Source organism: Solea solea, chromosome 5, assembly GCF_958295425.1.
Source record: "Solea solea chromosome 5, fSolSol10.1, whole genome shotgun sequence".
NCBI classification, from domain to species: Eukaryota; Metazoa; Chordata; class Actinopteri; order Pleuronectiformes; family Soleidae; genus Solea; species Solea solea.
Window position 1 is genome coordinate 25013182 of NC_081138.1, and position 144179 is coordinate 25157360.

The window sequence follows — 144179 nt, forward strand, 5'->3', positions numbered from 1 at the left end:
AGAGAGAGAGAGAGAGAGAGACTGTCTCTGCTGCTGTATACTGTATATACTGTACTCACTGGCTGCCTTTTTTCTTTCCATCCTGTCAGCTGACCTTTGAACTCCTGATGGTGGGTATGCCTCCCTGTGGTTTGTTCCCCTAATTGGAGTCAGGATGCAGATGCTCTGGCAGCTCAAGTGCAGCACACACACACACACACACACACACACTCTTTATGAGACACAGAGGCGGGAAGATGTACTGAGAGAAGTCAGTGTAGGGAGAGGCGTAAAGAAAGATTGAAGGGCGGAATGTGTTGGTTTGTTTACATTAGCGGGGATTTTCCCTGCATACAACGCAGGTACATGCGACTTTTTCAATGCAGTTTGCTTTCTAAGAAATTGTGCTGAAGATCCTCGTGTTGTGTGTTGAGTGTTGTGCATGAATGTACTAAAAAAAAAAAAGTCAATTTAATGGGGTTATTTCTTTTCTGAGGGATGAATGGCTCAACCATCGCGTTGTATGCACAGACAGGTGTCGTGCATCTGCCAACCACACAACTGATTGACATGCAGCGTGTTGCTGTAAGTTGCAGTTGCTTTTATATGTATTGAAACTATTATAATTCCATCACAGGAAGGCAATATTCTTGTGTAATATCACCATTCCTTATTATAGATAATCACACAAGAATCAAGTAGACAATTAGTGTAGGGGGAGGTTTTATTGAAGCAGCAGCTCATCTAAAAAAGAAAAAACTGTAAGAAACATGCATTTGTCTCTGGAACTGTGACCTTTTATTCATTCAACATTTATAATGGCAAACTATGAATGCAAACTACTTCATTTAAATCCGTATGCTGAGCTTTTGAATTGGACGTGAGTTCATATTGTTAATGTACTACTATGTTCAAGAAGAAACCTGCTCATCTTAAAGAATCCTTCAAAAACAATAACGATATCCTGTTTGCGAACTCACAGAGACGGTTGGTATCTCATAACCACTCTGAAAAAGGGTTTCACCATCAGATAACCTCTTTATCATGCATAGAGCCATGACTCTTATCTGTCCCGCTTAGGCCTTAATCTATGGCGGTGTTTAACAAAATAGCTGGTGCTCGTGCACGCATACAGTCCATGTACATGTATTTGTTCCTCTAATTGTTTATCTGAGTTAACATGGGCTCCCAGGTCTGTGATTAAAAGAGTGTTTCAGGCATTTTTTTGCACCTGAATAGTGCATAATATACAGCTTTATGAAGGAACTAGTAAATGTCACTTAAACTTATTGTAACCTCTGATTAGCTGCAAATTTCAAATGTGTTATTTTTATTATTATAACACCAGTAAAAAAAAAAAAAAAAAAAGGTTAATACTGATTTATTTGTGCTCTGAAAAGCAAAACCACCTGTGCAGATCAAGATGGAGAGATGCAACTCACGCACCAACACCTTTCTTATAAATGTGGGGGCTGGTGGTCACAGTGACCTTTTAACGACCTTTTTGTAATAGACAGCTCTATTCTGCAGAAGAGGAAACTGCTCTTCCTCTTCTCTGGTTAATTTGCAGCAGTTATGCCTGTCGCTTGGTCAAAACTGGTGCAAAGATCTGCTTTCTCTCTCTCACATGCAGCGATTCTCTGTTCACTGACAAGAACATTCACCTGTCTCGTGTTAAGTGTGTGTGTGTGTGTGTGTGTGTGTGTGTGTGCATTGCCTGAACGTCTCTAAATCACTGTGATTCATGGGCTTACTCTGCAATAAACTGCATTCTCAGAGAAAGTCTTCAAAGAGAAATATGAGTTTTGTTAGAAATTACATTGTCGGTCATTATTGCAAGATCAAGAAAAATGCTAATATCCTTCACAGTATCAAGCATCAGGTAATGCATTTCATTTGTATAGGTATTATCGGAGGAAATCTGACTAACAGAAGTGAGGCTGTTGTGTTAGTTACTTTTGGTTGTGTGTGTGTGTAACTGTTTTGGGGTGTGTGTGTGTGTGTGTGTGTGTGTTGCGCAGACGGCCCATACATCATGTCCTCTTTACAGTGTTTCCCTGTGAGTCATTTGCATGTCATTACAGCTTTGTTTTATAAGTGAGTGGCTATTAAAGAAGCTGCTCCATAAAATGCCTGTTAAAATGGAGGAAGGCAGCAATACGGATCTTAAAAAGCCAAGAGCTTTCTCCATTTTCTCACCTTGTGTAGTTGATGAAAACTGTGCACGAGAGAGAGGGAGGGAGGGAGGGAGGGGAGGGTGGGAGAAAACCCAGATGTCTTTCCTTTGGGACTTGCACATCTGTTGAGTTTTTTTTTTTAATGACAGCAAAATTCATGCAATCCCATTTCTCTTCCCACTTTCTCTGCCCTCCCTCCCTCTGCATTCCCTCTGTTCTTCCTCTTTTCACACATCTGGACTTTGCTGTTTGAGCCCTGGTGTGGTCCCCATCTGTGAAGGACGACATAACTGTCGTCAGGATTCTTACGAGCCAGGCCTAGAATGGGAGAGGACATTGAGAGAGAGAGAGAGTCTGTCAAGTTTAATTTTTGTGTCTATTTTAAAAAAACACATTTATTACTGTACCTAACTTTGTATTTTTTTTTTCCTATAAAAGTTTTGACAACAATGCCTCGTATACAGTACACAGGCACATGACTCTAATGCAGTGTGTTCCAGTGCTTACTGTGCACAGTAAAACAGAAGTTTGCTTCTTTTTATTGTAAAACAAAAAAAACACACCACATAACTCCGACCATATAAAACCAGCATATTCACATTTTTCAATCATTTTAAATAAAAGTGACACCTGTCACATTTATAGCTCTATCATGGACTGTAGAGATTGTAGATTGTATAGTGGTAGTGCTGGTAGTGACATCACCCATAAGAACCTGAACTCAAGATTAGCAAATTTGACCAGTGCCATGTTGAGGTTTTGCAACCAGGCAACTATTGGATGATACGAGCTGTCAATCACACTGGTGTCAACTCATATTTTTCTAAAATTTACATCATGTGCTGCTGCAGAAGACCAGAACTTGGAGATTGAGACCATTAACCCATTATCCATTCAAACTGAAACGTCTTACTTCCCAGTTGGCCTCAATTGGAAAACCGGAAGACTTTTTCCACTTTTTATTTATGGTCCATAATTGTATGCAAGTAATGATGTTACGTCAATGGCTATACTGTCTCTACACTGCCCCTACTGGTCATACAAGTATCTTACAATGCGGGGCACACGGCACAACTCTTGTGCCTAAATGTGTATGTACAATTAAAAGCAAAGTACATCCTTTGCCTGACAGTGTTCTTGTGCAAAGACTGATCATTGTTTGTCACGTACAAGAATAACATTTAGCAATGTAAGGTATCCACAACACATTCAAACAATACCAAACCACAGGGAGTCAGGGACACAGCCTGAAAACATACTGTATATACATGTTTGTTTTCATGTGAAAGGTGAAACCCCTTCACTAATGAAACACTAGTGACAGGAGTGTGAGGCCTGATTCCAATTGTTAAGGGTTAGGTGGTTTGGGGTGTAGTAGGCAAACCTCAACTTGGGATTGGAAACATGTGGCTCACATCTGGATCCGCTTACAGTGTCAGGGAGGGCGTGTTCGTGACAGCCAGGCACGTGGCAGCGAAGCAGAATCTGTGCAGAGTAAAATGTCCCTGCAACTCACTGGTGAGAGAAATGTTTGTGTGGCAAACAATTTTGACAAGCTTAGCATTGCATTTACAGCAGACAGGAAAAGGGGAGGTTGTGCAAAGTTTAACAACGTTTGGAACAAGGACAAAAGCTCTCCCCTGCCAATACAGATATGAGGTGTCACTTTTGATTTCCATAATAGATAATATTTCTATCATCGTTCTTCTTTCCAACACACTGATTTAAAAATGGTCTTAAACCACATTAAGCTTTGAATATATATTTTCTAATTAATTGCAAAAGTGTTATGTTCCACAAAGACGTTGGAGAGAGAGAGAGAGAGTCTATGACTAATCATGTGCAACCTTGCCTGTGAGCCATTATATGCTGTGAATACATAATGGCAAATTCTGTGGATGTAAAATATTATACGCTCCATGATTATTATGAATTTTTGTTCATCATAGTACAGTGATTGTGATTCTTTGGATGACAATGCAACATTTGCAAATGTCACAGAATGTGCTACAAGATGTTTTGTTTGGATGAGATTCGGGGGGCCTGTGATCGATATCAGTCCTCAGTGATAAATCAAATTCTGGACCCTGGTTACAAGGTAGCCAAGGTCTGAGATCTTATGTTGAAGCCAAATCCTAGTTTCCATGTCTGTGAGTGAGTAAAACGCAATGTGTAAATGCTGTCACTGTAACTGAGTTTTTTCCTACATAACTTTTATTGTTGTACTTTTTTTGTCCATAAACCCCCATGTGTAACATTCTCCAGTTACAACAGTACACTAGAATTAAGCACCCTGTGGTTTTGGGTATGCATGCATGGAACAACAGACCATCTTAGACCATCATTTTAGTATGAATAAAACTGCAGGCATGTATATAATATCGATACAACAATATTGAAGGTATGGAGAGGCCTTTACTGGCCAGCTGTAATCTCTTGGCGTGCCATAACTTTAACGCTGCTCCAGGTTTTCCAAAGATTCGTTACTTCTCGGCCTTCACTGCTTTCTTTTTGTCCCTTGATGTGTGAAAAGTCACGTTAGTCACTCTGATCTGATCCACGACTGCTCTACATACAGTTCAAACCACAAACTGTCCATGTGTGTACTTTATACTTTGTCCTTTTTATGACTGTTCTTCACTGGCACTTCCTTCTCTCCTCCTCCTCCTAACTCCTCTGTCCTTCCCTCTGTCCACTCTCTCTGAGCACTGATTCTCACAGCTATTTCTCTTCCTCCCCCTCTGCCCCACTCGCTCTCATGGACATGACAGTGTGGGGGGATAAGGGAAGAGTAATTATGGTTCAGTGAAGCTGCCAGGTGTGATAAATGACTAATAAGGGGAGCGGAGCCCTGGGTCCTCTAAGGAGGACTATTACAGTCTTATCAGCACAGGGCTGCAGCTCACAGCCTGGTCTGGGACAGAGGCCGTTGTAGCTGTGCTCACTCCGCTCCTAACCCCTTCACCTCAGTCATCCTCCACAGCCAGCATCCGTCCAGCCCACCCCAGAGACGTGCTCCAGCTTTAACACCTTAGCTGCCGGCTGGCTGAAAAGCTTCTGAAAGGGCATACGTGTTCCTTCAGCGAGTTTTCACACTGTTTACATTCTATTTCTTGCCGATTTAAATGGGGGAGATCTTCACCAATCAGTTAACACAAGGAGAATCCAGTGACCACACTGGGAGTGTTTTCTACAAAAACTGCAGACACTACTTCTGATAAATGGCGAGACCACCGTCTGTGGCACGAGACTCTCCAATGAAGCATTGCGAACATTTTTATTGGCCTTTTAAAAGCTCGGTTTCCTTGCAAATATATATATATATATATAAGGTGTAATCTACACTTCCAATGAGAGTTGCTTATGACTGACCTATTTTTTCCACTGGGTGGTTATCATGCATCTCTGTCAATTACCGCATGGAATAGCATTCATTTTCTGTCACTTTGCTAAATTAAATTATATCTCTATTTATAACTGTTAAAAGCGGCGCAGCTCATAGGCCTTAAATGAGATTTATACGATCGCGTTGAATAGCGATTAAGTAGGCTGAGGAAAAATATCCCTACACTGACCCACTCCATGTAATCAAAGCAGTGAATACGTTCACATCTAGACAAATTGCCAAAGGGGTTACATTCCTTTTTAGTACTATTCATATTTTAATATCATTGTATAAGAAATGTTGTTTTCTTCTTCTGTTTCTCATGCAACTAAGCCACATACAAAAATGTGTTTGTGGGCGACCGCGGCACAGCACACATTGTGTACATTCTAAGGCAACTGAATGATATCACGTCAGGTTTAAATTGCCTCACAGCCAGTCTAATATGATAATAGTGTATCTTTCTTTTTTTCGCTTTTCCACTGAGAGACGGTGTTAAAACATGATAAGCCTGACAAAAAAGTGGCTTCAATTCAACCTGTTCTGCTGTACACTCATCTATGTCTCTTCCCTCCAGTTTTCATAAACAGAAACAAATTCATATTCTAATAACCACACTGTGCTTTTACCAACCCAAAATGGCAGGATCGTCTTTTAAAGACGCTGTTACTTCTCCAGTAAACGATACAGCTTACTTAGGAAATACAACACTAAGTGTCTGACATGACATGGATGGGACAGAGTCTAAGTTCGACATGAGACAGATATAAAATGGAGTTCATTTATTGATTTCTTTTCCTACACCGTTCATGCTTTTCCATGCTGGCAGCGATCTATGGAAAGTAGCCAAAATGTCCTTTTTTTTTTTATCAGGGAGGTGTTTTAATGTCATATTCTTCATGTATTTATCACCTTAACTGTCCTTTACTGAGTGAACTCCAGTGTCTGCTAAAGCAAGCCCAGATGTACGAAAATCAATATGACTACTCTTTATTTACTTTGGCACGTTCCCATTTCCTATTTCCCTCCCATATGTACAATTAACCAATCATACCAAAGGATGTTACTCTTATAAACTTCTTACCCACAAGACCTATGGAACTGTTTTTTTTTTATGCCTCGTTATAAATGCAAAAAACATGATCACACATCGATCAAAGTCCAGTAGTGAGTGGTTCTTGAGGTTTAGAGCTTGCGTGATGGAATAATCTGGAATGTGAGGGCACTGTTCTAGAATTTGAAGTCACACTTCTATGAGTTTTTGGAAAACAATTCATTTTCAAAAATGTTAAATTGCATTTACTTCATTTTAAAGATCGAGGTATATTCTAGAAAGTGACATTACAGTATCAGAGCGTAGCATCACAGTGAAGTTTGAAAGATTCAGCCGAAGATTGTAAGGGCACAGTTCTAGAATGTCAGATTACAGTCTCCGAATGTAGGGTCACAGTGAAGCTTGAAAGATTTATTTGGAGAATGTAAGGGCACAGTTCTAGAATGTTAAATTACATAACTGGAATATGAAGTTAAAGTCCTTAATATTTTAAAGATTCAGGTATGGAATGTTTAAGGACAGTACCAGAATGTAAAGATGAGATTGGGATTGGCCAAAAACTTCAACCATGAACAGAAGGACCCAGTGTCATTGTTTTGTTTTGTTTAGGTTGTTTGGATTCCTACAAAAATGAATAAGCTCATTTTTAAAGGTTAAGGAGGTTTTTTTCTTTCGGGGATTTAGAAAAGTTTATTGCACATCAGGGTTAATTGGCACCTTGTAGAGGATTGTTCAGTTGTTATTTATTGATTATGCAGTTTCTGGACACCATTGGGTCATCGTGCCTGACTGACTGTTTTGCCTTTCTCCAACTTAGAGAATAAGTGAGAGGGGGGAAGAAATGCCGATGTACCAAGGGCCATCAATGTCTGCTCCTTTTTACTGTAGGTTTGAGAGCATAAAGTTTCTCGTAACACCCTCCCCGTGCTGATGTTTTCAGAAAGAATGAACGACAAATGAGTTAAACATGCACCCAATCCTTAAACCCCCATCTAAAACTCACGGCTAATTCATAGCCCCGTTGATTACCCAGGGGAATTCTTTTATCTCCCCCATTTCATTGCTGAAGCACTCGGTGGACATTTTAATGGCTGCACTTTCATCGTCTGTCAGATATTTAAATGGAGATGTGTGTGTGTGTAGTGGGGAATAAGGCAACGTGAGGTCCCTCTCAGATTCTGCATGTCAATCTTTAATGCCTAGAGATATGGACGAGCTCTGACCTCACACTCTGTCATTCTACCTCTCCGTTGCATAAATTGACCTCCTGATAATCATTTCCTGCTCCTATCTGCCGTAACGAGTGTGGCAGAGTACTTTACAGTCACATGACTCAAAGCGCCATTAGGGTTGAGAGATTGACCCCTGTGCAATGGCTAGGCCATGGAGCCTCCCTCTGACATATGGGCAACACTAAGACTGTCATGCCAGGTGAATTTCACTCGGCCTGTTATGACCATGAACATCGTAGAATGACATGTAATAGAAGAGGGGACCATTGGTGTAATGAAAGTGTAGGAGCGAGTGAGTCACCATTACTGCAGTCTGTCCTTAAAGTACCAAAGGAATGTGTTGCTAAAGTGTGAGAGGGAAAATGAAGAAGGTTCACCCCTCAATTTCTGGAAAATGTTAAATTCTTTGTCAGAATTTGGGCGTTGTTGATATTTTTAGTACTGCGTGGCTGTTCCTGACGTATCCTGGGATATATGTGTGCTCGAGCATCACTCGTCCTCGTAATAAATTGACCCCTGATGTTGCCACCTACGGAGGACTGCTGCTTATTTGTTTAAGAACCAATTTAATGTGGCCCTGGTTTCCTGTGTTTCTTCTACGCAGGCATATGGTGACGCACCTGCTCCACAGCAGTGGTTCTTCACAGATGACCAGACACTACCAACAGGGACCGAGGCCAAAAGAGTAAGCCTTAGCAGCTACTGTTCTTCTCTTTTCTCTCTGATGATGCCTTCTACTTCTTGCATCACCATCACCCACAAAAGTTCTAAAATGCACGTGAATCTCAGACATGTAAAATATCACAAAAGGTGAGTGTTTTGCTCTGCTGTAGATCTGTCACCTGCGCTACAGTATATGCTGTCACATTGTGAAGGATCCACATCGAAACAGCCGACTGCCGCTCACACTCCCCCCTCGTCTAACAGATTTTGTTATAGATATTTTTTGCTAAAGCAGAGAAATAATAACTTTCCGTGTGGTCTGTGGTCACAATCAGCTGGAGGACTTGCAGAGAAACAGCTGATGTGTGCTGGCTTCTCACTTTTTAACTTGGGCAGCGACATGTTTTCCTCTTCCTATTCACTACTTTGTTTAAAGAAAGCATCTTACAAATGGAACTTTAGTATTAGATCATTTTTTGAACTTAACTGGAAAGACGCACCATATTAAGTTTAGAGAATGTTCTATTAAACGATACGATTCACGACACAAAATCTGAACTCTCTGTTGCCTCTAGATAAGGAAGAATGAAACAACAACAAATGTGTTCCACTGATCACAGATAGAGGAACAAGAAATACATTTAATGTTTCTCTTGACATTTTTTAAAATATTTATTGCTGCAAATTGAATAGAAATCTAGTTTGGATTGATATAAATAGCTGTATGTGTAAAAGGGGTTTTGTGCATGTGCTTGCGTGCAAACCTGGATTCAAATGTCAAAGCATTTTACAAATAACACATCTTTTTTTTCCCGCGCTTCCCTTGTAACATTTTGTGCATTCCTAATGGACACATTTGTGCCCTTGATAGTAGGTGGTGCACTGGACTAGAAATGTAATTGGTTTACTTTGTTTTGTTAGGAAAGGCAGTTTTGTGCTTATGTAAGTGAATCATTTTTAGACGGAGATATACCCCAACATAGCAGGCTCATAGGAATACAACAGCTGTGCTGTTGAAAAATAGAAAGCTGATATAATCGCTGAGCAAGAATAATGCACCCGAGACAGAGTCTCGAAATCCTTTTAAACACTTGTGTTTATTCTAATGAAAGAGCAGAACAAAATGTATGTATAGATCTAGTCAATGATAGCAGGGGTTTGAGAAACTATTTTGTTTTTTTTAGTCACTTTCACCTGAACTGATAAGTGTTTCCTGTTATGTGACCCAGTAAAAATGATACTTTTTTCACTATTTCCTGTAGAATCAACACTGACATGAGCGCTGTTATGTAGTTCCAGCTCAGGCACAATGTACAGTATTGGCACTACTTTGTGCTGCATGACATTGTCATGAGTAGTTTTTACGATGCTCTGATCTATTAACCAAACAAAATAATCTGCACAAAATCCCACATCTGTTTTCATTGTGCTGTGTTTGCAACAATGACAGCACGTCCAGCAAAAAGTTATGTAGCGTGCTGCTTTAACCTTCACAAAAACAAGCAGAGTTTTCTGATAAGAGATATGCAGTCCATTTATATCCGAACACTGATTTTCATACAGTATGTTATCTTGTTCTTCTTTTGGTTTCTCCTTTTCTGTTACACCAATTGTCTTTATGTCCTCCTTCACAACATCCATGAACCTTCTCTGTGGTCTTCCTCTTTGCCTCCTGCCTTTCAGCTCCATCTTCAACATTCTATGTCCAATATAAGCACTATCCCTCCTCTACACTTGACCAAATCATATCAACCTTGGCTCTCTTACTTTATTTCCAAACTGTTTAGCCTGAGCTGTCCCTCAAATATGCTCATTTCTAATCCTGTCCATTGTGGTCACCCGATGCATCTTCAGCTCTGCCACCTCCATTGTCCATCCACCTCCAGATTTTTATGCAGTATGTACAGTACATAATGACATGTGGATTTTTTTTTTTTCCTTTTTATAAAACTCAGCATAGTGGTTTGCAAAATGATGTGAAGTACTGGAAATGGACTACACACCCTTGGGAAACTGAAGTCTGATGGGAGCTCTGAGAAGTCTGCAGCTTTAAAGTGTTGATTCCTTTGGCCTGTCAGCGTTATCTCCTTCTCCCTGGTGGGAGGTGACACACTCCATGAGAAGGGGTCCATCACTGTGGGCCAGTGAGGAATCAGATCCTCCTGTCATAGCTCCTGACCTCACTGTTATGTGATAGAATGTGAACGTTAACCTGCATCAGTGCCTGGGAATATGGTGTCTGCCTTTGTCCAGGGAATATGAGGTTTCACAAGGTTCTAGGACTTCTCAGTGTTTCCCAAAAAACTAAACAGCCTGAAGCCAAAGTTTCTGTGGTTGTTACAGTTATATACACACACTGATTTAAGTCAGATTTAATCTTCCCTCACAAGAGAGTTCCTGCTTTGAATAACAGTTAAATGGTTTGTATTTTTATAGCACTTTTGTCATGTTGATGACCACACAAAGCTGCTTTGCCATTCACCCATTCACTCACACTTTTATGCAGCGCATCTGCTATCACACATATTTCTTACTCAAGGACACATCGGCATGTTGACTAGCAGAGCTGGGTATCAAACCCACAACCTTCAAGTTGAAAGACAACCACTGAGCTAAAGTTTGCATGTTCTTCCCATATGTGGGAGGTACTCAGTCTTCCTTGCTTTAGTCCATGAATATAAGGGTGAATGATTGTTTTAGGCAGTTGACCTCTTCAGGGTCTACTTTGCTGAGCTTGGCTCTAGCTCCCTTGCAACCCTCACAGGAAAATTGTTATAGACAAAGAATGGAAAGACATTTCTTCTTCAAACATGAACAAACATTGTGATTTAAATATGTTCAAAAATCATCTCTGCAGAATTGGAGTTCTTCCCTGCCCATCTTACTTAGTCCCCTTAGAAGCTGTTGTCTGGAAGTGCTGTTTATGTTGGGCACGTTCCAAAACGGTGTATACATGGCTGAAGCCATTAAGGTTATCACCAGAGCTGCACTGAAAATCTGGGAAAACAAGAAAGTGCGCCGAATACAGCTGTAACTTTCAGTAAACGAGTGGGAGGACTCGGTGCTTATAATCTACTGGGAGGATTTGTACATGCACCGCTCTGTGTAAAGGTTAATGAAATTAAACAGGGGGCTGGTACCACAGCTGTTAGTGCCTTCTCACATACAGAGGCAGAGGGGAAAAAAACGGAACACGCAGAGTTCCTTGGTTCCAAATTAACTCCGTGAACTACAGACTCACTGCGCTAATGATTTATTCGAGCAGCAGATTGGACCAAATTGAAGCAAGTAATACTTGTATTTCATGAATGTGACTGTTCCCACAATTGCATTCAAACAGGAAACATGCTTGTGATCCCTCTTTCTCTTCATGTGCTTTCATGTCCTGGAAAAATCTGTATTCTCTTGTATGGCATCTGCAGGACTGGTGCTACATATCATAAAGTTCCATTAACAATAGGTGTCATAATTAAAGGCCACACTTCATAGTTCCGAGACTTTTTTTTCTCGTCTGTGTCTTGATGTGCTGTGGGCAAGCGTGAGCAAAGGAATAGCGTGATCCAGGAGGATAAAGATATTTAGTTTCACTGTCTTGTTCTTTAAGCTGGTAAAAACGATGTGTGATCTCAGAGAACAGATGGCAGTCTCTCCCTCTGTGTTGTTCCTTCTTTCATGTGTATCACCATTCGTTCATGCATGCTTTAATGTTCATGTGCCTCCGTTTCTCTGTTTTATGGGTTGTGTATGTCGTCTACAACTTAATCTTAATCCGTTTTTACTTTTTCAGAATCTTTGGAGCGTGATTGTTACAGTATTTTAAATACATTTGGCATCATTGCATAATGTCCACAGCAGGTGAAAAAATTGAATATGAACACCTTGATACCCTGCAAGTTAATCGACCGTCATCGTCAAGAGTCAAGCTGAATTAAAAATCAAACTCTGATTGACGTGACTTTGGAAGAAAAAAGTGAATGCACGAAGCAAAAGAAGACGAATAGTTGGAAGGGGAGGACGGTAAAAGTGAAAACAAATGAGATAGAGTTGCATGGAGAGATGGAGGTAGAGACAGGGAGGAATAGAGGGATACAGGCAGTGTTCTAATGACTTCACACCCCATTAGCCACTTAGTCTGATGCGTCACACCTCATTATGCTGCTGGAGCAGCAGTGCATGAATGCGTGAAACCGTCCACTCAGCCAGACCTGTCCACCCGCTCCAAATGCTCACTCACTTCCAGCAATTAGTGTGTGTGTTTGTGTGTTTGTGTTTCGGTGTTGTTTGCACATCTGTATGTTCTGTGTGTGAGAGAAGGTAAAATCCAACCGGCCTGCCTCTTGTTTCGGAAAACAGATGGGTTAAAATTGAATGTTTAAAGTCCAATGAGAACCTTTTCGACAGAAATGTAACTGCACACTTGCTATGTGGCATTTCAACACAAGTTTGCCATGGTTACCCCACAGCTCAAGCTGGAAATGCTGTGCACAGGCCAGAGCTGCACTTTTTTTGTCGGTCAATATAGAGGAGGAGGAGGAGGAGGACCTCTCCTTATTCACCCTCCCTTATACAAGGCATGTGTGTCTTTTTGTTTGTACAGACATAATGCACAACCCCGACTTCAACAGAGACGTTTAATCTAAAGACCCAAATGTCCTCACAATGTTGATTTCCAACCAGAATGTGTCCTCAAAACCATAAACACACACACACACACACACACACACACACACACACACACACACACACACACACACACACACACACACACACACACACACACACAGGGGGAAGAGGAGAAATTGCCCCATGCCATTCCCTGCACGGGCAGTCCCAGTTGGCAGATTGTGAAGTGTTCCTCTCCAGGACAAGGCCCACTAACTCAAATCCCTGGCCAGCAGCCACACTCCTCTCCATTACAAACACTGGGCCCATTTATCCCAGTGTCGTCCCTCCCCTTCAGTCGAACTGTCACCCCGGGGAGAATGCCACATAATGGCTCTGAAGCCACTGTAACTGACATCTCTATTCAGCTAATGTTTATTGTTTTGCTCTGCTTGGTTTGTTTATATTCAAACAAAACAAAAGAAAAAAAAACAAAAAACTGAAGTGAAATCAAAATGAGTAAATAATCACGCCATTGTGCCAAGGCTTTATAAAACACAGTGCAGACAAGTGTTTCATATTTAGTCTGAGTTTTCAGCCACATTAGACCCTGTTTATACCCAGGAGGTGAAGGGGGGCTCCTGTTTTATGCAATTTACCTCTGACTGGCATTTCACTGTGAGGTTGAACCACTTAGATTATCTTTCATCTCAGAGGTTGACCTTAAATTATCTCTTTTTTTTCCCCCCTTTTTATATTTAATTATCCTCCCTGAGGGCTTTTTTTGTCCCATGCCATATCTAGCTGCTCTCATATAGCTTACTCTCTTGATTTCATTCACGTGCCAATATGATAATATTTATTAGGGATGCACGATATATCGGCATTAATATTGGTATCGGCCGATGTTCGTCATTTTTTAACATATCGGCATCGGTGCAATGAGTAAAACTGCGCCGATTTTAACAACCGATGTTTATACCCGTCTAATTGCTGTTTGTGTATGTGTGTCGGGAAGGGGACAGCGTCAGTGATGCAAGCGCAGCACAAGGTGTGTGTGTGTGTGTGTGTGTGTGGAGGAGAGAGAATGTCAGCGGTGTGGGCGATTTTTCAGGGTGTCAATAGAAGATACGCGAAAAGCATTATGCAACACTTGCAAAGTCGATGTAATACGAGGAGGGTTCCGCGTCAAGTCATTCAATACCACAAATTTGATCATGTCATTTGAAAAACCGCCACCCAGAAGTACACAAACAACGGCAGGAAGCTAACGCTAGTAACATTAGGCAGCAGACAAAAAGAAAGCAGCGCAGCTGGGACTCGACCAAAGGAAGACAGTGGCCAGGGCAATAACGATCAAGGTAATGGAAATGATTGCTCTTGACGACCAGCCGAGGGTTCCGACGGTTGATAGCGCATATTGAACCCCGCAACAACCTGCCAAGTCGGCGCTACTTTTCCGATGTTTTGCAATTGAATAAATATCTGGTTGCCATGAATACTGGCAAGTTTGATAAAGTATTTTAACATGTTTTTTTTAATTATGGCAGCTCTTAGTAGAGCTTGTCAGGTATTGTTTCTCATATCTGTTGTGTAGTTTTATTGTGAAGGGAAGTGGCGCGGTTGTTGTTGCCGGGAGGAAGGGTTGTTGACTTTATTTACGTACCCAGTATAGACGCTCTTATCTCGGTTACAGTAACTTTGGCAGGGTATTATTTTTATTTATGTTCATGTTTGTAATTTATGATCCAAACTTTCTCACAGGAGTTTAGTGAGTTGAGGGAGTTAAACTGTACTTTAATTTAGTTACACACTTGCTACAAGTGGTAAAGGTTTCTAAAAACCTTTACTTGTAGTTGGTTACTTGTGTCTTATGTGACCTTGTTATTTGGAGGTAAAACATGTTTTGAAAATAAAGAAAGACATTCAAAAATTCAGCTTGCATGATTTTCATTCTGTACAAACTTTTATCATCTCAGAAACTTTTTTTTAAAAACATATATCGATATCGGTAAATATCGGTTATCGGCCATAGCAGCAATATTAATATCGGATATCGGTATCGGTGGAAATAGTCATATCGGTGCATCCCTAATATTTATACATTGTTTGCCTGATCTCTGACACTTTTGCTTACTTAGTCCATGCTGTGAGTGGAATCCATCTCTGACAGGTTCATCCCAAGGTGACTTTCAGTGTATTTGTTTGCAAATGAGGTTTTCTGTGATTTTTCCTTTTTAACCAATACTTAAATCAATGGCAGATTTGAGCAAGTCCACAATGTTAACAGATGAACACGGGTTTTAAAAGCAAATAGGACTGATTGTGTCTGAGGAGTATCAGGATTTTTCTTTTTGTTCTTGGACACAGATAGTCTAATACATGGTGTTTGGTTTCTCCCCTGACCTTCAGCAGCACACTGAGATAATGTAATCATGGTTAGGGAGTTGCTGCTGTCAAACATATCTCCTCCCTGTGATGAGTGCATGCTGCGCGAGCATGTCAAACATCACGCACCTGAACACCTGTCTGTTACTGTCTCCAACCCCAACATCGCCACCTTCATACAGGACAAGCAAGGGGAAGGACGAAACCAGGGCATGGGCTCTTCTTTTTCTTCTTCTTTGGAAAACAACACAATAAAACAGGAGAAAACCACATGCTCTCATACATCTGATTACAACTCACTCAATTACATTGAAGCCTTCACTCTGTAATTATTAAAATTTTGAGTATCATAGTTATTTGGTGACTGACAGCTGTGACGGCGGGCACAGCTTGGAGTGTGTTGACCCCTGCAGTGTCCAGTCACTGGGTCGCTCTGCCTCGCTGCGACGCTGTGCGTTACAGACGGCGTGGCTTTAAGCGTCACAGTCGTGTGTGACCCCCACAGTCTTGCGTCCTGCCCCGCTTTCACCCTGTCCGTTTCTGCCCCGCCGTCCAATGGGGATGGAATAGGTCAACCTCTTATCAGCTGGAGGAACAGCCATTCTGAACATGTTCCACATTTCATGCTGAGATAACTGTTTAGAGGGAGTTGATGGACAGATGAGTGAATGAGGAACCGCTAGTACAAGAAGGTGATTCCCTGTCATCCCCAGAAATCCCGAACACGGTCAGGCTGCGACCTTCTCAACCTCTGAACTGATCCGTTGCTGCTGGGAGGAACCGGCATCAGCAGCAGACATGCGATGAACAAGCCCGTGCCCCTTCCAGATGTCCACTGAATAAATATTAACACTTTTTTATTTTGGAGATGTGGGCGAGCGGAGGGGAGGGGCAACAACGCACTATGGTCAAATATTCTCATTATCCCTCTCAGTTCATTATTCCCTCCACTGCCTCCATTCATCGACCTCAAGCCTGCTCTCTCTCCCCCTCCTCCTCCTCCTCCCCACCTCCCCTCTTCTCTCCTTCACTTTGTCTTACTCTTCCTCTCTCCTACACCGTCTTCTGTTTTGGACAGAGGCATGGGTGAGATCATAATTATGTTTTGACACATGGCGTTAGCCCCTAGAGTGCTGGGATTTTAACTCAAAGAGGTAGTTGTCAGTGCGACAGCCCTTACTGCTCTTAATTGGAGGGGAGGACCAGGAGGCCCGCCCACAGACCAGGGTGGCAGATTTAATGAGGTTATGTTTGTACAGGAAGTCAGAGTTATGACAGGAGGAAACTGTCAGTGGCCCGTTAAAGAGAGCGGCTGACATCTCAAAGCCTACTGTGTTTGTCAGTGAGAGGGGAAAACCTCTCCACTCCTCTCGCTACAGGTGGAAACAGGCAATTAAAACAGAAATGAGTAACTTAACGTAAAAACACAGGGCAGCCACACCAAATCAACTTTCACCAGTAAACACTAATCAGAAGAGGAAAACTGCTGATGGAATAATAATTACTAAATAAATCACTTATTAACTCCGCTCTCACACATCAACTGACTCGGTAAAAGACAAAAGTGATAATTATCTCAGTTTAATGGCAATTATTACAAATCAGGAGTGTGTCTGTCTTTGTCTTTACCCCTGCGTGCACTGCTAAGTTGTGCGTGTTTATGTATTCTATATATGTGTGTGTGTGTGTGTGTGTGATGGTGCAATTTGGAGGCTCTGGGCTTTTGTTTTTCAGCCTAAGCTTCAGTCTCAGACAAGAGGGAGAGAAGGTGTTGAAAGCAGAGCTGCAGACGTCCTGGGCCAAAAACACAGTCCGCAGTGTTTTCCAGGTGCACTCTGTTGAGGGCGGGTGCCGCTGCCAGAGTTCTGTGGCTGTTGGTGTTCTGCCCTAACAAACACACGGTGCGTAACCTTTGATCCGCACCACCCTCATGAGTGACGATCCCCCGAGTTCCCACTTCTGCGAAAAAGTCCATTTACTAAATGTCTTCCATTCTTTCTCGGTGTAATAACCAAAGCAGAAAATATTGCTCCAACAGTTCATTTCAAACAGACATTTATTTGAAATGGGAGCCGTGTTTATTTTCCTAAGTAGTTTTTGAAAAGGTTAGACTTTCACCAAAGCTTTTAAGCTCACACACACACGGTGTGTGTCGGTGTCCAACCATAATCATCAGAGGTAAGCCATTTCCTCTTGGCGTGTCCCTCAACAGTTTGTTTTAAAGATGGGACTTACTTTGCAGGCCAGGAATTTTGTGGAATGCAGAGAAGTTTTTACAAAAGGGAAAGATCCAAGTTTCACACTATTGGTGCTTAGTTTTGGGTATTTGAGAAGATAATTCAATTCACTTCACTTTCTCCGTACCTTACCTTACCCCACTTGTGATACAAGTGGACACATTTGAAGACAAATGCATTCATCCATCCATTTTCTACCGCTTTATCCTCCACATGAGGGTCACTGGGGGGTGCTGTGCCAATCTCAGCTGACATAGGGCGATAGGCGGGGCCCATCACAGGGCCAAAACGTATTTGTATATGTTGGATACATTTCTAAAATAGTACCACTGACGTGATGATGCTCCCACATGTCCCCATCTTTGGTTCGGTTCACCTGGACCTTATATCATGAACCTAATAGGTTCTCTTTGTCCACCATGACAATATGTGACTTCACACAATTAGAGAAGTCTCCTTCCTGCCATACTCTAGATAAGCATCACCTGCTGGCGGTACAGATTGGAACAGGCTTACCAAGGTTGTCTGGAGGTCCTTCTGTGTTCAGCTCTGCATTCACACAAACGCCACAGAGCGTCCTCCTCAGAGGAGATGGAAAAGGAACATGTGGGGAGAATGTGTCGTGACCTTGGGTGGCGCGGGGTCAAGAGGAGTAAGACAGCGTTGTGGTCTCAAGCAGAACAGTGGACAAGGTCACTGTGTTATTCAATGGCCCTTAGGAGGTTGTTAAGTTGACATGGACCACAGAAAATGGCCTTATCGGGCCATGTGCACACCAAGGTGAGAAGGGGCAAAGTCCCATTTAAATCCAATCTGAATTTAATGCTATGGTGAACACGATTCTTTCCCCTGTTGCACATCAAGGCCTTCTATGAGGGATTTTCCTGTGATCTGCTCTGAGGAAAAAAAAAAAACAAAACAAGCGTGCAAGGTGCCTTTTAATAGCTACTCCATCAGGATGCAGGAATTCTAAGATCTAACAAGTCTATTGAGTGGCTGCTACCCTCAGGCATGCAGGCTTCAGTGATATCATTTGTTTTCAGTTTGTGACCGGTGTTCTGCTAACAGCCTGCTCTGTGAGAACTAAGAAATGAAAGCGTTCCAGGTGAAAATGCTACGGGGAGCGTGGGGACGTGTGTCACTTGAGCCAGTTTGTGCTGGTGTGTAAAAATCAATGCTTGTGTGTGTGCATGCGTGTGAGAAACACCAACTGGGTGTGTGTGCTGTGATCAGGACTGACTGTAATCTCACCACAAGACTCACTCTGTCAGACTCACTCTGCCTGCATTTAACCCCCGCACCATGGTCATGAGTTTCAGTGGAGAGTGTTGTTACCAGAGTCAGTGAAAATACTGACGCTGTACGTGCAGAGCTGCTAGATTGTGAGAACTGACATGCTAATGGTGTTGCGCAGCACTTCCTCCGTGTGTTGAAGACGGGAAATGGAAAATGAGCATGAGCGCGTACCAGTGCTATGGAAAGCGTTGAATTTCTTTTTTTTTTTTCTTTCACCGTAGTTGCAGTACAGATTCTCAGTATATTCTTGTGTGTTTTAATTTCACTTGACATGATCAGGAAATGGTTAAAGGTCAACACTCTGGAGTCACAGTTGAAACGAAGATTTTTTTTTTTTTTTATGTAGAGTTAAGGTTGAATTGTTGCAGAATCATTAGTCTGATGGATTTCAGCAAAGCCCTCTGCCACAGTATTGTACACTCATGTTGGACTTCGTGAATCTCGACAGTGATCACCCCTGGTTAAACCAAGAATCCGTAATGCTCTAAGGTCCACTTAGCCCGGCTTCTCTAACATTAATAATGCAGAACATTTTCCTAATGAAGGAACATATTTTTTCTTTTCCATTTTTCTTTCAACATGTTGGATAACTGTGTTAATCAAGGCTTTACTTTCAGATTTCCTCTCTAATGGCATATCCAGTGGAGGGAAAAGGTCATGGTGGTAATAGACTGATCTATAGTCCTCAGGGAGATTCTCTCCCTTTTTTCTCTCCTTCCTTTCTCTCTACGCCCCTCTTTCTCTCTCTTTCTGCTCAGCCCCAGACAGACAGTCTCCATCCCAGATATCCTCATCTGCCTCCCACTGCGCTCAGCCCCGCTCGCCAGGTTTTCAATCACAGGCCCCAAATGAAATTATTAAGAGGTGTTAAACTTATTAATCATTAAATTAGCTAAATGATTCTCCAAGTAGAGCCCAGATGAATGACATGTCATTCACTAATGCAATTTGCTTCTGCAGAAGGTGAAGGTCAGGAGAGGGCCTCGAGCAGGGCAGTGGTTGGCTTCCTGTCCCTTTTTTAAGTTTTATCTCTCATGTCATGAATTTATTAGTGGCCACTCCTCTGACCTTTGAAAGAAGGACTAAGAGAAATAACTGAGCACATTTTCAAAATACAATAATCTGGTCGCATGTGCAGAAACAAAAAATGTGAAGCCGTTTTTTTTTTTTTTTTTTTTTTTTTTATACATATGAATAGATTACCTGACACTTCCTGTCATCATTTCCTTTTTTTTAAACAGTCACGTAAAAAAACCAGCTTGAGTTTCCGTTTCCCTCTTATCTCTGCGATTGGTGGGAAAGTAGGTGAGCACATGTGAAACACTCCTCCCACTTAACACCTCCAGTATGCTCTGTTTAGTGTCCTGTGACATTCTCATGATATCATAAACGTCCCATGAGAACTAGAAGACAGATACTACTGAACTGATGTCATCTAACTTCTGACGGCTGATTGACCTTTCAGGTACTATAAGTGTCACCATGGTGATGGTAATGATGCACCTTGGTGGTTTTAATACAAATGTGAAAACTTTAAAGACATGCCTGCCAATCATAGCAATGACATGCTTTCACGCACATTCACATTGGTACATCTAAATCATAAATCTTTTTTTTTTCTTTCTTTACTGCGCACATTTTTTAATTTATCTTCAGCATCTCAGCAGAGCCATTAGAATTATCCCACTGCTTTGTTGTCAGTGACAGAATTGACAGAACAGTGAATGGTGGTTTGAAGAGGGCCTCATTAGGTCAAATCAGTGAAAACTCTAAAGATTCAAACCACAAGTTTCAAACTTGTTTCAAACATGTGGCCCTCCAGTCAATTTTATTTGGCCTCCCACTTAATGTCCAATTATAATTTAGCTATTTTTGTACATTTTTTGGGGTGAAATAGATTAATATTGAATCATAAATATGCTTTTATTGTGAACTATATATTGTTCCACGTTTTCTACCGCGTTTGAGACGCCTGGTTTGAATCTTTAAAATCAAAGCTGCAGTTGTGAAGATTAATGCATGTGGAGTCCCAATCCCAGATTAGTACTGAGGCCCTCCATATTGACATTTATTTATTTATGATGCTTCTCTTTCTGTAGGTTGGTTTGCAACATAGGGAGTTTTTGCCAGTGCAGGAAGAACAAACTTTTCTTGAACAGCTGATTAGTAGAACAGCCAATAGGAGTGTTGTCACTCTCTCTGAACTACACTGTGATTGGCCAAAGTCACCCATTATGGGCCAGATAACTTCCCAAGGCTTGAAAAAGAGCCTTGAAGCAGTGAAGAAGTCTCGTTCTGTCTCAGATCACTTACTTAACTTATGCTGAAAGGTTGTCATGGTAGAATTAACCAATAAAGCCAAAACTAAGTCGCCTACACTAGCTTTAAAAATGAGTGCTACTAAACGTTCCTTGGCATGCTGTGACTTGTTGTTTGTTTGCTTATTTTTGATTGTCAATAATACAATCAGTGAAATGGAGATGTGGTCAGAACTGTAGCTCAATAAATGCCCTTTCTTATATTCACAAGTCACATGAATGTCACCTGGGAAGTACACACCTATTCCTATGCAGTGTTTGCTGGTATACCTGTGTGTGTGTGAGTGTGTGTGTGAGGATGTGACATACACACCAGTGCTGCAGATTACAGTCCTGAGGGATTTAAATATCATTTTAATTAATCTGTTCACCTGAATTTAATGAGACATGTCCAAGGTGTGTGTGTGTGTGTGTGTGTGTGTGTGTGTGAATATCTGCATATACAGTATGTGTGTGTCCATATATGAAAATGAGTAATGCATTTGTATCTGTATGTCCAAGTGTGCATGCCTGTGACTAATGAAGTTCATTGCTAGACTTCAAATGGCACCCTTCATTTGGTCTTTGCAGAATTTGCATATTAGCTGTATATCTGAGCACGAAAGACAGATGGGATGAACGCAGGATCAATAACGAGGAGACTTTGTGTTTACAATGGGATGAGAGCTCCTCCACAAGGTAAACCGCTCCACTTGTACATCAGAAAGGAGTATCTAGGATTCACTTCTGTGTGATAGTAATACTAGTATGATTGCATAATTAGTCTGTGATCAATGAGACATCGATTCCATTGCAAACAAGGGATTAGCGCTCTGTGCTTTTCTCTGGACAGTTCGGCAGACATGATCTGGACATGTTCGACAGGCTGACCATCTGGCCTGCACAACCTTGACAGAGTTTGAATCAATACCTGATTGAACAGAACACAGAGGTTATGGGAAAATATAGTTAGGAGTTACCAAAAGTGAATGTCTTTTAACAGGTTGTATCGTGGGCTGTTCACTAAGCACAGCAGTGCAAGTGTATACAGTGTGTACGGTTAAAGAACATAGTATAGGTAAGTAGAAAGAGCAGTATAGATATTTATGGCACTTTTCCACTATACACTCTCAGCATGACTCAGCTCAGCATGGCTCGACTCTATTCGGTTTGGTATCGTTTTTTCCATTACTATAGTACTTGTTCAATGTGGGCAGAGACGTCATTTTGTATATGACACACACAGACTAGTGACTAGTAAAGCAGTTGTTTTCAGTGTAATCTCTAATCATTAGAGTCAGTTCATTAAAAGATGAATTCACTGACTCGTTCAGTCACTGAACTGAAATACGGCAGAAGGGGTTGTGTTGCGGCTCGCCATTGCCGTGCCGAGGCAAGTCGTGTTGGAACTATGTAGTGAAAAAGCGCTCTTGGACATTTTTGATGACTATAATTTAGTTGATAATTTAAATGATCTAATTGACAATGTTTATAGAAAACGTACACATTTTTTCACTATGCTACTTTCCAGGTCTCTAACTTGTTTGTGTCTTTGTGTGAGTTGTGATTGTTGTCAGTGAGAAAAGTGACAACAAACATGCCAGCATGTTGCCAGACATTACACAATAGGCATACACAAACCCTCCCCCTCTCTCTCACGTTTGCCTTTTCCTCTCTGTTGTGCTTTTGTTCAGTCCTGCCTCATTTGTGATGATATTTATGTCAAGTAAAGGATACAAAACCATGCTCTTGTCTGAAAGAAGAGTCATTTACAATCATTTACAATAACAAAAACAGAATTTTACCATTACAATAACCTCAGACAATGCGGATATATCCGTCCCGTTCATTTTGTGCAACAAATGAACAGAGGTACACACATGCTTCCATTGTTCTGGGTAAAATGTGCCACAGACATAATCATCTCCCGCTGCACTCTGTGTATTAGATAATGAGAAGATGCTGATAAGTTCCTCAATTCACTCTGCTCCCGATTGGCTAATCCGCATCATTCAGTATTGTGAGGATCACAATGATCGTTTATTATTGCTCATTCAGAGCTCAACAATGATTTAAACGTTCACAATAATGGAACAAACACACTGTCTCAGATCACTCATCCATTTAAGAGGATGCCAGTTCGACTTAGCAGCTGGTCCTTATTCAGAGCGGACAGAAGACTTAGTCTCGGAGGGCTCCAGCCCATGCCGATCTTTTTTAGAAGCGGTTTGATAGAGCAAACAATGCTTTGTTATTGGGATAAATATCAATTAGTCCTGGTATACTGTACAGTAGCAAACTTAATTGTAGGGTTGCAACAAGCTTCTCTGTGATGTAAACCTGATCCTCTTTTGCTTTGTGGACAAAACCCGGCGCACATTTCTGACATTTTATAGAACTAACAATCAATCAATTTATCAAGTAAATGATGGACTCATTAAAAACTGAATTAAAAAGTTGCAGCCCCAGTTATTTGGACACTTAAAACCCATGTTCTTCATGACGAAAGACAAAGTAATTGAGAATGGCACCTGGACGTGTCGTGGCCACAGTAAATGTCCCCATTTCCCGAGGATCTTATAAAGAGATAACATTCGCTGTTTAGCTCAGCCCTCCCTGTTCTGTCTGGCACCCGGGGTATTGAATTTCAGTGACACTCAGACCCTTAATGAGAAGCAGAACGACACCTTCATATTATAGCCTGTGCCCTACCTCTCTCCATTTCTATGACTTGCTTTAATAAATTACTGTCCAATAAGAACTTTTATGATCTTGGCATATGTTGCCTTTTATAGGTGAAAATAATTGCGTTCCCGGATCACCCTGCCCATTCTGAACATGAGAATGAGAGTAGTGGAGCCTACAAAATGAGATAGTTTCACAGTGTCTGCACAAGTCCTTCTCATTGGGTCGTTATATCCCCCCCCCTCTTTTTTTTTTTTTCTTTTTTCGTGGCATACCTTCACAAGCACGATTCTCAACTCCGCTCATGCCTAGAGAGGCCTACTATTGCATGTCAGCGGGCCTCTTAAACCCACACCACCATCCCCCAATCAACTTCATACACACACACACAAACACACATACTCAGAGTCTTGTTTTTGAGTTGCCACTGAAGTGTGACAGAAGCCACTTGACAGGTGACACACACACACACACACACACACTTGATGTTATCGGGTCAGGGTCAGAGATTCAGCCTCTTGAATGATGAGAGACTGTCACTCGCATTGTTTATCTATGCTAGAGGAGCGGGGGGGGGGGGTGTTTCTTTCCCTGCCATGCATCACTCAAGGGGAAAGGGGAGAGTGGAGGAGAAAGACAGAACTTTGCTCCTCTGAGGATCCAGCCTCCATGTGGAATTTAAGGCCTCGGCCGTGTCATTCACATAATTCTGTGAGTGTTAAAATCCGAAGAGAATCTCATGGCATGCATAATTATACACACCCCGACATATAGATCTCTGCTGAATAGCCGGAGGAAACGAGGAGTCAAGCGGGGCCTAAAACAGAAAACAGCTCTTCAATCATTTAGAGAAATGTGCTGGAGTCGGCTCACAAATTGATGTGGCTTTGTTATCGGCGTTGTCAATTGATTCCACAAAGGGCGTTAATGAAATAACTAATTGAATGTGTCCTCTTGTAAACTATTTGTTGAAACAGCCACGTCTCGCCTCTTTCTGCGAGTGGCTTTTAATACATTTCAGAGTGAGTCCGATCACCTTGTTACTATTAGCGGTTCCACTTCCATTCTGTGAGGAACGTCGTTATTTGGGTCTCTTCTAGTCCATATGACCATGTGGGAAATGTGCAAAAGATACAAGTTCAACACATGACACATGCTTTCTTGTTACAATAATTATTTATTAAATTTAAAATATCTTTAGCACAGGTTAAAAATTAGACACTTCCATCTACCATGAGCGTCTCGGGATTGGACATGGTTCTAACATGGTTGAAAATAAACACTCTTAGAAACCAAAGAGGTTTCCCTCTTACTTCATCCTTCTGTCTTCATAAATTGTCACACTGGAGTTGCTAGGGCAGAGGCAAATTTGGCATATAGGTTATCATTTTCACTGGACATATATATATTACAAATGTGGAAAAAAAAAAAACTGTCAAAAATCTCTTCCTTGCATCATGATTTGGGAGAATTTTTGGAATGAGTCAAAATCGCTTGTTCCAGCTTCACACTTTGTTTTTAATTCACTTTTTCAGAAACGTGTGTGCCGTTATTAAAATAACAGCACTTTTTAAAGCTGGTGATAGTTCTTTTTTTTTTCTTTTTGGTGTGATAACACAAAATGGCAGCCCAGTTTCTACTGCTTTTAAGCCAAACGGTTTCTGCCATGGTATTTTATTGTCCGTGTTAGACACTATAAGGATATGTAATTAATTAAGTGTGTGCGCATGTGAACGTGCAGTGGCAACGGAAAAGAAAATACAGACAGCCATCCTTCCCCTCGTCATCGTCCCAGTCCTCTACCCGACTATTCCACAAACCAGTGATTTATGGTCCTTTTTTGCCTCAGCCCTATGTTATGAAACATAAAAAAAAAAGGATAACAAAGAACATGAGCAAAGCACTGTAGTAAATGGCAGGCCAATGCATTAGTCGTCAGTAAGAAAACATTACCAGCAAAGACATATAATTTCCAGTTTTTAAGTTGTTTACAAACCATATGAGTTCACAATTTATTATGTTTTTTTTCCCTTTTTTTTGTTTTTTTTTTTCATTTCATTACATGCCATATGAGAGGTCTGGATTACAAAAGTACCTGAACAAATTGCTTGTATATTAGCATGCATAGCTGTTTGGTATTTACACTCTATTTACAGACTTGAACTAAGAACAGATAGGATCAACAGTTATACATTTTTTTTTTTGTCCATGTGTTTCATGTACATCTGTAGGATGGAAAACAAAAAGCAGCCTCATACTGGATTACAGTTATACAAGACATGCACAGAAAATTAAACTTTTGCTTGAGTGATTACTTTTTTGTGTGTGTTTTTTTTAAATTCCTTATCACTGAAGAAGGAATCGCTTGATTCTGTAACAGGCTACATTACTAACCAGTGATTCTGCATTGCATAACACAGATTCATTTTTTTCCTTCTCCCTTTGTCTATACTGCGCACCAGTCTCTGAGCACAGGGGGGACTTGAAAAGGTTAATTTACGATGTTAACTGTGCCGTGAAGGGAAAAGCAAATAGGAAAGAGCAGGCACAGCACCAAAGAAGGACATTAAGCTGCAGCTACATCTTTCTCTTTCTCACTCTCCTCTATCTGTCCAGTGACAACAGTAGGGCCCCCCTGATGTGTACAAAGACACAAGGCTATCACCATCCATCACCGCGGACATACTGAGAGGATCTTTCAGCAGTGATCAGACCGAAAGCAGGCACACACATTTCTGACACCTCGTTTTCTTATTAGTCTTGTGTTAGCCGCAGGAGAATGTCCGTATGAATGTGACTCATGAGGAAAAATAAACAAAAACAACACAAGTTTAGCAATTTACTAAATAAGAACAGTGTAATGTTGCATCCACACCAAATGTAAAGGAAATATATCCATCATGTTACTGCATCAGTGAACGAGTGAAGCTGAGTCACAGGTGTAGACTCAATTTTCTCAACAGATGCTTATTTTCAGATTTTACCAGCAAATCCAAGTTAAACGCTCACTTTCCTGTAAGCCCGTTATTCTTTTGTCTGGTCGAGGTGCACACGTGTACAGCAACAATCATTTTATCTTCCATTTCCTGATAAAATATCAGGACGTAAGTGTTAACTCGTTGTATTAAATCTGCTTCACATGTGGCGTGAATGTGCCGTTACATACAGGAGGCAGCGGCAAAGCAAAATTCTGTTTCTTAGAGCGTACGCCAGTGCCAACAGAATAAACAACTCATAATGTTAAAACATATTCATGAGGGCGTTACACATTGCTTATGGAAGTGCCAGTTTTTGTAGACACATGGAAGACATGGATATACCTGTATTTAGACTGCAGACCATATTTGTAATCTAGGGGCTAGTAACCGGCTCAGGGGGCGTTGCAGTCATTAAAGATATTGCTCATTTAGAGAGAATAACATCAGAATCACATACTCAGTCCTCCCCACTACTACAGTGCAGGTCCTTTGTCCACCTCCAGCTCATTTACACGCAACCTCTAATATAGGCAATCAGCAGCTCTATACTCTCACTGGGGCTCCATAAACACTTGATTTCATAGAACTGCCTTTGATGAAGGAGGGAGGTGACTGCCGGAGCATGTTAATGTGCTTTCCTATAAAGCTTATCTCTGACTGGGGTCATGGAGGCCAAGTGGCAAGGGGCTGATCGCCATAGCAATAAGACCCCAGAAGCTGCTAGTGCTGCTTACGAGCCCTCTGACAATAACGGAGCCAAACATGGCCTACCTTTGGATAATCAAAGCCCTCATCCAGGCCCATGTGGGAAATAATGTGGACATTTACTACAGTACAATTGAAATGAGGGGTGAGCACAAATTAACCTCTGGTAACAGAAGGGGCTCGTCGTGATAGGAACCATCCTTTTTTTTATTGTCCAGCAGCAGCAATATTTTAAAAAGCATGTAAATACAAAGTCATGAGCTGACCCGCAACATTGGGACACGGCCACAATTTTTAACACACAGTTTAAACAAACTTCCAGGGAGAAAAATAGATGTCCTTTCACTCTTCAAAGGCAACACTTTACTCGAAACATTATTATTTTTTTTTCTTTTATAGCAAAAGGGTTTCTTTTCGTGTTTGTAAATTGAGCTGCATAATTATGTTTTCTATTTTTGTCAGGTATACAGTGTGTGATGATACTGTATAATTTAGTGGACGGAAGACAGGAGCTTTGAAGAACACTTTGATAACATATGGTTATCCCCTGCTGTTCCCTACTCTCTGCTCTGCGGGGGGGGCCGCGGAAAGGATGCACGCATAACTTTCTGGACGCTACAAACTTCGCACTTCTCTGAAAACTGAAGGATTACACTGTGTTTCACAGCAGGACGAGCAGCATACATTCTGGCATCTTCGCCATAGCCACTTTAATCTCGATTTTACACGCTAAAGACAAACCCTAATGTCCCCGCTAAACACAACCACACCCACAAAGGCTGCTACGTTTCTCACTGTGCCATTCATCTCAATGCGCACAAGTATTTGCCCGATCGCAATAATCCTCGTGCGAGGCATCCAATCTGTACAATAGTGTCATCATAATGTTTCAAAGCAGGCAAATTGGAATCTCGTTAAGCTGTTTTTTTTTGTGTGTGTTTTTTTTTGTTCCTTCTGTTAGTTTTCTGTCTCTTTTCTGGCTCAGGTGCAGGAGACTAAATCAAGCTGTCAGAAACTACGCTGCACAGCTAAATGGTGCCGGCTGAAATGCCACCTGTCCACAGCCTGTGGCGATTTATTATTTCCCCAATTATTTATTTCTATAATAACAACTTGGGTGTTTTCAAAAGTCCACGCTGTTTATAACAGACTAAGCTTGCCCTCGCCTCGGCTAATATTTCAGGCTCTTTTTTTTTTTTCCCCACCACAGCTGATGTGTTATCCTCCGCTACCTAATCAGATGCTAAAGATTTGGTTTATAGCATTTCTCAATGGTAATACACTGGGGGTCCACCCAGAGCGTTTATTTCAGTTGAGGCATTTGATTTAATCCGATTCTCTCCATCCACCCCCAAATCTTCTCGGGAGCCCGTCTTATCTCGAAAGAGCTTGATGGCGAGCTGCTCATCCAGTGCCCAAGCTTACGTGGAGGCCAGAATGAGGTGGGAGTAAAGGCTTTAACGGCTCTATTATCCGGCCCTGTCATTAGCTTAGCGACATAAGGAGGTCTGCCCTGTCTTTGCTGTTGTCTGGCTATTAGAACAACCCATATCCAAAGTATCTCTGTACTGGAGCGGAATCCACACGACTTGCTCTGCTTCATTTTCAGCGTTTTTGAAAATGTCGAAAGTCTATTTTAATGTTTCTATAAATACACACTGATTTTTTTAGACAATATGTTACGCGTGATTCATCCTTTCCAGACATTTGGGTCGACCGGGAGGTCAGAATGAGATCAGGGCAGTTAACATGGGGGGCCTCACTGTAATGACTGTAATCCTTTCACCTTTGGCCCTGCCCTTACTACCCCAAACACGTCTGTCTTGAGGTTAGTGTTAATCATAACGCCCCACTCGACCCAGGAGCACAGAGGGAGGAACAGAGTGTGTTGTGAATGTGGGCATGAGAGAAGAGGGGTGGATGAAAGGAGGGGCTCATTACAATATCCTCAACAGTGCGATGCTCTCACCCTGCAGCTTGTTCTGGGACCTAAAATATCTGATACCTGATGTGGCCAATATCAATAATTATCTTTCTAAAGTGAGATAGTTCAACATTGTTTGTTCCTCTGAAGTTGAAGAAATGGTTTAAAACTTTTCTTTGAGCAGAAAACGACAAATATTAACATTTAACAAATCTGATCCCCAGTGTGGCTCCAAAAAGTCAAAGCATTTATTTGCATTATATCTCAAAGAATGTTTAGCACAATGCATACGCATAACAATATGCAATTTATTAAACTTGTCTTATATTGCTTTTGAAGAAAATTACATTTTTATGATAGTATTGTGTCTCCCAGCCTGATTCTTTTGCCTGCGTGGTCTGACTGATGAATTGGATCTTTGGCTTTCAGGATGCAGCTCTACTGTATTTAATGACATGAGTTGTTCTCTCATGTATGAACACGACTTTTGCAGAAACACATCTGATGCTAAACAGGCAGCAGGTCTCGACTATAGCTGCCGTCGTCAGACGGGCCACCTTTGCACCTATTGTCTGTCTTACAGGTTGTTTTTCTTCCCCCCGTTGTTCTTGCCTCTGTGTTTACTCTGTCACTTGGGCCCAAAGTGTATCCGCTTCACTGGTCCACAGATGTATGCGGTACACACACACACACACACAAGCTCACCAGTGATGACACTAATGGAGTGTTTAGTCAGGAAGACACGGACTTATTAACCAGTTGAGTGAATGGGCTGGATCGTAATCAAATAAAGCCGAGATAAGTTAATAAGCTGTGCGTGCAGTGGCCTGAGCTACGTGGGATCCAGCCTGATTGATGCCGCTATTCAGAGGCGAGAGAGTGGTACTTTCAGGAATACAGAATCCTCTAAATAAATCAACTATGTCGCTCTTCTGTTGATCATGGTTACCGAAATATACACACATACTTTCCATCTTCTTTACTCAGATTTATTTTTTGTTTAATGTAAAATGGGGGAGATAGAAAAACAGAAAGTAAGTACTGAGAATAGAACAAATAATCATAAAATCTAGCTGGAGGAACCTTGTGTAGGAAAAGGCGGTAGAATATGGGAAGGACAAAGCCTGATTAAATGGGGCCAATTTGAGGGAGGCAGAGGAGAGAGAGGCAGCGGACTGGGCCCAACAGGGGGTAAATCTGCATCAGTAGAGCTCTATATCCTTCATATCCCTACCCCCCCCCCCCCCCATTCCACATATCCATCATGTTAATATACCTACAGCGTGGCCCTCTGGGTAATATATCTTTGACCTGTGATTACGCTAACAGCTTATTGTTTGCACACTGAACAATCCCATTATGTCGACAATCTGTTTACATACAGCCTTGCTGTTTAGATTACCATTGTGTGTGTGTTTGTATGCGTGTGTGAGGCAGAGAGACCGTGTGTGACAAGAGAAAGGGCGTCTCTCCATGTGTCTGTGTCCACTTTCACATATTTTGGTATGTTTATATGTTCCTAGGTTGGTCAGGGTCATTGCAGGAACAGCGGGAGACTTCCCTGCGTTTAAATGACACAAAAACAAACTAAGCTGTCAGAGATTGCCTGCATCTGCACAGAAATGGGGCTTTGTTTCATTTCTGAGAAAGTGAAAAGCCCCGAGGCTCAGAGAAGATCAGCACTTGCTCATTTCTCACCGCACACAGTGTCTCATGATTTGGGGACATCTTCATCTCCCCCCACCCCCGTCCTCCTCCCCTCTAATTTAAATCCTCTCTGACGAATCACCTTCAAGGCAGATGTCTTAATTTCAAGTTTGTTTACAAGTTGACTATAAAAATACACTCATGTGCACGCAATATGCGCCATGCTCTGACAGTGTTTGATTTAAGAATAATTTTTCATTTAAATTGGCTGCACGGGGAGGCGCAGACAGTAAGTAACCACTGCTAATTAGATTTCATCGTCTGGAAGCACACGCTGAACGAGGAAACACAGTCGCCTGTCGGATGTAGCCGTGTCCAGGCAGACCACAGCGATACAGTAGTGCGCTGGCATGAAGCGTCACTGGGTTTTTGGAGGGTAACGGGTATTTAAAAGTTGAGTACAATTTTACATCCACTCATTTTCTCTCGGACCCTTTTCTGTGAGCTGCATGTCCCTTCTCTGCTCTGTTTGGACTTCTCTGGCAGCGCGTAGACTCATTGCGATGTGCAAATCCCTTTGACACAGGATGAATGGACAGTTGCTGGCAAGATGCCTCGTACCACTTTGTGTGCTGCCACTTAATTGGACCGCCCCAGTTTGCCTTCCCTCCTCTCTTCTCCTGTCCTACCCACACTCACTGTGGCAAGGTTCTGCGTGTCATCAGAACAGGCCGGTTATGTGTCCCTTCATAGAGTTTTAAAATCAGCTGCAATGTTGGACTGACGAGATCTATAGTGGTAAAAATGACGTCAGTCCTATTCACATACATTTTCTGAAAATAAAGTAAGGAGATGGGAAGTGGACAAAGAGCTTGCATTGGTTTAGGGGGGGTGTCGATCCACTAGGCCTACCTGCACAATCTTTTCTATGAATAATGGTCACGTTCCATCTACAAGTCAACATGCAAAGTACAGCATCTGGGACTATACATCATGGGTATACTGTACATATATACAGCAACATATTGGAGTGGAGCTGTGTATGTTTGTGCATCTGTACGCATGCGCTCGTATGTGCGAGTCATCGAGAGGAAATGTCTTCTCCCATCAATGTGTGTCCATCGGTACCGTGAAACGTTGAGCAAACCTCCTTCTCCTGCTTGAGCCCTCCACTGTGGCGGACAGTGGAGCGGTCACACGAAAACAAAAACAAACAAAAAAAGTCGTGGATTCCTTGATGCACAATACACACTGAGAGGTAGAGGATGCACAATGATGGAGATGAGATGTTTGACAAGCTAGCGTTATCCCTGTTGTCCATGCAAAAGTTTTTTTCTGCCGTCTCTTGTGAGCGAGTAGACCATCTGCTCTCACTGGCATGGCGTCGTATCTCCCGGTCCATTTGGTTATCTTCATAGTCCATAGAAGAAGCTGCTCAGAGTTCTGTCTGCATTGCAGTTTACTGTGTCGTCTCCCCCCCCTCCCCCCCATGTGCAGACGTAGGATCAGAGCACAATTTCAGAACCACACAAAGACAATAATGCCGTCCCAGGCTGACAGCTACAGCAGTTCCATCCCAAATTTTAGGGGGAGGAAGGCATTTATTGCAATGAGAAAGAATATGTCAGTAGTCGCTGGTAGAAAATAATTAATTACATTATTATAAAACAAACATTAAAAAATAATGTGTAGAAATACCAAATTGGACACATGGCTCGGGTGAATAGCCTGCTCCTCCTTTACATTTCTCATTTAACTGAGTGATGAGATCATTCTAGCAAAGGTAGTCAAATAGTCATAGTGTTACCTATCGCTAATGCCTTTTATGCATCTATTCATATACACAGGAACCTGTCCCGATACCTGGGGCTATGTCTTTAACTATGAGAAAACAAGTTCAAGTATTTTATACCTTTTTTAAAAAGTTTGCCTGAAATATCCACGTACTGAGATGTTTGATCTATTCATATACACTACAGTCTGTCCCATGCTGTTGTCTTCATTAATTTCTATTTACATGTACTAGTGTGGATATTGGAGAGGAAGACTAGGCTGTTTTTTTTGTAAAGACAATAAGAGGAAGCTCATTTTTTTTCTTTTTTCTTTTACAGTCCGACTAACGCCAAAGAATACAGAAATGATATAGGAAATGATAATTACATGGCCAACTGACTTTATATGGAAGAACCATGAGTACTCTACCCACAGGCATGAAGGTTTATGAAGTTGGTGAGAGCCACTTGTTATGCTTCCTATATTAGGAATAAGAATAGTGTTTTATTATGTTCTATTTACAGAAGCATGCATCACTGATCTTCCCGTCCAACAGAAAATAGTTCCTTCAATGTCTGTCATTGTCTACCGTGTCATTAGTACGAGTCTTTCTTGTTTTTTGTCTTCTTTTTTTTTTTCCTTTTTGTAGAAAAAAGCTGGATGTAAAATACCAAGGAGGGAAACGGGGGATAGTAAGAGGCCTTCAAGAAATTTCACTGTAGGGATTTTGAGGGATTTCAGCAGGTTTTTTTGTCTTTTGTTCTTCTGTGAAGTCATTTTTGAATGTTGTGCTTTGTAGGTGCCTTCGTGCGATTGGTCGGCCACTCTGATGTCGTCACTGCTCAGCCGTTTGGTTATCTGTTGACAGAGGGAGAGCGTTGGGGGGGGGGGGGATGGACAAGTAAAGAGAAAAAGAAAAAAGAAAAGTCATTAAAGTTTTATCCAGACTGCAGTTCTCTCCCACACTTAAGTGCAATGCTTCCATGCATGCATTCATGCACACACACACACACCTCACTTGTACTATTAGTCAGTGAGTGTCTAACATTGTAAGCTGTACACGGGCCTTGTCTGGACTCTTGTTTGTCCGCGCAGGGTTTATGGTGACATGCAGTGAGTCACAGCATTTGGGGGCTCGGGGAGAGGGGAGCTTGGCTGTCACCGTTGCCAGTGTAAATACAAAGGCCGAGTGACCACCCTGTGAGTGTATGTGGTGAGCCCACTTGGCTGAAATTCAGAGTGACAGTGGCGTCAGCATGGGGGGGCTGACTCTTTAATCATCTTCAATTAAGGCCAGCGAGAGACGAGCAAATTCACCGAGAGTGTGGGTGAGTCTCCTCCATGTCTACATCCCTTTACATTAATCAACCTGTTCATGCTATTATTCTATTAACACATAAAAACATACACACTTTTCCAACAATATTCTGCTTCTGTGTCATGAAACACACAAAGAGGCTTTGGCAACATGTTTACACGTACAGTATGTGTGATTTGTGTCGCCAGAAGAACAATCTGTGGGTTGGACATTTTCCTTCTGCACAGGAATCCAGCTGCACTAGTAACATGACCCGAACTGCGATGGTTCCTACCCAGCGCCTTTTATAAATGACCATAAACACATTATTGACATTGCATTGGATCTCATTACGGCTCCACCTGCACTTGTAAAATTGCGGTTGTTCACATGTAGTTCATTATCCCGCACGCTACGCTCTAAATGAATTGATGTTTTATCTGGATCTTAATTAAAAAAGTATTAATTACGTAAAGCAGATGCTGTGATAAGATTTTTTTTTTCTTTTAATTTAAGACGCAGCGGATCACGTTACACAGCCGGTCATGCTACTCTTAGTTATGTGGGTTCTTAAGATCAATTCTTAAGTGTTGAAACGTATGTGCCTTTCTAATATGACCTAATTGACTTGATATGATATTTCCACATGGAGCTTGGTAAGAGCAGAAATATCCCTGGAGTGGAGCTCATCCCTTGGCTGAGAATCACTGAGATTATTGTTGATGTTAATAAAGCTTGTGCCGAGCCTTGATAAAAGATGCACGCAAGACTATAATTACATTCCAACTGTTGCTAAGGAATTATAAACATTTACATGAGATATCGCTGCTATCTGTGGTCTCACCGCGCACGGAAAACAAGCAATCCAGCAGTATCCGTGGCCCCTCGCCACATGACATAGACTGTGTTTACTTTTCAACACTACAAGCTCAAATCACTGCGAGCTAAATGTCTGCTTTGTCCGTCTTCTGCACAGCAGTGAGCCGTGTTCTATGAGCTAATATTCCACAGCTGAGATCACAGCCATTGCTCCGGGGCACGTTACATCCACTGTCGGAGAACGGCACATGAAGTCGAGATTTCAGCCCGACAAGACTGGCCGCGGTCCCAGGATGTGTGATAACGGAGCGTGTGATGGGAATGCGCGGCCGCCTGGGCCTCCAAAGCCAGGTGTTAGCACTTCAGATCACTGCCTCATCAATAATTGACAAAGGCAAACCAATCAGAACAATTTGCTCCCCACAGCGAAGTGCTAGAGCAGCCTAACACCGGTGAATCATTAATGAGGCAATTAGATGAAATGGTTAGACAGTTAGCCCTCACTGGCAGCGCTCCTGTGATGCAGCTACGACGGGGCCTGTACACAGGAGCCGCACATGACGGAGCGGTGTGAGCCAACGGAACCTCAGAAAGAGAGAGCCTGGATCGTGCAGCAACGCTGGGAGTCGGAGATGAGCCTCCGTATGGTTGGAATGTAACTTGTGTCAGTGATGCCAAGCTCTCCATCTGTTGACCACAGCTCAGAGGGCCAATAATGGGAACAAACCCAATTGGCCATTACCATGGGAGATTGACCTTTATTGGTTGTTGTAACCATTGCACAGGCCAACAGAAGACGTCTCCCGGGTGATTCAAGTGTGGGAGAGCCTTTATGGACATGGATAAAATCGACCTCGGTGACATCACTCAAACATGGGGAAAGCAACAACAACAATAACAGCAAAGATGGAGTTTGCCTTTGAAGAGCCGAGATCCTGGATTGTTGCTTGAGAGGAAAATCAAAGCCCCAAGGGAGCTCCTCACAAAGCCTCATCGATTGGCCATATTGGAACCATTTCATAGTTTGTCGATGCTCTCCCGCCTGCTCTCTCAGCCCTGGGTCCGGTACAGACTCATTAAATTAAACTAGCATCCTTGATCTCGACAACAAACCATGCAAACACTACATAATACATGGATTATTCTCCAACATGCATCCCTTCCACCCTCTTATCTAAAGTAAATATTTTACACAAAACCCATTTTGTTTGGACCCGATGAGATTAAAAATGGTGGTTGTTTACTCTTCCTCATTTACAGCTTTTCCCCTGCAGAAAAAAAAACAACAAAAAAAAAACGAGAAAAGAAATGAAAGACGCCATTTCCCTTTAAATGTTTAGTCTCCCAATCACCCTAATGCATTCTCAGTCTCAGTATATCTCTGTGATTGAAGGATTTGAAATGAGAGTGAAAAAGCAAGAGAAAGGGAGGGGGGCGGGAACAAGGCTGAAAGAAGGAAAGAAGGGGGAGGAACGCATACTTAAATCATAGGCTTCATAAACGTAATTGTGAGCAGAGAAAGTCTGAGTGCAGCTTTCCACTCTAAAAGGTGACAGAATCATGCTTCAGTGACGTGGACTGTACGTTATACTTTCACTGCAAAAATCAAAATCATTTATTCCAACTTGAAATCAGAGGACAGTGCAGGGAAGCAAATGAAATATCTCACTTTAGTTTTTTAACGCTACTTTAATGTTAATGCATTGCACACACGTTGCTCTTTTTTATTTTAAGTACATTTTAAATGGTGATTGGTATTTCTAACCTGTCTGCAGTGGTAATGAATAAATCACCAGTGAGTTTCTGAAGAAAATGTAATCTCTGTTATAGCAAATCTCCTAAATGTATTCATTGTTTATTGTGTAAGGTTATCTTTCAGTTTTTATGTAGGATAAAAAAAACAAAGCACTAATTTGTTGTGTCTGGTTTTTTTATAGCTTGACACCTAATTATTATTAGTATTATTATTTGTTTAATTTGCATATGTATTTCATTCTGTGTGTGTGTGTGTTATTATATTATTATATCCTTTGGAATTCCTTTGGAATTAAAAAAAAGAGAGTAAGAGTAATTGATAACTAGCCACATCAAGCTGCGTTGTTGATATTGACACTTATGCAGATATTGTAGACAGCTAGTCTCCGTTTAATGATTGCTATTCACTTTTATAGCCCTCCCAGGACACCGTCCTCAATAAATATTTGCAAACGGGAAATTTGCAGCGAGACTTGAGAGAGTCATAACCCTGGCACCCGTGTGTTTTGAGATTAACGTGTAATTAAAATAGTAAATCAATATTTATTAAGTAGTATTACAAAGCAAATGAGGAATAGTGTCAGGTCGTATAATGAGTGACTGGGTTGAAAGAGCGTCCTTACCTATACTGTACGGTATATACACGTACTTTTATGGAAATAAATGTCACAACGTGTGAATCATAACACACACACACACACACACACACACACTATATCACAAATGCAGGTACAGAAACCTCACCTCACACGAAGACCCCCCCCTTCCTTTCCAAACCACACTGTTAAATGTGGAGTCTACACTTTTTCATTCACTCACCGCATCTTTCCCACAGTTCTCATCTCAACACTTTCATGCTCACAGTAGCTACAGTTTTTTGTTTTTTTTAAGAGAGAAAACACACGTGAAAAACAGCCCCCACCTCTCGCACACTGCAGCGTGCCGAGAGAGTGAGAAACGGACCTCGTACGTTACAGAAACGTTTTCATTCTCAAGAAGAGATTCAAGAGGAGATATTAAAAGCTTAATGGACTGGTCCTCCTATTGTTTAAAAAAATGCTTGACATAAAATTGGCTAAAGAAAACATTGGGTTGGCCTCAATTATGCATTGAAAATAAAGTTATGAGCCACCGGCTGAATTATTGATGCTGGCACCGGGAACAAGAGCATGTTGGCAACGTGTCACCGCTTCCCTTTTCTTTTCTTTTTTTTTTGCTGATGCTTCATCTTGTATTGATAATTTTTCATCTAAAAAGCCCATGAAGTCTTGATCTGTGAAAGATGGAAAAACACACCATGAATATTGGAAATGTAATGCAATGTTACTGGAAGAGGAAAATGGATAACATCAAGTGCACGATGGAGGAAAAATTAAATAAAAGGGGAAATATGTAGCTCTGAGATGTGACTTTAATCAAGCACGTTGGAGCAAGGTAAGCTCCCCCTTTTTTATTATCTATAGAGTACATATATATGAAAAGCACTAGGCCCTCAGCCTCGGGACTGTCCCGTATTGGCTGACACACTTCCTGTGATGCAAATGATTGTGGTTCTGCCGGTAGACTATCTCTATTCCTTTTGTCGCTCTGACTCAGTTAATACACACACACACACACACACACACACACACACACACACACACACACAGAGAGAGAGAGCATGTGAAGAACAAAAGAGGAGAAAATAAAAGAAGTTACTGCTTTTGTTTCCATTTAAACGTGTAGCTCTCTGATCAACACCAGAAGGCATAAAAACAAGGAGAAGACAGAGAGGCAAAGTAAATAATTGTAACGATAGCGATAATCACATTAGAAATCTCATCGCTTTATGCAAAGTGCAGAGGCCGATGATTGAATGTGTTCAAAATTCCAGACGACCTGCCACTAATTTCTATGCTTAATAAAAGTCTGATGTGATTTATTTTGCCATTTTTTCCTTTGATGAACTTTTCACATTTTCACTTTTTTCCACCTCCTAGATTTTTATTTCTCGTTCAGGATCAAAAGTACAATGATTTCGTCAAATCAAAAACAAACGGAAACTATATTCTGTGAAACCTTATTAAATCATGGACTAAAAACTTACTGGCAAGTCAACTTGGCAGGTCCGTAAACGGTAAAGTCACACTCAACAAAAACATGTTAACTTCCTTTTTTTCCCAGGTTTTTACTTTAAATTCTACAAGTTCTACAATGTTCAGTGCATCACTGCTTCAGTGTCCACAGACACGGACAGTACATGCTCTTTCTGTGTCTTGGATAAATGTATTTTGGAGTCAGATCACACAGCTTTTGTAAACCCTGGGGTCAAATCAAGTGTACGTTAGTTTGCCCGAGTGACTCGATGGTAGTCATCCGCCCACATGTGACCAAAAAACGTCACTTTAACGTTAATAGAGATAACTCGTGTTTATCAGGATGGACCTTATTGATCTTCCTACCGCTGGGGAAACAACCTCTCGATATAAAAGTGAGTCACGGAGTAACTGAGTATATTCCGACAGTTTATACTCTTAAAATAGAGAGAGGCGACGTGAACAATTTACGAAATGGAAATAATGGGATTGTCAAAGAAGATTATAGTATAGATTATAGAAGTTTACAGATTAAACACTCTCTTTATGGATGAAGCCATGAGAGTGACACCACGAGTATGTCGTGTTTCACAATCTTCACACAGCCAAACACTTCTGTCTTTTTTGTGTTTCATTTTTAAGTTTCATTTATTCTCTTTATTTCATTGAGCTGCATTTCCCCCCAGATTACACGCCGCATATAGCTGCACAGCCTCTGCATGTGGCATCACAGAAGCAATTTAATCACATTCAGAGTTATGATGAATCTTTTTTTTATCAAATTGTGCTGCTTGCTTTCAGTTCAGTTAAAAGAATAGTATGGTAGCATTTTATTGGAGACAAATCGGCTATTAAAACAGTCAAGTTGTGTCTGAAAGACAAAAAAAGAGCCCAAAAAAAATCTCATGATACTGAGGATTTATTTTCATAGATATTTCTTAGTTCATTTCCTTAGCAGACATTCAATTATGTTATAATTTATTAGTCTTGTGTGGATTTTTCAAATTAAAATTTAAATGACTGTCAATTGTTTCATCACATAACAATGGAAATTGAAAATGTAAATGTTTTTTTCCTCAAAAAGAAGAACATATGAATACATGACTATCTACATGAAGTATAAGTTGAGTAAGTTTTCTTTCTTTAAATAGAAAGTTGACATTTTCAGGAGGGATCAGAAAACACTCAATGAATCATCAAAGACAGAGCGATCAGCAGAGTCATACAGGCTTTAAAGTGTGTTTGATGTTTCTCAAAAAGACGTTATGAGTGGTCTTAGCGCGTGGCCACGTGAGGGCCAATGACAATCAAAGAGAAAAGCTCTTTGCAGAGGAGTCGGACACATGCACATGAGCCCATACATTTCCAGCTGACTACACGTGTCTTTATGTTCTGCTTCGTGTCAGTTTGGTCCTGCAGTGACTCAGCCTGTGTCTTTCATCTCACTGACTGTGACTGTGGAGACGCTGTTGTTTCTGATTCATCTGAACGTGTGTTCTAACTGGCAGTCAGGAGGCCACCGTTAACCTCTCCACACCTCCACAGATCTTTTGTTTGCGAGGTGTGAGATGTTCGCTGGTACACAGTCACCCACTCTCTTCCCCTTCAGGATCCGGTGACGGTGTCCCGAAGAGGAGTTGCTATTTAATCCCTTTTCTGATTCTCTTTTTTCTCTCACCGCACTACGACAGCACATTTCCGCCGATTGTAGGTGTAGATTAAAAGCAACCGTTAAATTCTCCTCTTAATCTAGATTGTATTTTTTTTTCCCACGGGTTTGAACGCCGACGACATGATTTACGTGTTATAGCCACGTCCTCGTCGGCAGTTAATGCTCCAGTCCAAGTCTGATCCCTGACTCAAGTACGACAACACAAACCCAAAAAAAACACACAGACATAAACACAACCCTTTGGACTGACTGCTTCATGTTTTGCCGTGTGTCGAGCAAACTCCCCGGGTTTAAAAATCTCATCTGAAGAAAATGTTCCTTCTGTCCTCCCTCTGCTGCAGATGAAGAACAGGCGTTTGAGTAATTATGGTGCATTATCGCCAAGGAACGTTTCATTGCTACATTCTGAGCTGTGTAGTGAGCAGTGACAAACGAACGACCGTTTTAATTTCTATCGGGAGGAAAAACACATGGCTGGAGCCAATGAAGTCAGCTCTCTCATTCTGCCACTGACTGAGACCATCTGGGCCGAATAAAGTTTTTCCCTTTGAATCAACAGCTGTTGGAAATTACGCAGGAACACTACTTCCCATCGTATTGGCCCTTTCTCGTTTTCTTTCTTTGCTCTCTCTCTTTCTCTCTTTGAAAAGCGGCCGTGTTTATTTTTATGGTTTTGCAAGATTTGATCACGGCAATAAAAGCAAAAAAAAAAAAGGCGTTCTAAACGCACCTGTTTCCTCTCTCGCACACACACACACACACACACACACACACACACACACACACACACACACACACACACACACACACACACACACACACACACACACACACACACACACACACACACACACACTCACTGCACGTCTTTTGTTCTGTATCTTTCCCTCGCTCAAGCTTCCGTCTCTGTGATGGTGATTGAAGGGCTGACCATGTCAGTCAATCTGTCAGTGGCTGACAGTTTTACAACACATGCACTACACTGATGGGTGCCATCACTCACGTAACGATTGCCGTCCACCGCGAAACCAAAAGGCTACAGAGAGAGGAGAGGAGTGAAGAATCATATGTAAAGGCAGCTGAGTAAAAATAATGCTTCTATGTAAGAGATAAAATTGACTCTTTTTCCTGTCACAGTATATCTCTTAGCCTTTCTTTCTTTTCCTTTTTTTTTTTTTCAAGATTCTCACACGTTTTTCAAGCCAGAGGTATATTTTCCTCTCAATGCTGCAGAGATGGAATCACAGTGGTTTCACTTTCCACAGGCCAGAGGAGAATTTGTTCCACTCTGATGGCATTTGTTATTTTTAACACATCATTTTGTCCGAGATAGTCTTCCAGGCCAAGTCATTAAACTACTTTGTCAATTTTTTTTTAAACCAATATGTGTGTAAATATTATCTATGAACATGTTTGAGATTAATTATAAATGTAGTGGAAAAAGACTGGTTGCCTCATACACCCTTTTCTTCTGTGGCACAATTATTCCACCCACATAAGGATATTGTAATAGTTTATTTTAATGTCATTTTCCCCACCTGCTTGTTGACAGCAGACAGTGAATGTAAATGGTCAAACCTGACTGCACATGCCCCAGACGGCGGCTGGCTCTGGCGGCAACCACAAGTATGCACATTTGAAACTCGAGTTTTACTTATATTTTAGCCAGAGGATACTAATGGGCTGAAAAAAAATGGTAGTTAGTTCCAAAACCTTAACAAGAACCTTTTTTTCATTTAATACATATACTAAAGTGTAAAAATTGTAATTTGTTTATGTAAAAGGAAAGTGGCACATACTAATAAGTAATCGTGTACAGTAGAAGATAAAAGAGCAACTGTTTAAGATGCGGTGTAAACGCGTACAGTTCTTAGCCTCAGGCGAGCTCGGAAAGGATTTTAAGATACTGAATAAAAACCAGTGGAAATTTGAATTACAGCCACTTCTACAGCAAATTCTTCAGATCTGCGTCCTGAATGAGTTTGACATTTGACAGTGGTGTAGATTAATTAAAAGAAGCCATGCTAGAAATTGAAATACGGCACAGACACTTGTCTCCCCGGAGACCCAGGGGAGGAGAGTCATGAGCGGTCCCCAGAAAGCGGGAGGAAAAACGCTACCCAGAGGAGAGCAGCAAACGAGCCAATCTGTTTGTCTGTTTACGGAGAGTGGCAGCAGAAGCATTCTGCCTCCCTGCACTGTCATATGGGAGCCAGACTCCCACAAACACATGCTTAATGACTCGATTCATTCACTCCGTCACTATCTCTTCATCTTTGCCTCTCTGTTTTCTCTCTAATGGACTTGCCCATATGCACCTCCAGTGTCTGTCTCCCCCCCCCCCCCCCCCTCGCCTTTGGTACATTGGCGTTGCGGGTACAGAGTTGACATCTTGCAGGTGAACTGACATACACGTGCTATGCCTTTGTCTCACTACACACACTCGGGGCAGTGTTTTCAGGGAATTCCCAGCGATGTGGTCACAAAAAAAAAGGTCTGTTGTGTTGTTGGTGCGTACATGCGATGCGTGTCAGTGACATCTGGGCCAACGTTGGCCGAGCATCGATCAGACCGGAGCTCTGGAAAGTCTCTCAAAAGCTTTATTCTTAAATCTATGCTGACAGGCGATGACATGATGGAGATGGGTCTGCTGAATTGATTGTGTCCTCTCTCTCCTTTCACTCTCCTGCTTACACTCCCACTTTCCCCTGCCTCCCTCTCTCTCTCTTCTCCCCCGTCTCTTTGTCCCATCACTCTTTGCCTTCCACTCCCCCCCCCCTTCTTTTTTCTTCTGCTCTCCCTCCTTCTCTCCTCATCGCTTGGATGTGTCGAGCGCAAGATGTCAGATTATTTCCCAGCAGACACTGCGCTGTGTGACAGAGGACTGGAGCTGTATATCACCGGATGACACTTCCTTTGCCCCCCCCCCTCCTCCCTCACTCCCCCTTTCTCTCTGCAGACAACATCAAATATTGCCAGGCCTTTTTGATCACTTAAAAGGCTTGTATTAGGAAAAGAGCCCGCGCTTAAACCAAAGCAAACAAAGTGTTTCATCTGTCATGTTTGTCACTGGGCCATATGTGCGGCACAACAGCTTCTCTTATCAGAGGAGAGGTAACCCTCTCAACATCACGCTTCATAGGACTCTGGAAACAACCCGGCTCGCACTACCTGAGGCGTCAACACAGGCACCAGCGGTTATCCTGACGTTTGTAGTGAAGCTGGCGTAGATGAGATACTTTTGAAATTATTGATCACGATATCCTTTTAGCGTAATGTAGATCACGCAGCCTACGAGAGAACTAGGTTTCCTCACCTCCTTTACCCTCTGAATCTAGCCTCTGAGACATCTTGCACCCGTCGACTTTGACCAATTACAGGAAGTTCAGAGAGAGAGAGTGAGAGAGTGTGTGTGTTCTGACTGGCAGCCTCACGCACGCGTCTCTTCAGGAGAAAGGTCACTATCGCAGGATTTGCCTACACTGCAAAGCAACGTAAAGAGGGAAATAGTTTTAAAGAGAGTCATGTGTCAATATAGAGATGGAGAGATTGCCTCGGGTCGTCTTTGCATATCAAGTGTCTGTCCGTGCTCGTCAGGACAGACGGCCGCCATCTCAAATTGTTAGGGAAACACAACCTCGACCGTTTTGCTTTTGATGCTGCCAAAAAAAAAGAAGAAAGAAGCTAATTTAATGTTAAGTTGCAATAATAAAACCTAAAAGATCAGCACATTACACATCTTCAGCCTTTAGGATTTTTATGTCCACTACAACTGGGCTTCAATCCATACCTTGTTATTCTAATTGAATGCACTGAGGGCTTTGGCATGGGTGGGGTCGGCCCATTATCCAGGCCAACCGCTCAGCATATTGTTTCTATGGCACGCGTGGCCCAGATTAATAACTCCGGGGTCCGCGTTGGCAAAGCGTGCATGGATACCCGAAATTACAATACTAATTTAGCACCAGGGATTTATACAACAGCTTTCCCCTGGATTTATGACAAAGTGAGCAAAGATCGGGGGGGAAAAGGAAGAGGGAGAGCAAGAGAGAGACTAATAATGGTAGCAAAAGTGATTAGCTCAATGGGAGAATTTGTGCATTTGTAGTCCTGCGATTATTATTGTGTTTCTCATCACATAATGAGTTTGAACAATGCAGTTAATGGTATTATTGGCGGGCCACCAGAAAACGGGGTGTGTATATAAGCTTGATAGCACTTTTTCGTCAATAAATCACTCTAGTGCACATGGCAATATTTAAATCTATGTTATTAAAATTGTTGGAACAACACTATCAGATTTATGTTGTGTTATTTTATTATGGATTGATTATCATCATCACAGGCATATCTGATTTGTGTGGAGGCAGCTGGAGCATGGTCGGTTTAATCCATTTTGATTGCTCTGCAGAGGAATGCCTCGGCCTTGCTTGAGTGGACATCTACATCGCCGCGTACCGCTGGTGATTGGCTCAGAGAGAAATAAAATAGAGCCGGCGTTGTTGTTTCTTTCGCGCCTACATGTTTGTATTATCGCACAGACGAGACAACGCGTTTAAAAAAAAAAAAAAAAACTTTGAATAAATGAAAGAGACGGTTCCAAAAGATCATTTATCACGGTTGCATTTGAGACGTCAGAGTCTTTATGGTCACTATTCATTTTTGATGAAGGCATTATAAATCATTAACAATACAAACCCCTCTTATAGTCGGCAGAAGAAGGGATTTATTTCATTTATTTTTAGGTAGGGAAAAAAACCGACTAGGGAAGTAGTGTGACTTTATTTACTGTGTTTGTATCACTTTGTTTATTCAGATTTGAGAAAAGAAAGTAGTCTGGACGATGATGGAAGGGATCAGTCTCGGCACGGAGGGGCATTCAAGTGAATCTGCTCGGCGACGTGGCAGTAGAATTACCGACTCTAAGAACTGTGACAGCCCTGAAATTACAATTGAGTTTCACTCTTTCCTGCTTTCACACCTTCCTCCTCTCTCATTCTCTCTCCCCCTCTCCAACACTCTCTCTCTCTTTCTCTCTCCCTCTCTCTGACGGCTCAATAACAGGTGCCATGCTAAGAGAGCTGTTACAGCCGTCCCTGAGTGGTTGTGTCAGCAGCAATGTAAGGGTTGAGCTTTCCAACCTGCTCACCATGCAGGAAAAGGGAAAAGGAGAAGGAGGGGAAAAAAAATCTCTCTGGTCCCCAAATGATGCCCGCTGGGAGCCATCGTGCGCTAAATTTCGCCGGGTGGTTCTCCCCTTTTTTTCCTGCCTCGTGGCCCCCGGACTCCGATTTACAGACAGAGCCATATTGAGGCTTTCTGCATGGTGAGGCCCAAGCAGCTGTGTTCAGCAGAAAAAAAAAAAAAAATGACATCAAAATAAAGAAATAAATAAGCAAATTAACCACACAAGAAAAGCTCATTTTGTTGCAAACGCTCGGATAAGGACTTTTTGCGTGCCATCTGCAGAAAATGAACCGTGCCCTCAGACCGTGCCAGATTTGGCTCGACTACTTTGAAAATAAAAAAAAAGGAATAAATAAAACTTAACTGTCGAGGAAAACCCACAGAAGTGTTGGAAATCCCTCTATCTGCATGGAAATTAATTCATAAAAGTTTCTGCTTGTCTTCTGACTTGAAGAGCCAATTTGCTGCGTGCGTCGTGGCCGCCGCCGTCGTCCGCTGTTAACACAAACAAGACGATCTGTCGCCGTGATTGCTCGCCTTTAACTCCTCTTTAAAAGCCTCTCCTTAAGACTTGAGAGGGTTCTCGACGAAATCTATGCAAATGAAGCCGCTTTATGAAAAGATCACATCACAGTGCGCGGAAGCCTGAAGCGGGCAATAATCACAGATGGATTGTGTGCAAACAAGAGATGCTAAGCACCTCAAACCTCAGCGAGCCACCGAAACACACACACACAGGAGAGCGGTATCTCACACAGTCGTGTAATGACTTAATTTATTTTATCTTTTCACTGATGAGCAACAGAACATTTGGCATTATGTTTACTTTTAAAAACTGCCTGGTTCTGTGCGTTCAACTGTGAAATAAAATATATTATATACCGCAACACTGACTTGGAACAGAAAGAGGACGACAAAGTCAAACGGCCAAGTCCGTAGCTGCCACTCAGCGTAATTCATAAACACGTATGTTCCACGTGTTTTGAAAGGGAGGTGGAGGAAGGGTATAGAGCTATGTTAGCATATAGGTTCTCTAAATTTAGCTTGCACACCATCAAGGGGCGTTTTGTTTTACACGCACACAAAAAATGATAAATTTCAAAGGTGACCTGATGGGTTTCATTACAGCTGATTGATCGGCTTTTGTGATGGTGTCATGGAATGGACAGAGCAGACACAGTACACCTTGCCACGTAGGACGTACGGGCCATCTAAACATGGCACCTTTCAAGTGTATGACTTGAAATTTGAAATCACAGTTGTCACAGTTGTGTCTCTGCTGTGACTCACAAATAAGAAAAAAAAAAGAATAAAAACATTGATACACAGCTTGCACAAATCAAGCTGTAAAAAGACAATTGTTTTAACCTTATCCCAAAGGTGACAAAGGTACAGCCCATATTTACAAATCATAATTTCCCCCCAGGGAGTGAGGAAGAGTCTACATTATATTAAATAAAAAAAAAAGTCATGTATAACATTAATTACATGCATTTATGGAGCTAACTAATTCCTCCAGTTACTACAAATAATACAAGACACAGAGACGACATTACTACTTTAACAATTAGGACTGACAGTGAGAGTTCCGGAGCAGTTATTTTTATCGATGCCTCTGCATCCTCCGCGTGTTAGGAAACAAAACAGCGATCTGTGCATCTCTCCTATGAACCAGTAAATAACCCCTGCAATTCATCATGAAAACAAGAAGGAAATGTCAAGGGCACAGGAGTCCCTGTTTCTGTCGAGGTCACACACACAAAACATAAACAGCAACATGCATGCAAGTGCATACACACACACACACATTAACCCACTGCATTGTGACCACGCTGCACTACATAGATGTTGAGGCATTGACAAATCGCCGAGACCTGAAAGTGGGGCCGAGGTGGGACTAATTGAAATGAACTTTAGAAAAGGGGGGGGTGGGACACCTAATTAAAAATGAACTTTTCTATCCTGTGTTTGTGTTGACATCATGGGGCCTAAATTTAAGCTCATCTTTGTTTTCACCAAACCTGGTGATGCAGGCAAAAGGATACTATATGTGAGTGCAGAGAAGGAATAAGGTCATTGCTTTTCCTCAGTGAAAACATATTTTTCCTTGTCTCGAGGAGTCACTTGCGACACTTCTCTACAGTGCGTGAGGGGGCCCATTCATTATCTGCCGCTTTTCCACAGAGAGACCATAGCGCATCTGGTGTTGTGTGTGTGTGTGTTTACGTGTTTATCTCTGCTGCTTTGTGACGACTTTTCTGAGTGCTGCACTTATTGGCATACATATTGCATGTCCTTATGCACCTGTGTATGTGAGTTAGTGTGCATTGAGGACAGATGTGTGTGTGTGTGTGTGTGTGAGTGTGAATTTGTTTGTTGCCATTTATTGCCTGTTCTATTTTCTGTATTACTTAGTCGGGGACATGGCCCTGTGCAGGAGCTGTGAAGTTTCCCAGTAACAGGCTAATTCCTCAGTGGCTGTTTAACGTGTCTCCAGCAGTGCTAAGTGTTCTCCTCTCTGTGCCTGATCAGAAAACAGGACCACTTTAGTCAGTTTGTTTAAGGTCCCCTGAGAAGGCTCTCATATCTTCCCTCTACTCACCCCTTCCTTTTACCCGCTCCGTCTCTCTCACATTCACACACACACACACACACACACACAAACACACTTGCAGTGCTCCTTTCACACTCACTAAGTCACAACTTGCAAATGAAACAAGCACAACTTAACATGGATGACTTTTGTCCAAATTAAATATGGAAAGATAAGACCCTGTTTACTTGAAAATAAGACATTATGAACAGATCGATGCTAAGAATGTTTTGTTTATTATGCTGAGGGTAAAAATGTGTGTTTCCACTTTTATAAATCAGAGCCTGGTCACTGAAAAATCTCACAAAGAAATAGTAATAATAGTAAATAATAGTAAAATAAGCTCTTGTGAACCTCTTGCCTCCCTTAATGAAACGTATAGTTTACATCATCACATCATTATTAATTCAATTCAGATGAATATTGTTCTCTTTATAAAAAAATGTTTGTACTTCACTTCTCAACCTTATTTACTTACATACCCAGCTCATTTTCTATATAGAGAGATAATACATGTATATCCTATATCTCTTAACCCCACACACGCTCTCTCACACGCTTACATTTCTTAAATCGTAACTGCAGGCAATTCAAAAATCACACCAATAAAACTAGAATCATATCTTACTTCATTTATCTATTTTCAATTCACGTGGTTAGTATTCAAACACTCTCGCTCTCTCTCTCTCTCTCTCCATCCCTCTCCCCCTTTTTTTTTTTTTTTCTTTTAAAGAACAAGATATATTTGCAAGGGAAATTCTTTGCATTGGAAATGTATTCCACAACATGAGAACGAACGTCTCCTGCCTGTGTTTTCCATGGCCTGGCCTGTTCTGCCATCCTTGTGTAAAGGTGAAGTTTCCTCACGAGAGCTGACAAGTGTGAAATTACGATAGGAAGTGCTTCATACCCTGCCATTTACCTTCATTCATTACCAAGCTCACACACACACACACACACACACACACAGAGGGAGACATGCAGACACACACACACACAGTCCACATCTGACTGGCAGTCATTTCTTTAACGAGACTCTCCGTTCATGACGGTGTTGCTTTCGGTTTGTTTTTCTCAAACTTTGGATCTCTCGAGGGAACCAGCTCGCCTTTGGAGTGGTATTGAACAATAAGGTACAAAGATACAGAGTCTATCGGAGAGGAGGTTGGAAGAAGAGACAGACCTACATGGATTATAGCTCATCTATACATCTATACCACCATTCTCCGGTGCTGGAACCAGATCCATATGATGTTCAAAGGAGCAACTGCAACACAGAGATTCCCTACCCAGAGGTGAAGCGGGTCACAGGGCATGGCATTGCCCTCGGAGGAAACTCTCCTCAAACTCTTTCGATTCAACCTCAAATTTAAAAAACCTTTCCAGAGAAACGATGGATAACTAAGGCACACAGAGAGCTACACCTGCAGGGCTCTGTACTGGGCCCCCAACCCATCATCACATACATGGTCACTCACATCAAACAGCTTTATCTGTAATTGAATAGAACTGTACAGTCGTTCACTGTGGTGTTGTTGGATTTCACACTTGCAATAAAACAAGTCGTTGCAGCCGACCGGGCTTCACTTCATCTTATTTTTAAATAATGCACAATGGTTTCAAATTCATAATTTACCCAGAAGAGAAATCACCCTCCGCCTGCCTGTGTTCCGGTCATTATAACCCATCCAGCAACCATGAATATTTTGAAATATTTGTATTTACCCTTTCGCTCACAGCCTAATGCCGGACCTTACTGTCGTATAATTGTCAACCATAAAATCCAAAACCGGAATCCCTTAAAAAATGTTGCATATTTTTTTCCCCGAGTATGAGACGGAGTTTCTCAAACACTCACACAGAATAATTGATGTCCCTCTCCTCCCTAGTTACTGTGTGTGTTGTCTGAAGGTTATCCAGCTGACTCTGTGACCAGAGGAAGACACCGGGCGGTCATAAGTCTTTGTCTTTGAAGACGGCACGCTGTGTCCATATTGCTGTTGCAGCGTAATTGATACAGGCTCACGCTGTCGAGCTTAACGGAGCCCCATCGTGGCCTTACACTCAGATCTCGCACAGCTGTAGGGCTCAGGATACTGAGCTCTCAAAATCACACGAGCGTGTGCAGGCACACACATACACATAACACCCAGCTGGCTGCTGGCGAGATCACAGCTGAAGAGATCCAGAGCGGAGCTGGTTACACTAACACTAATGGAGATGAGCTGCCTAGTTAGCTCAGTGGAAAATTGAGTGGAGCTGGTGCTTATTTCATCACAGCAGTCGTCTGCTCCCCGAGGAGCGTACAGTTATACACTGATTTTAAGTCTTTCTGAGACGAGGGGAAAACTACCGTAGTGTTTGGGATGGAGGTGAATGACCCGCCACAGAGAATGCCTCATGATCTGAAGTGTTATATTGTATGGAAAAGGACGTGATGGATGATTTTCCCGCGTATGTCTGTGAAGACTTCCACACTGATCGAGCACAGCGTGTCTTCACAAACGTACCCTGACCCCTTCTCCCCGCACTTGGCTCTTTAGTAGCAAGTGCATTAAATCATGTCACCGTCTGGTGAAATCTGGGCCACACCTGAGTGCATATGTCCTGCCCGGCAGCGCTGTAGCATGGTAAAAACTACTGAGGATCACTGGCAAGCAGGAGGAGGTCCTCTGCTTTTATCCCCCCCGTCTGACATTCTGTGACATTTAAGAAGTCGTTAAAGATATGAGCATGTGGGGTGGAAGAGCGAAGCTCCTCAGGCAGAGACAGACCCTCAGCGCTGTCACCAAATAAAACCTAGTTGGATGAACTGATTATGCCGTCAGAGAAAAATCACAGCTTTATATTACACTCTCCTGGTAAAAGATGCATTTAGTGTGTTGACAAATCATTTACGGTGGCATGCGCTATAAAGACCGCTAGACGCCATTACCCGTCTAGAGGCACTGCAATTATGAGATGGAGTGCAGTTCGTCCCCCGGTTTGGTTGTGTGCTTCTTTTCGGTCATTGCCGGCTGGGACACAAACACACAGGGTCCACAGAAGATAAGAGTCTCCTCTTTTATGAGCCTCTTCCTCTCCTCCAACAAACAGCTATTAAAGCACAGCCAGATCTGGCTTGTGCTGGTGCTGCTGACAGCTTATGTCCTGCTATTTGTCCATCTCTGGCATCTGTCTCCATAAAGGCCTCGCTGTAAAAAGCTGCGCTGACCTACATCGTTAGGGGCCGACCCTGTCTTTACAGCAGTAAATGTTTGTTTAGGGGCAGTCCCCTGTTCTGAAGTAGCGATTAGCCTCTGGTAGCGGGAGAAGCCCTAAGGTTCAAAGCCCTTCCTCCACTGAGAGGCTGTCAGCTCCAATACAAACAAAAAAAACACAGACGGAGAAATGCACAGGCAGAGACAGGGCAGTGATTACATAGACCCTGCACTGTGCTTCTCTGGAGGAAATAAAAGACACTACCCTCCTCAACCCAGTGAACTGACAACTGGATGTGTGCGAGCGCTGTAGTGGGGAGGTGTAAAGGTTATCTGTACCAGAAAAGGTAGGGTTACATGATTTACACAGGCAGCGCTACACAATACACCGTCAACGTGCTTTAGAATATTTGTAACAAACATGCATCAGGCCCCCGATGGCAGAAAGTCATAACCACTAAAATGTAATAAAGTATATATGATTAACCACAATGGTAAATGATGTTGATTATGAAACACTAGAGTGAGTTTGTGACATTCAAAAGACAATGACAATTAAACTATAATTTTCACAGTCTATTTTGCTGTGAACTGCACACATGGCAGCATCACTTCATTCAAAATCATAACTGTTTTCTCTTGTTGTGGTCAGTTGGTTTAAACTTACAAACATAAACCTTTTTAACCTCCTTCAGATAACCTTGCCCTCTCCTGTTGCTCATTTAAAGAAAATTCCGGAACCATCTCCTCTTCAAGCCTTTTTGCAGCATGCATCCAGGGACTTCACACTGTACCATGATGCAAAAAGCCCCATGTAAATCTGTCAATGTGACAGTGAGCCAGGTCACAATGACACCTCTGCTCATCAATCTGAGACACATGCTCTCCACTCAGGGAGGTCTTGACATTCTCACAACAGACACAGAGGTAATGGAGTCCCATAGATGCCTGGGGGGACATAAGTCACGGAGGAAAGGGATGGTGACAGTGACAAAATCTTGCCACAGTTGGATGCCTCCAGCCGCAGGTACGAGCCCATAGCGGTAGCTCTCGTCTCAATACCTTTGTGGTATGTGTTTCTTGAGCTGCATCCCTCATCACACAGAGGGCACAGGAGGGCTCTGTGATAGATGTTAAGAAAAAGTTGATGGCTGGAGGTTTGGGTGTTTAAACGGGGGGGGGGGTGTCACATCCGTAAAATCCTGCGTGGCCTCTCAGCTATTCCAGTTTTAAATGTAATATCTCTGCCCGTGTGACAGCCACAGGCCTACATGCTGCTCGGCGAGCAGGTGCAGATCAATCTTGCTCTTCCAGATGTGTTAGACGGAAACATGAGGATGTTCTTCATCTGCACGTAAACATCCTCCTTTACCTATGGCTGAACAAGTACTCATTTAATGCCATGTTTATACATCATAAGCAGCAGCAGCAGCAGCAGCAGCAGCAGCATGCTGCTACCAGAGCATGCAGACATAGTGGCAACACCGATGGGCCCTTATCTTGTCTGTATACATTCATATTATGCATTTAGCCACGCATCAACAAACCAATGCGGCAATGTCTTTTACAATAAACACATTTAGTCACTACAGTAAAGAACATTAAAACATGGAATACGGCCATATTGAGAGCTCCCTTGGCTTTATAGCCACTCTTGATAAATAATTCACGTCGCATTTTAAATTATTTACATAAAGGTCATAGTGTAATGCTATGCAGGGGAAAAAAAACTAGCTTGCTTTTTCGTGTAACACTATCTTGAAATTATGGGGTGATTTTTCTAACCCTCCATGATAACATATGCAGGACTATAGGCTGCTGCTGTTGTTATGATATAGTTTTCATTACTGTGGCTATCAGCAAACTGGGAGCGGCGTGCGTGGCGCCACACAGAAACTGATGCACAGTTTTCAGGTGCATAAATTCTCTCCTTTTCTTGGAGCTCACCAACTCATCCTGACCTGAACCTGTCTGAGCTAATGCCAGAACTAAACACACAGACATCTGGTCTTTGTAATCCTCTTACAACTGCCCCCCCCCCCCCCCGCCCACACCCCACACACACACACACACATACACACATACAGTGGTCCTCAATGGCCAGTCTGTGGCGTCTGTGACATTGTGACATGGCAATTAACTTTAACTTATGTCCATTGATTATCCAAAAGCAGCTTATCCCAGCAAGGGTCAAGGAGTGGACTTGAGACATGAGAAGACAGGTCAAAGGGCAGTCATACACGTCTGACTGTATGTGCTGTCTGTGTATGTGAGTAGGTGCATTTAGTTTTATATACTGCACAGTATGTAAATGATGCACATAAATGTACTATTTTAAGGTTTTAATGGTATTTATTTATTGTTTGATGTACAAAATACCGGTGAAAATATTATATATGTTGCCCTGAACGATGGTCTATCTTTTTTACTCTTGCTTAAACGTCATAATGTGCATCATTTGTGTTGCTTAAAAGAGTTAGAAAAGCTTTCATTATATAAAAAAAAATGTTTTTCTTTTTTAATTCTGCACCACTTGGTTGTGTAACTACAGGACTCAAATATATTCATCATACTTTTCTCTGAAATTTAACCGACTACCCTCTAAAGCAAGCCTCAGGCTGCACCTGTCTGAACCTGATGGAGCTGAAGAGAAAAGCGACCCGACTAGAAATCAAAGCAGTCACATGCTCCGTTCTTATCCAAATAACAAACATTACCTGGGTAAATAAAGGTAAATACTTTGGCCTAAGTGTTGCATTTACACTTTATCATGAAAAAAACTGAACACGACAGAACCAACATCAGATTAATAATCAAACATAAATTGACAGGTTCAGATTGCTTGCTTTTAAATATAAATTGGACTTAATTTCTCATATTTAAAAGCGTTTTTTTATGTCCATTACTTTTTTTTAATACTTTTATAACCATTTCATTTTCTGATACTAGTGTTAGGCAAGGTTGATAAGGCTTTTGGGCCTCTAAGTCCAACGGTTTCACAGATATTTTACCTATAACAGCATCGTATTGGGTGAATATGCCCCCAACAACGCATCTATGTCCCCCCCAGTTTCGACAAAGCAGAGGGGCTGCTCTTTCAAAGGAAGGGAAAAAGTGTGAGAGCAACAGGAAAGCCCGTGTGAGAGCTTTGAGATAGCAGAGAGGAAACTGAAGTGTCCCTGCCACAGTATATGACCCTGCTGTCATCACTCACGGCAACATCCACCACCATTCAAGTTTGCATCTCATCTTTCTTAATTTATTTCATGTTCCACATGTTAAGTGTGCAAACCCCCCCTGGGTGCAATTTTTAGCGGCGGCAAACTATCTGTGTTTCTCCCCTGGCAAAGCGCTTAGTAGGAGCGATGAAAGCTTTTTAAGAGAAACAGACTGGAACAATGGTGGAGACTACACTCTAAACGGCTTCCTGTTGCGCTGCTGCGCAAGATTGAGCTCTGCTTTAGAAGAGCAGAGCAGAGAGAGAGGCAGAGGGAGAGAGAGAGAGATTCTGTATCATAGGCACAGGGGGAGCCAAGCAAGGGATACACAGAGTGAACGAAAGTGAGAGAGACACTTAAAACAAACAGTTTATTGACTCTGCCGGGGAGAGCTTGTGTGTGTGAAGTGAGAGCAGTGCAAAGATGCATGTGTCTCTACACGAGCATGTCTTTAGTCTTCTACACAAGCCTCCCCCGGTCCTCTCAGCCACTTAGCACCCTGCCCAAGGGAACTCAAGTGGCTGTTGTTGTAACGTCTCAGGGGTAAAAATACTAAGCCAAACACTTTGAAGGAGAAGAACAGATCAGATGGGCGTTTGATGTCCCTTTACTTAAAGCTAGAAAGGACAATACGCATTGTTCTTTGCAGTAGTCCTCCATTCATGAAGTACTGATCAGTTCAAAGTCATTGTGAGACTCTGCTCTCAGATGCAAGGATAAAAGGCAGAATCAGATTTAAAAATTGGCTCATGAGATGCGCAAAACACTGCCTCCAAGAACCAGACAACATGCAGCTATTGAAATGCTTTTGGGTTGTTTAGAAATGTAGAAAGTAACTCACAAGTGGGCTTCTCTGCTGATGCAGGTTTGCATTCCTGTTCAATTCAACAAATGCTGTTGCATTTTTTTCGTCTCTCAGTTTAATTTGCAAAAATATTTCTCTATGCTTACATAGAGAAATATGTGTAAATGTGTAGCCGATTTTTTTTTATGACATGCCACGTCCATGAGTTTGGCCACATGATCCATTGGGTTAATAAGAATTAGTTTTATTTGCACTCACACCAATTTGTGATAGTAAATTTGACCTCTGCATTTAACCTACACACACAAACCAGACGCAGGAGCAGTGGGCAGCATTTGTCTGCACCTGGGAGGGTAATGTGATTGGTTACCTTGCTCAGGGGCACCCCAGCCCTTGACCTGCCCTGGAATTTGAACCGGCAACCTTCCAGTTACAAGCCCTGGGCTGCCAAAAATTCTGCTTCAGGAGAGGGTCGAACTCACAACCTTGGTTTGGCTGTGTTAGACACTGTTAATGTATAACGCGTGATTGGATGGATTCACTTTATTTATGTCAATAGCATAAGTAAAGCTATGGAAATGTTCTTGCTGATTGGCCTTACCAACATCAAAGTGTATGACTCTTTTGTTTAGTTCAATTTGTGTGAGAGAAATAAATGCAGCAAAAGATATCCTCACACACCTAAAATAACAAATAAAAAGAAATGACAAGAATAAAATGGCACAGTTGGATTCGACTCAGCGTTCCTGAGATATGAAAAATGGCACAATGAAAACCCCAAACCAGTTCTGGACAGAACTTATTCAAAAATGTGTTCAATCAATCAAAAAAAAAAGCATCTACTCAGGTTTCTTACCTAAAGAGAAGGTTTGTGATCAGTGATAAGGAGACACAAAACAAACACAAATTCCATATTTTCCATTGCTGAAGGATTGGCTGCTTTTTTCCTCCCATGGTTTGGCTCTGGCTTGTGATTGGATGAAATGTGGTGGGGAAACTCAGGTATCTGAGACTCACAGACCTACTGTATGTCAGACAGGACTATAACAAGAATTTTGATACAAGTTTTTCACTTATAACTCATTTAAGTTCAGAAGCAAAGACAAAGCAGGTGCAGTTTGGAAAACAAAGTGATTACATTATTCCCAGGAGTAACCTCAATCACTTCCCTGTGCTTCAAGCCACAACCCCGTTGTCCAGGATATAGCACAGGAACACCACATTTTTTAATCAGACAAGTTTGAGATTCTCCTGTTCGGTATGTGGATCTAGCTGTGACTAATTTAGCAGCATAGGCTCATGTAGCCACACAGTGTCCTTCCCAATTATAGATGGCACACGGTAATGACTGAAGAAGTGATATATTCCAGTCTTCATCTGTCATCTCAAACGAGCAGTGTGTCCCCATGTGGGCACCCAATCCCTTGGACCAGAATCCTTGACAGAGCCTTATCTAGCTTAAATACTGGATGTCCCTTATTAGCACACCACCCAAGATAGGTATGTGAAGACTGGATAGGTGAGAAAGCCCCTGGGGGGGGAGAGGGAAGGGTAGATGACACTTTGGCTTTGACGCAGACCTATTTAGATTTAGCAGCACTTTGTCACTGTCTTCACTCATGGACGTAAAAATGGAGCCCGTCACGGAGATTCTGCACCGCACATCCAGTGTGGGAGAAAGGAGCATACATACAGTACAGCAATGCAAAGAGAAGAAGAAAAGAAAATATCAATGTAACTTTAATCAGATCCAGACCTATAAATATAACTCAGAGCTGTGGTAATGGTAATAAGAAACAGAGCGACTCCGTCAGGAGCCAATCTCCACTCTCTGTTTTTCATTAAAATGCTGGCCACTACTTCTCACATCTCTGTGTGCATTTAAATAGTTAATGGACTGCCCATCCACTCGGCTACTGTACGTTGTGGGGGCTGGAGGAGGCGGGGGTGGCGCTCTTGAAAAAGTTTCTCTTCCAGATCAGAAAGAGTGACTTTTCCACTTCTCTTGCAATATTCATGATGTGTTTAGGAACCCTATACCCCTCACACCACTTTGATGTTAAAGCAGAACCAGATTCCATTCTTGTCTCAAAAATCCTCAAACGCTTTGACTGATTGGTAATTGGGCACCAACACAAATACATAGTGTGTTTTTGTTGTTTTTCTACTTCCATGTGCTAATATCAATTTTCTTTGTTCAATCTAAGAGACCACAAAAACAGTGAGAAATCTGCCGGTCCCTGCACACAAGTGACCGGCAGATTTTTGTTAATGTGCTGACTGAGAACCTCTCCTCACATTTCTCATCATTTAACCCGGCTAAAAATACGTCTGGTCATTTGTCCGCTGACCACGTTTTAGTGGATTTCTGCTCTTGTGTTCGGATGAACTGTGCACTCGCTGTTCTGAAGAGATACAATAAAAGTGTGTGATGAACGAGATCAGTAAAGGAGAGGCGGGGTAACTCTATACAGGTTCAGGATACCAGGTAGGAAGTCTGACTTCTTGCGCTGAACCCACACTGAGACTTTGGTACAGATGGCAGGGCCTCTTTGAAGGAAACCATAAAATATTAAGGGGAAGTGGATACCTCAGTTGACTTAATGCGGACATGAGGCAGGCCACACACAGGCTCATAAGATAAATCCTCTCTTTTTCTCTTTATCTCTCTCTTGCTTATCCTCCCGCCTGCTTTCTTGCAGAGTCTCTCTCTCTCTGTCTTGGGTCATGGAATTGCATGTTTTACAGATTTCAGTCACGTTGGTCTGCTTATGGGAGTCTGCCCACAGGTAGGGGAGGTCAAGCTCCACAGCCAATTCACTACAAAAATATTATCCCCATCCTCCATATACTACAAAGCTTAAACAAATTGGTTAACAGTTCAGCATTTGCTTTTGTCTTCTGTGATGAACTGAATATTAGTGAATAATCAAGATCATTATTCAAAAGTATTCTACATTAGCAGCCCTAATATTATTATATAGCATTCACAGGATTGTATTTGCTTGTAAAAAATAAAAAAATCCCTCCCTCCACATAAAAAAGAGTAAATAATTTAGAAAGTGTCAGTTTCAAATTCATCAGTTTAGGTTTCCCGCACAGCAAAAGACAAAGATAAAATGAGAGAGAAAGACATCGAGACGAGCAGAGCACTACACAGAATATACTGTACATCCATCACACGGGTGCCACTGAGCTCTGGCTGCTTTTAACCCTACAGCAATCTCCCCCTCCGTCTCCATCTATCCATCTCCCCTCCTCTCCTGAGCAGGACTGCTCAAAGTTACTGATACAGAGTATGCCAAGCCAGATGGTCAGCCGCACGGTCGAAGTATGTACCACTCGGTTTCAACACCCCTCTAACAAACCCTCCTCCCAACTCCAGATGGCATGCCATGCCTGGTTCTAGTGCCACAGGGGGACTGCTACGGTATCAGCGTGACTCAAGTCCCTTGGGTTATATGTGTGTGTGTGTGTGTGTGTGTGTGTGTGTGTGTGTGTACTTGTGTTGGTATAAGGTGTGTGCTTGTGTCTCTTACACGCTCTTTGGTTGTGTGTTTTTTGAGAGTCCCAACAATCGGGTACCTGCATCTCATGGGCTGCTGATTTGTCCCCTTTGGCCACATTTGGCTGCTGTGATTCAATATGGAGTTCCTTTGCTAATAATCAACCCTCACTGTTTAAGTAAGTGATTTTAAAGGGGGGATATATGGCCTGTGAAAACTCTTGCAGAGGTAATACGATAAAGTATTGAATATAACGAACATTTTCCTTTTACTGTGGTTTTCATTCACTGTAACGTGTCTGACAGCGTGTGGTCACTTCTGCAGATCACATTAAACACCTAATGCACCTCACTGCATGTGGCTTTAAACCTAGAAGACAACACAGATACAAGATTTTCTTTTTTTAGAAACGTCACATTTTTCTTTCATGTCTGTTTTCTAGTCGTGTTTGTGTCCTGGTGACTATTGTTATTGTGATAAAACAAGTCAGTTAATATCAATAAATATCGGGATCGATGTCAGTAAGCTATTTCTTACATGACAAACGTCATTTCTCATTCTAAACATATGGATACGTAATGAATCTTTGTTACTTTGATGTTGAAGAATAATTATATCGCGGCTAAAATAAAGCTCTGCATTGGCCTGACGTTCCACTCATGGATAACTTGTCCCAATAGGCTGTCATTTTCTATCAAGATATATTCTACTACCTGGTACATTCACAGCTGACATGTCCAAGCATCGGCATATACAGTAGAATTAATTCAAACTGTCCTGCAGCTTGAGACCTGAAGGGACCCCCAAAGACCCAGGCCCTACTGTCCTCTAGTAGACTATTGTGTTACGTTGAGTTTCAGTCAGCTGTTTATGTTTTCCCAACTGCGGTGTATTTAAATTATATCGTGTCTTACAAGGCTTAAAGTGTTTGACACCCAAATGAGTTGTGTGCATAGACCGGGACAGGCTACTGTTTGATTTAGGGCCTTGGATTGAAAAAAAATACGACTTGTGTCTGTTTTTATCATCGTATAAAGTTCTGCTCTGTGTGCAGCACATGTGCAAGAAAAAAAACAACAAAACACTGTATTTAGCATCACATATTATTGTTCAAGTGACAGGGATTGCGCCCTTCTGCTGTGTCTATCCTTCTGCTTCACCCTGAATGTCAAGGGTCTTTGAAAAGTAGTGAAAGGGGGAAACCGGAGGAGGGACCGTGCCTCTGATCTGGGGAATATTTCCGCTGATCACCCTTCTAAATTAAAAAGCAGTTATGAATAATCCTCGCCAGAGACTCTACTTAAATTAATGCCTCAATTAGATTGGGAACATTAAAGGTAGTAATGATTCCACTCCTCTGTATTGTAATTTAAGGCCTGCTTGCTCTTCCTTGAGAAAGCAGCTCTATGCAGTGAATGTATTAGAGTAGATTAATGAGGGAGGATATGGAGGTGGCTAGCAGCGAGAGCCAGGCCACTCTGCATCCACTCTTCTCGCACACCCTTAATGGCATGAAAGAAGGAGGTTTATCAATCATGCAGTCTGTGTCAATTAGAGATTGCCGGATACTTTTGACGACGCTCTTATTTGTAACTCTTAAGGTTTTTGCACACTAGACATGTTTTGTGCATTTATTCACATCCTAATATCAAGGGTTTCTGGACAAAGGGACACTTCAGTCTGGACCGTCCTCGCTCTGCACAGCTGAGAGTCACTCCATGGCTCCACCTGCGCGCTGTGGTGGGGTTGTAATGATTGCTGCATGTAAGTGATCCATCCCTAATTGATCCAGACTGTCAGCTAGACTAGACATTCACCTCCGCCTGTTATCTCTATATGTAGAGAAGCCTGCCCTCAGTCAGACACGGCACTGACCACAGCCTAACCTAGCTGCTCAGCTCCAGTCACAACCTCCCGCAGCGGCGATGAGTCACCTGCGAACCGCCGCACCGGGTTCTTCTGTGTTTCAACGTTGGTGAATTTGACGGCAGTGGGTGGTCGGGATGTTGGCCGCCTTATATTTCATTAATAGGTTAAATCTATGGTGACCTTATTTTTGGTGAGGGAGAGTGTGATTATTGTGAGTCCTGCACAACATCAGGGATTACCATGTTTATCCCTCTATAATCCCCATAAACATTAAGGCACAATGAGCTACATGCTGATTAGCTTTAGGCAGAAGCAATCAATCGGCGAGAGATAAATCGCCCCCCTCCCCGACTTTCTATCCACATGAAAGAAGGGTAAGTAAACAGCTAATATCGTGCTGTTCAGGACGTTCTGTCTATCTCTACAGGCACCATGTGAACTAAATGAATTGTGCCCGACTAGTTAACGTCAACAACTTTGTAACTTTAAATTAAAGTGGGTTTTTTTTTTTTATGCACAGGGATTCAAATAAATTGTCAATTCTTTCCACAACTCCTTGTTGACAATCAAAAGTGTAAACATTTATCACATGCCCCAGGCCTGTGGGTAGCAAGGATCCTTTGGCAGACAGGGGGCCATTTTGCCATGCTGCATATTTGCCTATTCATACAGGGAATGGGCAGAGCCTCTCAAGCAGAACATATTCAGGAGGTGCGTTTTGAGGACTTCATGTTTGCAAATGATTTGCAGGTACACACACATAAACCCCCCCCCAACCTGCTCTCGATAAAGAGACTTGTTGAGACCCAGACAAGCGCGGCTGCACAGCGACTAACCAGATGCAGGATGGAGGAGACAGGTTGTGTGGTGAGATGGAGGAGGAAGGGAAAGTGGGGGGGGGGGGGGGGGGTCACACGCTCTTTCCTTGTCCGTGTGACGCCATGATAAGGAGACACTAGAGCTTGTTTACATGCGGCAATGGGAAAACAAATTGAAAATTCCTGCTGGGACGCAGATGCATATCAAAACAGGATTATTTTAGAAATAATCGCCCATGCCTCAAACTGTCACCAGCTAATCTCCACTTTGTTAGAATTCAAATTACTTTCCCATGTTTACATTGCCATTACTGCAAGGGCAGGGACCAGAGACTCTATGTGGGTCTATTTGTACAGGAGTAGCAATAAAAAAAAGAAGAAAATAATAATAATAAAAACAGATAAAATAAACTTTCCATAAATATTCCAGACCAGAGAGAATGCTCAGGTTCTGGTGGTGCAATAGGAATACTGAATAGAATAATCTTTGGGAATAATGGATGGTTAAAGGCTCAGATTTATAGCAAAGGGAAGCAGACAGATTAAAAATGTGCCAATCTGTCCTCATGTGGTTAAAAGAGGACAATCAGACATGGACAGAGAAGGCTGGAATGCCCTCTGGTGACCTCCACCTGCACGGGCCATGTTAGGGCCAGCAGCGATGAGCCAAGCAAATCTGGTCTTGGCTAAGAAGAATAGAAGTGCATTAAGTTTGAACTCTGTCAGAGGCAGAGGCGTCTCTTGTCTCTGGATCATGTTGCCGGTGTTTATCACTTCTAGCTGTGCTGGCACTGTGGGCAGACACACTATCCCTTATCCAGGGCTGTCAGTCAGCCCGGCTGATGTGTCCACACATCACAGCACGGAGCATCGGCCTGCTTCAGCACTGGAGGGAGCCGTGGAAAAAAACACACAAGGCTTATTGCCCCATATCCAACCAATCAATGAGGCTTATCTTTAAGTGAGAACGGAAGTGCAAGTTTGTGCGAAACGCTGCTCATGTATCAGGAGCCATGCGGTGCCACTTTGATCTTAATTCTACTGTGTATTTGATAAATTGAATTTAAAAAAAAAAGTGAATGCCAAACATCTGATTAAAAAAACCCTGGTTATTGATCTCTGCACACACCAGAGAGATAGTTCTTCTTGATGGAGCGTAAAGAGTCGGTGTAGATGTTTCCCTCAAACTCCTTCCTCGCAGTTGGAGTCTCCTCTGCGTTAGTCTGTTTGTTGTTTCATCGTGCTGTCATAGAGGTTGACTTTATGGTTCCCAGAAGGATATGGGGAAGTGTCTTGTGGTGAAAACCACACTATGTGACAGACACAGAGGAGACATGAGGAAAAGGCAGTTCTCCTCCATGTTCCCTGCAGCAGCAGTGGTCACATCAGAGACTCCGGCATTCCCATTCTACAAATCCTCGACACACTGGCAGACAGATTCATTTACAGATCACGCATGCGGAGTGTACTCCGAAATTAAAGAGGAAATGCTGCCATTTTGGAGGCCTGAAAATATTGACGGTTGACCATTGACATCCTGATGAAGTGTTCAGTTCACAATGTGGGCCTGTTCCTGTGAAGCAAACCATGCAATCTGAGAGGAGACACTGTGGTGATGGTGGTGGTGGCTGGAGACTACGGCTCCACAGTGACTTTGCTCTTATGTTCCCAGCCCTTGCCTGAGGCGGCGAATGGCTTTGCTCGCGATGAGGGAGGGAGGAGAGAGGAGAGCAGAGCACACTGAGGTAGGTTAGATTGGGTTTGACAGGGTAATGCTTTGAAAAGGGGTTCTGTGAGATGATTTATTCTCAAACACCCGTCCATAATGGGCCAGTGTGTGTTTCTATTAGACGGTGCATTGGTCACTTTTTTAGACACGCTGCTGTCTGTCCTTCATTCTCTTCAACTTTTCATACTCTCACAGAGAGTATTATTTATTTATTCATCAAACACATATTTTGCCAGCGAGTTTGACTTTGGATCTATAACAGCAGCACAGACAGCATCGCGCGTAACTCAGGAGACGGAGCTTTGCTGGAGCTTATGCCTTCTGTCCCCCAGACACAGCGGGAGACTTAGCGCCTACTAGCTGCACGTGTCTGCTCTTGTAACTAAGCCAAAGAGAGAGCCTGTCTTTTTAAATTTTGAACTTGTCGTCTCACCCTTCACTGCCGAGCTGCAGCGCTCAGTGTGGGAGTGTAGTGGTTTAGAGTACACCAGAAATGGAGCAGCACGGAGGGGAGACTGTCAAATAGAAAACAACTCTGAAAGCGTGAATGAAAGATGATGGTAATACCGCAGATAGATGCCAGAAGCAATCGAAACCTTAAGATGTTTGTTTAATCTAAATGGGAATAGAGCTTCAGCACAATACATACAAACCCATATGTGCAGCATGAATTATATATAGCCTCGAGAACCCATCATCAATTTGTCTTCTCATATCACTTGTCTTTATTGCTCTGCTTTTATTTTTACTTTGAGATCTTCTTTAATTTCCCTCTTCCTTTCTGCAGGCTATTCTCCCTGGACAATTTTGTTTCCTATACAGACCTCCTCCATTTAATATATTTACAAATCCTCTGTTACATGTTCTTCCTTGGTGTATTTTCAGTTGTTGCTGTTTCTTTTTATTCTTTTTTTTTTTTTAATCTTCTTTTGTAATCATTTCTGAGGCCACGTCTTCAGAGCATGACATCCTGTGACTGGGGCAAACCAGGCTGATAGCAGCGGTTTCAGTTAAGCCGGGTTAAAGTTGACATAGGAACGTGAGAGCAGCGAGTCAGAGAGAGAGATCTGGTACTGGTTGGACAAACCAAACAGGAAGCAGCCTTTCACTCTGTGAGGCTGACAAAGATATGGGTTGAGAGAGCTGTACGACGGGGTTATGGTAAGATATAGATGCCTGTTTCGAAGCCATGGCAGGAAGGATCAGAAATAGATACCATTCTTCCCGCTATGCTGGGAAGGTGCGTCTCATATCGGACAATCACGTTACAGAGGAAAACAAACACAACTGTAAGACAAGAAATTAGACGTTCAAGGGTAAGTAATTGTCATAGCCCTTTAAATAAAGGTTGGAAATAAATGCACTTCTCCAAGGCGATCACAGAATCCCTTTCCCCTTTTCTGCACATGTGACTGATCCAGCTGTAGCAGAGGATAGTCTACAGTGACCACTTGCTGTAATTTGAGGATTAAACAAAGTAAATCCCATAGTCAGATTTTATTTTGGTTGTGGCGTCTGTTTTATTGCAACAGTCTTCCCCATATTGATTTTTTTTCTTCTGCCTTTATTTACAGACACTTCTGCATCCCCCTTAATCTCATACACACCTGCACACATTCTGTATTTCTACCAAGGCTGACTTAAAAGCACTTTTTTGGATGAATTAGATGGTTTATTTTCATTTGTGCAGAAGGCAGCGGGGATGTTTTCCTCGTGCGCGCCGCAAATGTACTGTAGATGATGCCAAAGTGTGCGATGTACAGCCCCACAAATACTACAAATACTACGCTCCGTCCCAATTCTCACGTATCAACGTTTGTTTATGGGCGCCCGGAAGCAGCACCTCCAAGGCAATTCCATACACACATTTCACAAATAACACATTTTTAGAGACGTCAAAGAGCATAAGTATGAATAAAACACACGATTACAAAGGCAGCGTACCTACATTAGCGTTCCGTCTCTAACAGCAGAGAGCCTGGGTCACTATGTACCACCGCAATAAATCCAGTTAATTCATTGTCAGGACGGTTTGCTGAAAACCAACATTCATTATGTAAGCTCGCTCAGTGGAACATGTCAGCGGGCATTTTAGATGTTTGGCGTTTGTTAGTTGTTTTTGTTTGCACAGCAGCAGCAGCAGCAGCAGTAGTTGCTGTGTTTCCCCATTTTGGTGACTTTTGAGGTGGTGAGAAATGATGCATTATCTGTGGCAGCAGAAACTTCATTACCTCCTCTCTATCTCGCTGTCTCTCTCTATCTCTCTGTCTCTCTCACTATGTTCTTGGGCCCCGACGGATGTAAGCATGCGTCTGCAGGTGTGCAAGAGCGCACATACGCAATCCAGCCTCCACAAACGTTTGTGAACCTCACTGTGACCACCTTTACCACAAGTTCTCTTTGGAACCTTCCCCTCGCCTCGAGGACGCCTAGATGTGGAAGAGGAGGGCGGAGGGTAGTCTGAGGTTTCTGTTAATAAGCGTAACATTGAGAGGAATGGTGCGAACAACTCATCGCTGCTCCATGTGGTCAAGTAATGAGCACTTTTAGTATGAGTGATGCCGAAGGTGACGCAGTCTCCTAAAATGTGACCTTTCCAGATCACATTTTAACCCTTTTTTGACATTTGATAGCAGTAAGATCATCCCCCAAATGCCATTTTGTTTACTCTGAAATTTGATTTGTTCTACTACACTGACGATATTTTTTTTTTTTTCTAAAGAAAAAGAACTGGCCGCAATCTGTAGATAAACTGATAGAAAGCGCAATCAAATGTCTCCCTGTACATTTGCACATTTCTAGAAAACAATGCCTAAGTGGCCACAACCACCATAATGTGTTTGTGAGGGAGGCAGAGTGTGATTCACACTGAACTGAAGCGAACTCTTGCTTGTATGCTTAGAAAAACAACCATGGCGGATGTCACTGAATCACATCTGATCCACCGTGTCACTCAAGCAGATGCATTGAGTCGTGACAAAGGGGTGCACGTCGCCACATGTTGTGTTTTTACCTCTATATCGTCCCTCAAATCTGCATTTATTCATATTAAAACATAGGACCGCATGTGCCGTCCAGGTCAGGGGTTCTCAAACTTGGAGAGTGGCCTATCACGGGGCAAAATAGAGAGGATAGACAATAGTAGCTGTAATGAGAAAGTAATTTTATATGCTGTTGTAATTCCCTTTTTAGTATGAATAATTTTGGGCAATTTGTAAAAGTTGGAGACCTGTGAAAGTATCTCACAGCTTTTGAGCTCCAGCTGCTGAAGTCTCCATTGTAACAGATGCACATGTAGGCCTGTGTGTGTGTGTGTGTTCTCATTGTGTCTCAACCTGTCTGTGTCCCTCGCCTTGTCTTCTGTCTCCTTGTCAACCTGGTTGCATTTATTCCTCACTATGAGGAGGTGGGGACAACGAAGAAAAACGCTTTAAAACTTCCTGCCAAGTGGGCCACCTCTAATCACGATGAAAGCTGGGCAAACAAGGGCAAGCAAAAAAAAAGGCCGTGTTAAAATTGTTGGCAATCTGTCCGAGCTCATTACGGTGTAATGTAATGAGTTACACAAAATAATTCATGAGTAAATGACTCATTTGGAGTAAGCTTTTTTGTAATTCTGAAATTATTTGTCAGTCATGAACTCAGCCAGTGAGGGTCTGCTTTCAGGGTTGTTTGGCTGTTTCTTAGTTAGCAGGGATTAGGCCACAAGAAATAACCCATGACTCTTTTTGTATCATTATTATGGAAGTAAAATTAGGTGTGGATCTGAAAAACAATCTGGAATTTAATGTTGGCATTAAACCTGGGGATTAGGGCCAAAAATGTTTTCCAAAATTCAAATGAGTCAATATTCATCATGAGTGATTGATTTTTGCTCCTGAACGAATGTTGAAGAAACCAATTCATTGTGGTTTCAACTTCCTTATAAGAAGCAAATCAACGGAGAAACAATTAAAAACAATGTTGTGTTGCATCTCAAAGTATGTTTGGACTCCTGTGATATTTATATTGAAGAAATTTATATTTAATGAATTATTGCCCTGTCTGACTGGTACATGTGTAGTTCATTATGGTATGTTTAAACTCAGCATTGAATATTCTGGTTGTGAAGACTTTGTGTGTGTGTGTGTGTGTGTGTGTGTGTGTGTGTGTGTGTGGACTTTGCCTCACCTAATGTGCAGTGTCACTGATGGCCTGTGGCTCGTGTGTGTCTTCCAGGCCCAGTAGTATCTGTCTAAACACTGATACAGCTCTCCCAGAGCTTCCTCCTGTCATCCCAAGACCTTACTGCTCGAACAAACACTGACCCATCCATCTGTGGGTGACATGTCGCAGGTATGTGGGGAAAAAAAAGCAGCAGGAAATCATCTCTTCCACATCTCATGACCACTTGTTTGCAGTCTTCTTCGTTCGGCCGTGTGAATGAAATTTCGTCCGCAAGTTCACGCACAGAGCAGCCGTCGCTTTTCATAAATGCAGGCCCCTGTGGCTAATAAAAGTCACCCACTTTCACTTGTTCTGCTGTGATGGGGAAGACACTGCTCAGATAAGAATGAACTCTGACCAAACAGGCATCCTGTCCCTGTCCCCCCCAGTGCTTTTTTAACCCTAACCCAGGGAGCCGCTGACAGCCTGGATGCCTGTGTCTTTATGATCCCCATGGGCTCGTAAACCTGCCAGGCCCAGGATGCAACGCTCTCACTCAACCAACCATGTCACTCCCAGCTCCCTCCACATCAATTGAATCTGCTTATGTCAAGTGAGGAGCTGAATGTCTGATGGTTGTCACCTGCGCGCTGCTGGGTGTTAAGATTACAAAAGCAGGTAGTTTCTCAGCCCCTCGCTCTGCAGCTACCCTGCCAAGCCATTTACTATCAGTCATTTCTGTGACAGAGAGATAGTTAGAAGTGGAAAGAATGAGGAGGCAGAGTAAACAGGATGATATAAAAAAAAAAGGTTTTAAGAGTAGGCAGACAACAAAAAAGGGTGAAGTCTTTCTCAAATGTCTTCACTTTCTCATGTATCAATGCTCCACCGCACCTTCTACTTGCAATGACTCCCCATTTTCCTTTACGCTTTAAGCCTTTGCGTGACCTGAAGCTTGACTGTTTGTTTTTTAAGCTTTTTTTCTTTGGTCGGCGAAGCAGGGTCAAAATGCTGCTCTTCTTTGGAAGCTGTATCTCGTGTTTGAGGGGGGGAGTGTGTCGGTCATGCAGAGCACTCAAGGATCCTCCTCAGATGAAGTGCTGAATGCCTGAAGGCCACAAGAGAGAGAGTCAAGAGCCCAGAACAGACTCCCCTGGACCAGGTTAAGTTACAGTGACTGGGGGCCGAGCGATATGACTGTCATCACACTCACTCACACACGCACACATGCAGCGATGAATCGCACGCAAGCCTCATGACCGCAGACCAAATACTTAGGTTTAGTTTTAATGAGTGTAGCAGGCTCAAGCTTAAGATGGAATGCTGTTTACTGACCAACTGAGCGGAAGATCCTACCAGGGTTAGGTTAGGTAATCTCTAATTGTTAATCATGCAAAAAGGAGCCGCATATGCCCTCTTTCCAGGTTGTGAACGTAATGAAACATTATTTGTATTCTGCATTCTTCATCTGAAAACGGGCTCTGCCAAGCAATACTATCAGACCCAGTTGAGGGAATGTTTAACGTGTAATAGCAGTGGATCGACAGGTGGGACAAGATGTATGCGTGTGTGCTGTAAAACTGCTGAATGAGAAGATTTTTCATGCTGTAAAATTCACTTCAACCTGTTACAGCTATCTCTAGTGCAGAGTTGCTGTTGCCTTCCTCTGTCCTGACATAAAATTAATGACCCCTTGTGCACAGTGTGTTACCGTCACTGGGCTACACGAGATCTAAACACTATATTTAGACAACACAGAGGAAGACGTGGGGTGCTGTTTCTGTTTATTTTGGTCCCGAGTCTCACCCACCGTTCGAAGATGACACTCCACGTGTGTTTCATGATTCGAGGTCGACTCCTAAATCTCTGAACTGCTCCACCCATATTGACATAATTTGACTGCGTTTATTGTTCAACTCCCTTTTCAAGTCTGCATAATGCATGAGCTGCTCAGTAGAACAACCAATCGTCTCTCTGAAGTGCAATGTTTCTCGTCATAGTCCAGATTTCTCCAATCTCTCTCAGAGCATTTGATTTACATGGTCATTATGGAATTATGCATAAATATTACCACTTTCTTACCTATAGGTATAAGGACCAGACGGACCAGAAAGTACGTTTTGAAAACAGTTTACGACGCAGATGAAAAGAGACAGAGAGCTAGAAAGAGTTCAATTCAGGGAAAGTGTGTGTTTCTGGGCCTGTGCTTGGCAGCAGCTGTGATCAATATAAATAGCACTGATCTCGCTGTTATGAAATTGTTGAGTTGTAAATGATCCCCAAAGACAAAATTGAAATATAAAAGAGCACAAAACTGTCGTACACACACAAGCAAAGACATGTAGCCCAAATGTGCTGCATATTTCCAGTATACACACACACTTCCTCCCACCTTCACTGCCTCTTTCACAATAAAACACCCACATTCAGCGGATTCCTTATAGGCTGAGCAATGACAAATACTATTACTGACTTTTTGAGTTGGGGTGGGGGTGGGGGAGGGGGAGGGGGAGGGAGGGAGTAAACCGGACAAAATATGGGTTTTTTTAAGCAAATTACTTTTTTTTTCGCAAGCAAAGTACTTGGCAAGCGCACAACCCCAGTGAACATGTATTTTTAAGAAAGGCGTGCATGCATGCACACACTGCTGCTTAAAGCTGACCTAAGGCAATACTTTTCCTTCAATAATGCAAACAAACATCTTTATTGCTTTGTTTGGTGGATGGCATGATTTATGAGAAAACTTCCAATCAGCAGTATTTCAGTTGCCGTACACCAGGGGACAGTGAAAGGGCTGACTGTGGGGGAGAGGTGGACAGGGAGACACTGCGGCCTGGTCTCCGAGACAGACGTCCTGTACTGTACACGCTGTCCCTTGTGGTGATCAGTAGAAAGCTTGGTTGTAAAATTCATTAAATATAATTAGATTTTTTGCCGTGGTTTATTTTACACTGGTAAATGTAAGTTGACTTTATGTTTTATCCTCTTCCTTTTCCTCTACCTCAACCTGTTCATTTATCCCGGGTAATTCCAGAGAAGGAGATCCGATGATTGTAGGACTTATTGTATTATAACTCAGCCAAAGATTAAAGGGAGAACTGAAGTAGAAGGATGAGAGAAGGCTTAAGTGCTGAGCTCGCATTTTACACACACGCACACATGCACTTTTTAATACATATGCATCCCCCAATTCTTTTTTCACAAATGGATGCACCTTGAGTGAATATATTCCAAGATATCTTTTCAACTTTTGAAGTAAAACAAAAAAGGAGGAAAGGAGGAAAAAAAGAAGGCTGTTGGATGTTGGACTTGGATTCCGGCTAACAGCAGAGCGGTGTGTGTGTGTGTGTGCGCGTGTGCGTGTGCATGTGTGTGCGTAACCACTGGATGCACTTGATTCACCAGAGTGCTCGCGGTGATGGTCGCTAACAGTAGCCGCGAATCGGCGGATATCACACAGACTGGCTAATGAGCATTAGCATTACAGCTATGGAACGCGCAGGTAAAAAACACAGTGAAAGGAACCTCCTGAGGATATGTCTAACTTCTAAAATCCCCCCTTTTTTTCCTCTCCTTTATTTCCCCCCTACGGACCATTAGCCAGTAGAGCCCTCCCACCTCCCCCGCTTTGCCCCAACACCCACTTTCTTTTTTTTTCCTTCTTTCTTTCTTTCTTTCTTTCTTTCAGCATGCTGCAATTAGTGCTCTCATTGAATATTGAAGGTATGAAGAAGAATGGGGCTTTTTAGCAGTTTCTCTTCCGCTAAGACCAGAGCGCGGCTGAGGGATGGCTGAAGGCTTCGACTAAATCAGGATGCTGAGCTACGGCAACAGCACTTAGAGCCAAACAATCACTGATCATTTATTTAGTCAGCCTTATTTATTCATCCCCGTTTGCTGTTGCTCAGAGCTGTGATTATTTTACTTAGGATTATTCTCATGTGATTCTCTCTCTCTCTCTCTTGAAGCAGACAACTGGTCTGTGCCGCTCAAATTAATGAGGGTCCTTAAGCCCAATTTTACCAGTTCAGAGGGTTTATTATATCAGACTCGTCCAGGTAGAGAAATTAATATATTGCATCAACAGAGGGAAACATTTTATTGCAATCGTAACCTTTTCATCTCCTCTGTGTTTGCAGTGTATCATTGTGTTATTTTCTAAAGTGTGCTGCTCTTGCGTTACACATGCGGGGCCTACAGGATGTGTCACGTCTCGACTTAGTGTAATTCAGAGCACAGACTATGCTTACAGTGTTTGGTTGTGTCGCACGGAGGTTTGCATGTGGGCTCGTTCGTAGGTAAATGGCGCTGGAGATTTGTCACTATACTTTCTCAGAACCCAGCACAAGACGTTGTCTATAAAGCTGTCATGCCCTGTGGCCACATAATCACACATGATCCTGATGTATACACATCCACAAACACACATGCACAGAACAGGCTGTGTTCTAGACATTGCACACACACACAAATACCAGGCATTGATTCTCACACATGCTAGATTACAGTGTTTCATTCTCTCACAGTCAAAAACCCATAGCCTGCTCACATTGCACTGTAGAAACTTTCTGCTCCGGTTGGTAGTGGGGCAGATGTTTCTCTGGTCAGGCTCTGCAGGGTAAGGATGGGTGAGGTAGGGTCAGGGCAGGTGAAACCCTCGTGGATCTGAAAGTGTTTGGACTTGTCACTGTTGGCTGTTCTGCCAGCCCTGGGGACCTTTTGGCAACATTTCAGCCAATGTAATTTATCCTTATTGATACTTTGGGAAGTCACTGCATGCACTTCTTTTCAATCCATTTCAAAGCAATCATTGTAGCAGTGTGATGGTGTGTTATCATTAAGCCAACATGTTGTGAGATTATAAAAGTAGCAGGTTATCAATGTCATGCTCTGATGTTATGCAAGAGCACTGGAGTACTTGCAAGCACACACACACACACACACACACACATTAGATAAAGGAAGAAAAAGTATTTGCTGTCTTGTGTCTCCTACCACTTCCTTTCATATAGCTGTGCTCTGTGGTAAAAGTCATAATGCACAACATAAATGCACCACACATAGACAGTAATGCAAATACAAAAATGAAATACACACACGCGCGCACACACACACAGACATTTCCAGGAAGTCGTGTCTCACTGCTGTGCAACTGGCCACAGGCAGAAGACACTTATCACTCTCGTTTCTCAAGATCTGATGTGTCTCCTTAAAACTGAGCAGCACTTGCTGCAGACATCTCCATTCAGCCCCATGCAAATAACCACTGCAGCAGAGAAACACATTTAAATTGCTGAAAGAATTTGAAAGGAGACAGGCTACAGTCAGAGGAGAGACATGCTATACACAAGGGCCAGACCACGGGCCGGAGACAGGCTCCAGCCTTCTCTTACAGCTCCATCAATGTTTAATGCTGTGGGGCAGAGAGGAGGCCAAGTCCGTGCTACCACCCTCACAGAGGAGGTCAGCTGTGGAGTCGACAGGCTGGAGGAAGATCACAATGATTCTGTGTAAGGAGAGTGACGGGGTTTTTATCACACAAGGCGTCTTGACTGTGATCAAATGTATTTTTTAGGAACTCAATAATAGAAGAAATCCTAAATTTCACATTTCACTTGTTTTCTGTTTCCTATAATGTTCTCCAAACAACACGCGGGCTATACTAAAACAAGCCGTAGCAGCTTTAGTAATAAGTCACAACATATGTAGCATTCAAAACAGTCACAGCAAATACAAATACACAACAGACACACAAGGCACGCACAATGTATCCACCAACGGAATTTAAATCGATAAGATTATGAGAGTTCTTGAAAAGCCGACCAATAGCAGTATAGTCTTTCACTGATCTAATAGGAGGAGGAAGATGATTCCAGAGTAGGAAATGGAAATGTAGAAAACTGTTAAACTGTAGTTTTCACTAACTCAAAGCAAATATGTTTTGTAGTCCAGCATGTGACACACACAGATCGTCAACAACCGTAAGAATGGCCACTGATAATGGTTCAAACCTGCCTGAAACGTACTCAAAATCATGCATGAAAACTGTCAATATGTTTTTTTCACACCCATCAACCTTCATTGCGACAATAACATACGCAGATATACAACATTTACCATCTTCTTTATGAGTGTAAGTTAGCAAGATACTTCCAAAGTTTGAGTCTGTGGTCAGCCCACAGACTGTAAGTAATGGCCTGGAAAGTGAAGCACCTTGAAATTACCTTTGCGTATGACAAGTGCCTTATAAATAGTTCCTAAAACCTATGTATGTTCTTGAATGGCCATCAGGGGCCACCAGGAGATTGAGCTGCAGTGCTGCACCAATGTGAACTACGGAAGCCCAAGGGGAGTGGAGGTGGCTGTTAAAGAGAGATCGATTTCCATTAAAACAAATCATCCTTTAACCATTCATCCGAATGAATTCATTAAATCGATGAATTGCCCAGCCCTGGTCTCAGCCACTAGTTCCAGGTCTTCTTCAGTAAAACATGATGTCCATTTTGGAAGTGATGGTCCCATTTGGGGTCAAATAGATGATAAAACAGGGTTTGGCTTTGGTGTGATTGACAGTCACCTTGTTATTCTTTGCGCTTTCTGTAAGATTCAACCCCAAGGTGGTTCTGGCCAAACTGCAAAACTGGAGGCTTTGAAACAGCAGCAAACTAACTTTGACGGCAGGTCGTCATTTAGGAAAACTTCCCATATTCTCAAGCCCACTCCAAGTCAGTGGGATGCACTTCACAGTCGTCTCACCTCAGTGTAAAAAGCTGTGAGCACACTCATAGTGGATGAAACATTTTAAAGGACAAACACCAATAAGCTGCTATTACCTGGGCTGGAGTCTACCTGCTCTGTCATTGCGGCAATCAGCGCGAAGATGGCTTGGTTTGTTTTGGGGGTGGAGGGGCAACGTAAACATGTTTAGTGACCTTGATCTGCTCTGCCAAAAGAGACGGATGCAAAGAACGGAAGGAGCCTATGACAGTCAGGACTGCAGAGCGCGGCACAGACACTGGACGTAATACACGAGGAGAATATGCAGTTCATTTGAAGAAAAGACTTTCAAATAGTACACATATACAATTGTTTGTCAATTGGTAGAGGCGGCATCTGACGCGATGTATCTATCGGCACACAAACATCCAGCAATGTACATATTAGCTCAGGCATGTGTCCTTAAGGGATGTCAAACCTGCGGCATCTGTGGTTGGCAGGGAGGGAGGGAGGGAGGGAGAAAGGGAAAAAGGAGAGGGAACGAGGGAAGGAGGAGAGAAAGTGCTGACTCTGACACTGTCTGTGTGTGCCGTTAACACAGGAACCAATTAGCTGGGAGCCAGCTTCCGTTGCCTGCGCTGTTATAGGACGTCCTCTCTGAGTCCCCAGGGCTGACTGCAGCTTCAGGGCTACGGTGACACATATACTGTATACAGTAGACAAGCTATAGGAGAAACACAGATACTCGCCAGACATGCTCTGGACAGAGATGTGGTGTGGCCTTCCAGATGGAAAGGGACTAACAGGAGAGCAGACAGTCCAGGTGCAGCAGCTCCATGAGGTAAAGTCCACGTAAAACAGCAGATGCCTATAATTAGCATCATGATATTGAGCGTTTAAAACACCTCGCAGGCCACGCTGCCTGCTGCTATTTTCCTATAGCACATAAAAACATTTCACTATTTTCTCACCGTCTTTTAAAATCAGGAAAAAACCTGTCGGTACACAAAGTGTCCCTTTGACATTATATGCATGTACACATAAAGATCTAAATAGTCCCGATTAAATACAACCGTACACACGCCTCCCTAACCTAGACGCACCTCCTCATCGTCCTGCTCAGAGAGGGCACGGGTGACGCAGTCTTTTATGACAATTATTGATCCTCTGGAGCGCAGTAAAAACTATCCCCAGACAGACAACAAAAATAACTGTAACCATATAACAGCTTCCTGCCAGGGGAACAGATCCCACAGAGTGGCCACGTGATCGCACTATTCCTGGAGCATGCTGTAGACCCCTAGCGGGCCCAGGGCACTGACCAGGCAGGCACACGCTCACACAGGACGAGCAGAGGAGAAGGTTATGAGCAGTGTACTGCGTGTTTAGACTTTGTCAGTTCTTCTCGCTGAAAAATTAGCATTTTGTGTATTTCCGTTCACTGATAGGCTTTCAATTTGATTGTTTGCGTGCAGCTTCTCTCCCTCGCCATATGGTGCGGCGCACTTTTAATTATGATAATATCAAAGTCTTTGTCTTGCCGAGTCCATTTGTGTAATAACCTTTTCTCGATGCTCTGCTCTCAACATGCAGTCCTTCACACACACACACACTCCGCACGTATCCTCCAGTAGAGACATAACTTATCGAATCAATCCTTGCGGAAAACCCTAAACATCTTTATTACTTTGACAAAAACACAAAAGGAGCGGAAGATGAATACAAGCCTCATTTCAACTGCAAAAACTGTGCCGTTGTATTCACTGCGCGGCGGTTGAATTCGTACCACAGGGACAATGGACTGGGGGAAAGTCAGTATTTCTCCCTCAGAACAATTTGGCTGTCAGTAGGGAGGAAGCGCTGTTATAAAGCTGTCTTTGATGCTGCCACGCTGTCGCGAGGAGACGCCGCTGAAACACCGCTCCTGGATGGACTGTGACTACCTGAGATGAATTAGGCAATGACATATTGAGACGGATAGGGAAAGTGTGGGTCTAAATACTCCGCACTCAGAGTGCACTCATATCAGACGCAGGGCTCGGGTAGCCCTATGTCTTCCATAGGTGGAATGCCTTCAGACGGTTAACTGACAAACAGTTTTACAGCAGACAACACACAGATGGTGTGGTAAATCTGTGGCTGCACATGTTAGTCTGTAGAAGACACAGCGGTCCTGGAATTGTCGCTGCATTTCTATCCAACTGTACTTCAATTTAGAAAAATCCTGGATGGAAACACATGATAATTGGATAATCAAGTGGGGTTTTTTTTATTTCCACAAGTACAATCAAAAATGCTGACCCCTAAGGTTCCTCTGTGAAACTCACAAAAACAATCAGCCATAACTGCTGTGATTGCCTGCACTCTCAGGTGTACGGTGGTCAGCACTGGGTCACTATAGCCATGGTTGAAGCACTTATTGTGCTTCAAAAGTGCGTAGGGCTTGGTCACTTTGGCTTAGCTGGCAAATAAATGGAGAAAAAGCTGAAATGCACCAATTGGTGATATTTTTTTTTGGTTGTATGGGAATGTTTGTGCAGCCCTGCAGTCTTATAAAAAATAATAATTATGGCATGTACAACAGTTTCTAACTTGCTGCTTAGTATCCCCCCCCCCGGGCGAGCATCACAGCTTGTAAACATTTAGATTATAATCTTTCTGAAATTTTCATTCCTCACTTTGAGTGCTGAGATATTTTTGGGATATCTCCCTGCAGATGTCCAATAACGCTCACGTCAGGGGACTGTGACAAATCTTTCTAACGTTTGTGTTTCTCGTGTCGTTTTTGTGGAGATTCACTTTGGATCACTTAGGACCGGTTATAGACGTCACTTTTCATTTGCAACCAGAATCTGCCGATAATTAACATCATACATTTTCCCCCTTTATGTGTGGAGTGTTTTCTGAGTCACTGGGTGCCACACAACCCCAACTATTTCCACCTCCGTGCCAAACCAATGGCAACATGTTCTTTCCACCAAATCATTATGGCCAGCAAGCTCGCTAACTTTATCTGTTATCGTACCTTTTCCCCTCACTATACTGGCTTATCCAGTTGTGTTTGTTTTTTTGACATATGTCAAATGTTGACTTTTCTGATGAGTTTGCAGGTGCTCGACTCATGTTTGTGCATCACTTAAAATCCTTCATGCGGCTCCTTTACAGTCATATTGGGGGGGGGGGGTTGCTTTGTCTTTCAGCAGATGTGCACTTTGTCTGGATATTTTCTCAAGGAAAAAAAAAAGTAAACATTTGAAGAAATGTTCATTTATGTTCTTTTAAAGTGCATTCCAGAACAGAAAAAAGATGTGTTTGTGCCGACGGGGGTGCACAAACGGGCCTAAACACCTGCATGTAAATTGTAAATGCTCTGTATTTATATACCTTCATCTATTCTTGATGGCCAGTCAAATCTTTAAAGTGCACATTTTCCATCCAGACATTCGTGCATTCCGTCTCTATGAAGTGTTTTTTCTTTAAATCACATATCATTCACATGCTGCCACAGCACAGCACAGCAGTCAGGAACAATTTGAGTTCTGTCTTGCCCAAGGACATTGCAGAAAATGGACTGGAAGAGTCAGGAATCAAACCACTGACCTTCTGCTTAGTGGAAAGCCCGCTCTACCTTCTCAGACACAAAAAACACAAATCAGTGCACAGATTTTGCAATTTTCCTTCTGTATTTCTACCGTAAAGCCAGGCTGATTGCACATAAAAAACCTTGGTTTGTCATCAGCGACTCTAGACAGCTGTAACACAGAGAGGACTGGACTCAAAGTTCATTAAAAAGGTGGAATGAAGAATCGAAGCAGAAGTGGGCCTGGATATGATCAGGTCTCAGACACAGTAAGCTGGCTGTCAGACGAACAGCATTCAGTCTTGTCAAACACTAACCCTCCGCAGTCTGCATTAGGTTCTGGCTCGCAGCCAGCCCAGTGACAGTAAACCTCTCATTAACGCCATTCCTCATCTGTCCTCAGAGTCCCATTGTCTGCTGTGTGGACCGCTTCTACCCCAACATATAATATATCCACAAATCATATTCCTGCTTTGACAAATGAAACACTGTACAGTGACACAGAGTCACGCACCAAGAAAGCAAAGAGAACTGACACGACTGATCTTTGTGTTTCTTTTTCCGAATACCTCGTCTTCTGTTTGTGTTATCACCTCGTTAGCGGTTGTGGTGTTGCCTCGACTGAATGAAACATACACTAAGAAGCACTTTGCAGCCTCCCCTGGCCTCCGAGAGGAGCCTTCAATGGAGGGGAAAGTCTCTTTGATCTCAACACTTATCTGCTTTATTTCTGTTCTCTTATGTGGTACTCACCAGCCATCACTTTGATTTGTGGTCGGGGCTCAAGTCAAGTGCATTAACCACCTAACACACAGATGTGCACATTTAGCTGCATAAACACACACACATTCACACATACACACACTCATGCACACAAATACACTTACCATCAAAAAGAAATGGTCCCTTTGCAAACCTCAGGCAGAGTAAAATGAATGTGCTTGCTCGAGGGGGCGTGTTTAGGTAGCGTTTCAGAAACACTTTGTTACCAAGGAGGTTATGTTTTCAACCATGTATGTTTGTTTGTTTGTTTGTTTGTTTATTTATATGTCGGCGTGTATGATATATGCTGGACTGAACAGATGGGCACCCAAACTGGAGAGTATTTGTGAGCATATGGTTAAAGCGTCATGTCCAAGATTTTGTTATTGCTCATTTATTACCCATTTAGTACACATTTCTATGCATTTCCATCTGTTTCTCTGAAAAATTATGTACAGATATGTTGTTGTAAAACAAATCAGCAAACAGTTGGACTGGGGCTTTTATGTTTTGACTTAGTTCTCCAGGCACAATACTCAAAACATGCAGATTGAGGTTAATTGGAGACTCTGAATTGGACATAGATGTGAATATTGGTGTAAATCAGGGGTGTCAAACATACAGCCCGTGGGCTAAAATTGGCTGGAAAATAGGATGAATTTGGGAAAATTTGCATTATGATCAGAATCTAATCATTATAGTATTTCACGTTATGATTTGGATCTAATCATAATGTGAAATACTCTCATTTCCAGTCTCAGAATCATCAAATCCACGGTGATCTTATAATAATGCACATGGGAAAATAGTAAATGAAGCATAATATTCTTGAAATTGTACTTATTTTTGTCAAGAAATGTCCGGTTGTTGGAAAAATAAGGAGTTCTTGATGTTTATCGGGTTATTATGCTATTATATTATTATATTATTATATAGTGGCCCCTGAACTGAAATGAGTTTGACACCACTGGTGTAAATAGTTGTGTGTCTCTGTATAGCTGCTTTAAGGAACTCTTTAAGTATGGACAGAAATTGTTGTTGACATTTTTCAGAACTTCTTCCTTCCTAGTCAAAAATCCATAATGTCTAAATGACAAGGAAGAAAAAAAATGCACCAATATGAATATGAATGCCCAATGTCTTAAAACATCAAACTCAAAGACAAAGAAGAGCCATTGTGAGAACATAGAAAGAAAAACTTTAGAATAATAAACAGGGAGTGAGTGGACACGTGTTCTGCCTCCTGCATGCTCAAGCAAAGCATCTCCCCATGTCTGGATGTCCATGGACATTCTCCAGGAGTTGTATCTCACTCAGACAATCTGTCATATGTCAAGTACAAACTCTGGAGAATGTCGGTGACACCTTTCTGAACATTTCCTATAGTTCATGTCAGAACCGTTGATAAATTGGTGACCTGTCCAGGATACACCCTTCGTCTCTACTATCCTCAAAGAATAAGCAGTATGTTCTCAAGCGGCTGTCATTTAAATTCATGTACTGCTAAAGAAAATAGCAGCATGCTGTTGGTGCTGTTTTATGTATTTCAGCGGGTCCAAGTCCCAGTAGATTTAATTTTTTTTTTTCTACTGCCAGAGTGACTCATTTGCGCAGCATTCACTTGCAGACAAATCTGTAAATTGCTCCCCCTCTTACATCCAGATGTCCAACCCCATAATTATTCCAAATTATAGCAAAGTTCTACACTAAAACAGAATGATTCACAGCTCCTTTAACGACTCTTGAAGATTTAAAAGTGAATCACTTTGGCCCAGAGAGAGAACAGAAGCTGAAATCTGAGCGCTCCTTTAACAATGCAGTGACTTCTTTTTTTAACTGTACATTTTCTCCTTTTTCACATTTATGAAAATGCGTCTTTAACCCCGCACATTTAGTACCGATCATGTCAGCATTTTGAACCTTGCATTTTCATGTTCCCTTTTCGCTGGAATGTTGGCAGAGCGGAGGCGCAGGAAATCCTCACATTATTTTGACTCGTGTTCGTACATCATTTCCAAGATGGTTCGCCCAACTGTGACCTTGTCTGGACAACCTAAAGTAGCTGCTTTTTGTGGGAAGGAAAGAGACGCAGAGTTTTTGTGTCTTTGTTGGCGTCCCCCGCGACCCTCGTGTGGAGGATGAAGCGGCAGACAATGAATATTAAGTCATCTGATCTAAAGTTAAAAGAAAACTATATTTCTTTAAAGGAGGCAGCAGTGGTCTCAAGACAGTGAAGAAACAATCAGACAAGTAGAATCAGACGGTGGATAACCACGGCAAAATACATAAGGGGGTCAGTGAAATTGAAAACACACTATTTCCCTGCTCTATATCCTATTCCTGTACACTAGTCCTGTGCATCTGTATGTGAAATAGATTCCTATGCCATCCAGAGTCCTTCACGCTGCTTGGTACCAATGCCTCTAAATATAAGGAAGGTAAGTATGCATGTAGATTAGGTCAAGCATGGGAGACGCTCCCCTAGAAGGAGTTGGCCTGTTTTAGTGGAAGAAAAAAAAAAGTATTTTATGTTTGAGAAGGCTTAACACTGCAGGGTCTGCTTTTTTCTGCAGTCTCTGCAATAACGGCGTTAATTTCTGGAGGTGTCTCTCCTTTCTTTGAGGTTTATTGTGAAAGACATGGAGGAATGAAAAAAGAGGTAGGATGTTTGGGGGGGGGGGTTAATGCTGGGGGTGTCTCGTACCAGGTTATCTGTTTAAATAAAGCCCCGCAAAGCTGTGTGATCGCACGGGAAAAGTACATATGCAGATCTTAGGAGAGTTTCTATGCAGACACATGCTCTAAGTCAGTTATGCGTGGTGCATAAAAAACACATTTCAGAAGTTAACAAAGAAGAGGTTCCTTTTTCTTTTTTAAATGAATTTGTTAAAAAGATTATTGTTTTTCAGCATCTTCTGGTCATATTAGAAATTAGATGTTGATAGATGTTTTCCCAGACCTGCACTATAATGCCCATTGTATTTCATAATGACCTTTGCAGTATGTATTGAGAGATTCACACACAACAAACAAAACGTTATAAAAATGCCCTATATCTCACTGTGTTAAATTCAAAATTGAATTGGTTCTTCAGTCCAGTGGTTTTTGCATAATCCTACTAAAAAAAAACACACAGAGACAGAATAACTAACAAATTAGAAGGGCAGTCCGCCAACTAATGCAAAATAGTCCCCTCAAATTTAATCAGCCCTTGTAGCTAAGCCAACTCCTGGATTTCCCCCCCCCATCTTGATCTGCACTAGCGTTTAATGGAATATTCCTGGGTCCACACAACACCACTTCACAAAGTTTTGTTAAAATCTGTCAAGTAATTTTTATCAATCCTGCAAACAAACAGACCGACAGACAGACACGAGCATGAAAACATGGACTGCATAAAAAAACGAAAAGAAAACAAAGCTTCTGTTTGTTTTAGAGTTATGAAATATATGTTTGTGTTCCCTCATTGTTTTCTTTACTTTCCTTTATGTCCACAAGGAACCCGGGGGGGTTGATGGACAATCAGAGGATGAGCGTGAAAGTGTTGTGGATAAAGAGTGGACATTTCGGATAGAGCCATTAGCAGTTTGTCCATGTTGGTGGCTGAACACAGCTGTCGGACCCAGATGGTGAGTGGCTAATAACATTCCGAGTTTTGCAGCGCACCGTTTATTTTCTAATAATAAAACTGTTAGCGTTTGCTAATAGCATAGCTGCCGCCTGCCAAGCACACGTTCCGGCTGACACTCGCACCGCTGCCATTTACGTGCCATGCTGCCGAGCCCAGTGGGTCTGGGAGGCCCTAATACACACACACACACACACACACACACACGCACGCACAATCAGACCACTGAGCTGTTATGTGCAACCAAGCAGAGCAGAATGACCTAAGGTAATGAACAAGTGAATGTGAGTGTTGTAAACATGGAGAAATAAATATACATGTGGAGGTGAAAGTAAATACACACACAATTTAAAATGATACATTCCATATTTAACTGAATGACAACTCGTGTTAATTGAAACTCCAGTGTAATCAGCAGACACCGAGGCTTGTGATCGTCTCATTTAAAATGAAATGATCACTTTCATAACGAACGCCTCTGAGGGGAACTTGACCAAATAAAGTCACACAGATATGATTTTACAAGTTAAGCTTTTGTTCTTATCTGACAGCTCTTAAACACACGCTTTTAAGAGCTTCGGAAATGTTGTGATTATATGATTCATGGAATAGAGAGAAAGCGGGTACACAATTTACAGATTGAGTAATAAACTGAACATTTATGGAAAAAAGAAGAAAGAAAAAGAGATTCCTGGATAGGCTGTGTCTGGACAGAAACACCCACACTCACAGGGACAAAAACAAAATGTGCTATTCTGCAAAAAGTGCTGACTCATCGCAGTGTGTCCTACAATAGAGCGCTACTGTGGCGTGAAACAGTATGTCACTGACCCTAAAGGACTGCTGTTTCCTTTTACTGACTTTCCCATTTTATGGCTGATCAATAGTGTGCACCTATACCTAATTCAAAAAAATATTTTTTCACCTGCCACGATTCCTGTCTATTTCTTTTCACACCACTTTTAAAATAAAAAAAAAATAGAAAAAAAATACACTATAATCTGGCACTTTTCTATATATTTTTTATGTGTGCATGACGTGGAATTGTGTGTCTGTGTCTGGAGCAACTACTCTTGTCAGTATCGCACAAGCTCGCATCAGCTCGCAACTCGTGTATTAAATATTTCAACAGGAGCCAATTTCCCGTTAAGTGTCATTACGGTGTTTTCTGCACACACGCGCACACGCTCGCAGAGTGCCACAATTAATTGGACTTCATTTCCGGGAGATAATTTCCAACTGTTAGGCAGGCTGTAAAAGCACATCACGGTACACATAATTACATAGGAAGGCAAGAGGCAGCCTGCAGAATTTATCTCCCGCCCCCCAAATATGAGAGGTTTCTTGCGAGCGGGTCTGGGCTGTAGCCTTTGAAGAGCCACTTACGCGTGTGTGTGTGTGTGTGCGCTAACTGTCTGTATATGAGGTGGCACTGTCACATCACCGAGACGTGGCTGCATTCGCTCTCTGAATCGGGGGTTTCTGTGTCTCCAACTTCCTCTGAAACGTTTAATGAAAAAACAAATTACACAGATGCTCATTTAAATGATGTGACCAAGGTGGACAAATGATGTGAGAGAAAAAAATCAACATGAATTAACTCTAAATTAACTTTGTGCGCTGCACCAGGACTCCAGCTGTCTTATGTAGCTGAAAGCAGAAACCTGTGTCTTGGGTAATTGAGCTCCCCCTCTGCTGCCAGAGTTATCATTTTGCTTATTATGCAGGGATATGTAACACAGCAAACGCAGCCAGACTCTGCTTATTTGGCTCCTCCAAAGAGAAACCACCCTTTTAAATTCAAGCACTGAAATGTGCACCACAAAGACAAGATGGGGGACATGTGGAGGACACGGGCCGGGGCCAAGTGTCACAGCGGGGTTCTTTTGTTAAAGGTCTTTCCAGACTGTGTGTGTGTGTGTGTGGAAAACCTGGAAGAGGACGGAGGGAGATATGAGAGAAGGGCTGTTGACTTAAAAAGGACATGAAATGATCCAAGGAAGTCTATGAGGTGGATGAAGCACGGGGAGGTTGTCAACATGGAAAAAACGTGTGTGTGTGTGTGTGTGCATGCAAGAGAGAGAGAGAGAGAGAGAGGGAGAGAGAGACAGAAGGTTCCGGGGCTGCTGTGTGCAGTACCGGCTGGCAGGGTGGCTGTCAGAATGGCCCTGTTTCCTGTGTCAGCTCTAAAATAGGTCCAAACACAGCAGAGATGCACGACACACTCTGGCTATTTACAGCACTCACACAGTGTGTGCACAGGATGCTGCCAAGTGTATGGAACCAAACGCACTCTGTGTCGTACAGTATCTGATATAAAAAAAATATATATATATATTTTCTCACTTTAAGATAACATACAATATGAAAAGAGAAGGAAATGTTGCACAGAGACGTATCACGATCACATCTACGTTTGTGTGTGTGTGTGTGTGTGTGTAAATGTGAGAGAGTGCGCACATGCCCTTGAACTCCCCATATGTGGGTGTTCTGAGTGTATAGTATGGTAAGGTCACTGTGCCCTGCTTATGCCACTGCACCCACCTCCTGTTCACTGAAACCGTGCTCCCTTTTTTTGTACGTGACAACCAGCAAATCTCACAAATGATGCAGACACGCCGTCACCGGACTGCGCACATACAGTAGGAGCACGAGTAAACACAGACTCAACACAGTATCTATAATAGAGCAGGTTGTTCCGTGAATGTGTGGGTACTTTTCCCATCATTTAATCGTGATTTAATCGCACTGCGTCACCCACTGGTTTCCCATTTTAACACCTCAGCACCATCTTGTTTTTTATAGGACCAGAATGAGTGGAGACGAGCCTGACTGGCAGCTTGTCCACTGCAATCATGTATCTCATGAACGGTACAAGCTGTAAACTGGACACACTCCAGACCATGCTGGACTTTGATTTGGACCAAGATTTGCAAAATGGACACTGTGCTGCATTAAAGAACGAGTGATTGAGACGGTAAACTCCTCAGGAGGAGGCCTAAGCACAACAACAAATAACAAAACATGTACACAAATAACTAGATACAGCTGCGTTGCTTGAGGACGACTCAAGGCTTAGTCTTAGTCATTGCGCTAGTTACAATGTATCGCTGGGTTAAAAGACCAACGGTGTGTCCGTCCAGTCAGCGACGATCGTCGTTGACCGCAGGTAAAGATAAAAGTTAATGTCGTTGTGTTTTCTGCTTTCGGGGATGTGTTTTTTTGTTGTTTTCCTATTTGGTGGTGATTTGCACTTCAGGGCCACCGTAGAAGTGTCTTGACAGTTGTTCTGGGGTCTTCAGACACAAGTATCCAAAATGAAACTAGGAGGTTTGAAAAAGCATTTGAAACAATGACGTTTTCATGGGGGTGGCTAATATTTGTGTCCTCAACTGTACATACAAACTTCTTCTGCTAGAGTCTCCTGCTGCCATTTCTATATGCAGTCTATGTTCCCCCAAGTTTCATCTAGTTAAACTGGTTTGAAGTAGCTTCATTTATTTTCTTTGCTGATGTTTACTGATCAACAGTAACAGATCACTGAGGGACCAAATACACTTAGTCTAGTCCCCAAACATGATGCACTCTCTGGTGCACTCTCATGTTTCCATAAGTTGAGATGAAGTCTCAGCTCCAGATCACATCACGTCTGCAACAGTCACACTAACCCACAGTTGCCACTGACCATTCTACCACAAAATGTTATGTAAAGTTCCAGGAAATCTGTTCGTTGTCACATCACATAATTTACCCAAAGCAGTTTCAACAGTTTGACCACAATTCCACTACACTACATACACTTACATACCCAACTCTCTCAAGTGCAGCGGCGATGCTTCTCACCACCCTGGCCCTTCTTTGTTTGGTGACTCAACCATTTATAAATGAGTGACTCAAGGCGACTTTGGCACAGGCTTATGTTAAGTCACACGTTTGACAGCATTAGGTTGTGGTTTTGTCCGCCCCCACTGTTCCCAAGCAGAGCAACCGTGACTCGATCGACTCCCATCAATGTCTGACATTATCGAAATATTTCCAGGTAGCCTCACCGACTCTTTATCATCATCTGCTGCCAACTCACCGAATGCTGAAACTTTAGGTAACCGCTATACAGAGAGAGATGATATAACATTAACTTTCGGTCCTTGCTTGGTGTTGCTGTGCCACTCGCCCACGCTTTCAGTGTGTGCTTCTCTCTTTTGTTTTTCTAGTTGCATTTTAATTCAAAATTTTCCATCATTGCTTTTAAGCAGGAAGCTGGACAGAATTTTTTTTTTTTTTTTCAGTTATGTTCCACGACTTTCTGACAGAATATTATTGATTATTTCTGGCGCGAGGTAAATAAAAGACACAAAGGACATCTGCAGTATGGGAAAAAAAAAAGTCAGTGACTGTGCATGTGTGCAATGTGTGTGTCGCTGAAAGGAGGAGGTGACCATGAAAGCAGCTATCATTACATGTGGGGGTAATGTGTGCTGATAGCACATGCAGTATGCAAACTGCCGCTAAGAGCACACATCTGTTTTGCACTGATTATTCTCCACTGTTTTTTTACAAGTGTAACCCAGGTGGGGCGTTTGATGTCTTGCCACATCTTTTTAACACATTTCTTGTCCCACTTTGTGCAGCTGTCACAGCATTGATTTTTGTAGACTTCTTCTGAATGGCGGTTGAATAAAAACCATTATAATGTGCTGCTGTGGCATGGGGGAAAAAAAATGACATTTTAAAGATTGTAATTTATTGTTTTGTCTTTTTTTTACAAATCTAATAGACTTTTACAAGCTTCGGGAAGTATTTGTTCCACAAACAGTGGTTGACGCTGCTTACACTTAACCTCTTCTCCGCGTGATGAGCAGACTCTGTTAATTACTCCGTAAATGTCTTCTCCTACAATCCAGACCCATGTGATTGTTTCTGTGGTCGTGTGGAGCTGCTTGGATATTCGCTCAGCCAGTCTCAGACGTGTACATCTGATCGCCTGCATCAGTTTTCTGGCATTGGGGTCTCTCAGACAGATTGGGCGAGGAGAAGGAGGAGGAGGGGAAAACTTATCTCCAAAAGAGATAAGGCGGCGCAGGCCTTTCTCAAATTATACTGAAATTATTTGAATTGCCAGTGAGAGCAGCAGAGTTTTGCCTGTATCGGCCTCTACCTATCCTGCACCACACGTGTGTTCCTCTTTCCTCATGGCATCCGTCACCTCATTGTCTATACTTTTTAGAAACACATGCGACTGTCAAGCGTAACGAGTGGGAGTTGGAGGGAACGTGAGTGTGGATTTCTGTCAGTGTGCACCTGTGTTTGGAGCGTGGCGACATACAGAGCCTGTGTTTAACATCAGGCACAATATGACCAAGCCTTGAACCAGAAAAGTGAGACAAGGAATCCTGTTGTATTAGGTCGGCGTGTGTGTATATGTGTGTGTGTGTGTGTGTGTGTGTGTGTGTGTGTGTACGCGTCTTGTGTGCACTTGTGCTTCTTGAACCGTAGAGCTTGGGTCAGGTGCCTCCAGTGTTGGGCTTAAAGCTGCTTTGAATGGGCCAAGCTTTGCTCATCTTCTGTCTAATCTTCCTGCTCTGGTGAGTGTTGGGAGGAGGAGGGGGAGAAAAAAAAAATCCATAGTCTTTTCATTCTCCTGTGACCAATGTGCCTGTGAGACAACAGCCGTGGGAATGGAGATGGATACACGCAGCCCTGCCTCTGACCTCCCTCTACTCCAACACAAGGGTGGAGATAAACAGGGCCACAAGGATCGCTAACATCTTTCTTTCTCAGGCGCACACACTCATTGAGACACACACACACACACACACACACACACAGACATCTCATTAAAGCAATAGTAGGTGAATGTTGCAACACCACTGTGCCAGTGGGAGAGAGGTCTATTAAGGATACTATCAAGAGACGGCGGAAGGAAATGAGTGTCAGTGCGCTGGCTCGGCGTGCATCTAATTTTGGTATGACACATGTGTTTGACGTATGTCTCGTTCTGACCCAGGGGATCTAGCCAAGGAGTTAGTATTAATACTTATTGGCTGAATCATTATGATAATGCGGTGACTAGAGAGTTGGCGAAATAATTCTTACGCTACATTTCTATTACCCAAAGCGTGTGCTGTAGAGATTCTGCACGTTGCAGGGGTGAGACGAAATATTGATACGGCAATATTTCATCCTTGTGACTTGTGAGATATGATGCATTGATATGCTGATGCCAAAAATGTATATTTTAATTCAAAGCCGCAGTGCATAGCTTTAATTTTTTGACAAGCAATACTATCAGACCTGACTGAAGATGTATTTGTTTGTATACAGCAGCAGCACAGAGATGGGCAGGGGCAGGACGCATTTATCTTTAAGCATTAACTTCTTTCCGTGGGTATCTCTGTTTATGGTCATACTGTGTAATGTTGCATCCGTCTAGCTTTACTAGGGCAATTTTGCTGTTTCCGCCCATCACTTCCTTTATGTAGCATGGGGGTGTTGCTGGGTGACATGACATCTAAACACCATTGCACTGAATAATACAGAGTCATGTGGAGCTGATAGGCTTAATCGCTTATGACCATCATGACAATCAGGCCGCCTGGATTTATTTTGATTTTATGGCTGTAGAATTGTCAAAAAAATGTTCACATAACGAGTGCTTCTGCTTCTTTTTCCCAAGATAACTTTCACTTTCGATTTCTGTCAGTTATTCAAATGCTTAGGAGAAGCTGACATCACAAACGTGTGACGCGCTGGTGAATCTTGTCTATGATTGGATGGTCGTTCCGCGGGGTCACACCCTGAACAGATCAGCAGTCCAAAGTTTTTGAATTTTCTAGATATCACAAACGGTCTAATGAGAAGTACACATGCAGAAGCCTGGACATGAGCTTGACCCTTAGCCACCAAAATCAAATGAGTTGAGTCAATGTTTGTGCCAAATTTGGCACATTTTGATTATTAGCTACACATGTTACCAGTGTGGAGGCATAAAATCCGGCACTTTTGTCCATTTCCTGCCAAATTCGACTCATCAGCGTCACTATTCCACCGCTTTGTAGTGATATTATTGTTATCTCAGGCCACGTTACCCTGTGATTCCTACCCCTGGTGCATAAATGTCCAAAAGTGAGAAAGACAACAAAAGCAGCCAGATTGTGTTTAGAGCAGGCACTTCATCCTAAATTACTCTTCCCTCCTCTCTGTTTCCTGGGGATTTTGGAGTGATACTCCCCTCCTGCTCCCTCGCTCCCACAGCTGTCAAAACCCGTCACCACAACTATTCTGCTCCAGCAGCAGAGATGGAGACAAAGTTTTGTCCCTCTCCATCACCCTGCTTTCAGGTCCCTCTCCCTGATGGCAGTTGTGGCTTACCAGACTGTATATTGAGCATGCATTTGTCTGTATCTTACTATTTTCAGTCATGACCTATTGGTTTATAGACAGAACAAGAAAACAACCCATGTTTTAGTTTTTTGCTAACAAGAGGCTCGTGCAGTAGAATGTCAAAAGGCCATTCCTTTGGTCATGGCTTATTTCCATAGAGATGCATGTGTCTTATTATGGTTTGTCAGAGGTCATTAGTGTAATCTAAGCAGACAGAAGTTTATACTGAGAAAAAGTGCACTGTAGTATTCTCTTTCTGTTTGTGTCTGTGTGCTTTTTAAAAATGTCTATATGCAGCCACTTCCGATAATGTCATCCTACACTTCTCTCCACTCTTCGCAACCAGAGACTATCAGCTGTGAACTCATTGCTCTCCTTTAATGGCCAGGTCACTTAGAAGAAAACAGAAGAAGAAGGGAAAACTAGAGCATTGCATAGCAGAGAGGATGCACAATTGAAAACGAGGGAGAAAAAAATGTTTCCTTACTTGGGCGAAAGAGTTAACCGACTCAGATTTTTTGGTCTCTCTCTTCTGTTTTTGTCTCAGCCACAACTTTTATTTTTTCTTTCCTGGGGGCCAGGAAAAGTCGACCAACGGAGGTCACAGCTTGGTCTGGCCTGGTGTGCTTGTGCTAAACTGCAGAGATTAACCTCCGGACACATGGCCATGAATCAAACATGCCTCTTTGGTAGCGAGGTGACATGCAGAAGTGTGCCGTTCCAAAGGCTCCACACACAAAAGCTCTAGGGTCTGTCATTTGTTTCCTCCCCCACATCCCAGTAGCCATGACAAAAAAAAACAAAAAACTTTAGCTGACAAAAATAGGAGTCGTCATACTGTAATAAACTCTGAACATGTCGGTGACTGCCGGAGAAACGATAACCAGAATTTCGTGAGCGATTTGCAGCCGAAATCAACAGCTTCACGACAGACTACATCCTCAGGTGTTTGAGTCAAGTGACGAGATTTCACAGTGGGAGGTGGTGTGAGATTTATCGGCTACATTTGCTAGCTTTTTTCAGACTTGTGGACCCTACACTTTAAGAGCCAGTCTCTACAGAATGATCTTCTCTGTCAGGTCTCTGAGGCCAAATGCTCTCCAAGGGTGACACTACCCAAACTCTGTAATTATAGAACGCAAAAAGCATTCTTCAGCCTGGTTAACCAGAACTATGAGAGAGAGGGACAAATATTTACACCCCCCCCACCCCTTCCCTCTGTTCCTCCTCCTTTAACGCGCCCCCACCCCAATAATTTAACAGTAAGACCAACTCAGCCTTGTAAACACAATAGTTATGTCTGCGCTCACGGAGCCATGAAGCAGACATACAGGCTCCACTACCCCAGCAGCGACTACTAATACAGTCTCCTCTCCTCTCCTCTCCTCTCCTCTCCTCTCCTCTCCTCTCCTCTCCTCTCCTAACCCTCTCTCAGATTAAATGAGGAATCACAGAAACTCAGTCGGATATTTTTTTTTTAGCAGTGAACAATCAACGTATCAGCGTTGGATTTTAAATGTGTTGTGTAACTGGACACAGTGTCTTTCACAGTGTCAAGTCAAAAAAAGAAAAGAAAAACAACTTTATCAACGTTTCTTATCTCAGTTTTATTATTTCAGTTTAGACGACAGAGGCTTCAACAGGCCATCGGGGGAAGTTGTCAAACTACAGTGCAACAGTTGGACCGAATGATACTTTAGATATTAAATTTCAACCCTCAAGGTCAAAGGCCGGTGCTCAAACTTTTATACAACACCAACTCTAAGGGATAGAATACTTTTAAATCATCCATCCATCCATCCATCCTTTATCTACACCATTTATCCTTTGCGGGTCTTGGGAGGAGGAGCTGGAGCCAATCTAAAGCTCAGGACACACTGTAACAGGGGATATGGACAATCGTTGGCTGCGAAGCCAGAGAAATGACGAAGCAAGCAAATGACATGCAAAAAATATTTATATTTATATACTCATATTTATCAACCTTCCTTGTTTACTTTGAGACATGAATACATACGACGCGGAACATCTGGTGTGTTTGATGACCGAGTGATACGATAAAGAAATGCTGAGCACGGGCCCTCTTGCCGCCATTTGGGTCCTCCAGGTCTCCCTTTTTTCAGTGACGTATACGGACTACAGGCACCTGCTGGTAGTCTGTATTTGCAGACACAGAATGTTATGTTCTGCTTGCTCATCATCTCTGGTGTGTGCGAATGCTCGTCCCCCCCCGACACGTGCCAACAGAGGCAGCGGTTGGTCGTTGTTCTCTGCCATTGGCCTTTCATCAAGGTCCTGGGCTTTAAATGACCTTGCGAGGCAGAGAACACGGTGGACCAACGTCTATTTCAGGGGCAACATAAAGAGAGCCACCGTCACCCTATCTGCGTGTCTTTGGACTGCAGGAGGAAGCTGGAGAAAACCCGTCCGCACACGGAGAGAACATGTTAACACGACACATTCAAATCCTTTGAATTTGTCGGAAATACGCCAGAAGGAAGGAAGTGTCGCGCTTTATAGCACGCCTCTCAGTCATGCATTACACATCGGACTGTTTGTCCCAACACACTGTAAACAATGTGATTAAACCTCAGGCTTTCATTTCTGTGTCTGCGCATGCATTATGGCGATCATGGATTGATTAAATATCCTAACTCATTTTAATTAAAACACATAAAATAAGGAATAGCAACATACGGCGCATACATTCTTGTCTAATTGCAAAAACACTGACGGAATCGTATTGTCTCAAAGACTATTTGTGTTTGATGTTAACAGGCAAGCGCAATGCATTAAGCCTGGGATGTAAGTAATGTGCACTTAGACATTGCCCGCCACACCGCATGGACAGCATCGTTTAGCGTGCAGCCATAACTCTGTTAGGCTGCTGCTGCTGCTCTCACTGCCTCTCTTTCACCCGGTATCTCTGCTGGTCTCTCGTCCCATTGTCACTCGCTGTATACGTTTCATAAATGCTAGTGTGGAAGATGGAGGATGAGAGAAGATGCTGCAGGTACTGTTCTGTCTCTGGTCCTGTTTGTCTGAGTGACGTAAGATCCTGAAAACAGTCCAGAAACATTTCATGTGATGCCATTGTACCAGGACGTGCATTATAAACTAGTGAAATATGTTATGATTTAAAAGGGGGGGGGGGGCTGAACTCTATCAGTACAAATGCAGGCCTGGCTTCCACAGAGGGGCCAGGCCTGCATTTGTACTGGGTGAATGACTGTGAGAGTTGCTGTATGGCAGGATGAAGTGTGTTCATTTCCTTATTTATTGACTCACTTGCTTTTCTCTGAGTGTTTGAAATTAATAACAGCCAGCAGAAATCAGACAGAGGGATGAAAATCAGCACTTTCCCCGCAGTGAAGCCATTCATCAAGCTAACGAGGGGGAGAATAGGAGTGGAGGAGGTGCGGAGGGGAAAAGTGACGTTTGAGAGGGAGCGGAGAGAGAGAGAGAGAGCGGGAGGGGAGGGAAGCAGGTGCAGTGTGTGGTGGAGGGAGGTGGGGAGGGAGGGAAAGTGACGTTAGGAACAGAGGTGAAGGGAGGGAAGCTTGGTTTGTTTGTGGGGAGGAAGAGGAGAGTCATTTCGAGGATAGCGGGGCAGACAGAGAGGGAGAAGCTATATATCACTCTGAAAAGAGGGGAAGAGATCGAAAAGAAAGACAAGTTTGACATTGGAGTATTAATAGCGAGGGACGCGGGGAACAGACGGTTTACTCCAGACTGGCTGAGAGATTGGCATGAAAAACAAAGCAGTGAAGACACGCGTTATGTTTTAATACATTGTTGGGGTGGAATGTTTTTGGGGGTTTTTTTGTTGCTTATTCTGAGTTGCTTTGTCTTAATTCATTGGTCACCTCCATTGGAAGGAGGGTTGTGTAACAGGGCTGCAACCTGGCTGTCTGATTTCCAAGGATTTCTGAGAGCGACTGCACCTTAAATGGTGGCCAACAATGAAAACTGTCAAGAAAGCAGACTTTTTAAGTGCGTACAAAAACAAAGTGAGTCATTATAACTTTGTTTGGTTCTAAACTATTTGTGTGGCATTTCACATGTCACCAGTGACAGCATTGGGGAGCAGGACAAGCTGCTGTTGGGATAGAGAAATCTTCACATAAAAGACTGTTTCATTTCAGTGAGTCCCTCAGTCCTTTCATATGTCATCAGGTTGTGACATCCAACGAGATGCGCGCGCTTCCAGGCTGGTGCAAGACAAACCTCTTCTTCACTGTGACCAGACAGTAAAAAAAAAGTACTAACAGTATTAGTTTTTTTCTTTTCCTTTCCTTTCTTTCTCTTGATGGGTGATGATGGGCCTGCCCTCTCTGGCAAGCCCTCGCCCTTCCGATGACTTGGTCTTGGTTCTGCTCTACCTCACTGACAGTCCACCAGAGACCCAACAGTATCTCACACCCAGAGCAGGGCTGACTAAGCACTTACTGCTGAGCCTCGCTTCTCAGAGCGCGAGAGGAGTGCCACGCTGAGAACTCTGCCACAGGAAAATAATTAGCAAAGTGGAGCTCTGCCCAAATACACAGAGCTAAATCTAGTACCACTTCACATACAAAGCCATAAATGCAGCCATAAATCCTTTCTTTCTTTCTTTCTTTCTTTCTTTCTTTCTTTCTTTCTTTCTTTCTTTCTTTCTTTCTTTCTTTCTTTCTTTCTTTCTTTCTTTCTTTCTTTCCCAAAAGCATTGTCCACAAACCAAAGATACTAGAAAGCAGAATGTGTTCAAATCAAAACAGACTTTGCCATATCACAACACAACAGTTCACACAATGAGCAAGCAAAAAAAAAAAAACCTACCAACAAAAGATTGATTGACTATCAAAATAATTTAGGAGTGGATCAATAAAGAAACGAGTCAGTTTATGGCTGCTGCCAAAATTGAAATGTAATCATCCGTAGTTCTAATACCACAGGATGAACGTAAGAGAACTGCTGCTGAATCTCTGTATGAAAGCTAATGGATGTTTTCCTCCGTCTGAGTCCAAACTGAGAACATCCTGCTGTCTCCCCTGTAGTGACGCAAACCGTGCCCATCTCACTGTACATGGATATCTGTAATTTTAAGTTTAAAGTTAGACCACAGTGTCTTTGGCCACCGAGGCTAAATATAGCCGGCTCCTCCTGAGCAGTCTCCAGTTTCTCACTCCTTTCCTAGAGGCAGGTGGAGCAGGGAGGAGGATTGGGGGAAGGAGGGATAACACCCAGTCTTGAATAAATCATCGCTCGACTTTTGACCCATATGGAGCAGGAGGTTGTTTTTGTACTTCTGTATTGCGCTCTCTCCCCTCCTCTCTGGCCTCTGTACCCCCCTCCCATCTCATTCATTTTCTCCTCCACATGACAGGTCAATCTGGATCGATTTCATCTGCCCTCAACGACTCAACATCCTCGCACCCAGAAATAGAGCTCTGTGTGATAGAGGAGCCTCCGACTAACAGTTACTGTTAGCACGCAGCTCTAAAAGAGACGGAGGGGGCAAGTGAGGCTTCACTTTGAAGACATTCAATTTCCAACTTTCAAAAGGACACTTGTGAAAATGGGAGCCGGATCGTTATGACTATCACCGCTGTGTGTGTGTGTGAGACATTGTTTCTGCCCAACCACCCTGGTGTGCCCCCTTCACGTGGTCAGTGGCCTTGTGTACCTGCCACATTATGCTATAATGTGATCACACACGTGCAAACACACTCGAAAGACAAACACGCATATCTGCCTCCCCAATCTTGCACTCTCCTCTCTTTCTCACGGCCTCTTTCACACACTTACAGTGCATATAAACACACCTGGTGTTTTATCTTTGTCAGTGTAATCTGGGTGCCTCAGCTCCCGACTGGGCTCTGAACTCCAGTGTTTCTTTGCATGTGTTTGCCTTCATCATAACACCCAACGGAAGTCTCGTACAATGTGAACCTCCCTCTGTGGCCTCGCCAAACTCCACATTTCGCATATGAGCCAGGAAAATCCCCCCTCTTTTTCTTTTTTTTTTTTGCAAAGAAGGGGTATCGGCACGGAAGCATGACGTCCAGGCCGGAGTTAGGACACTCTTTCCCCAGGCAAGGACACCGAGAACTGGCTCTCCGTCTCCATCACTCAGTCTGTCCTCCTGGAGCTACGTGGCCAGACTGCTCATCACCCACCCCACCACACACACACATACACACACACACCCCACCGCCCTCCTCATATGCATGGATTTGCATAAAACAAAGACACAGCTCTGCCTGCAACGTCTGCCATGACTGAGGCCGCTAAGAACACGACGGACCACACCGCTCGCGCAAGCTCGGCTGGCAGGTTGTCAGACGTCACTATATGGAAGCGTCGTGGAAAGGGAACTGAGATTTACGAGGCTGACTAAGATAGACACCCTCATGGTTTTCCACTTTCATTCGCTTAACATCCGCTCCCCTGGCATTGTTTATATTTGACAGCCCTCAGCAGTGAGCAGAGGGCACCTAATTCACGGCGATGACGTGGAGGGGGAAGAATCACACAGCACTTAAAACACTTCATCTAAAGATGATTTGTCCTTGTCTTCCCTGATGGCTTTTGTCCTTTTTTCCCCCCTCTTGAAGTTAAGTGGAGCTGGAGAAAGGCCAGCCACTGATTCCACACCCCACACACACACACACACACACACACTTAGAGACAATCAAGTAAATAACACTGGATACCAATGCCTGTAGCCACAAACATACACACTTATTCTACTCCACCAAGGTGAAAAGATATGAGCGCAAGCTCATCCCTGAGCATCATGTAACCCATCACATCCTGCTGGTTCGCTCTCGGACAACCGGTGAAAACAGTACAAGAACACTTTGGTTCTTACTTCTCTCTCGCTGCTTTTCTCCCCACAAAATCTGAACTTGTATTTTACATTTGAATGGGTGGATATAATCTGGTACTTGAGTGTGCATGTAGTACTTGGCAAAGTTACGGCATTCGAGGGCCGAGAAAGAAGTGAAGGAGCAAGATATTGTCAACATAAACAAGGAGAATGCTCTTCAGCATATGAATAGGAGCTGACACTAAAGTGCATTACGGGCCTTACAGATGTACAGTAAACAATATGGAACTCCACTCAATAATTAATGGGAATTAATATTGTATTGTTGTGTATGACTTTAATACTTTATGACGATGCTTGATATTATACACTATGTACGACGTCTGTGTTTTAATTTGACTTTGCAGAGGGGGAAACAAAAACTAACGTGCTTAAATAGATCAAGAGTGTTTTACCTCAGGAAGCCAAGGGCACAGAGGAACGGAGCTGGAAATCACAGATGGAGGAATTTTCTCGATGACCTAAAGGAGCAAATGAGATCAGACAAAACATAACGTTGGAAAAATTAGTGCCAGAGTAAATAGACATTGTGTCGCGAGCCCCTTTCCTTTTCACATTCTTTATACTGTGCCACACACACACACACACACACACACATGCGGGCACACAAACAATCATAAAGAAACAAGTAGATCCATTTCGTCTGAGACTCGCTCCTCACCTTGTCTGTCTGGTGAAATACAGTACATGTATCGTAGTGAGCATTTGAAGCAGAAGGAAATGTAAAAAAATTTGCATGCAAATAGATTCCACAGGCAGAACCCATGCATCAAGAAGCTGTAACCACAAGAGACAAAAATAAAATATCTAAGCACACAGTGTGTCGTTACAAAGAGCGGGCAAAATAGTATTTATCCCAAGGCCTTTTTATTCCCTGTTTCATTTCATTCATTCTAATAATTGTTCTTATTGAGCTGTCACATATATCACAGCAGTGTTTGCCTTTCATAAGCACACCTGGACAGATCCAGGGTAACATTTAGAGATATTCACGCTCCCTGTAAACATTGCGACAACAACTGCTCAGGCGTCGACTCGGGTCCCTTTTTAAAAAAAAAAAACACTGAAAACTAAGTGTCGAAAAAAAACAAAAACCTGTGCGTGCGCCCGTACGCCGCAGAGAAGGAAACTTTAAATCACTGCGTTTTCAAATAAATGCCACATAACTCAGATACGGGGAGTTTATAGAACTGCAGGAAAACAGTGGCGATGCAGCATGATGATATTAGTACTGCAGCAGAGGGGGGGGGGTGTATCTGCATCACAAAGTAAGAGCTTTCATCAGGGTGACATATCCTATAGGAAAATGTAAGGAGGGTGTTAACTGTAGAGAAGCTGAAGGAGAAGGTGGAAAAAAAAAACAAAACCGACATGAATGAGCAGACCTGCATATGTCATGATACTCAGCAAAGAAAAAATAATACCTGAATATTAATTATTCCTATTCCTAATCCTCGTAAAAAGGAAGCCGTGAATGGTAAAACACTCACATTTTGAGTGGTTGTCACTCTTTTAAAATCACTGTGGTTTTTATTATTATTGGAAGAAATTTAAACACGACTGTATGCCATTTTTAAAGACTATAATTCCTCTCACTTTTCTTTTTTCTTTTTTTTTTTTAACTCTGTCACCTCGTGTGCAATGGCACTGCCGAGAGATGGTGTTGCATTTATTTAAGTCATTGGCTCTCGGTTTGGGTCCATTTACAGACGTATAAAATTACCCCTCACAAGTCCCGACCACCTCATTACCAACATAACCTGCAGCCAGTCTTTCAAGGACAACTCTCTAATGACACTGTGCGTATTCGCTTAATGTCTGTCTGGAGCGCGTCGAGTGACTTTCTGCCACAAAGAAAGAAAAGAATGTACAGAAAGAGCAAAACGCGCTGTGATAAAATAAGCATCTTAATTGATCCCCGATGTCAGTCTCACTCTGAATAAGCGACTGTTCCTGAGCTCTACCTCCCTCGCACTGTAAAGTGAGAGGAGTCTGTTTGACCCTGTCACTGCTGTGATTCTCCACAGACCATGTGCAGATGTGGCTGCCACCTGGTTTGCACTGAAGCACCTGACTATTCTCACTGTTAACTCTCTCTCGACTGAGCGTTCCATCTAGCGGGGGGGGTTGGAACGCGTCAGTGAGAAGAAGAATGACAAAGTTAGAAGCTGAAAGTAGCTACTTTATCAAAATATCTCGCTTCTGATGAAATGAGTGGGGATGCGCAGATTTATTGTCCTCACATCGGCGTCAGCACATAGTCACCTTGGTGACATCAGGAAAATAAGATTAACTGATACGGTGATGTTTATCTGGGTTTTGTCACTTGGAAAAAAAAAAGAAGTTTAAATTTAATTAAATAAGTCGTTGAAGAAGGGGATATGGAGGTTTGCGATTAAAGGTTGTTTTGAAAATGTACATTTAAATTGTGATTGAAAGATAGTGTGGTCGTGTGATGGGCTCAGAGTTGTTTTTGTCGCAATGACGTCCTTGTGTCCGTGTCACAAAAGAAAACTCAAAGAAACAAAACAGAGATGTCATGATGTCAGGATATATAACAATAAGAAAACATCATCATAAATACACACCTCTTTGTGGGGGAAAAGTAATGTAACACTGTAGTCGTTTCTTATCTTAACTGAAAATAAACTTCCATAACACTAATGCAATTCTTTTCCTGCTATTTGACCTACATTGTAAACTCAGAAGTGACACCCAGTGGACCACACCCAGCCCGAGTCAAGGCGAATTGTCTTTGCGACGCCCGCAACGCAATCCTCCTCGCATAAAGTGAGCATGAGAAGAAAAGTAACTGCACTCTCTGATCGCCAAACGCCGCCACAAACACTACCGAGTGATCTCCATTACACTTCTGTGAACTGTTGAACCATTAGAAACGTCTTATTTTTATCATCCCTCAGACTTAGTGGCTGTTTTTTTCCACTTCTCTGCAGCGACTTGGGGGCGAAAGAAGATAAATGTTTGAAAATAAAACTGCCAGGCATCGGACAAGTGCCACGTCTGCCCTCTCCTAACCGGAGTGCATTATATATATGTGGAGCTATGAGTCATGTTAACATAGTAACTAATATTACACTTTATTTTAACTACTCTCTCTACAGTTTGTATATTTCGTTTCCCCCCCAGAATGTAACAAAATCTATGTATCTAAGCTGTGAGCGTGACTCAAAAGCAGTGGTGAAATACAGGAAATGGGTTAAAAAAAAAAAAAAAAAAAAATGGCAGTGAGTCATCTTAAATTTACTGTGTTCTGTACCATGTCGGATGTGCATGTACGTCTTATTCGATAGATTCTGGGCAGAGGAAATGAGCATGAGCTCCCCAAGGCAGGGATTACTCTAATGACTTTGAGAGCAGCCTTGTGCGTTGTAACTTTTGACCTCCGCTCATCCTCTTCTGCGAAAGACGACAGACAAGAGAGAGAGACACACACACACACACACACACACACACACTTTTTATCTGCATACCACTAATCGACCTCTCGCACAAGCTGTTGTGAGTTAAGCAACACAGAGGCACAAACAGCAACACAACAGATCCTCTCCAGCGCTTCCTCTGGCACCAGCAAACAAAACGCCTGCAGGAATTCCAAGTCATGCTGCATATCATGCTGTCAGCCCGCATAGCACTAACGTTCCATGTGAGTGCATCATTGGAAGATCGATAGATTTATCACTTACATAACCAGCGTGCGCTTGGTGCCGTGGATATAAGGGGAAACGTCTTCTTTTTTTTTTGCAAATTAGATCATGCAAATGTCTTTTATCTCAAAGAGCAAAAGTATTTGAGTCGAATAAATGCAGAGTGGAACAAAAGGCTGCAGTGGAACTGCACAGGAACATGAATTTGTGTATGTTTGTATTTGTCCTGGTGTGTGCGTGCGTGTGTGTGTGTTTGTGTAGGCTGGTAACTGTGCTCTCATTTCTCGTGTGTGGTTAGCGTGTTCTTTCAGTTGTACTACATGGTCATTAGAAGTTGAACTGATGTCTCCCAATAAGGAAACAGTCAACAATAAAAAAAAAAGCTTAAGAGCCTAACAAGGCAACCACATTTATATATTTAACATTCCACTTAAAACACAACAAGAACAACAAAAAAGCCAGCGTACAAATGCATCGCTTTTAGAGAACAAGAGTCAAGAGGAAATCATTTTCTCTTTGAAATGGCAAGCCCAGAAATGTGTTATTTAAAGAGGCCGGTGGGGAGGGGGGGGGGGGACAGTTATCCACGGTTTAATTCATTGTTGTAGTTAATATGAAATATCAAAACGTAGCGGCACTATTGCTCCGATCAAATAGATGTAATTAGATAAATTGAGGAAGAGGGAGAGCGGCTTGGCTGTAAATTGCGTGGTGTGTGCATGCTAAGACCCAACACTGGCACAGCTGCATGGAGCTGCGCTCGCGATTTATCATCTCTACATCGCAGGAGCCAGTGGCCCACACCACTATTAATCATCAGCAAAATCATTTAATTCAGCCCGAGCCCGCCTATTGTCTCAGTTTCTCCCCTCACTCTGGGCAAATCATCCACCACAGCAGCACCTCAGAGGAGATCACACGACACAGAGTGGGATACAAGTGTTGGGTTAAAACTTGTTGTTTTTGACAGACTATTCAGCACATTATCACTGGTATTTAACGTTCATGTTGTCGTATGACATTTATAATGACAAAAGTGACAGCCGATCACTGGGTGCTTTAACAGAGTGACAGTGTGGTGTCTTTTTTTTTTTTTTTTTTTTTAAATGAAAAGTGTCTACACATATAAACTCGGCTTAACTTGCAATAAGCGGACAAATCTGGACAGATTGTGTCCTCAGGAACCTTTCCCTTTTTTTCATTGTGTATTTTGGCTCATTGCTCTTCCTATTTCAACAAACAAATAGTTCTGGAACAGTGAAACAAGATGCCCTCGAGGCTGTATTCCTTGTCCTAGTGGTTGCAAAAGAACTTTTTTGCGCTTGTGTTCGTGGAAAACGTGGCCTTGTCGGTTGGTGCTGCAGCAGCAGCAGTGAAAATAAAAACAGTTCTGTTGAAAGACATCAAAAAATGAGACGTTTGAGCGCTCGCAGAGATGCATGATTGCGTAGAGAGGCGCTGGGCCTCTTTCGCTTGCCGCAGCAGCTGACTTGTATTGGCACCTTCTCTGGTGCCCCCTCACATGCCTGACATGGCTTTGCCCTCGCTGCTGTACCTCCCACCCCCACTGCCGCCTCTCTGCGAGAGCATACCTACTCCAGGCCAAACATCCAGGCCCACTGACAAACAGGATAGAGCGGGGGTGAAATCAGGGAAAGCCAAATGATGACATGCTAATGACAGTGAGTGAGCGCACACACACACACACACACACACATAGTGTGTGAAAAACACAAGCGACTGACAGGAGGGAGGTACCACACACACACACACACAGAGATCAGGATCAGTGAATGATTGGTGAAAATATGCATCATCAGAAGACATTCACATAGAGATATCATTCTTTCATTTTGTAATTCATGGAAAACACACACACACACAAAGATAAGCACGCATGCACGCACACACACACGCACAGTGAGGGAGAGAGCAACTCACACACACACACACACACACAGAGGGAGGAAGCGAGCGTGGTGAAACAAAATAGTGAACGCTTGGTGAAAATATGCAAGATCACATAGAGACATCATCCGTTCACTTTGTAATTCATGGAAAAACACACACACACACACTCTCACACACATGCACAAATCACAGGCCACATTTGACAATAAATGAACAGGCTGCATAAGTATCATATATTAAACCAGGTGTGGCTTCTGTTATCACAAACAAAGACGTTATTTATGGCCCCTGAGTCTTTGAAATGGGAAAAGCACAGATCATAATTCACCGTGCCGAATACTTTGTGTGCGTTTCAGAGTGGAAATTATGTTAAAATGACACGTTTTGGGATCGCTGTCCGTCAAAAAATATTGCTCGTTCACACTCAATTTGGAGTTTTTGATGAAAAACATATGAAACTTGTGTCTGACGATGTCAGATTTCATATGTGGGCCAGTGCACGTCTCAATCTCTGTGGTTTTATCAACTTATCTGTGACAACTCCTTTCTACAGTACAAGCAGAAATCATGCACCAAAATGAAGACTCTGACCCGTTCTCCTTTTTCCTCCCCCCTTAAATTTGTGGATTTCTTTTGTTCCTGAGAATAATGTTTCTGATTCACCCATTATTATTACATTTTAAGAAATGCAGCACAAAGAAACCCTTAAGTGTGCACTGCAGTCATCTCTACTCTCTTCTAATTCAACTTTCAAAAGCACAAAAGTCAAAAACCATCTCAGGACAGAGTCAAAAAGAAAAGTGGGAAACTTATTGAAGACGATAACATACATTTATTGCATATCATTTAATTGTATGAAATGGAAAAGAAAAGAGAAAAAACGAGCACATATGAACATCACATATGGTTAGTGAGTGAAATAATTTTGCACAGCAAAATATATATATATATATTTTTTAATATATATATACTATATATATATATATATAAGATGAAAGATGAATTAACATATTTTCAAGATTTGTTGGGCGATGGTGCCCTCTCATTTTTTTCTTTTATTATACATGCAGGGTATCAATCCCTGGCGATCTAACAATGTCCAGACATTATCGATTATAATAATTGTTATTGCTTTGAGAATAATGAGCTCGCTCAAGACAAAACAACAGTGTGTGTGTGTGTGTGTGTGTGTGTCTGCCTCCCCCCGCATTGATAATAAAGTATCAATAATAGGTTACGATGAAAACGCAACAGATTCCAAACTGAGATGTGTGCAGATGAATGTAACTCCTCGAGAATTATAATTATTTTCAGTTTGATGAGGAAACACATGGCAGTTTTTTTTTTTCTCTTTAACTTTGATTTTACAGACCGAGGATGAGACACGAGGAAACGTGTGTGGCGGAGGATGTGTGTGAAGCACATGCTGCAGAGAAGCGCTGTTTATACACTCACTTTGGCGCACAGCCAATATATCTATAAAAAAAATGACATTTGTGCAGCAAATTGCCCTTCGCTTAAACCTGTAACACGTGACTTTTTGCAACTCAGATGATAAAAAAAATTACTTAAATTACGCTTTTAAAAAAAAATGTTGACAAATGCACAATGGAATAATCTTTAAATAACAATATAAGCTTTAAGCAACAGTCTAAACTTCCAGGAAATTGACTGGTGGTGATTTTCCTCATAAGTCTTTTTTTGTCCCCCCACACACACACACACTTTAACAGCAGGATCCCCGCTGATCAACTTCCACCAGGAACGGGGGGTATTGCGCATTCACGGCAGCCCATAATGATGACAGGCTATGGTGGTGCTGAAATGCACTTGTATAGATTTACGGGGAGGGGGTGAGGGTGAAGGAGGTGGTGGTGGTGGTGGTGGTGGTGGAGGAGGAGGGGAAGGAAAGTCTTGTCACTTTTTTGTTTTTGTCCCAAAAAAGTGAGGAGGCCATAAATGAAGGATATGAATGTCATGCTGGAGTCATCCGACAAAAAGGACATCTTCAAGCACAGAAAGGAAGAAAAAAAAACAACAGCCATACATGTCCAGCATGCAGGGCGTCTCAATAACACATCTCTTTTTTTTAAAAAAAACATAAAAACAACAATCAACAGTTCATAATGGATACAAGTCTTTTTGTTGTTGCTCAACACAAAACAAGCAAAAAAAAACACGCATGAGATGATGTGGCGTCAAAACGGCTGCAGGCTCGCAATCCTCCAAGTTTGTCAGACACAAGAATAAACAAAAAAATAAAGTAAAAAAAAAAACATGTCGGTGGATGATGCAGTTTGACAATAATCTGTACATTTGAGTTCAAAGTAAAATGATGAGGGGGAGGAAATAAAAATGAAGTTCAGATGAGTATACTGGGTGCTGGCGTTCATGCACACGTCGTATACTGACTGCTGCTGCTGCGTAAAAGTTGGATCAACTTTCCAAAAGAAATATCATATTTTACGCAGACACCGCAGATCTAATGGACAGCGGTGCAAACCCTTCAGAGACACGGCTTTGCAGAGCTTATGTCGTGAGTGTGGCAGCGTATAGAAAAAAAATTAAAGTTTTCTCAATATGCCTCCCCGAAATTAAATATATTAGATGTTTCCAAATCTTAACAGTCGCAGACTTGAGCAATCTTTAAAATAAATGTTAAAAAAAAAAAAAAAAGAGTATAAAATAAAAAAAAGAAGTTTACAAATGAGTTATTGGTCTAGTGGACTTTGTGTCAAATAAAAACATGTTTGAATGAAAACTTTTTAAAGCGGGGGTGAGTGAGTAACGCAACCGATATTCTTTCTTTTATTTGTTTTTTTTTTTTCTAACTCACATGAAAAACTCCGGGGATGAAGGGTTGTTGTCACTGCTGGATCCATTTTCTCTGAAGCCGTTGCTGATGAGCTTCTCATACTTTTCTTTGTACGCGTCCCTCTCCCGGACCAGCCTGGAGATCTCCTGCTTTAGGTGCTCGACCTGCTGCAGGAGTTGCGACTTCTCTCCCTCCAGGACGTGCCGCTGCTGGACCCGCTTGAAGCGGCAGGACTGCGCGTAGCCTCTGTTCTTTAGGGTCCTCCTCTTCTGTTTCAATCTGATCACCTCTTCTTTGCTGACCCCCCGTAGCTGCCGGTTGAGCTCCCGCACAGACATGGACACCAGCTGGTCGTCAGAAAACCGGTCATCTAAGCGCATGTGTGGGTGACTTGTGCCCGAAGTGCCGTTGCTCTGGACGCCGGGCGCCTGGTGGTGGCCGTTGTTGTGGTGGTGGTGGTGATGGTGGTGGTGCTGCCCTCCGTTCTGAGCCGCTGCCGCAGCGATGACTGCCGACACCACCGCCGCTGCGGAGCCCATCTCTTCCCCAGCCATGGTGCCTCCTGCTCCGGCTGCGCCAGCGAACTGCTGGCTCCGGGCGTAGCCATCGAAGGACTGGAGCTGGTGACTGCTGTTGATCAGCGCCTCGACTGCGTCTTCGGGGCTGAAGCCCAGCGCCTCTGGATTGAGCTGCTGTTGATAACCGGACATCCAGTAGAAATCCTCTATGTGTGTCTTCTGCTCGCTCCCCGAGCCCGGACTGGGCGCCGAGAAGCTTGGGGAAGGGGGCACCGAGCTGCAAGGCGTGCTCATCGGGGTGGAAGACAAGGATCCCCCGGTGATAAGGCGACTGCACTGGCTGATGTTGCGATCGGGCTCCACCGGCTCCTTTTTCACTTCAAACTTCATCAGATCGAAGTCATTAACATATTCCATGGCCAGGGGACTGGTGGGCAGGTCGGAGTTGCTCATTGCCAGCTCTGATGCCATCCTCTTGCTGCTGCTGACAGTCCTCCAAATGGGGTGAAGAGCAGCTGTCAAACTCGGCTGGTTGGGGAAAACGTGAGCCAGTTTGATTTTTGTAAAAAAAAAAAAAAAAAAGCGTTTGTCTCGAGAGTGAAAAATGAAGGGTTTTTCTGCGTCCTGGTTTTTGCAGCCGCTCACTTGCAGGCGCGAGCGTGGAGGAGTTTTTCACACACAGACACAGCAGTGCCGCGCGCACGAGGAGCGGAGTCCGTTTTCAGCATGTGAAACTCGCTCTTGTCTCTCAAACATTTAACACTTTACGGGTTGTTTGTTTGTTTTTGTCCTTCATGGAGACATTGCGCACGCGGAGCGGGGAGAAGAGCACGAGAGTGACGGGAGTGAATGCAGCCGCACACGTTGTACAGCCGCTGACTGGTGGGGCCGATTTTTTAGAGGGATCACACACAGCAGATGAGTTTAAGTGCACTGACGTCAGGCTGGAATGGGAAATTGACTCGGACGAAGAGCCAATCGGGTCGCACTCCGCCACAGCTAATTAACATATTAGTAACCTACGGAAACAAAACTTTTTTTCCCCCCCCAACTGTCAAAGGCCGTCAGCTGACTGTCAGCTGCACACAACAGCTCTCTGACTGTGGGTTATAATATACAGGCTCGTAAGTTTTATACCGAGCAATAATGTAGCATACTGGTTTATTTAATTCCTCTTTTATTACCTTTGAATGGAGTGAAGAAGCATGCAGTCCTATAAATGCAACACATTTAGGGATAGATAGATAGATAGATAGATAGACAATATTTGCATATGTAAGCTCCTTAATTACATATTTATAATCTTTTTTAATATTTTCAACTACAGCTTATTACTTTCTTCTTGACATCCCTTGACATATCCCTCTGTACAAATAACTACAGAATAGTACTTTAAACACTTTTGTGGTACAATAAATAATCCAGAAGTAATCCAGCATCATAGATAACAACTGTTATTATGTTAAAAATGATATAATTTTAAATTATAATTCTACACATTAGGGATGATGATGATGATGATGAGGATGAGAGGTAACTTACAAAGACCTCAGATCAAAAACATGACAGGTGGACAGAGGAGGTTCATCATGCCATTGGCACCATTATAAAACTCAACACTGCCACCTTTTGGTCGTGCCAGAGCATGGGATTCCCCTTTCAGTCAGTAACATAAGCCATATACACACATTTCAAAGAAACTTTCTTCTAAAGGGATTTTTTTTCCCCCTCACTTTAAACACTCACTTTGCACATAAGCAATATCACTGTTTTTTCTTTGACTTTGTTAAGGGAATGCCACCGAACGCTCCCCGTGACTGTCCACTGTGTCACTCGTGAAAAACAAACCTTCACTTCGCCGTGTGTCAGTGGAAGTGAATGCCAGTGAACCCAGTGATCCAAGCTGATATTATGTTGTACAGCCATAAAAATCACTTTATCTGCGCAGTGGCCCAGGCCGTCACAGTGGAGTCATATAAAGCACTCTTGTACTTTGCACTTTATCTCAGTTCAGAGGTCTGCTACTTTTAATTGATCTGTGTACAATAATAACATTGTCTGGGTATTCCTGCCTCCACTGTGTTTGTCCTGTCTAGTTAAGTGGTTGTAATGGTTCAAGCAGCGCTGTGTAAAAAAAAAAAAAAAGGGATATTTTGATTTAGCTGGTGGGCAGAGAGACAGAGACCACTGTGGTTCTTTTTACACATTCTATTCCACAACTTTGCAAAGGCATCACGGTGTCGCCGTGCAGAGTTTCAGCAAACCTGCTAAATTATTTTCATGCATTATGAATTCTTCCACGAGGATGACATTAGTCTGGGAGTTTTACCCCCTGAAATTTTGACTCCCACACTGTGTTAGCGTCAACAGCAGAGTGTAATCAACTGATGACATGTGGCAGTTTACTCATTCAATAATAACACAATTTAGGTGGAGGGGGGGGAAAAGGTGATGTAAGCTATAAGGCCGGGACTCTCTGGCCAGTCAGAGTGATCTGCGTGATGATTTTCTGTGGCTGATTTTTGACAAGTTGCTGACAAATAACCATTTTTTTCCTGTGACAAAAACCTATAATTTCCACCCACCCCCCTCTCTCCAAGTGCATGATCTCATCTGTATGTGTGTGTGTGTGTGTAAAACAGATAATGTGTATCCTGGAAGCTCACTATTTAATGATAGGCCAAAGAAGTCACGTTCCTGCTGCCAGGAGCGACGGAGAGCGATCCAGACGATCGGCCCGTATGTTTTCATAGCCACGAGGAGTTCGACACTTCCCTGCGGTCGTCCATATCGCTGGAGTTCAGTTTGTGCCTTGATAGTTTTGTCTGTTTGAAATCGAGGTGGAATATTCTCACAAACACGGTTTTGCTCAAACTTGAAAACGGCACAGTTTGTTCTTAGAACGTTGGAGAATATTTGGCTGAGAATAAATGAATAGAATAAACAGAAAGTATGTGTATTGAATTGCCTTCAGGGCAGACAATTAAAGCATGCCTTTACAATGTAATGAATATGAGATGAAACCTTGTATGACCGTCTTATATGCTTAAAAATATCATCGTCATCAATACTATGTCACTAGCAGTGAAATAATTGTCATATACTGTATGTAATAACTATTTTTTGGTATTTTATTTACAAATCGGGGCCAGCATTCTGCTCATGGAAAACACTAATAGAAGTTAACGATAATTATCCACGGCAGCGTTTTTTTTTTAATGTACTAACGGCATAAATAGATTCACTTGCTCGCGAAGATAGCACAACACCTTCCATGTGGTTGAAACAAAGTCAGATAAAAATGCTATTGTTACTATTTCCATTCTGTCGGCGTATCATCTGTTTGGGCTTACCTGTTCACTGGAAGGCACAGCAGTGGCCCGTTCCCTGGGGTACGGCCACAGCAGAGCGAGACTAATACACAAACGAAGCTAGAGCTCATTAGTCATGACAGAAGAAAGTGGCGGACCTAATTTTGCTGCTTTTGTTCCACTGAAGTTATTGATGATATAGAGCTTGGGGGGGGGGGGGGATCTACGTGGAGAGAGATGAGGGGAATCTATCAGAAGAGAAAGGATGGAGTCCGTGTGACGAGGAGCAACGCAGACGATGTGAAACATTAAGGGGCCGATCCAGTTTCTCATGACTTTGTTGTCAGGCGTCAGGCGTGTGTGGTGGACAGCGCTCAGGTGTTTTCTGTCACGGATGTTTAACACAGTTGATGCAAACTTTTTGCACTATGATGCACATTCTTATTGTTATTAAACCTCTCTAAAATAGGCCGTTAACCCCTTGGAGATTACAGAGCACATTATGTACATTTCTTTTGTCGTGATGCACCAATTGTGAAATTCTGGGTCAATACTGATACCAATGTTGTGTTCGCTTTACTTTCATTATATGACGAAATCGTTAGAAAACGTAGCTTAACTGGTTTAAAGGCTGTTTGAGTGATCACACATTTATGAAATAACCTTTAATACTACACACAACACATTGATATTTCATGCGTTTGTTCAGTGTATAACAAAATCAGTGATGTCTGTGTCAGCAAATGTCTTCTCATGAGCTGAAAGGCAACAAATTGAAAATCTGCGATTCCTATTCTGAGCCAATTTTAACTCCGCATTGACACAATAAGAAGACTTCTGGTTTTGTTTTGAAATGGTGCGAGCGGGCGAAAATGTTGATCCCCGACTCAACTCCCCCCCCTTTTTTTTGGCAGCCTCTTGTCTCTTTATTGACATAATACACTCAAGGCTCTTTCAAAGCAATCAGGTACCTAAACATTGCACGCTCTGTGATAAGTCTGTGAGAGCTCAGGGTTGCGCTGCTATGTGGAAAATCAGAAAAGTGTTTGACGACTCTCCAATTGATTTTCTGCACCACATATGAAGAGTTTCCATAAGTCCCGGACTCTGCCGTCTTCGCTGAAGGAAATATCCACTGCACATACCATTATGGTATGGCAAAGACTCCACATGCAACATCCGTTATACTGACGTCTTGTCTATAGTGGCACTTAACTTATTTAAAGTTTTTAAGTTGTGCAAGTCATCAGGGGATGGATTTTCCTTTAGAGTATTAGCATTCATATCTGTCTGAACTCTTTCTGGGGAGCAGTGGAGGGCGACTCAGTGGAAAGAGCAGAGGTCAGTGAGTCACTTTTATGTCTATTAGACTGTGTGTGTGTGTGTGTGTGTGTGTGTGTGTGTGTGTTTGCGGTTGCTCAGTTTCAGACAGGGCTTGATAAGGCCATCTAATCGGCCTCTTTGCATTCCAACACATTTGTAAGTCGCCCCTAACCTGAGCCTGTTATTGTGTCCGTGTCAGAATGTCAGAATTGGTGAATACCTGAAAGCGGATAGTGCCTGCAAATACACATGCAGCTGAAAAGTCACTTTTTCTTTTTTAAAACCTGAAGTGAAGGAGACAACAAAACTACCCGTGCTTTACATCTACTAGCTGGAATTGCTCTGGGGCAGTGCAATTTCATCAACAGTTTAGTGAGAACAATAAAGCTGGAATATCAATTTTCACCCCACCAGCAGAATGCGGGCACAGCCATGTCATAATTACCTTAATCCATTAGTCAGAAGGAGGGTGAGGCTGAGAAGGGTGCGATAGAGGACAGAGCAGACAAAACAAGGTCAGGAGGAGAGCAGATCTCTAGTCTTAGGTGGATTCTGGACGCCCTCTCTGACACTGGCGGAAAGTATTTGGGAGCCTACAGCTAGTGGGCTTTGTGTGATGGGAGAACTCTGGCACATGACCCTGCGTGAGCCACTATAAGTGCTGTGGGTTGACGCATGGCAAGGGACCAGCAGTAAACCAGCGAATGTGTTGCAGTGCTGTGAACAGCAGCCCCTCTCAGAGTCACATGGGCTCACGGTGACACAGAGTTTTGAGGTTGAATCTCTCCCATTCATTCGCCGTCCACTTCCAACTTGAATATTTGTCAAGTGAAATAACGTGGTCGCTAATTAATACTGCGTGGCCCATGAATGTTGGCCACTCTATTCACCACATGCAGAGTAATCGAAGAAGTCTGGTCAATATTGCAAAGGGGGTTGGCAGAGCAGCCTGCATATTAGCCATAATTACATTCACATGAGCAGAATGTATTGGTTTACTGTCATGTGCATAGTTAATGTGTGTAGCATTTTATTGATGTATTAATTGTTAGATAGCTTTGCAGGGTTTGGACTTCAACACAACTTAGATATTCCTCTTTAATTTTATGTGCATGGTGTGACTTGATAAATACAGTACTTCCACTCCAATGATACCTTTCCTACATAACTAAACTGAGGTATACTCTATATAAAGAATGCAGGCAGTTCACTAAGTAATAGGAAACATTTAAAACATATCTAATTTCACCGTTGTTTGCATTGACACTTTTAGCGAGTAGATGATATCTAATTCTACACCGTGGACCAAGTTTACCACGTTAAATTTAGCAAGGATACTGGCCAGCAATAGACGGTGAATACATTCATAACAATGCGTCCACCTCCTTTTAGTTATTTACACAGAGCTGGTATGACTTGCAGCACTATCTGCAGGAGTTGTCACCTTCTTCTCAAGTCTCTGGCATGTCTCTAGCCCCCACCCTCAGCCTCTCGTATGCCCTTGAGCTACTGTAGCCCGCAGCTGACACTGACAATAAAGTTATAATTTTCACAATTACAGAGTTTGCAAACTAATTAGAGAAGCGATTCCAGTAGAACTATCACAAAACATACTTATTAGCATCCGTGCTGAGATGTCTCATAACGCTCCAGCCCTCTATTTATGAGAAAATAATAGTATTAGTGGTGGAATATAGCACACAGCTGTTATATCATGCTTGAATCATTGACCATATTATATAAAAAGTTTTCCAGTGGGCCGAATGAGGTCAACCAGGAAATTTACTGAATAGCCACCAGGGGGGTGACTCCTCTGGTTTCAAAAAGAGACTAGTTTGAAAGGAAGTCTATGGGAATATGAGTCTATTTCTTTATTTATAATGTCTGTAAACATGTTCTCTGGCTGCCACGTGGCTTGTATCTCCATGTAAATAAACACCCCAAATCACATGACGTTTAATGATTTGTTTTGTTGCTCTTTAACTTGCCGAAATCAACTTCTATGGCGTTTTCTCATTCACTCATCAGCCGTTGCGTAGTTATTACACTGATTGTAATGAGACATCAGCCCATTGTGTTCGACACAGTGTTTGTCAAATCTGCCAATATTGACTATTGACTTAGTGAGGAAAGACACGCAGGAGCAGAGGCTGTCTGTTACGCCAAAGCCACATTTTGATGAGTGTTGTTCCCTTCCACTTACGTGAAAGAATATAGAAAAGTCTATTTGTCTTTCAGCTGCCCTCATATGGGTCACAAGAGCAGATTTTTCTGATTTGGGGTGAAGTGTCTTGTCCAGGGTCACATCAGCAGTGTGTGAACCCCCCTGACCTTCGTTGGAAGAGGCCTTGTTGTGCCACTGATCCACCACTGCCCCATAGATTTAGACTAAAACCTAATAAAATGTCTTTTTATCAGACAGATGCAGCTCAGTGACTGGAGATGAATGGATATTTGTGCATGGACGACCAAGCTGCTCTGGTGTCTCATAATCCTCTGAACATGGATGTCTGCAGTCAAGATGCTCGTCATCGTCCCCACATAACGAGTAAGTGTAAACACACAAATAGACACAATGACACAAACCCTCCCACAAACAGGAAGGACACGCGTGCGCATGCTCGTTGACTAATGAGGGATTTTCTGACCTTTCTTCGTGTACCCCTGGAGAATATTGATGAATCCCCTTTTAAAAATAACTCTCGCCTTGTAGGGTCATTAAATGATTTACAGTTATTTCACCAACACGTAATTATTACATTTATTATGTTGGACTGTACGGTGTTGGGCCATTGTAGTAGAAGGTGGACCTTTTAACGCGCCATGGAGGCGACCAAAAATGTTATTCATTTATTTATTGTGGCTCTATTTTATTCAAGTTTGTTTTTTATTGAACTAAACCTGAAGCACGGCAAAGTCTGAGTTGTAAAAAAAACAAAGTTATTGAATGAGAAACCTCAAAATTTCAACCGTGGGTTTGGACTAATCTTATTTAAATTTCCCATAATATCCTGCCGTTTTAAAACTCACGTCATGATTTGCAACCATTTCTAATTGTAGGATTTGTGTTGACATTTATTGTCATACGCTCTAATGCTCGATGACAAAACCCTTGAAACGTGAGTGGATGAATTTTGGCCCCTCTCGGATCATTCCCATTATCCATGTCATAATTGAACGCGGTGAGCTAAGTATTCACAGGTATAATGTCACATTTGCTCTTATGGAGAAAAAAAGAGACTAATTACCACATTTAAATTTCAAGGCTACTGAATTACCTTAACAAATCATGTCATTGGCCCAAAAGTTTGCATCACTTGCTTCACTGTGCGATCCAAAGCAGTAACAGTATTATAAGGGGCTTTGTGTGTGTGTGTGTGTTGAATCATGCAGTCTGGATCTGTTTCTAATAATGATATCTTCTCAGCTAAGCTGGTTAAAATGTCATCTGACTGTGGTTGTGAGCATGGCCCTTCAAACGCTCCCAGCGGGTGAGGTGCTTAATGTTTATGTGAGCCCTGTGTTCAGCACACGGCATTAAAAACCCAACCGAAGCCCAAATGAAGATGATTTAAACCAACTCATTTGAGGAACATTTAATTACCATTGGAGCGTAATTGAATGTTTCTCTGAAGTGCTGAGTGATTCCTAATGAAATGAGGAGGACGGGGGAGATACTGATGAGGCTGAGCGCGGAAGCCGATAGTCAGGTCTATTCTCAGCCTACAGCATGGATAAAAAGATCAGAGAAGCAGCTGCTGGACGAACAAATCCATCCTCGCTAAATTATCCTCAAAATGGCAAAAAAAACGGCTTAGTGGCAGTGCAGGTTATTGAGTCCCGAATGGCTTTAGTTTATTTCTAAAGGTTTATTCAATGAGTCTCTACACACATTGCTGGTGTGCATGAACAATAGGAATTCCCAAAGTGCAACGCTAATGATTTGAAAAAAAAAAAAAAATTGGAAGTAACCTGCAATATTCTAGCGACTATATTTATGTTGAAAAGACATATGTTCAATGTCCCGAGCCTCTGCGAGCATGAGCACAACAATGAGGCTGCATTTCACTTGTGGCTTGTTTCCATCATGGTATAATCCGGTACAATACCGTTCCACTTGGTGGAAGCACGGCTTTGTACATGTCACTATAGATAACTGATTCAGAAAACCGAACATTTTGTTAATCCACTTAAATAGCAGCAGAAGAAAACTTGGTTGGTTTTCAGTTCCATGTTAACAAGAAGCAGTTTGTACACCAGCCTCGGTTTGGGAGGCGTTGAGGCGTGTTATGTAGGGCCCTCTTTGTCCATTTTGCTTGGGAGCCCCAAATTTCCCTGAAACCCTTTTCTGCTTTTGAGTTTCAACAGAGATTTGAGCGTAGAGATGGATCGTGTGACCGAGGAGGAGATAAGTGTGGTGTGGTGGTGACAGGTGTGCTGCTCAGCCAGTAAAAAAAAACCTTCCTCTGGACCCTTGTTGTTAAGTGGAGGCTATTGGCCCTGCCATTGTAGAGAGCATATTTCATGGCCTTTGGAAATTCCCACATCCTCACACCTCTACCATCTATTAGAGGGAATCTCAATGGCCTGCTCCTCTCTAAGTGTATATTTGTGTGTGTGTGTGTGTGTGTGCCTTTGACAGGAAAATAGAGCTAGTGAATGCTCCTACACGTGTATGCAGGTAAATATGTGTCTCACTCTCTACGAGTGGTGGAGGCAGAATATGACCTACTCATGCCCCCGTCAGTGTCGGTAAGCCCAAAGGCCTCAAGGCAGAGGAGGCTGAACAAATCTACCTATTAGCTTCTTTGGAGGTCAGAGTAAACTGTCAAAACAAAAATAACGATGGAGTACTTTATGTTCTCATTGACTCCTTCCTTCCTTTCTGCCTCTGTTGAACTTGCCTGAGAGAGCACTCTGCGGGTCTCCGTTTGTCCGTGTTGTGTTTCTAACGAGGCTTCGACATAAAGAAGCAAACGGAAGCTGGTTGGTTAAATGCTAGTGACGCTATTATAAGGTTAAACCCAGAGTATACAAGCCTGCAGCCTGTATGTTGAGAGCATTTCCTGCAGAACAATGAGTCTCCAGGCTTGTCTGACATGGGGGAGACTGGGGAGAGTGTGACTGAGGGGGAGAGAGAACCAGAAAGAGAGAAAGAGTCGGATCGTTGCAACTACCCTGATAAAGTTCATATTTCTGGAATTGCATTATAACATAATAAGGGAATGTGTGGTGAGTGTTACAGGCAAATATGGTAATTATGTCAGATCATCTTGATAAACTTTGTATTATGGTCTGTACATACATACGTACTGTGCATTTGAAGTGAAGTCAAGATGGTATAATCTGGCTTATTAAATGTAGGATTAATACTTTTCACATAGTTAGTTAGTTATTAGTTATATTAGTTATTAGTATAATTGCAAAACTTATTTGAAAAAAAAATTAAATATAAAATTTAAAAAAAATACATTTAAAAAAAATAAATACATGGAATAAATGTTAAAGTTAAAAAGCATCATATGTAATGCAGTATACTTCAAGAGCTTTCATAAACATAGCATGCTTTGCTGTGTTCACTCCACACAGCAATCCACTAATGTCTCAACATGTGCATGCTTTCCAAACACAGAACATGCAAAGTAAATCAAATGAAACGTCAAATGAAATGCACCTCTAACCTTGTATAACATTTTTTGCACGTATCATTTAAGAGGACTAACACCTAAGTGCACCACTGAGAGGCCAGAGCAGCATACTGTATAACATTACCATTGCTTAAGAAACATCAGGGAAACCTGGCAAGCTGGGTCAGGCACATGAAGACACTAAGCAGAGGTTTGCATATACAGTGAGCATAAAACATTAAACACAACAACACATTTTTGAAGCCAACCACCAATGAATGTTCTGTGGAGATTAAAAGACTAATATCAGCATTATTTGACACTTTTCTTTTTTTATTAAACAACAGTCTCTCTGTTGTAGTTAAAATAAAGAAAGGCTCCATTATCAGTTAATGCTACACTGGTAGTATGCTAGATATATAACTTCTCCACACACACACACACACACACACACACACACACTGGTGAACATTTAGACACAAGTATACTAGGCATTGTGCTCTAAGAATTGGGCTAATGTTCAATATAGACATCACATGGCTGTTGTACATTCAGACCAGACACTGAAATGCACTGAAATTGACTAATAAAAGCTCATCTAATCTAAATTGTGGTTTGTGACTCCAGAGTTCTGGTGTTGGAGCGCACATGGACAATGACACCCAGTAGTCAGAACACATCCTCTAACCAGGCTGACATTCCAAACAGCAATTACAGCACCGGGCCCACCAATCCAGACCAAAACACCTACTTACAAACACAATGGGCATCACTGTTCACACACAAGGGCAACCCTCTTTGGACCCACTTCATTCTTCTGTCCCCCCTCCCTCCCTCCCTCCCTCCCTCCCTCCCTCTGCTATTGGCCAGTATTAATCTTAACTCATTCATTAGGAAAATTCTCAAGTCATTACATGTTCTCACATTAATGTTATTGCCATGACAACAGGTCAGATTTGGGTCGTGTGTTTGCTATCGGGCGAGTCACTTGAATAGTGAAAGGTATTTATTATTATTGTATGGTAACAGATAAGGCAGAAATCATTGGAACTTAAATGTTTGCCATTCATATGCGCTTAGACACTGTCTCGCTTTTCCAACAACTCCCAGACATCATTTTGTGAATTTTCTTGAAGACGTAGAGCTAAAAACAATCATCACGGGTGTTCAAATGCTTGTATGTCATGCACACGGCTGTTATTCACACCACATAATTATGTGTTAATGGCCTGCACAGCAAAATCTGGTTTGTAATTCAGTGTAACATGAAATATCCCAGATGTTATTGAAATAGCTGTAGCTCGACTGAAATGTTTTCACACCCTCCCTCTGAAAACAGTGCATGTGGTTAAGATGAAGTGCCATTAGCTGCTCTTTTTTTTCCCCAAGCGGCTAAAATTACAGCGGGTATGTTTGTTTCAAATGAACATACGTATAATGTAATGATGATAATGACAATGAAAAGAGTTGGATGATGAGACTCTTTCGTTGACTATTAACTGTTTAATCTGCTCTGATCATTACAAATCATAAAATGATATATATAAAAAATGCAAACATACATCCACGTCGCACCCTATAAGTTGAGTTGCATCACAGACCCGTGGAAAAAAAGTCGTGTTTGCAGTAAACATGTATGTTGGTGGCTGCTTTGCAGAACCATCTGCAGCAAAGCCAGCTCACTGCTGGGCCGTGCAAGAACCAAGTCTTGTGCAACGCTCCCTCAAAAGAACATTTGTTCACCATCTGTGTCTGCGGCTGCTCCCACTCGCTCAAGTAAAGATGCAGCTCTGCTTTACTTTCTTACAATTCAGAACATGTTGCCACTGGGTTTTCTACCTGTCTTCACTTAACACAAAAAAAAGATATATATGTATCTGGAAAACTCTAAATAAACTTGTTCTGTGACATTGAAATATCACCCTTCTTTAGGATCATGACAACATAATCCCTGCATAAATACAACTACTTCTTTTATATTTTTATATATATATATATCACTGAGAGACCCCTGACCAGTAGGGTATGTTTTGATGACAGCTATGTGTTTCCTGTTGTGCCCCATTCAGGCTGCAGCTGGCTGTTAAAGGAATTAGTCCAGGCTGGAAACATTGAAATGATTCCAGGTAGACTCACTCACGTCCGCATATAGACACCAGATAAACCTGAGTTATAGAACGACAGGAAAATGGATCCATTAGAGACCACTGTATCTCTACATGAATGATTAAAAGTGGGGCAGGCAGGATTGTGAGAAATTTAGTCGACTGTTAAATAAATTTTGTTTTGTCATCAAGGTTTTCTGTTCTGAGTTTTCCTTTTTTTTTGGTTGCTTTGCAGCATAATGGGCAGCTCTTGCCATTGCTGTAATATTGACCATTGAATATTGTAAATACAGCTGTTTAGCAGTAGAACAGCCAATAGGAGCTCTTTCTTCAAGTCAGATTTTCAGAGACGAGAGGAGGTGCAGAAGTTTACTCTCAGATGTCTTGATTGACATTATGCTGAAAAGCAGTCTTATATAAAGTACCCTTAAGGATTACTGGAATAAACTTTCTTTCTTTTTATAATATTACTTAAGTCTTAAAGTGTACTCAAGTATCAAAAAAAAAATGTACTTGAGTTTAAGAAGTAAAGGTATTAAAAAGTGAGTAGTAAGGATTGCACATGGTGGCTCAGTGGTTGTTGGAGTTGTCTTTCAACTGGAAGGCTGTGGGATAAATTCCTGGCCCTGCTAGTCTATGTATGTACCCTTTGAGCAAGACACTTAACCCCATGTTGCAGTGTGTGAATGCGTATGAAAGACGTGTGAATGGCAACACTGTAGTGTAGCTCATCAAGATTAGAAAAGTGCCATATAATTACAGAGCATTACCAACTCTTCTTCTCCTTCTGATTGTATGTGATAATAAGTGTTGTAGAGTAAAAGTAAAAGTTGCTAGAGATATAAATAAAAAAGTCTTTATTAAGTGCAGATACATGAGTTTTGTACTTACAATAAGGACAGTAACAAAGAAAGGATTTTAGTTTGAGCTCAGGCCAGAAAACTCGATCGTGACTCAGGCTGCAGTAACATCAACACGGAGAACTAATACAGACATGTCCCTTCTCTGTTACCCTCCTTCCTCGCTTCCAGCGCACTCACATTCACACATGTCCAATCAACACTGTGTCATTGTCCGGCTCAGTGGAATCTCTCCACTCATTTCTGTCTTTCCTCTTTTGTTTGGTTAAGCGGGGGCCAGAGGTTTTGGCTCTGTCTATATGTAGGTGGAGTTTTTGTGAAATCTGAGTGGTTTAAACTGCCTGGTGACAGTTTGCTGAACCGCCAATCAGACGCTGTGCTTAGACTATGCAAATGACCTTATGATGTGGGGGGTGGTCGTGGATCAGTAGTGGGGCTGGTCGTCTACCAACCCGGATGGTGGTGTGTTCGATCCCCAGCACTGTTAGTGTAGTATAGCGAGACACTGAACCGTTAAATGTCGCTCCTGACAGCTGTGCTGGCAACGTGTGAATGGTATGATAGATGTGTTATAGAAAAGATGGGCTGTAGGAAAGTGAGTGAATGGGTGTGAATGGGTAAATGGCTGTATACCAGCTGATAGCCAGCTCTGTTCCATCCTATTTTCACTGAATTTCAGCACCTTCCATCTTCGGTCTGAGATTTAAAGTCCCGAGATCTAAGACTAAGTGCTATAAAAACAGCATTGTTCCTGTTGCAATTTTTTTTTACCTTATCTTATTTATTGGATGGCTGACTCTTTTTTAATTCTATTTTATTCCTTATGAATACTTATCTATGTCCACGTGTGTAATATGGATGCCTTCCTTCTTTGTACCGCAAAACAAATCTACCTAAATGAAGTCCCGTGACCTGACCTGCCTCAGAAAAAAACAAAAGTAGAAAAGCACTACACAGACCATTTACATTTACATTTGTGAGCCTGTTGGACATATGCAGAACCCTTAAGAAGTCTTAACTTGATAACCTGCAAAACATGATGGATCGCTAAATTGATCTTCATCCGTCAGTGTAATATTACTGAAACTTTATTCCAGCGAGTTGAGCAAGAATTTATTTATGTAAGAACAAAACAAGTCCAATCACAGCCATGCGTGCTGATAACTGAATAACCAAAGCAAAGAACCAAAGTTCAGTGATACTGCAATATTGATTATTTCATCGTGCGAGATTGGTTATATTGTTTCGTCACACTCTTCTTCATTTGTATGTGTGAAGGTCTGCCCACCCGGCAGACTCCATGGAAAACCCTCTTTGCGCCTGTGGACGTGAGTTTCCACGGCCCAAGGAATCTTTTCCTTCTTAATGTTCCTTCAATTTCCCATAATTCCTCTTAGTTATTTAGCCTGTGGGTGATGTGCTCAGTTAACCATGGCTGAGGCTAAGTGTCAATCAGACTTTATCAAGGGCAGAGTTGCAGACACAAAAACAGTATTTCTCTTTGCTGCCTTATCGACAATGTTAGAGAGCCACAGTGACTCCATAGTGACCTATGGACATTCTGCATTTTATTCATCCATACACCGTCATTGCCCTGTGGATACATTGGACTATTTTTTACTACCATGACAACTGTTGCACATAAATATTGCTCTTTTGTACATATGAGTACTCTTATCTTATCTACATGTGAGGGAACACTTGTGTTACAATGTGCGTTAAATACAGTAGCTCTAAATACTGAGAGGCGAGACGTTTTTGAGAATCCACAGAAGAAACAAGTCCAGTTGCCCCTGATTTAATGCCGTTGGTTAACTATCACTGAGAATCTCAAACGTATTCACTTTCAATTACAATAAATTTACATAAAATAACACTTAAGCTGTTCTTTTGGAGAGATATTACCATATTCACATGTTCTGGTTTGTGCCACATCTGTTTTCACCAGGTTGGAGCAGACATCCAAATCAAATACACACAACATATGCCTAAGGTTTCAGGGGTTTTTTGTTACCTGCCAAGGCCCAGTGATCTGGAGTCTGATTACACAAATGTACGCATGAATGAAAGATACATCTTAGGACAGTGGATTGAAGCACATACCTCTGTCCGTGGACTTCCATGTCCTGCTTGAGTTCTTTTAGCTTGCGGAAAGTGTGTACTTGGTAGCCACACGCTAACAACGCCACAAAGACAATGAGTTGATGCAAAGGAGTCAGATCAGGCTCTTAAAGAAGCACCAAAGGTTTGCATTGTGAGTCAAGAAGAGACCATTCGAATAGAAACTATTGCTATATTGGACCCGGGTGTTCCAACTGAGAACTGGAAGTGTCATGTGGTCTTTTGCTCAAGGGCACATTTACGGTCACAGGCAACAAAGTCTTGAGATTTGGGCCAGAAGAGAAGTGATAGCCTAGTGAAGGAAAGCAAAGCTGGTTTAATGAGAGGTCAAATGTCATCCGGGGTCAAGTATCCTGCCTGGGGACTACATGTTAAACACACTCCCCAGGGCAAGAGGGGGCACATTACAGTGTCTGACACCATCAACAGTGTTGGCCTAATTAGAACAAACACAGACATCGGGGACCAGCCGTATCACCCAAGAACAAAAGAAACAGAAGAATCCTCCTCGTGCGTTGTTATTGTTTTTGAAATAAACTTATTTTCTTGAATTATTCTTTCCAGTTAGTGCAGTCGTCTTCACCACCAACGAGGATTTACCGTCTGGAGTGTAATTTGGAGAGGCTCCTTGAGGAAACAGCCTCCTCAGGGGGAAAGACAATTAGTCCCTCAACAAACAGCATGGATCAGTCGCTTTAATTAAACACCCTCCCCCATCATTGCCTCATCCCTCTTCCCTCCCATTCCCTCCCCTCTCTTTCAGCTCTACTTTTTCTCCCCTCTTTTCATGCGAAGGAGTCTGGATTTTAATCCTAGGCCAGATGACACCCTAATAATTTGTTGTGTGTCTTGGTGAGCTCCTAACCAGTGGATTAGATGGATATTGGTTGGTGGGTTAGTTTGTGGAGTTAGCGCTAACAGGATTTACTATCTACAGAGTATATCAAAGGCAGAGTCCTTCGCTAAGCACTGAGCACTCCACCAAATTAAAAAGTGACCCACAGGTGGGCTCTTTGCACTGTTTGTGCCGATGGGCCATGACACTAATTGCTTTCTAACTCTGTTACGAGTGCCATCAAATTACACTCGTCAATTAGAGTGAAGAGGGGTGTGTGGAAGGTCTGAGCGCTTATCCCACTGATCACTGCTGTGTGCTTTACTTCTGTCATTATTGCACTGTGGGCATTGAGTCAGATCCAGGCAAAACAGCAAAACTGACCTTTTCTTGACTCGTGTTGGATTTAAAGTTCAATTCTCATATTCCTCCCGGTTTCTCTGAAAAAGATCAATGAATGTTCTTTGTCATACAATGTAGGTCAGCAATCTGTCATCTTTTTAGCTAAACGCTGATTAGAGGATCTTGCATGAGACGTTTTTTGTAGGTCAGAAGGAGGTTAAGATGTTAAGAGGCAAACAACAAACAAAAAAAAAAGCCTAGAAAGTGGAGTACGGTGATAGAGAAACTGAAACCCCACAGGAAACTCCTCGGCTTGCTGTTTGCGTTGGAATATATGTGTGCGTACCTGAAGTGTGTGCATTTTCTTTAGTGTGATGTGGTAAAGCAGTGAGCGGAAGGCAGGATGTGGGGCCACATATTCATACATAATATCCTGTGTGATGTTGGGGAACCCCACTGTCTCCTGTCACTTAATACAGAGTTGTAATAAGCTACTACATTCCTTGTGGTTGTGTTGCTGTGCAACAACCAAATTGTGAAGTCAGTGATGGGATAGCATTTATTCTCCATGAGTCCAGAAGCAAAACACGGAACCTCACCGTAACAGGTGATGGATGTTTCCAGATACAAGTGTTTTTTTATTGCATTTGTCTTGTTTGGTTTGTGCTTTTCTGGTTAAGCTGATATGAGATCAAGACTTCCTGGGAAGTTTTCACTGAACCGATAACCGCTGTTCAGTCAGCGGTGTTAGCTGCGTTGACGGATGGGGGTGTGACATGTGTACACAGTGCTTTACTGGCAGTGCAAGGCGTACCTTTCCTGGAGAAGCAACAAAATAATGGTTTGGAGAACAAAGAGAGCATTGACTCCGTCAGACAACCAGCTCAGACAGCACACCTGTAGCAGGAGATGAGCGAGTCAAGTGGAATGGTCACGGTTGTAATTTTGCCTGTACTCTACCCCCTGTGGGCACAAATTGACACTAACGTTTGTCAAAAGGGAAAGGCAATGCAAGGCAAGTTCTTAGGCTGGAAACATTAACTTCGAAATCCTTCATGATGATATTTTCAGATTTACTGTGCTGTATGCCTTACAACTATCCCCTCCTGTTTATTAGTTTCACTCCAGCAAGGCTTATGTACAACAACTGTTTCTCTCTGCCACTTAAACTGTTGTGATTTTAATTTAACGCATTACCCTCGAGCGGCCCACACATCTATTGCAGCATAGCAAATAAACAAAAGGCAAGTTGTACACCGTGCAATGCGTCGTTCGCATTTGGAAAGTGAACGGATGAGAGTGGAAGAGGGAAGAAATCAATCTGTTGCTTAAATTAGAAGATTGCTAAAATACCTTTTTATTTTTTAAAGCATAACCTTCAAGCTGCTGGCAATTTCATTTGTTGAATTACATGTTTAATAGATCTGTTTGTCCACTGCCATGGGTCTTTTAGTCGCATGGGTTTGCAAATAGATCGGAGAGAAAACTCCTTTTATAGAATCAGTTGCCAGAATTCCACTAACGTGCTCTTCTCTGCTTATGAGACTGGGCTGTTTGTTGGTAGTTAATTGACAGATTTCTCTCTGAAACAAGCATTTTAAATACACATACACTTACGCCTTATGTGCAGGACAAGCAGTCTTTAACATGTCTTTCAATCCACAATCCACATTTTTTTTTTTTTTATTACTCTCAACATTTACAGTAGCTTCACCAGTCTCAGGTTTCACAGTGTTTGGCAGTTTGTGGTACGAAACATTGAACGTTTGTGCATCAGATCTGATAGAAATGGATGAGTCACGCGAATGCTGTTACCAAAGCTTCTTGAAACAGGAGAAACGTCAAACGAGAAATATAATTTGTGGAAGTGTGGTTTTGCACATACAGTGCTGCAAAGGTGTGTATAACTGTGCGCGTGTTACACTACTCCCACACAGATGTTTCACAGTCTGCACATCTACACTACATGTGGAGGCCTGTCCTGGTCTGGGATGGCTGCCAAGATAGGAGGTCTCTGTTTTAACCCTTTGTGCTCTGAAGGTAAACCATGGGGGCAGATCCATCCAATAAGTCTTCAACTCGGGTCACTAGAATGATATTTCCAGTGGGAAGGGTTAATTTTACAGTAACTGCTGCACCGGCTGAGCTGATATTTCTTTGGTTTCTGCAGCTGGTGCCAAGGATCTGCCCCTGACTCGCGAAGACAATGAGGGCTTTTTTCTGTGTTGCATATAATATATACAGTTCAGACGACGGTCCAGAGATGTGATAATATTATTGCAAGTGTTACCGCAAATGTACTATGTTTTACATGGAGTGGAAGAAGAAAGTCATAAATACAGTTAGTAAGAAGCAGTCATTCACAAGTGTTTACACTGATAGAATAATAAAATAAACTAAACTAAACATGTTGTCATCCATTCAACACATTTATTCATTTATTCCCTACGACTTATCCTTTGAGGACCTGGTGCCAATCCCAGCACATAGGCTACTGGGTGAGAGGCAGGATACAGCACCCTACCATACAACCAACATACAGAGACAACAACCATTCCCAAGAGGTTCGCACCAGTGTTCATCAGCTGGGCACAAAAATAGCACCGTTAATGAACATACACAAGGATAATCAGATACTCATTGTGCATACAGATGTGAGTTGAATCTTGACCCCAATAATTGAATTGTGGACATCTTAATCATTATGGCTGGATTCTTGTGGATGGAGGTCATTGGACAATCCAGGTTTTCCCAAAATCCCAAAGTTCTGTACATGTATATACCGTTTTTAAAAAAAAACAAAAAAAACAACAACCCCGTGCTCCTGTGGTTCTTTATGCAGCTGCATTTGTTTTGGCAGGTGGGCTAGTGATTTCATTTGCACCTTCAATGCAAGAAAAACATGGTCAAAGAAATGAAAACATTATACAGAGGCAGTTGGTGTGAACTGGATATGAGACAAGAGAAAGGTCTGATTTTCAAGGACATGCATTACATTTGCAACCAACCCTGCTACACACCAGTGGGACACGTTCATCTCACACCTACATCTACTTAAAACAGGAAACATAAAAAAAAGGAGGACGAAATTATCGCTTTTTTGTCAAAAACACCATTGCGAGCATGAAACCCAACAACAAAATAACTTAACTATGGCTAGATTGAACTCTTAGGTGTGTTGCTCATTTCCAAGAAGCACCATGATCAGCTTGCCCAGAGAGTAGTGTGTCTAATTGAATAAGACGTGGCGTTTGTCCTCACAATTTGGGCCAGGGCCAAACGCTGAGCATCAGGGGGCAGGGCCCCTTCAGGCCATGGAGGATCTAAGATTACCTCCCTCTGTTAGCTTACTTCTTCACTAGCTTTGCAGCCCTCCCCCTACCCCTTTACCCCTCTCTCTCTCCCTACATGAGGCCAATTTGTTGTGGCAGGCGTGCGTCTCAAGGTCCAGATCGTGTTCCACAAATTTAGGTTTTGTTGGAGGATTTTGGAGCTTGTCCAGACCAAACAGACAAGGCAGTGCGTATCTCCAAGGAGCGCCAGGCAGAGAAGACATGATATGGGCTGTTATATTTGATGACATTTAATAGGTGGCCTTGTGGTGTACAAACAGGATAATCTGTAGACTCTAATATCGTAAAATGACTTACTGAGTGCCATCTGATGGGCATTATTATACTGTTTTCCATTTCTGCAATCAAATGAAAATCAAAGCCCTGATCGTTTTGCACATACGGGACAAAGCACCTAAATGAATAGTTACTCATGTTGTCATTTCAACTGCTGTTATTTTTTTTGCTTTTTAATAAAAAAAAAAAAAAAAAAAAAACATGGTTCTCCTTCACACCGCAGTCAGGCTTGTCCCACCAAGACCGCAGAAGTAGGACTGGGTAAGAGAATACTCATCCTTTCCTGGATGAAATTCTGCTAAAGTCTCTGACACGGGAAGCAGCAGACTGGGTCAAGAGGAAGAGAGAAGCTGCTGTGGTTTCCACAGCATTGCTTTTATCTTCTCCATCGTTCCTGTAGATGGTTGCCTGATGAGCGTGAGCGTGAGCTGTGGCTGAAGTGTTGAAAAGGCTGTCCAGTGGTGATAACCATCTAAAGGCAGCAAATTGCAAGTTTGATGATGGCACTGAGGCCATTCCAGATGAGGTCATTCATCTTTAGTAGTTCAGCGATGTGTTTTGACAGGGATTAAATAACAGACTGTAAAACCATGCCTACAATAAAATATCACATTAAGTCAATTTCTACATTTGGGGCATTACAGGCCCAGTGTGTAAAGTTTAGGTGGTATTATTGGCTGAAATTCAATGTACTACCCATAGGTCTGCTTGTATAAGTGTACCATTGCTTTAAAATAAAAATTATTTGGTTTTAATATCCTTAGAATGAGCCTTTTACATGATTTGAACATGTGAGTCTGCAGTCTTGAAATTAGATGTGTCTAATTCTTATACACTGAACCCTTTAGTTTGCCCAAAGCATTTTTTTCATCATTGCTAAAATATTTGCAGTGATATTATGAATGTAAAGTAAATAAAGCATATGAAAAGTGGGGAACCCTCCACCCTCCGGAGGCTAATCCAAAGACATATGGATAGTTTTCAGCTCCAGTGCTTGGTCGTGGTACTTCCAAAAAACATCCTCTAGTGTTACTAGGAAGTTCCACAGTGACTCCTGCCTCTGTTCTCCTCCAAAACAATGGGCAGCAGGGCTGGGAACAGAGGGCAGAGAGAGAGCCCTTTAGAAAGTAAACAGACTCAGAATTGAAGAAATAAGCAATAAGGAGGCATCTGAAACATGTGGGCATTATGGGAATGTCATATTGGATGGACAAAGGCTAACTGTGGTGGCTGCAAAGTATAGAATTGTCCCTCCTTGTTTGGAAAAGATTACATGATTATGACCCGAGTCATTTTCCCACAGACCTTAGGTAAAGCATTGTGAGCCTGTTTCACTGAAGGACCAATCAGTGCACAGTCACACAGAGGCACGACATGTTGATAAACTGGGCGTCCATTGTGAATGAACTTGCTGTTTTAATAGTAACCAGTACGGTGTCATGAAAACATTTTGCCTGCCACTTTTTGGGGCTTCTTCAGGTCATGTTAAGTGATTTCCTTTAGAGGCAGCTCTAAATACAGCATCATTTAAGCTGTACTCTATAACAGCTGGAACTACACTGGGACGCAAACAATAGACGCATATCTTCTGGAAAAAAGTGACATATTACTGTCATTAATGGTATTATCGTACTGGACTACAGTTATGCTGTTACGCTGGCTGACAAGCAAAGGATTTAAAGAGAGCTGTATTTCTCTGCCAGACTCTTAAACATCTCATTTTCCATTAACATGAGACCCAGAGCAGCGTGTGTCATAGAAGGACATAAATCTCCTCTTTCCCTTCCCCCCTCCCTGGCCCCCGCACAGTGTGGAGGAAGAGAATACAATCCAGAGCTGCTCTCTGCTTAACCCAGCAGTGTGCTGCCGAACAAGAAAAGCAACAGTCACTTAAACTTAAACATCTCATCCAGTTACACACCCATCATCAAAAATGTACCTCTTCCTCTCCCCTCGGTTTCAATATGTGTCACATTTGGCCGCAGTTGCAAACACAAAATCCTGTCCGGTCCCCATATCTCACTCTGTACCCCCACGAGGAGGCCCAGATATACCCCAGTGCTCCATCCCCAGCCCTACCAAAGCAGTCATTAGCTGCTCATCCCCGCACGAGGGGGCTTCACAAAAGCGGTGATGGATGACTCCTCTCAGTCGCCTCTCCTGTGGCAGAGGGGAGCATGCTGCTTCACCAAAGACCCTGCTGCCTGCTGTCCAATCTGCTCCAGAGATGACACACAATCAGCCAGGAAAGAGCCCATTTAAGGCACTATCCTGTGCTCTTAAAATGGTGTTAGAGACTAGCAAATGGCCATCCAGGGCCTTTTTAATGGGTGTATAGTTCTAAGTTCTCATGGGGACACCTAGCACACTAAAGGGAGATTCCTGGGGGTCTATTTAAGTTCTGGTCAAAGACCGACTTCCATGTTTCCAATTTTAAACAGGTCTAAAGAGATCATCTGTGGATGTGATGAAGATTGTAGAGTAATATCCCGGCCCCCAAAATCCCACCTCTTCATCACACTAACAGACATTTCTCATTATCTTTTGTGTAAAAACAAACTTGAATCCACAATCCTTGCTAGCACCTGTACCAAAACCAAATGCTCTCATAACCCTGTTCTGTTCTGGGATGTAAAACAATAAGGCTATAATTTCTTATTTTTAACAAATCAATTTGATTGCAAGTCTGTCACTAACACTAGAGTTGTTAATGTCCAGCATTTCACACAACCAAGTAAAAGCACCACATGCACACACACACACACACACACACATGGATATAAAGCAGCCTGCTGTGGTATGTTTTGTTTGTGTGGCAATAATGGTTTATGGAAGACTTATGATACCCCAGTGTAACACTATAAAATCCCCCAATGTTTCTAAATAAAATGGAAATAAATCCACAATGTGGTTAAAATTTCAAGTAGTTTTCAAGCTGCATTAAGATGGTTTGTTTTTCTTTAAAACAAACACGCAGCATGAGCCATGGTTATTGCACTGAGTTAGATCATCGCTGAGTTTCCCCTCAAGGAAATGCACAGTTTTGATATGTTGCATCGTTGATGGGAATTGGCATATCAGTAGAAACACAGTTCTTTCTCATCTGGATGCAAAGTCGCACAATTTCTTGACCCAACTATTCACTGTGGTCAGCACCCTGAAGGAACAGTACAGTAAGCTAATGTCTACCTTGAAAGATTTTCTAATGTGAGTGATAGTGGGCAATTCTGGGAGTAAAACCAAAACGTTAATACATTTAGGTCAATATATATATATATAATCAAGAAATGCAAAAGGGTCTGTTATATTTCCATGTTGCGTCCTTCCAAATAAGTCATCAGTTCTGCACATGCATGCATGGGTAATTGCGAAATATTAATAATTCATTCCCAATATGTCCCCATAGGTTTCACGGAGGTTTTTCAGTCAGCTAGATAAAAGTGATACATCACTGCTCAGCCACATTGTCCAAGGTTGTTTACAACAATGGAAGTTCTTGGATCATCATCAGAACTGCAGCTGTGACACCCTTTATACTTTTTCAAAAGCGAATACTTAATTGAATCAATTTTTTTGCTCGACTTCTTTTTCATGCCAAGCTTTATCTGTCCACTTTCTCACTGACACACTGACCTACGAATACAGACTCACACACACACACACACACACATATATTATTTGGTCATTAAGCGTATTCTCATTAGTGGTGAATGGGTCTTGATTAGGGGCAAGTTCACACAATCCATCTGATGGCCATCCACAGAGACTGGGGGAGGATAGAGGGGGGCAGGAGCAGCACCAGCACCAGCCAGTCAATTAGATCGCCTTTAGAGTTAGATGGTTCTGCTGAGGGGGTCACATTTGGACGCTTCGTTCTGCCTTCCATTGCAGATTTCTCCCCTCCCTCCCAGAAGCACACATTGTCCTTCACTCCCAGAGCATAAGCACCTACATTTTCAACAGCCCTCTGTGACACGAGCTCTGCTGTGGCAGAAAACACCACAGTCCAGAGAGGTCAAGAGTCATTAGCTGGCATTGACACTTCATGTTGTTGTAACGTGTGTTTGCACTGGTACAACTGGATTACACTGCCGTACCGCATCAACACTGGGCCTCAGATTTTGGTTTTGACGTGCGTGAAAATGGGAACACAGAGGGGATTGAGTCTGACAAGGTGAAAGTAAACGTTCTCACACGATGACACTATGTTTTGTTACTGATTAAAGGCCCCTTACAGCTGGGGTAGGCGACATATTTCTTTGCTATCGTTGATCAATAATTTGATTACAACCTTTCAGCGTAATATAAATCAGATTTTTAGAGACAACTTGGCTTCTGGAAGTCCTTCAGGCTCTTTTTTCAGTCTTCATGGGAAACTTTGACTTATCACAGGACCTTTTAGAGTGAGAAAGAGCACTCCTACTTGCTAAGGTTGCCGTCCCAGCATTAGTAACGCCTGTCTATGCCACAAAGCAACCTAAAAGAGTCTATAATGGCGTTTTTCCACCGAGTGGATCGGTGTGGTTCTGTATGGTACATATATTTTTGTGTGTGCTTTAGGAATAGTACCAAAATACCTGTCCCAAACCATTCCATTTTTCAGTTCCCTTCCCTTGGGGTACCAGAGTAATGGTACGATACGATGAGCTGATTGGGCTACGCCGACAGTCTATTCTCATCCAAAGCTTGACATCTTGTCGATGTTCTTCGTTGTTGTCCATCCATCCGGCCATTGGACACACAGAACATCCCGCCTACCAAGTAAAGGTACTGTTCTCAGTCGAAACGCAAGCTTTACTGAGGGCTTTACTGTTCCACACCGTACCATACCGTGATGTAAACACAGCTTAAGAGAAAGGGACATGAAGCAAATGTATCAAAACAGAAGGAGCATTACAGAGATGGCGAGATGGTTTTAGGTCATCAGTCCCGTATGAAGTTGAAGACACTTGTCCATGTTTCTCTGGGTTAAGGGCTCAGGACAGAGAGCAGGGATTCCAAAATGTTAGCACTTAATGACCTGGGTAAGAGTTCACTGTTGCTCCTACTTGTTAATGCTTTAAAACAAAAACATACTTTATTTTAAAGGAAGGATTGAGTTTACCAGCTATATTTGTTTTACCAGTATGACTGCAGAGTGTGAAAAACACACAAAAACAACTGGAAAACACTTTTTATAATGTATCAAATAAAACGTAGTAAAAAATCTACTGTAATTAAAACCTGGCTCCAAACTTATATGAGGTGTTGAATGGAAACGAGACGGCAATGTCGTCAAAGGCAGAGTGAAAGCAATATGTGCAGATGACTTCAGTTTATCCTGGGGTGACACCAGACTCGAACAGCACTCTCATATGTCTGGACTGGACGTGAGGCTTGGGGCTCAGCCAGCACCCTTCACCAGACACTGCTGCTGGGTATGAAGCCACAGGAGGCTCCACATTGAACTCAGAACCTCCCAGACATGTGTGTAAGGTGACTAGAGTTGGTGTGCGCCACTGAAAGTGTAGTGGCATGGAATGGATGGAGGAAAACAGAGTTTATTAGGTCGCTGCTATATTTTTAGAAGTAATATAACATAACTTGATGGACTGTAGTATATGGCAGTAGCAGTTGCATTCAGGCTGTTGCTGTTATGGCTGGCAAGTTTGCAACTCACCGTCCAGGTATGCCAATAGTTAATCAGTCCCCCACCATAAATAAATAAAGCAAAAGGCAAAAGCTAAGTTGGTCTAAGCAGAACATGAGACACGACAGGCCCTTGGCAATCAAAATGAAAGTGGGTGACTGAGCTTAAACATTTAAACATAGAGAGATGTAGTGAGACATGGTAGACATGTTGGAGAGACGGAGGCAGAGAGAGCGACAGGGCGCTGGCTAAATCATGCCTCACTGAGAAATCTCCAAACCACTGCATCTCCAGGGGAAAATGTTTTCACCATCCTCTAAGTGCCCATTAACTGTGTATTCCCATTCCAGCCGCGCTCTGCACAGTGCTCCGGCACAGTGGGAGCTGCGGCTGAAGCCGCCCACGGTATTCCAAGGAGGCCAGACCTAGCTGAGAGCCGGGGCGAGCGAAGAAGTGTGCAAAACTGTGCAGGCTTCCTGGTGCTTGAAGACATGTAGGTCAGTCCTTCTACACACAATACACACCTAGAGTAACTGGAAGATCCGGCACCTCTAGTGTCTTCCAGCAAATATTCCCCGTCTGTTCTTTCACTTGTTACCAGCGACTCATTACATCTCTTTGCACTCACTTTCTCCTCTAAAAACAGGGGGATATAAATTATAGAGCTTTGTTATCGGTGACAGGGCGAGTTGTCAAAACTATTTACAAGTATTATTAGCTCATTTGCTTTCTGCCATTTCCATCATAGATTTGAACATCTTAAGGTAAGGGAGTCTGCGCCCCCCAATTAGAGTCTGATAACTAATCAATAGCTGCATATTCTGTAAGCAGGAAGTAAACGATAAGCCCCCTGGGAAAAGCTGTTCAAATTACACTATTGCCAATGTGGAGCGTGAATAGTGAAAGACATAGAGAGCACATGGGTATGAAAGGCAGATAGAGAGTACTGAACTAACCTTTCCTGTCTTAAAGCCATTATTCTGCTTGTATAAAAGATATGCTAAGGCCTTTCAGTTTTTATGAACCAAACGGTTGTCCTTCAAAACAGACAAAAGAAAGAGTGGATGAAATGAGTGAGGTCTCGTCGTTAGTTTGCTGCAGGGGATGATCTGCATCTTCCAGGATGAACTATGTAGAACACATAGTGGGTAACTGGTAGACAGTGTCCATACAACAGCCAGTGCAGCCAGAAGCAGACCATGGACAAGGACACCACAAGTGGAAACAGGAAGAACCGCTGCAGTGCCATGCCTTTATTTATGTATTTACGGTGCCACACTGAAACCACAAATATGAAGGAAAATATGCAAAGTGATGCCAGTACAGGTCTATTTTTAAGTGCTGTCTTTTACCATTAGTGTTGAGCTTGTTTTTGCTTTCCTACAGGGTTTGATTCATTTTAGCGTACTGTATATACTCACAAAAAATAGATCGAAAGCAAACATGTTTGAATGCAAATAAAAGCAAGTTGTAACGGTCCAATGAGAATCAAGCTTTTAAGAAAGCAAAAGGGAAAATTCTTTAGTTATTCACACCCTTAAATCTTCCCTTTAAAGTATTATACAGTCATGGTAATCCCCTGATTTTATCTTTTCTCTTTTTTCGTCTTTTTTCTCCTGCTCTCAAATGTCATCCTCAAGCCAATCAATAGTTAAAGGAATCATTCAAAGCCATTCGTATCAAAGCACGCTGCTCCGGAGCGAGCGTGGTGCGTCATGAACTAATGAAAGCCTGTGTGTGGATAGATTAGTCCTGTCTTCTTTAGCTCTCAATCACACTGGTGAGACAGAGTCCAGTGTCAGAGGATCAAACGGGAAACATTTCAAAGTCTTTTTGAAGACCAATGATGGAAAATAAAAAATGAGTATTAGCACATGAAAAGACAATAATAAGAACACCATGTATGTTCCTAACAGTTTTATATGCTGAAGTATATAAGTAAGGGTGATTTTAAAATATTCAGCATGACTATGTTTAAAAATGCAACCGAGTAAGTGTTATAATTAAACTATTATGGAATATAATAAACTATATTGTGGCAAGTTTCTATTTGACTAATAAAAAAGCAAGAAGTTTTACTTTAGTTGGAAGCACTAAGATTAGAAAAGGGGAAAAAAGGTCGATTGATTAGCGTCTTCATCCTTTGATGCAACCTAATCCATGTCTTAGTGAGAGGATGTTGGGAGCAAAGCATCTGCATATCGAGAAGTTTTGGGCTCTGGGTGTTGCTTGTTACTCTTAGTGATGCGTTGCATTTAACTCTTTTGTTGTCAGAGGTCATGGACAATTGAGATAGATAGGTGTGAGATTGTGGAAACGCTTGTATGTACTGTATCTATGTATGTGTGTGACAAAGCCCACACCTTCTGCCTGTGTTTGCGTGCGGACTCGCTCAGACCAGGCTCAGTCAGTACAGGCTCAGTCAGTACAGGCTCAGTCCCGCAGTGGGTTTGTGTGACGCCTGTGAAGGAACTCAGTGAAAAGGAGCATTGTGCTGAGAGACTGTTCTCCTGGTGGGTAAAGCCCGTAAGCCGCTCTCCTCCACATGGGGCTGACAGTCGAGGTTTCTCAACTGTGGTCTGGAAAACGCCTGCGACTGCTTCCTCTTACACAGTATATCCCTAGAAGCTCTGAGAGAATGATGGACACAGAAAATATTGTCATTTTCAAAAATGAACCAAAAAATTGGTTCCAACATTTTTCATTCAGCTGTACTTTGTCTGGATCCGACATATTTACAGCAGGCTTGAGCATGCAGGATGTAACACAAATTCTGCTGCTGAAAAGCCTCCATCCATTCATCTTCTATGGCTTTATCCTCCACATGAGGTGTCAGTCCCAGCTGACATAGGGCGAAAGGCGTGGTTACACTCTGGACAGGTCACCAGTCGCTGAAAAGCCTGCACGTAAGATATTAGTGACTTTTGTGGACATTTGCTTTCTCACATACAAGCACTCGCCAAAAGTTCAGGAAAAATTCAGGGAAACGTTAGTACATGTCTGACGGCAGCTTATTTGGTACAAAAGAAGATGAGACGAAGAGAGAAGTGTAAGTGAAAAAGTGGGATGTTTTACCGCATTGTATCACTCATGAGTTTCTGTTTAACGGAATACATTTACTTTTACTCTAATCTTTATGACATGTTTTTCATAATGTATTAAAGCTGATGCTGTTAAGTAATAAGAATGGAACAAAGGTAATGTCCTGGAAGGTCATGTTTTTCTTTCTTCCAAATGCCACAACAGTTTGTCCTCACTTTGACTCTCATACATCAGTATGTACGCTACTACACAGTAGATGGCTTTTAAATGTATTTGGAAAAGTATATCTGGACGCAATCTTCTGTACTCGTACATCTTCTTGTCACATCAGCAATCTAAATGTTATCCTTGATCTAATCGTAATTCCCCCCACAAATAGCAACAGGACTGTCAGTGATGAGTTGGGGGAGCCTCCCTGTTTGCACCCGTGTGAAAGTTTGTTTTGCACCGTAACACAGTGTTTCAGCCCTTGACACGTCTGTGGCTTGTATGATGATAAATTCAGTGCAGGTGTCACCCTGCTTACGGTAGGTGAGGATTGATGGTCTGCAGAGGCCGGCTATCCATCACCATCGCATCGGGATTTCAAGAATCTGTTCCTGATCACACTCCACAGCGGGGGCCATGCGGTAACGACCCCTCTCAGTGCGACACCACAGGAAATCGATACCAGGCACTCAAGGTCAATGTACTGTTGGAAAACTACTTAAGCCCTGACGGATGGAAGGCCCGCCCGTACATGAGACAAGCTATTGACAGCGCCGCCGCCGCCTCCTCCTCCTCCCATACTTAGAAAATCCACGCACACGAAGACATCAACAATGTGTGTCCTTTAAAGGCTTGAGATTTCTTTGTTTATCTCCGCCTTGCTGTTTCTGCTACTCTGTGCTACAATCTTTAATAATAATTGTGGCTGACCCACCATGTGAAACTAAGTGACCAAATCTACCATTGGACTGTCACACTGCTTAAACTGTTGCCTTTGCTGCATTGCAGACACACTAACAGATTTAACCTGACCAGCTTAAGGAAGGCCCCACATTGTACATTTGAAAGGCATATGTCAGTCCTCTGTTAAGGGGCCTATACCTCTCATCTGTCCATTCTATCCTTATGTAATAATTCATAATGTGCTAAAACAATGTTCTTTTTTTAATGTAGAATCAAGTAACTCACATTTACATGAGAACTCTTGTCCCTCCTGCAGAAACTTCTGCATCGTCCCCTGAATGTCTTACCATATGTGCAGCTGTGTTTGCACGTGTAAATTTCTTTTAGCGTGCTAGCTATCGGTTAGCGATACCATGAATTAAGAGACTAACGTTTGGGCGAATTGCTGGGCTCGTCTCAGGTTTTGGCAGCTACTGTGCAGCCACAAAACCCAGAAGTGGTGTAGCTATCCCGTCTTTTTTCCAAACTCGTCTTTAGGTTGCCCTCTTTTGCGTCACGTTTGCATTAGACTCCCAGCCGTCGGTGTAACACAACTCCATCATTGGGCTGTTCTCTGCCAGCAAGGTCAATGACAAGCCCATGAGCACTGCAGCACAACTGCTTATATCATATCCATCTGAACTTAAAACGTCAAAGAACCCACAGAATTTATATCCCTACTGTATGTAATACACCATTTTTCAAAGAAAGATCAAATTGCCTTGTAAAGCAGTCCTTCCATACAATCATGCAAACCGACTTGAACAAGCAGGGTGGCCCTGCGTGGACCTTCATGTGGTGCACACTGCATCAGAAAGCACCTGCTCATCTGACTGAGGTTACACATTCTGTAAGTTGTACATGAAGATACCCAAGCTCTACATCCTGTACAGCGGCAACCTCAAGAAAAAAAGTCCAGGATGACTGATGAGCTGAGAATATTCCTCACACAGGAAAGCCACAGACAGACATTTCGAGTAAGAGGAACAGGGTTTTATCAGATGCTGTTGAATGTGAGGAGAAAACAGTGCAGCACTGCCTTTTTTTTTTTGTGGTGCTGGTGTTATCACACCTGCAATGAGTTGTGAACATGTAAAGGAGCTGATGATAAATACACAATCTCCAGTTGATTCCTTTGGCAAAACCAATTTCAGTCTCTCTTTTACAGACTCCTTTTAAGAAAAGAAAAATGTGTGTGTGTGTGTGTGTGTGTGTGTGTGTGTGTGTGTGTGTGTGTTGTCGTATCCTGTCACAGACAAAAAAGTGCATTTTCTATATTTGGGTGGCAAAATGAGTCTGCGGGCTACTTACGCAAACATCACACAATGGTGCAAAGGTGATTACTCAAAATCATTTAGCTAGAGCAGTAAACTAAGTTTTCTTGCGTAATAGGATACTGTATATATGGTCTAACTACAGTGGCAATCCTTCATTATGGATTTATGTTACACCTTCTGTTATTTCGACTGTACACTGCACACATGAAGACGTAAAGGGAGAGTCATGCTCACGCACACACACACACACGGAATGAATCCAGACAGTTGTGAATTTCCCAAGAACCCACACAACACATGCAATGAATATTGCCTTCATCTACATAATGGATTATGTGGGTCACCATAGAGGTGGTCTATTTTTCTTACTCTAGCTCATCTGTGTGCCTTATTCTTTTTTTACCTGCAAATAATTAGTGTATCTTGACAGCACAACACATTTGTGTTAGCGACTTTCTTCCCTCTAACCTATTTAAAATCTGGAGTCACTCGCACCTATAGTGGCGCCATTTCTGGCTTTGACTACAAGGATCCGTTGCGTTCCACAGCCATGTCACTCTGCCTTTGCCATATTGCTTTCCCAGACGTGTTGCTAATACATTTCACATGTTATTTTCTGTTGGAAGCATAATTTGCATCCAGTTTGGAGGTGCTAAGTCATACAGAATCAAGCCAAAAGCAGCATCACTGCACTTGAAGGACAGCGAAGAGCTTACCAGGCCTGCAGAGGTAGAAGCTCCTGCACTGCAGCCTGTATGTATTATGAAATAAAGTTGACCTCAGGATTAATCCTGTTGTTTTCAGGTTTTACTAGATTTCATTTCTGACCTATAACTACATGCTGCTCACTCTGGACCAGATAGCAGATCAACACATAGAGAAGGACTTTGTAACCCTTTCCTGTGAAGGTTGCCGTGTCTCTTAGGAGAGCAAGAGCGGGAGGGCTGCCTCCTATTTTCTTCAATAATGTTTTTATTCCCTGTTGGGTACAATCACCGTCAATGCCATTTTATTGTGCTTTTTTAAAACTTTTATTACCCTACAGCAAATACTGTGTGATAGACTCACAACGTGTAAGACATGAAAGTAACTCTACTAACAGCTTTGAATAATGTTTTTATAGCTGGAATAACAAAAAGAAAGTGCAACACATTATTATGATTGAGTACACAAATTGAGAACACCTTTGTGAAAGTGCCAGGGAAGGCTGTAGTCTCAACATTTTTTAATAAAACACAAATGTTCTGGACATGTTCCATAACTGTTGCTGAGAACCTCCAAATATACAGTATATATATTTTTTAAATGTATTTCTTACCAACTTTTAAACTCTTACACTCACTCTTCAAAAAAAAAAAAAAAAGCTTTCCTTTCCATGGTCGTTTGGCTTGAACTATTGGCTGCGTTGCCCTCTCACTTTTCCGGAGGTATTGCTTCATTTGATCTGTTTTGACTGTTTCCATAGGTTTTCAGAAAACATGCACGGATGCTAATTAAAACAGAAGACTCCATCTCACGTACACGTGTTTGCCGTTGAGTGCAAATGCTGCTGTAGTTTTTTTTTTCTTTTTTTTTCTGAGTATTATTTCTGAGGCCAGGCAATGAAAAGTAGTCTGGATATGATGCTCCTCAAGAGTTCAGGATCCAGAGCTGTGTACCATTTATTCACAAAGTGAAAACATAGGGAGGCCGTAAATATTCAATTTGAGCTGTCTTCAAAACATACTGGAACACTCATCAGACCTTACTGTCTATGAAGACGTTGTTCGGAAAATGTGTGTGACGTTTTTATGTGACTTGGTAAATCTGTTACTGCCATAAGTGAAGGCTGGCCCACACTTCCTGATGTAGATTTTGTTAAAAAGATCAGAGGCTCATGTTGCCATGTTTTATGACCCCTGGAGGGCACTGACAAACCTTACATTAGCCTTAGTCTGGGCCTTCAGCCGCCTGTTTGAACATGAAGAATTAGCCAAGCTCTCAGACACTGGTCATAATGTGGTCGCCACTCGGCTTTTCCACCGTAGCTGGGCCAAATGGGACGTGGTGCTGTGCCAGGAAGCCAACCTCCAAGGCTGGCTATTCATGGTGGGACCTCCCTCAAGAACAGCACACAGGGAGTTGGAAGGAAGCACAGAAGTAAGGGACATTTGAGAAGATTGAAAGAGGGAATAATAAACAGAGGACGACACAAAGCGAACGAACGGTAGGGGAGGTGGAACAGAGGGTAGATGGATGGATGGATGGATGGAGCAAGTTGCTGTCTGAAAGCCAGCTCGGTGTGTGGCGTGGAGGCCACCTCAGTGCCTCACTCTTAAATCCACGGGCAAGAGAGAAGGGGAAGCCATAAAAGTGCGCGCCAAAATGATCTCTGAGAGATTAAAATGCGATAATAATGATAATATGATTGAGTTGATGTAATGTAAAATGGTAAAAACAGTAGCCCAGTTTGTAGTGTATTAAAAGAAATGTGTTTTTCCAATATCAAAATTGTCTTTCTTGTTTCATGTTCGAGCCAAGGCTCTGAATCATCTTCAAAATGAGTCACAAGGCACTGTAAAGTAACTTCAACAGCATTTTAGTATTATCCCATGCATGCTATGCATCGTGTGTGTGTGTGTGTGTAAACAAGTACATACACATAACACAAACCTTATTTTAACCTACTTTTAAATGTTTTTTTCCCCTTTACTCTTACGCTGGGGTTATCTAGGGGGAGCTGCCCTGTTTTTATAATAATAAGTGCGAAACATGCAGTTCTATATAAAGCTATTTAGCATTTAATGTGAGCGTTAACTGCAGATGGTTGTATGCATCCATTGTTTCCCAGATAGAAAAACAGACAGCCTTGTCATAGTTGTTTTGCGTTAAGCTCGTTTTTCCACCTCAACCTCACATGGCCCTTGATGATACTGTTCAGCTACCCAGAGCCTCAAGGGCTTCGGGGGGTGTTTCAGAGGAAAGAGACACTGCAAGACGAGAGAGACAGAGGAAGGAACGAATATTAAGTGTGTCAGAAAAAAAACAATAATGTGAAAACAATAAGGAGAGTTGGCTGGGAGGAAGGGAGACCAAGGGGCGTTGTTTGCGGCTTTCTCTTGTTACCGTAACCGCAATGCAAAGATTCCTCATCACTGTGGCTTTTCATGTCGTGGTGGTGGTCATGAGGACATGCAAATGATGCTAGAGGAGACCTCCTTCTCTATATTGTTCATGCCTGTGGTCATTATTCCATCGAATGTAAAATACACTAGAGACACTTGAAGTGTTCCTATCTCCCATTATACCATGGTGCAAGTGTACCTTGGTTTTTGAAGGTAGGAGAAGGACATTTTGTGGCAGCTACCGTTTGTGAATCTGGGCACTTCCTGAATCCACTTGTGCCATGGACTTGTACACCTATAAACAATTTAAAGTTGCCAATTAACCCAACCTGCAGGTCTTTGAATTGAGGGAGGAAGTCAGATTATCCACAATAAACCTACTCAGGCATGGGGAGGACACACACACAAAGAGAGGCTCCATCTGGCCAACAGGTTTGAACCCACAATCACATCGCTGTGAGGTGAGCGCGCTGTCAACTCCTGCACCACCCACAAAGAACACAAGACTTTGATGTGTCCTGTTAAGATGCCACACCCGGCTTCTGTTCGTATAGCATGCCTACTCTTCCCCTAACAATGAAACCACAGAGAGAGAAAGTGTTATGTGCACTAAAGGCATTTTTACACCTTTGTTTTCTTGTACAGAAATCCAGTTTTTTCATCAGTAGGGTATTTGATAATCATCCAGATACATAAAGCCTACTTTGAAGTTGCAGTTGTACAGCGAGTGGTGTGCTCGACCATTCTGCAAATCACATTGCTTCAGGCCATAAAAACTGGAAGAAGACCACAGTACAGAAGCTCCTCTCCTATAGCTGTCCGACCCCACAGCCTCACACACCGGGGTGAATTTTATATCATTAAATAAAGCCTCTTAAAGCCATTTTACGACCCCCACGTGACCTTACTTCATGAAGGATCTCCTTTGTTTTTGCATCTAATCGCAGCCTCTTAAAGTTTTAATGACAGCCAGTAAAATATTGATAACTAATATCAGCTGGATGCCCGGCTGCCTTGTTGGTAGGTAGCTGGAGCCCACCCCCTCCTGCGCTGTATCCGCCCAAGCTGGCATGTGTGCACTAGCTCGAGGGCAAGCACATGTGCAGAGGACTCACATATACAGTACTCTTCCTCAAAGAGAGGAGAGAGTGTGTTATGGCATTGTGTAATATTTGTGAAAAAAGGAGGATATACTGTAGTCTTCAGGCCCAGAAAGTGAGCCAACCTGTATTCTTTTGAATGACAACTGATTGCAAAACAAAATCAAAGTTTAGATAAAAGTGTATGAGGGAAAAATAGTTCTCACTTGATTTAGAATACCAGTGAAGCACATTTCTATGTATAGTTTATGGGGTAAGTTTCAGGTCTTCTTCAGTGCAGCACGGTGTCCATTTTCTTAATGATTTTCCCATTAAGGGTCAAAAAGAAGATCAATCAATGTTTTACAGTGGCCTCCATCCAGTAAGTGAATGGTTGCAGGTGTATAGGTGGACCTCAGATGGATCTCAGTCAGGACTATCTGCCCTTAAAATATGGTTACCTCTAAATTTCAGAAACCAACATGTAGCTGGTCAAAACACTGACCTTGAGGCTTCACAGCAGCAGCCGTTCCCAAACCAGTGAGTGACATCACAATAGGGTGCTGCTTCAGAATCAGATTTTTTTTTATTTGGTAATGTCAAAGGTTAAATTGGACACTCTAAATTGACCGTAGGTGTGAGAGTGTGAGTGTCCAGGGTGTACTCCGCCCATCGCCCTACGTCAGCCCCCCCCTCGACCCTCATGTGGAGGATAATGGATGGATGGATGTCAAAGGTTCTTGACCGACAGATGGGGCGAAGAGATGTTGGGTCCATAGATCAGCTAGTTAGTTCTGTGGTCGTTTAGTATATGTGACAAAGACCAAATGCTAATTGTGACAGTCCTGAGACAGCATTTACCTCTACACTGTATTCACTGCACCAGCGTGACAGGCAACCACAGCATACTTGCTGGCTTTTATCCCCAAAGGCGCACAAGTACAAATCACTCCTTGGTTAAAATGACCCCCATTAAATGTCAAAACTGCAATGAGCTGCAGAATACAACCATGATTCAATGAAAACATTAGCGTGGCTGCAAATACAGGAAAACTACGGTATATGGTCAATATTTGCTTGTCCGTTTCTACACATAGTTCAACCAAAAGCAGCAAAGTTAACCATCACTAGCAGTTTAACTTCAAGGGAGGATGGGAACGAGGATGGTTGTGACATCAAATGAAGAGACCTCGTATGGTAAAAAAAAAAGAAAAGATAAAAAGACTATGTTTACTCTCTTTGTAGATTCCAGGGAGATCTCTCATTTATCTCTCTCCTTAAACACAGTGGTTCACCCTGCTGCTAAAAGCCCACCTCAGCAGTTTTTCTCTTTCTCCTTAGTCCTTACCCTTTAATATTGATGATTCTCACAGGATAAAATAAGTTAAGTGGAGATATGGTAATCCCTCCTCTGCTTGCTGAACTCGTTTGTTTACTCTGGGGTGACTGCCGTGATGTAGCTACGCCTTTCTAGTCGCATATAATTTCACGTTTAGCAAACGCTCCCCTCTTTAATGTGCCCACTATCAAGGTCATGAATAGCTAAATTTTTTCAGCCTCTGGAATTAATTATTCACAGATAAAAAGCAAACTAGGCTTCTCCCTGACACAGAGTGGTGCTTACTTTGCTGTCCAAAATGTATTCAACCCCCCTTTAAATGCTTCACATGTTGCTGACATAAATTTAGTCGGTGTTTGGGGATTCGTTTTCCTTTTTTGGCTCTTTTCGTGGTGTTTAAAGAAAGATATCATGCTGGGAACATGGTGGAACCCCACAAAAGTAAACCAAGGTAATGGAATTAATCACTTTCAGAGGGTTTGTGGTTATGGCTGCGTGGATCGAGGAAAATCTCACATGGCACAGTCATTTGAAATCCAATATAATTCCACATTCTGCTTCGCAAACTCATTTGATAAGTTTGTGTCAGAGAAGTCTTCACCTGAACAAGAAATGAGTAGACTAGACTTGTTTCTTGTTAATAGTTGGAACTATTGTGAATGGAATAGCTGGATTTCTCCCCAAGGTTATATAGCAGTGATTTGCAGGTCACCCCTGTGGATCCACTCTGCCCAAACATTGGAAATGGACTGGGAATTCCTATAGAATATGGTCTGGCTTCATTGTATAGTCTGTTTGATAAGGGATTAAAGTCAGTAAATCCATTACTTTATATGGGACTCTGTGTTTGAGTAATCCTCTGCATTTTAGACCCAATTTCTCCTACTTTTCTCCCGTATTCCATTTTTGGCCACAGAGAACTAGTAATAAAGTAATAGTCTGCAACACGTTTTAAAGTACATCCATTTATTCATTATCAGGAAATTGGGAAAACATCTCGTCTAATTGGTTGGCAGATTATGGCACTCAGGTTATAAAGAGAATGAGCAGTCGAGTTAATGTCATTAAGCCGTTTTAGATCAGAGTTCAATATGTCTCAAACTGCAAAGGCGTGTCCGTGTCACTGTGACATTCAGAAGGACACGCATACCGTTTTCATAAATGCAATGAGCACAGTTCTCATTATACGATATTTAAAAAGTGTATTATTTTAATTATTGAGATGGTTACTGAACTCTTATTCTCAAAGGAAAGATGACTACTAAAATATTAATTAAACATAATCATGAACAGGTGACAGGTCACCAGCCGATCACAGATAGGAGATAAACGACCATTCACACTCCCCTCGTGTATTTACCACAGAATCATTTTTTAATTTTTGATTTTGAGCAATGTAATGCAAGTAGGCATCAAGACGACTAGCTGAAGATCAGACTGGATGAAAGGTGACGTGATCGAAGTGTTAATATTTTCCATGTGAGTGAGTTACATTTTAACAGATGTGTCATAAACGACAGTGAGGTTTGAGGATTGCGACTGGAGGTGAGGATGAATTAATTCTATCATTGCAGTATACAAGCTCATTTAATCTGATTGTTCACCAAGCAATACTGAGATATGTCACTTTAATCGCTTTATTTCTTTGTTTTTATGACCCATTTTAAACAAAACAGCTCCATGTGTGCACTGGCAGTAATTTCCCCTGTGCTTTTCTTTTTAGGAACATGAGGTAAATAATGTTGGAATCTTTTTGTAGCAACACAAGCACATGCATGGCGTTAAAGCAGTGAGGTTCCTCATAGAAAGACTCATGCTCACAGCAAGGCCTCCGCTAAGACAGACACCCCAGTAAGAACAATTCATTTTAGCTACAGCCAACGTTTGCAATTAAGATTCATCTTCACTGCTTGTCACAATCTCATGCACTGCCTTCTCTTCGAATGAATCACCTGTACAGTTTAATTACCACATCTTCTTCCTCTAGCCCACCCACTATCACCAGCATATCTCTTGCAGGCCTCATTATCAAACTAGGGCAATTTCCCCCCAGCAACCCCATCTCTAA

The 144179-nt window shown here is 42.4% G+C and overlaps 1 protein-coding gene across 2 annotated transcripts; it reads right to left on the reverse strand.

The window, feature by feature from the left end:
- Positions 1-33730: 33730 nt before the first annotated feature.
- mafa (MAF bZIP transcription factor a) lies at positions 33731-106602 on the reverse strand. 2 transcript variants are annotated; one of them, XM_058629180.1, is made up of 3 exons: positions 105062-106602; positions 97045-97110; positions 33731-33880 (listed from the first exon to the last, which is right to left on the reverse strand). In XM_058629180.1, exons 1-2 carry the CDS (start codon positions 106027-106029, stop codon positions 97083-97085), a joined length of 996 nt encoding a protein of 331 aa, XP_058485163.1. In that variant the 5' UTR covers positions 106030-106602; the 3' UTR covers positions 33731-33880; positions 97045-97082. The 2 variants fall into 2 exon arrangements, with proteins under 2 accessions (XP_058485163.1, XP_058485164.1); XM_058629181.1 differs by lacking the exon at positions 33731-33880 and adding an exon at positions 38099-38166.
- Positions 106603-144179: the final 37577 nt, after the last annotated feature.

Bases quoted from the DNA above. Each gene is read 5' to 3' on its own strand.
- mafa (XM_058629180.1), bottom strand. From the start codon at position 106,029: ATGGCATCAGAGCTGGCAATGAGCAACTCCGACCTGCCCACCAGTCCC. The intron at 97,111-105,061 runs GTGAGTTAGAAA...TTGCTCCTTTAG, and splicing joins TCATCCCCGGAGTTTTTCAT to GTCATCGAGAAAATTCCTCC.